The following is a 134,072-nucleotide window of genomic DNA, read 5'->3' as shown; positions in this document are numbered from 1 at the left end:
AAAAAATCGAAATAAAAATGAAACTTCTAAACCCTGTATCTCAGAAACTAAGCATTTTGGGACATACATTTATTCGAACTTTTTTCTTATTTTTATCTACAGAATATGCTGCCGAAGTTTATTGAATACAGTTCGGACCACCCTGTATATGTAGCTTTTAAATTAGTGTTTTTATAATTTGTCATTTTTTGTCACAAATTCCCTTTAAAATTGTTTTTATTATAACTTTGATTTGAATAATTTATAAATATTTTCTATAAAATAAACACGATAATGAATATGATTTCAATAGCAAAGTCATTAGGGTATTAGTATTAAATTATATAAATATAATAGCCCAAAGTGGAAAATTAATACTTCGGAATATTCGAAATATCAAAATTTATCGAATATAGAAGTTCTGTGGAGCAGGCACGTGTTTATGCAATAAAACGGATAGAAATTGGAACAACGCGCTCGTGTAGCGCGGCAGGTAAATAAATTTTTAATTAATATAGCGTAATAAAATAATTTTCTTTTTTTTTATTTTTACTTTATGAAATCAAATAAATATTTTACATAGTTCCATGTTTTTTTAACATTTAGTGTTATATTTATTCTAGCTAGAGTATTAAATTATAATTTTAGCACTTTTATTTATTATTATAGGTCTTTACTATAGTTAAATATATCTGCTTAAATCTATAATAATATTTTCAATATCGGATACTATTAACTACTATTAAAAAAAAATAAAACTCTTTAATTAAATATGTAACTGCCCCGGTAAGAATTAATAGGCTATACAGGGTGGTCCGAACTGTATTCCAGAAACTTCGGCAGCATATTTTGCAGATAAAATAAGTAAAAAAGTTCGTATAAATGTATGTCCTAATATGCTTAGATTCGGAGATACAGGGTGCGGAAGTTTTATTTTTTTGTCACGTCTTTAATATTATCAATATTTTTTTTCTTGTTACACACATATATTGAGATATTAATACTACAGTTTAATAGAGTAGGTTTTAATATTCCATAGATGTATTAAATAGTCCTTATACTACTAAATTATAAGTCGGATACTGTTTAAAAAGAATAAGTTCTTTACAATATGACAACACCGATTAGAGGCGAGGGAGCCTATTCATTCATTTATTACCTTGTAGTACGCGTCGCACGTGTGCGGTAAAGCTTTGTTGCCACTATGTCCCCGGCTGTTTTAACGCATTTTCTTAGCTTGTAGTCCTTAAGTGTTTATTTTATTGACATTTTCTGTTCAAGAACTATAAAATATGGTTCGCCAGTGCCAAATTTGCAAGAAATTGGACTTAAATAATCCATTTAAGTCTTGAAACGACTTTCGACCGGTAGGCAACTCTCAATTTACCCATTGGGAGTCAGTGGCGTTGTTGTAGAAAGGCGCTTATTTAGATAATATTTTAGTAAAATGTAAAATCTGAATTTTTTGTCTTACATTACATTATTTACTTACTTACATTGTAGCAAAATCATAATTATAACCCTGTTAATAATTAATAATGTTTTTATTAAAAATATATTCCGGTTTATTCTAAAATTATCTTCAGAATCTAAAATAACATACAAGAATTTTAAAATCTTCCGCTTCCAATCACCTTCCTTGCTTTAATGGAACAGATTTATGTTTTCTCTAATTTACATAATAAGACATCACTTAAGCAGAAAAAAAATTACAACAATCATATTTTTTTTTCTCTCCCTGTCGCCGATTCTATTATATCTGTGGAATAGATCCTGTTTTGATTAATATTAGGGGTTGTAAATGTTTGACTAAAATTAATAATTTATTATTAATTTCAAAAATTACCTAATTTCGATTATAAAATTTCTTCTATAACGTGTATTTTATTATTTTTATCCTTTTTGGACTCGATAAAATATAAAAAAGTTTAAATACGATATATTTTTAATTTAATTATAGCTTCATTAAAATAAAAAAATACCCGGCTATGATACGGAGAGTTCAGGTGTACTTGAGAAACGAAAGACAGTGTTGTGTTTCTCGGCAGAGTCGTCAGGGAACGACCGTTACGACAGAGACAACCTATCTATCGCTCGTGTCGCACTCGTTATAACCTAAAACAATAACACAACAATAACAAGACATTGTCTGACCGCATGTTCCAGCTATTTATGAATGAGATGCTCAGTCTATATTTTATTTTAAGTCTATGTTTACAATCAAATAGAATAGAAGTAGTCAATATATGTCATTATTGACAAAAATAAACATGTTGAGTAGATAGTTATTTGACTGAAATGATAAAACAGTTTCTGTTGAACTTTTAGAACAAAAAATATTTCAAATTTATGATACCACTTTAATAACAACTATTTATGCAATAGGTTTAATTTATGTCAATGATGACTGGTATTGATAATTTCGATTCTAAATATCTCGAGAACCATTACTCGTAGCGATTTTTACCAAGAGACTTTTTTTCCGTAAAAACCGGGTAAATTTATATTTTTTTACTCACTTGTTTTATACAGATACGGAAGAAAAGTTATTACCCTTCAACACAGTTAAAAAATATTTAGGTGGCGCCCTCTAGGAGTCATATTGACATCAAAATCAAATTTCTCATGTTAAAAAACTGCCAGACACCCATTTTCATCCAAATATTGACGTTACTTCAGAAATTATTTGGAAAAAATCGAAATAAAAATGACACCCTGTATCTCGGAAACTGTCTACACCCTGTAGAACAGCCTCTACACCCTCCGAAACTAAGCACTTTAGGACGTACATTTATACGAACTTTTTTATTTATTTTTACCTGCAGAATATGCTGACGAAGTTTCCGGAATACAGTTCGGACCACCCTGTATATTGAGTTATAACTCAAGGCAGGAAAACACAGTAGATCTGTAAGGTCTCAGTGATTAACACTCTCCCATTCATTCTACATTCTACATTCTATTCAATAAACCTATAGCTTTTTTGCTATATTCTCCTGGAAAAAAATCAGAAAACCGAAGGAGAATTATATTACAAGTATCCATTAAATATTTCCTACGTTGTCAAAAAATTTAATTGGGTATAACATTATCTGTCTCTTTGTCTGATAATTCTTTAATGAGGCAGTTTTTTCGTAGTCTAACGATGTCAGGTACGCTGACAAAGTAAAAATTATTTGAAAGCGAGTTTCTTTCGAAAAAAAGGTCAAAGAGGAACAAACGCTTTTGTGTAAAAATTCTCCAGATAACTAATATAAAAAGTTAGCAAGTAGGATGAAATTTCTGAATAATTTAATGAAAAATCGCACAAAAGTGTTGCTGTTGGAATGCATATTTTCTTACTTTTATTTTCTGTTGGATAAAAGTATATTAAAAACTATACTTATAAAATAATGTAATAAAAAAAAGATTGGTAAATTTTATCTGAAAACTTCTGTAAATTTTATCCAAACCAAAGCTATTTACAGCAACACTAGAAGAAATCATCCATCAACTGGACTGGACCAACAAAGGATTAAGATTGAATGCACACTGCATTTCCATTGAATGCACACTGCATTCACCAACTAATAGAAAAAATATCAATTCTCTTTGATGTAGGATAAGTTTGCATTTTCGGCAAATTTCTGAGATTTTATTTTTGTTTTAACTGACACAAAATGATAACTAGTTGTTAAAGTTGGATTAATTAGACAGCTATGTTGAAATAAATAAATAAATAAATGCCTTTATTGTCAAAAAATTTTTCAATTTGTAGACAAAGGTAAACTAACAAACAAAGTAAAAAAACAAGGTACACAAACAAACAAACAAACAAAAGATAATACAAAACATTATACAAATAATATTGTCAGTCTTATTGTTAAAATAAACATTTATAAATGTTTATAATGTCAAAGAACAAAAAATAAAAATAATATTCAAAAATATTTAGCTAGTTTATAGTAAAATACCAATGACCTCTAAATAAATTCATTTCGATGTAATTGGTAAATATAGCAATAGCAAACATTAGACCAGTGTTTACAAGATCAAATTTGACTTTCAAAATATAATTCATTTACGGCGTAGAAAGCCTTGTCTAGTATATAAGAGTTCAATGCTTGGCGAAATGAAAAAAATGATGTTATGGATTTGATTTCAAATGGCAGGTGATTGTGCATTTTTTTCGAGTTGTATAATATTGAACTTTTAACTAACTCTGAGCGTGGGGTAGGTAGATAAAGATCTTGCTCCGCGTTCCTGAGTGGATAAGTGTGAGATGGCCTTTCTTGAGAAGCTGATACATGTTTACGTTTTAGGCAAACGGATTCAAATATAAATAAGGAAGGAAGAGTCAATATTTTTAAATTTTTAAAAAAGTCCCGGCAATGAGTTCTGCTGTTTAGTCCCAGTGAATATCGAACAGCTTTCTTCTGGAGCCTGAAAATGTGGTCAAATTGAGTCGCACAACACGTACCCCAGAATGGAAGGGCATACCTGAGGTGCGACTCAAAAAGTGCATAATAAACAGTTCTAGCCACTGACAAGTTAAGCTCCTTAGAATGGACAGACCTTAATGCAAAACAGGCAGAGCTCAATTTTTTCGACAAAGCTTCGATATGTATGTCCCATTTCAGAGAATTGTCCACAACAAGCCCTAAGAATTTTACAGACTTGACGACGTCAATGGTGGTGTTGTTAAGTACAAAAGGCTGCAACGAGTTTTTATACGACAAAGCTTTAGTTTTAGAAATGTTGAGACTCAGGAGGTTCGAATCGCACCAAGATTTAATGGTGATTAAGTCATTTGATATAATCCTATGAAATGCCGTGATGTCCTTGTTGCTCCAAGTGAAGCTAGTGTCGTCCGCAAAAAGACATATCTTGCCACTGATGTTTATGTTAAATGTCGTTAATAAAAAGAAGAAACAAAATAGGGCCTAGTACTGAGCCTTGTGGTACTCCACATTCTATTGACTTGCTAGAATACAACATGGTATCCACCCTCACAAGTTGACTTCTGTTGCTCAGATACGACTTAAACCATTCGAGAGATGATCCCCTGAACCCATAGTGCTGCAGTTTATTAATTAAGATCTTACGATTTACACAATCGAACGTCTTAGAAAAATCACAGAAAATTGTTGCTGTAGAGTGATGGTTGTTTAGGCTGGAGTAAACTTTATTAAGGAAGGAAAACATAGCGTCATTTGTGGACTTGTTGCTTAGAAATCCAAATTGATATTCTGTAAGTATTTTGTACTTAAACAGAAAAGATACCAGCCTTCTTTTAACCAACCTTTCTATGATCTTAGATAGCGTTGGAAGGAGTGCAATTGGGCGATAGTTAGAAGCTTCATCTTTGTCTCCTCCTTTATGCAGAGGAATGATTATTGCCGTCTTAAGACATTTTGGAAAAATACCATTTTGGAACGACATGTTTATTAAAGTTGTTAGGTGATTCAGAGTGCTTTCTGGCAGATTCGAAAACATTTTTAAAGTTTAATTTATACCTAAATCATTTATACCTAAAAACTTTTTACTTTTTTTACATTCATGTTTGTTAAAACAAAAATAACATTTTAAATTTGACCTCAGAACATATGTAAAGTAAGGCAGTCTTCATTCATTTTGGCTGTTTAAAATTCTGTTTTTATAGCTTTCAGAAAGAAAATAAAATTTAAAAAATGTCTCATATTTTTTAATGTTTTTAATCGTGGCATAAATACTGGTGTAGCTTTTAGCATCTTTTTATACATCGGAATAAAATCATGGATGTTCTATCACGTACTCATTAAATGCTGGCGACGTTGTCAATGTTATTTTTTCCCGAATACATTAACCAAATTTTCTCGTATTACATCTTAATGGGACAGTTATTTCGTACACTAATGATGCCAGCAAACAAACTGATGAAGTAAAAATTACTTTGGAGCAAGGAAAAAATTCAAAAAATTTATAACGTTTATATCAGTGGCCTAGCATAGTTTCAATACTAGGGGATGTAATTAGTAACTGCAATTAACATTTTACCAACACAATAAAGTTTTTTTCTTATTTTTATTGAAGTCTTGAAGTTACAAAAATAAAATATACAAAAAATGTAACCAGGTTAAAGAAACAATCAAACCAATTTAAAAAAGGACTAAATTTAGGTAATAAAACAAAGCTGCGAACTACACTCTAAAAAATATTGTTCATAATATTAATGAACATTGATTATTAACTGTTGTTTCATTGGGACAATGATTTTTCATTAATATAATGATTTGTTAATCATAGATCGATGTCCGAATTATTAATACTATGAATCTAATTTCATCAATATAATGAAAATCTGGTTATTAAATTAATGTAAGGTTTTCATTAATATAATGAACGCGTTCATTGTCCCAATGACTAAATCATTAATTAATGAGTTGTACATTGTGACAATGAACAATGTTATTAATACAACGAACACACTACATTATATTAATGTACGCGGTTATTAATATCATGAATAAAATATTAGGGCTTAAATGTCCGCCATGTTGATCGGTTACTTTGGCACTTTAATAACGTCTGTGTGGTTGAGTTATTCAGTGAGGCATTAGTTTCATTAGAGCGGTAAGTGTTCTCGTCAGTATATTAAATATTTTAAATAAAAGTCCTATCGTACTGTAGTTAATTTATTGTGTTGTCAATTCAAATTCCGCTCTGTGAGATCTCTGGTGTGGGTATTCATTAAAACAGCGGTTTCCAAATATGTTTCAGAAGATAAAACACAAAAAGAAGAAAAACATAGTAACAAGTCGAGGCATGGCACTGAAGAATTCGATGTTCTTTTAATATTTGGTATTTTAATTATTTTGATATACGTCTTTTAGAACCGGAAGAAGATGTTGAGACCTGCCTTCAAGCCCTCAAATTCGACAATTTAACATCGGAAAGCCTGTTGCAAATTCGTCTAAACGTTATCGAGTCTAAGGATACAGATAAGATAATGAAGAAATGGTCTTTTTATAGAAATCCCTCAGGATATCGACTGGTAAATTAATTTTATTATTATAATTAACCTAAAATAACCCTAAAATTAATAATAACATTACTATTCTCTTCGTCGATTCGATTTTTTTAATTTTTAATTTGTATATGCTATATCGAGTTTAATAAATTATTATTAGTTTATTGCACTTGTTTTTTATTAATAATCCCTAATGGAAAAATTGTATTAATGATACGGTTCATTAATATAAGGATTTAGGTACATTATATTAATGAAATCTGTGCATTGTACCAATGATCGTGTTCTTCAAATTAAGGAACACTGTTCATTGATTTAATGAAATTAAAGTTCAAAGAGTAAAAGAATTACTTTTCATTGTGCCGACGAAATCGTTCATCGGCTCAAAATTAATGATTTAATTCATTATATTAATGAACTTTTTCATTATATTTATGTCGACTTTTGGTTCAGTGTAGAGATGGAAATTCTAGTTCCTTGGGAGGAACTAGTTCCTTAGTTCTAGTTCCTCCAGAGGAATAGTTCCCTGAACTAGGTCTTTAGTTCACAATAGTTCCCGACTAACATTGACATCCCCGTTGCTTCCCAATTGGTTTCGTTGTCAGTCAGAACTATTCACAGTATGATCTGCATAATTTTTATAATGTACCAAATATAACGAGACTTGTAATTGTGTATGTTAAAAACATGTAGCTAAGTTTTATTGCAGATAAAAAAAAATAAAAAATAAACTCAAATCAGAGTTTAAAAAACTATATCACAAATAAATTGGAGCAAATATTACGAAAATTTTACGAAAAGTTGCACTTTTCCTCACGCTTTTTGTTTTTGTCTAAAAATTCAGAATATCTACTTCGTTTTATAAGATATTTCTTAATTTTAGGGACCTAAAGTGAAACATTCCCATAAAATATTTGAAGAACAAACTAAAAATAAAAAAAACAGTATCCACGACAATTTTCTGTAGTAATTACGCTGGCTGTGGCAATAGACAAGGCCGAATCCATCGTCGTCGCCCTGTATTATATCTCGGATCTGCCGACTGAATAGATTCCGGTGAACTAGTGTTTTAATTAGTTCCTTTAGATCCGGATCCGATAACATACGGCTGGCACTCCCCACGCCTGCCTAGCATCAATCGCGCTGGCCGATCTGTACGTAAACTAGTCTTTTATTCAGTTCCTCTAGTTCCTTTAGGTCCGGATCCGAAAACAGACGGCTGGCACTCCCCACTCTTGCCTAGCATCGGTCGCGCTGGCCGATCCGTACGTAAACTAGTCTTTTATTTAGTTCCTCTGAATAAAGGAATATTAAAAGCACCCATTTATAAGCCAAAATGTAAAGTACAGACTCTTCTTCTAAGAAAATTTATTCTCTCTCTGAATGCACTTAAGCGATGATTTATTATTAAAAAAATCTGTTTACAGCAAGGCGAAAATTCTGACGCGTCCTTGTTGCGCTGATAAATTCCCCTTTATGGGTCCTAACCGCGATGGGTTGGTTATTCACTGGTTTAAACCGGCAGATATGGAAGCGATTTTTAATATAAAGCTTTAGGCTTGAGCGCGCTGGGGCCGCGCTTCATGTTCCTGTTTCCCTTAAGCGGAAATGAGAAGACTTTTATGGGTATAGATAGTTGACAATTTATTGCCGTTGTTTGAGTGCGATTTTTTTGGACTTCGTTTTTTAGTAGGGTCATTTCGGGCGATTTATTGTGAGGCTCATGTTTTTTTTTTCGAGTTTTAGTGTTTTTCGTACGAAAATGTAGAGCTACCGGAAGTGATATAGTAGAGGACGTTGAACATTTTTTTTTGTAAATAAAATCAATACTTGGCATTTAAAAATTTGGGTCGATATTTATAATAATCTTAATTAACAAATTGCAATACTATGGATTCAGGGAAGTGCCGTTCGAATGGCTTAAGTCATATCTTGGCAACAGAAGGCAGCTTGTGAGGACTGATACGTCTATGTCTTCTTGCAAGCCTATATAATGTGGTGTCCCTCAGGGTTCAGTACTAGGCCCTATTTTGTTTCTGGTGTATCAACGACATTGCAAATCTAGACATTAGCGGTAAAATCTGCCTCTTTGCGGACGATACTAGTTTCACTTGGAGCGTCCCAGATATTACGGCACTACATGATACTATATCCCGTGACTTACGCACCACTAAATCTTGGTGCGATTCTAATCTCCTATGCCTCAACCTATCAAAAAATAAAGTTTTGTCATATAAAACTACTATAAAACCTTTTGTACTTAATACCACCACTATTGACGTCGTGGGCTCTGAAATTTTTAGGTCTTGTTGTAGACAACTCGTTGAAATGGACGACTTGTACATCGAAGCTTTATCAAAGAAACTAAGCGCTGTGTATTTTGCGCTAAGATCAGTTTTTAAAGAACTAAAATATTCTATTATGTCCTTTTTGAGTCGCATCTTCGTTATGTCCTTCCATTCTGGGGTACTTGCTGCGCGACAAAATTTGATCGTATTTTCAAACTTCAAAAGAGAGCAGTTTACAAAATACAAAAATGATTTATGATAATTTTTCAATTCCATGACAGCTACGACCAATATTATATGACATCCAAACAATTTAATTTTCGAACTATATTCATCTGTTTTCTGTTTATGTCACAGTGGCTGTGGTAATCACAAAATTTGACGTTAGGTTATACAATTTATTTACAGGCAATTTTTTCTACCAAAAATTTTTTTTTTTTTTTCTCAAAAATGGTTAATATTAGGTATAGTATTATATAATTATTAGGTATAGTATAATATAATTCATTATAATATATATTATAACGTTTATTTTTTTTTATTTGTAAAAAACCTTTGTCACCACTCTATCTCTCATCCAGACCCTCCAACTTTGATTACTTTTTTCTCGGTAATCCTAGTGGAAAATATAGCAAGCCAGCACATCGTGTTATGATCCAGATCCATATATGTGACACAAAAGGAAATAACGGTATAATAGCTTCGATCGAAATTTGCATTGCTAATACGGCTTTATTAGGGTTTTGTCTAAAAAGTTATTAATACCTTTCATAAATTGTATTAGTCAGATGTGTTACAGTACGAAGTTTAGTAAAAAAAGGGAAAGGCAAAAAGTTTTAATCCCCGGTATCCGTATTTAATATTTCTTTTTTCGAGCAAACGTTTCTAATATCTTCCCATTTTTTTAAAATTAAGCCCTTCTAAATGGCTGTCAGTTACGAGTATTAATATATTATGGCTCTGAATTTATACGTAACGATTCTCTAATACTTTTTTATTACTCAAAACTGTTAAGAATTTTATCCAGATAATATAAAAAAATAGAAAAGATTTTAGCTTAAGTTGGTTATCCGTGGTCTAAAAGGAATTTTTAAGAATGTCAATTATAAACTTGTGTATAGTGCTAATAATAAATTACAACAATTATTAGGTAATCCAAAGGATAAAACACCTCCACTGGAAAGGTCGGGTATTTATGAAATTTCTTGTAAAGATTGTAATCAGAAATATGTTGGGCAAACTAGAAGATCAATATTAACTAGATTTAAAGAACATTTAGCTCAGATAAGATATGGTAGACCGGATAAATCTTGCGTTGCCGAACATATTGTTGATAATGAACATTGTATAGATCTTAATAATTTAAAATTAATTAAACAAGTCTCAAATTACAGGCAATTAGATGCATATGAAAGCATCAGAATTAATAAATGTAAAGATAGTATGAACAGAGACAACGGCCCAATTCCTTGAAGTTCTTTGTTCCTACTACTCTAGTGGCGGAAATCTAACTGTTACGTTCAGTGGGCTCTGACTCAGTTGGCTAGATTTTGCCACGCCCACTCGGTGCCCACTGAGCGAGTATCTGCTGATGATGCTAACATGGTTAGCGAAACGCGCGTCCAGTGTAAAAGTAAAAGTGTTTTGGTGTATTGTGGTGATTTAGTATTTTTATTTTGCTGTGTAACACCAAAGGTTCCAACCCTTAACTGTAATCAAAAAGAATGTGAAATTTATTTTGTTATCTCAATACCTCATCACAATATTCGTTTATTTTTTCAAAAATCATTATTTATATTTTATTATTTATTTTATTTAAAATCATTATTAGTATTTTGAACTTTCCAAATTTGAAGATGGTATTTTTATTAGCATCAAATTGCGCAACTTTGGCTCTATTTAACTAACCTCGAACCTTTTCTAGTTTCCAAGATCCAGCGCTAGAGTTTCTACCGGCATTATGTAAAATTCTATTTAGATCAAACCAAACTGTTTTCATTCAATTCAGTTCAATAATTCAAGTCACTTTGGACTATTAAAATATTTATAGGTAAGGTACAAGCACAATTAATGGAGAAAACCTGTTCGTCTGCTTTGGAGGCCATTTTTCATACAGAATTTTAGTGCCAGCGATACGACTATAACGATTAAAATTAACTTTTCTCGTTTAGATCTTTGACGAGGCCGAATCTAACACGACATCATAATTACCATTAACTAGCTTTAGAACATTTTATCATCAATTTTATTTATAATTAATCGTGGTTTATTAAAAAGCACTGAGTGTGCTTTTGGCACTAAAAATTAGGCGATAAGTTAAATATGTAGGAAAAAAAATTCATTAAATGTGTTTATCTACGTCAGTGAGTTTGCAAGCTCTTAACTCACGCATTTTGAGTGAGTTAAGAGCTTCTTAACTCACGCATTTTCTTTACCGCACTCCTTGTTTAGATGACTACCAAAGAGAAAAAAATATTTTGTAAAACATTTAATTTGCACTAAATACCTACTAAATACAAATAAACTATTCTATTGATAATAATTATAAAAACATGAAAACTTATTTGTTATAAATGTTAGTGATACAGTTTGAACAATCTTTCAAGTAAATGCCTGATGAAGCATATATATTAATTTTAATAGATATCATACGTACGTATCATTGAATATAAAGCCCTTAGAGACGAAGGTTTATAAGTCGAATAAATTGGAAAAATATGTTACGGGTACCTTTTCATTACCATAGTTGTGTACTTTTTTTTCGGTACACTATTAAATATCTCAAAAACCCAAGATTCCGGGTGTTCCGGTGAACCGGGTGTTCCATAAGAAAAAATATGACTTTGGTATGGATTTTAGTTCCGAAATAAACTGTATATTTCAAAATAATTTTAAATTGTGCACATTGCCTTCCCACATATTCCCATAAAAAAATTGTTTCTACGTATTTCCGTTTTCGTATAATCAGCCGAGGCAAATGAGGTGAGCCACCCTGTATATTATTTTTTTAAAAATATAAAGCTGATCAACGTGGAATGTTGCTCTTGCCGCCATTCTCAAAAATATATGTTAATTTAAGAAAACTAAGAAAGGTATATCAGCACCAACCGAATTATGTACTATTAACTAGTTTTGTAAAACAGTAAATAACCTCTGTAATAATATATAACTATACTCTATCAAAAACAACAATAGGAATCAAACATTATATTAATATGCATCTAAAATACTTTTATTTATTTTTTAAAAGCATTCGCTGGTCGCATCCAGAAAACATTTTCAAACCACGTTATTTTCATTCATGCCACGAAAATTTAGCACCAACGCATTAGTAGTATTTTTACAAATCCACACCCACCACTACGAAAACTTTCACTGACTTTAAAATATCCCTTTCATACTTCAAAAATTATATTTCAGAAACGGCAGAATAAAAAGAAAGAAAAACTGGCGTTATCCTCTTCATAAAAGAAACTTTTGCAACTCGGCACGGAATATTAATAATCAATGACTAGGAGAGATATTTTTTCACTGCTTTCAGTTTTCACGCTGAAACAGTTCTTTTCTTTGGAAAGTGACAAATCTTGAGTTATATCCTGCTCTTTTAAAACACTACGAATATAAAATGAAAGTTTTGTTTTGGAAAACTTTTAAATAGATGTGTCAGTCACTATTAAATATATCTGTATTCTTTTTTTGTGGACCTAATCAGTTAAATTTAATTTCGTCTACAGGATTTATAGGGCATGTAAAATTCAAACTTTTTTACTGACAATAAGATGGGATACTTTGTATTATAAAAATCCGAGGAAAACTTTTAGTTTTCTAAATAAATTCTACCAAAGGAGCCAGAGAAGCTTTCGACAGAAGACGTCAACTCTCACTATTATGTATATTTTCGTTAAACATACTTTATTTTTAAAAATAACTTTATTATAGTTAATTTTAAGTAACAATGGACATTATGTTTACATAAAAAAATATACGAACTTAATCATATTTTGGTTGAAACTTTTTGTAAAACACTTGGATATTAAAAAAATAAACGTTACAAAAATATTATATTTTGCGACGCAATTGACAATATAAAAAAGTCATTTCAACGCCTAGGCATAAAAGTAAAGGAGTTTAAGTCCAAATACAAAATAGTATATTGTTTTATTAGGAGTAAAAATGACACTTTTTGTGAGGAGGCTGTACGTTGTGCGTTTGAAAAGGCGACATTACAGGCGGGCCACAAAAGGTAATTTATACTCCGAATATAGAACATGCTATTTTTTTCAAACGCCATAAATAATTTTTTAAACAATTTCAAACGTTCCTAATTATATAAAAATATTTAAAAGTCAAACCGTGTATGTAATTATATATCGAGAAACTATAGACACGCTAGTTGAATTTGAAATTTTATGTCAGTTTAATAATACATTTTCGTACTTTTGTGCTTAAGCGTAAAAGTGTTTCACTTTTATGCCTAGGCGTTAAAATGACGTTTTCATATTTTCAATTAAAAGAAGATTTATTTTAGTATATGTAGTATCAAGGATACTATAGAGATAAGGATAGTTCGATTCCTATCTTCCTGCACTGTCAGTTTTTTTACGTCATCTACTGACCGAGTTGAAGTTGGCGCTAAAGATTTTAGACAGTGACAGTTATTTTTGCATTTGACGGACGAGCGCACAGTGCGTTGGAAGATAAATTTAGCGGGACAAAAGCGTTTGGTTAGAAATAAGCCAAAAAATGTGTACTGATAAGAATAAATAGTAGACATTCCAATTGATAAAAAATGCATGAATATTCTTTGTATTTCGATACATTTTTATCAACCAAATTTGGTCGTTTTCTGCTCAGCAAGGCAGAGATCATACGAAAACAAAATATTTACAAATGCTTATACATTTTATTAGAAAGCCAAATTATGTTGAAGATTGCCAAAGGTATGTACTTTTCTACTGTATGTATATTATTTGTTAAAATCCTTCGTGCCTTTGTTCTGCAGATATCAAACTTACACTTTTTTTTCAAATATCGATATATTGAATGATGTAGATCTTTTGAGTTACCAATAGTTACCAACACAGGTAGTCGCAGTCACAGGGAGTTCAAGCTTAACAGGTGAATGCCCAAAAAGATTCATTTCAATCGGATAGTATAAAAACAAAACAACTCCATCAAAAGGCACTGAGTTTAAAAAATTGTCTTAGATACTTAATATATGAATTTACAATTACCGAGTGTTAAAATTAAAATTAAAATATCTATCTTATTTATTATTTTCAAAATAAAATATATTTTTTTAAAATAAATTATAGAGGGTGTCACAAGATTAAAAATTAATTAAAAAAAACTGCTAAAGAGTTTTTTGATATCATAATTTTATGTATTTGGCAATAGTTTACAATACGGTTTTTGTGTGTCATGTACGAATAATATCATAGTTTTATTATCTTGTATTTATTTATTAATAAATTGTTAATAAAGAAATAAATTTAACCATATAGTTGCTATATATTAGACCATTTGCTACGTTCTTAGATTTCCCTACGCTCTTAGAAGTCCCAAACATTGCTCTTGAGATTTTGTCCCGCTAGAATAACCATCCGACGCACTGTGGAGCGCTGCGCTGGTCAGTGCGTGATGTAGCATTCCACGGCGACTACGACAGCGGCGATTTGACGCGATCGAACAGTTCTTTAGAATATATACAGTCCTTGATGTAGTATAACTTATTGAGCCATAGGCGAGGCTAGGTTAGGTTGTTGGAGTTTGGGATCATATTTGAACAATAGGCACTTATTTAGTGAAAGATGAGTAGAGATGAAAATCGAAATATGTTTTCAATAAATCTTTATAAAACCCCAATTACTTTGTGAAGACTGAAATTGCAGAATTAACTTCAAATTTATCTGATCAAAACAGAACTGTAAATGTAAATAAATACCTATTTTGTTCAGCATTTTAAACTAAAAACTTAATAACAGAGAAAGGATTTACAACGTAAACAATAAACGTGATTTTCATTAGACAGTTTAGTAAACTTTATATTGTACGTAACAATAAGCAGTTTACTGGTCCGTTAAATCCAGAACCTCGCTATTAAAAGTGTCAGCTGTTTTCGGTTTATTATGTGGAAACTTTTATATATTAGGTCGTCAGACTCTAAATGCAAACCAATATGCTATATTATACAGGGTGAGTCTTAAATAAGTGAAAATATTTTCAGGACTGGTAGATCTCGATAAAAGAAACATTTATTTTCTCTTTCTCTAGTCCATATATTCCTCTATGAATTTATCTTTCTGCAATTTTTAGTCGGTTTTCATTTTGTGTCGTTTAGAATAATCGTAGGGCAAAATTAATGCATAATTCCTTCTGCTTGATCACTGATAAATTATACCGAAAAAATATTCTTAGATATATGGGAGGTACAAGAGTGTCAGAAGCGTGGAAGACAATAAGGAACCTTAGAAGAGACGAAAAGCAAAACAGTAACCTAGAACTTATAAGCATGGAAAAGTGGGAAGACCATTACAAACAGTTACTGACAGAAAACAGGATAGAATTCAAACTAGAAGTGCCAGATTTGAAAAACGCAAAAGATATAGATGTAAATGAAATAAGTGTAAACGAGATAAAGAAACCATTGATGAACTCAAAAAATGGAAAAGCTGCGGGGCCGGGAAACATTTCCATTGAGCTAATAAAGCAGGGACCCGATATATTATTGGAAATACTAGCTGATATCTTCAACAGATGCCTGATAAAAAACGAAAACATTCCTGAAGACTGGAACCTGGCGTACATCAGCTCTATCTTTAAGAAAGGAGATAAAAAAAGATGTAGCAACTACAGAGGCATTATTTGACAAGCTCATTGGGAAGGTTGTATGGCAGGATATTAAAAGAGAGAGTAGAAGAGAGCTTTTGAAGAAATAGAAGAACAAGGTGGTTTCAGCGCTGGGCGTTCTTGTAGACAGATAACATATTTGTGTTACAACAAATAATTGAAAAAAGGAGAGCTCGAAATTTGGACACGCATCTGGTATTTATAGATTTAGAGAAAGCCTATGACACGGTGCCTTTGAAGAAATTATTTGAAATCTTGGTTGAGGCAAATGTGAGTAAAACATATATTAATGCAATCTGGAATATGTACAAAAATTCAAAAAGTATGATCAGACAGGGGAAGTTCCTATCGGAATCCTTCCTGACATCTAAAGGACTTAGACAGGGGTGCAGTTTATCACCTACCTTATTTAAAATATATATACAGGAGGCATTGAAAAACTGGAGAAGGAAGAGTAGAGCTATGGGAATAGAGATTGACAACCACTGTCTATCGACCTTGTTCTTTGCAGACGACCAAGTTATTGTTGCAGGTTGTGAGGAGGATGCCGACTATATGTTGAGGAAACTTGATGAAGAATACGACAGATGGGGACTCAATATCAACCTCACAAAAACCGAATACCTGAAAGTAGGAGAAGAACAAACTGAAGATCCTAAACTACACATACATGAAATTAAAAGATGTAGCGAATATAAATATTTAGGAAGTATTATATCTGAAGAAGGGAACTCCAAGAAAGATATACTAGTAGAGTTCAACAAGGTAAGAAAGTAATCGGTCTTTTAAACCCTCTCCTGTGGTCAAATAAAACATCCATCCAAACAAAGATAAGGATTTACAAAGCAATTGTAGATCAAAATAAAAAACAAACTTATGCATTTGACAGACGACGCAAGCGTTTTAACTATGTTAGCATCATCAGCAGATGATTATAAACTCTAATAACTAATATATAATTAAAAAACTATCAGTTTATAATCATCTGCTGATCATGCTAACATGGTTAGCGAAACGCGCGTCCAGTGTAAAAGTAAAAGTGTTTTGGTGTATTGTGGTGATTTAGTGTTTTTATTTTGCTGTGTAACACCAAAGGTTTCAACCCTCAACTGTAATTGTAGATCCAGTTTTAACATACGGTGCCGAATGCTGGCAATTTACAGCAAAAGAAAGAAGGATGGTCGAGTCAGTGGAGATGGACTTTCTCAGAAGAGCATGTCGCATATCAAGGATGGAACACATTAGAAGTGAGGAGATCAGGCAAAGAACAAGGTGAATATATACTAGCACCGACAACATCGAATCGAGACAGCTACTATGGTATGGACACGTAAAAAGAATGGGAGGGGAAAGATGGCCAAAAAGGGCAATGGAGTATCGTCCCCAAAGCAGAATGAAAAGAGGGAGACCTACAACTACGTGGTTAGATGGAGTAGACCAGTACATGAGAGACAGAGCTATTAACCAGGAAGAATAGCAAAATCGAGCAATATGGAGGTCGAAATGCGGGATGCGGCAGAAGCTGTAGGACCCCCGCTTTATATATATATATATATATATATATATATATAGCATATATAGCATATATATATATATATATATATATATATATATATATAATATATATATATATATATATATATATATATATATATATATATATTCTTATGCAAGCCATTGCAGAAACAAGAAAAGCGCATTGACATACACATTTCCCATAGATATGTGACAACGGCTATAAAGTATTTTTTTTTCTTTATAGCAGTTGTTTCCCCAGAGAAAGAAAATAATAGAGATCAAAAGAGTGAAAGAGGGCAGTACCATAAAACATTTTTTATTTATCATACGTGAGACAAAATTTGTCTAGATTTATTTTGTGATCGTTCGATTTTTGGCTCATTGATGTCAACTCAATGACTCACTGCGGACCGGTAGAGCAATATTAGGCTTTATTTATCGATCAGGCCACAGTTTATTGATTTACAAGCATTAAAATAATGTAGATGCTGCGCAAAACAATTTATCTATTATTTTATTAATTATTTACTAGTAATCTACTCCATAAAGAAGAATTACTTTAACTTTATCTATTAGACTTTATATTCTATACACTAATAATGATTTATTGAGTAATGTAATGATGATACATGTAATGATGATTTATTGAGTAATCATCGTAAATAGTAAGCATAATTTACTAATATTCAATTATGATGTAAATATAATTTATACAACAAACAATATGTATACCGTTCTCTTTATGTTTTATCACTAATAAGTGATAGTTGGAATTGCACCGAAGCAATATTTCATATGCAACCATTAAAGCGCATTGAAATACATAGTTCCCACAGGAATGCGACAGCAGCAATATAGAAAGAAAAATATTTTCTCAGAGAATAAAAAAACAAGGCTCAAAGAGAGAAAGAGAACAGTAATACAAAATATTTTATTATTTACCCAACGCGAGCTAAAATCACCGTATTGAAATTAAAAAATAAAATGTAAAGCATTACATGTCAGGACAAAAAACATTTTCTGACAAAGAATCTAGTGGGCTGCTGTAATTTTTTTAGGAAAAAATCTAGTCGGCCGCTGTTACTTTTTAGGATGTTCCTAATATTATTTTATTTGACATTACTCTACTGCAATACGTTATTATCTAGATGATTATTATTATCGTTATTATCACTAGATTCTTAATCTAAAAATGTTTTTTGTCCTGACATGTAATGCTTTACATTTTATTTTTTAATTTCTAATCGGTGAGCTTTATCAAAAAAACACAAGAGGTAAAAAAGTTACTAAACAAACTAAACTATCCAAATTAAAGCATTTGCATGTGTTTGATAAAATTTTTCTTTAAATTTTGTTAACAAGAATGATATGGGTAGTTTATTTCAACCCCTTCCACTCATTTTAAAAAAGTAAAAAAATTACCTGAAAGTGTGTTTTCATAACAGTAATGCTTCCATAAAATTTCATTAGTCTATCTCTTTTCGTTTTCAAGATAAAAAATAAAAACATTATTTTTCCGCCATTTTTGTACCGCGATATCTCCCTAATGGTTGACTTTTGACCCAACGTTTATAAAGCAAACTACCCTTTATTTTGAACAAGGAATCACCCGCTAAAGTTTTTCGCATTTGCTTTGAAACACCCTGTATATTTATTAAATAAAAATATGATACGCATCAGTAATGTTAAATGACAATGTGTTTCAGTTTCTTACAGCAAATAATATGCATAAGATGCTCTTTATATGTTTACTGAAAATAAACGTAAGTTGTCATTAAACCAACGCAGTGTTTTATATGCAAGCACCCAGTATATTAACAAGAAGAGCGCAATGACACACATATTCGCATCAGAATGCGACAACGGCCATATAGAAAGAAAGAATATTTTTTCCAGAGAGAAAAAAAAGAAGAGATTGAAACAGAGAAAGGGAACAGTGTCATAAAACATTTTATTATTTACCCAACGCGAGCTAAAATCACCGTGTACTATCCAGAAAGGGCCGTTCTAATGAGATTTATCTGCTGATGGTCGGATTTTTGGCTTTTTGATGACGTGATTTATCTACTGGCCGATGGACCAACATTAAGCTAGATCGATCAGGATACATATATACGGGTTTATAGATTTATAAGTATTAAAGGGAAACAAGTTTGTTTTTAAGGTTACTTATAGAAAAATTTAGAGAAAAACTTTGGCCACCTTATTTTAATGATAATACAGGGTTGTTCACCACATACGACACGGAGTATTGTAGCTAAACGATTAGATTTTTACAAATTGTAAGTTTGGGGTTCGTTGAAGGACTATTAGAGCTACAATTTAAAAATAATTTTACAAGATACAGAGTGTCCCAAATAAGTAAAAAATATCATAGTTGTATTTTTTAAATGGAACACCCTGTATTTTATTCTATTTTTGGATTCTACGATTGAAATAAAGGTAAATTTGATTAAGGTTTATCACACTTAAACCTTACCGCTTTTGAAATATTTTCAATTTTAAGAAATTGCAGTAAAAATTTTAAGGCTTCATTTCTCCAAGGGTATCAAAGTTTTTAATACTAAATATTTACTGAAGATTATTTATTGATCAGATATTGTGTTGCAATAATAAAAATTTTACTGCCTTATACAGAGTGTCCAAAAATTTATATTAAATAATTACTAGCTTTAAACAGCAATAACGTGTTTAAGTTAAATAGAACACCCTGTATATTTCACGTGAATCATGTGCACAATTTTATTGTCTATCAAATTTTATTATACCATTTTTTACCTATCTCTGCAACTTTTCGTAGAAAATGCATTTTCTTATAATTTAGACCTCATTTATATATATATATACCTATGGAATATTGACATTTCAGATTTTTTTTAAGCAACATATATGCACAAAATGTACAGGTGGTAAATATTGCAAGCCTATTGGTATACCAAAAAAACTATTTAAATCTTTATAAAAGAGTATACGAATTAAATATACCATCATTATTTCCGACCAAAAATTAGTTAATTACATACTTTTAAATTGTTTTAATTAATACAGTATTCTAAATAAATGTGGATTTGGCTCAGAAATCAATATAATAATAAATTATGAAAATAAACGTCTCTGTTTTTATAAATCAGCATTCGTCAAAAAATGAAATAAAATTTATAAGGCGATACTTTTTACCACACTGTCTAATACACACACAAAATTCAGTTTTTTAGTATTTGGAGCAATTATTATTAATCAACATAAACAGTCAATTAATGTAGTCTGAATACTGGGATCATATTAATTGGTCCTTTTTAATAAAAATATTTAAACAGTTTTTTTAATTTTTTTTATGAAATAAGCGAGCTATATCGACAATATCTTTAAAAATAATCTAAAATGTCAATATTCCATGGGTATAGTGATAAATGAGGTCTAAATTATAAGAAAATGCATTTTCTACGAAAACTTGAAGAGATAGGTAAAAAATGGTATAATACAATTTGATAGACAATTACATTGTGCATCTGATTCACGCAAAATATATAAGGTGTTCCATTTAAATTGAACAAGCTATTGCCGTTTAAAGCTAGTAATTATTTAATATACATTTTTGGACACTCTGTATAAGGTAGTAAATTTTTTATTATTGCAACACAATATCTGGTCAATAGATAATCTTCAGTAAATATTTAGTATTAAAAACTTTGATACCCTTGGAGAAATGAAGCCTTAAAAATTTTTTACTGCAATTTCATAAAACTGAAAATATTTCAAAAACGGTGAGGTTTAAGTATGATGAACCTTAATCAAATTTACCTTTATTTTAATCGTAGAATCTAAAAATAGAATAATATACAGGGAGTTCCATTTAAAAAAATACAACTATAATATTTTTTACTTAGTTGGGACACTCTGTATCTTGTAAACATATTTTTAAATTGTAGCTCTAATAATCCTTCAACGAACCCAAAACTTACAATTTGTAAAAATCTAATCGTTTAGCTACAATACTCCGTGTCGTATGTGGTGAACAACCCTGTATACATTCATATGCAAAAAAACGCAACGGAGAAATTTTTGGTCAAATTTAGTCTTATATTTTTATATTTTTAGTTCTATTTTCATGAATTTTTTAGCAAGCTGTATATATTAACTTTAATACGTAAACTCAGCTTTTTACAAACTTTAGTATTGGGTATATTAATCGAGGGCTTGTTTATTACCCTAACTTTAAAACACCCTGTGCAATAATTTCGTGTGTAAATTTTCCTAAAATATAATTTTACGGTTAGGACCATGTTTCCTGAGCATTTTGTTTTTTGGATCATGTCAATACATACCATGATTAATTTTTAAGAGCGAAATGACCTTGCCACCAACAATTTGCAATTTTTCCAATTTCCATTTCTTTTTCAATATGACAAGGCGGCTTTGGCGATTATTGCGAACTATATACCATTATGAACTGTTCGTCATGTTCGACATTTGGGCAATGCTTGGCAGGAGGGTTAGAGGTCGCAAAACGCAATCAGTTTTATTAAATAAACTTCGCTTGGTCCCTAAAGAAGAATGGGAAAACATAACGCAATATGATATATTTATGCAGCTTCAATGACATTATTAACGGACGTTATAACAGCCAAGGAAGGCAATACAATGTATTAGGGTATTTGTACATTTTTTTTTTCTGTTTGTATACTTGATTATTATATTATTAGTTCTGTTATCGTTATTAATGTTTATTAAAATCACGACTGTTTCGTTAGATCACGACTGTATCGTTAGTCTTTGTTTCTTTTTAATTTAGTATAGAGCATCCAATGCAGCGTAATTTGACGTTTATTATTGACGAATTTATTGAACAGGGTGTTTTAAAGTTAGGATAAAAAACAACCCTTCAATTAACCCTGTATAATATTCCAAATACCAAAGTTTATAAAAAACTTAGTTTGCGAATTAAAGCTTATATAATTATGTACAGCTTGCTAAAGAAATCATGAAAATTGGGCTAAAAATAACAAAAATATAAAACTTTAAAAATGAACAAAAATTTATCCGTTGCGTTTTTTTGCATCTGAGTTTAGTTAAGAATTACTCATATTTAACTTATTTGTTAATTATTTAAAGATTGTGCCTAATTTCTTCTTCTTCTTCTTCTTCTTTTAGAAGGCGTATCGCCTGTTTCAACTGTCTTGCCAACGTTTAGGTGGTCGTCCAGTAGGTCTTCTGCCATGGGGTGCGTTGTTGCGAATTATTATGGCCATTCTGTCGGGGCCCATTCTATTGACATGCTGGTTCCATTCTCTTCTTCTCTGCCTTATCCATCTGATAACGTCGTTTGTTTGGCACTTTTCTCTTATGTCTACATTTCTCTGTCTGTCCCTCAATGTGTATCCAGTTCTCATTCTTAAGGTCTTCATTTCAGTAATTCGTAGGATTCTCTTTGTTACTGATGTTTCAGCTCTGGTTTCCGCACCATATGTCATCACTAGTCGTATGCAGGTTATGTATATTCTTGACTTACATTCTGTACACAAATGTTTGTTTTTCCATATGGGATATTTAAGATGTCCTGATATTGCGGCAGCTTTATTGGCTTGTTTCCTTACTTCTTCTTCCAGGAATCCTGAGCTTGTAATTTTGCAACTGAGGTATTCGAATAACATTATCTGATCAATAGTTTAAGTTTTTCTGCGTGTCTGTTAAAAGCTTGTAGCATTCTTTGGAGGTCGTCCTCTGACTCTGCAATAAGTACTGTGTCATCGGCATAGGATAATATGTTTACTTTATGCATTCCCATTCGATATCCTAATCCAGTATTCTTGACGGTTTTTATTATTTGATCCATGATTGTGTGGAATAACAAAGGGCTGAGACTGTCGCCTTGGTGAATACCAGTTGTAGTTCGAAGATGCTGCGTTAAGGTAAAGTTTGTTCTTATTTGGGTTGTTGTGTTTGTGTTTAAGTCCTTGATAAGTTCTGTGAGTTCTTTCGAGACATTACTGCTTTCTAAGATGGTGATGATGTCTTTTAGTTGGACTCTATCAAAGGCCTTTCTTAAATCTATAAAAGATAGATAGGCTGGAGAGTTATATTCTAAGGATTTTTCAACTAGTTGCCTGAGTATGAATAGTGCATCGGTAGTTGATTGGTTTCTTCGGAATCCTTGTTGTTCCTCGCTTATTGTGCCTAATTTCAGATTAAAATATATCAATTTATTTTTATATTACCAACCTAACCAACTGACTTATATAAATTTAATATACTTAAAAAAATGTATTGTAAAACTCTGGCACTAATTCTGACGAGACCTATTTTACAATAAAGAATCTCCACTTTGGTCGCAAAAGGTATTGTAGCTTTTGAGATTTAAGCCAAAAAATTAATAGGTGATTAGATTATCGCTTATATTACGCTACAAACCACAATTAATGGGATAGTTTTTCGGCTAAACATCAAAATTAAACCTTTATACACATCAAAACATTTTCTGAATAAAGTATCTAGATGGTTTGTTCCTTATTCAAACTACCCCCGTAATATTTAAGAGAATAATTTCAAAGAAACATCAGTTCGTCCCTCACAAGGGCCATCCATTAATCAAGATTATCCTTTGGCTGGTCCAGCAAAGACGGTATGCAAATAAATAATTTACGACTGAATTCTTGGAACAGATTTAACAAAATGTAGGACATCTAAATGGTTTAATAGCGTGCTGTGACATTACTAAAATCAGATAATCTAGTAGGTTTTCCTGAAAATTAGATACTAAGTTAGAAATTTGTTTTCCTTGTAACTTTGGAGTCATCATCATCATAATTATTATCAGCTTATTCAACCATTTCCAGTTATGGTGTAGCATCCCTCACATATTTAGATACTCTCTTTGCAGTTGGTTAGGTTAAAATTGTCTATCGTTGGCTTTGCGGGCCTAAGTTTGCCTGCTAAATTTCTAATATTGTAACGTTTTTAGTTCGTTTCATGTCTTTTTTATATATGATGTCTGGCGTATCGTCACCCGATTCCGTATCGTTCAGGCCTGCTAATCTAATTGAAACGCTTGGCGTAGTTCTAACGTTCTCAGGTGTCCTCATCCTGGCCTCTTTTGTTCTATTGGCCAACAGTATAGCCGAGAGACAGTACAGAGATACGATCCCACCTCACGCTGCTACTCTTCGCAACAGGATTGCTTCAAGAACGAACAGCTAAGTTTAGATTTCAGTTCTGGTTCTATGTTTTACATTTTCTATATTTTCAGTCTTGAATAATATCGTACAGACTTTACACTTAGTGGTGAAATTACCTGTGTCATACTAGTATTTAAAATATGATTTAAATCTTAGTTTCTTTGCGAACATTACGTCTTGTAATAGTATTACTTTCTATATATAAATAGCGTCATTTTGACAGATGAATAACCGAACAAATTCTAGAATCTACGGCTTGCAACATCTCTGATTTAACATCGTAAAAAATATAACAAATAAAGTAATGCTATTTTTTTATATTTTTAATAGCTCTATCTATGTTAAAAAATGTCTGTACCTATGTGGCGGATTCATCTATCCAAAAAAATCCTTATGGGTTTTATGCCACTGCACTGCAAGAAAAATCTACAAAATAAAATGGTTATTTTTTGTAAACACTTCTGCGTTAAACCTAAACGGACGCTGCTTGTCAGAAGTTGTGTTTAGTGTAATAAAAATTTGCCTAACAAAGAAAAAAATGCTTAACGTTTCGGAAAGTTTTCTCTTTCCGTCGTCGGAAGCAAAAAATATAAAAATCAAGAAAAAACTATTTAAAATATTTAAATTGAACTATTCGGGAACACTTTACTTTTTAAAACAGATACGTCTACAAGAAATCGTTGACGTTCTGTTAAAATTTATATTAAGTTAAACTTCAAAATTAACGATTACTACCTGATAATTACTTAATAAGGTAAAACCAAAAAGCCCAAACTTTCTGTATGATTATTTTTAAATTTTACGTATGTTATGTTTATTTATGTAATGTTCTTTAAAATCAAAGAAGCGATTGCCATACATTACTAACATCTACAGATGCATGAGCAATACATTTATTTTTATTAGATTGAATTAAAAAGCCTCTTTTATTTTTTTTTTTTAGGGGCTATCGCTTCTTTCATTATAATTTTGGCGTTATTAAAATTTATTCTGTGCCCTGTGTCCCATGAATGCTGACAAATCTTAGATTTGTGAAAATCTCCCTTTCTTAAATAATCTTTATGTTCTTTAATTCTAACATTTAAGGGTCTAGATGTTTCACCAATGTAAAATTTATTATTGACAAAACATTAAACGAAATACAAACCCCAAATCATAGACACAAAGATAACAATACACAATATATACAACTTACAATTCCATACATACGAGGCGTTTCGGAAAAAATAAGAAGGATAGGAAAACAATATAATATACAAACATCTTTCAAAACACAAAATACATTTAGATCAATTTTATCACATACTAAACCAATGAATACAGAACAACAAACAAAAAATGTAATATACCAAATACCCTGTGAATGCGATAAATTTTACATTGGTGAAACATCTAGACCCTTAAATGTTAGAATTAAAGAACATAGAGATTATTTAAGAAAGGGAGATTTTCACAAATCTAAGATTTGTCAGCATTAATGGGACACAGGGCACAGAATAAATTTTAATAACGCCAAAATTATAATGAAAGAAGCGATAGCCTCTAAAAGAAAAAGAAAAGGCTTTTTTAATTCAATCTAATAAAAATAAATGTATTGCTCATGCATCTGTAGATGTTAGTAATGTATGGCAATCGCTTCTTTGATTTTAAAGAACATTACATAAATAAACATAACATACGTAAAATTTAAAAATAATCATACAGAAAGTTTGGGCTTTTTTGGTTTTACCTTATTAAGTAATTATCAGGTAGTAATTGTTAATTTTGAAGTTTAACTTAATATAATGTCATTTTAACAGAACGTTAACGATTTCTTGTAGACGTATCTGCTTTAAAAAGTAAAGTGTTCTCGAATAGTTCAATTTAAATATTTTAAATAGTTTTTTTCTTGATTTTTTATATTTTTTTGCTTCCGACGACGGAAAGAGAAAACTTTCCGAAACGTTAGGCATTTTTTTCTTTGTTAGGCAAATTTTTATTACTGTAAACACAACTTCTGACAAGCAGCGTCCGTTTAGGTTTAACGCCAGAAGTGTTTACAAAAAATAACTATTTTATTTTGTAGATTTTTCTTGCAGTGCAGTGGCGAAAAACCCATAAGGATTTTTTTGGATCTATCTATGTTGTATTTTCCATAGTCTTTCAGTGAACATATTTAGTACTATTTTTAACATAACTTTCTTCAACATTATAACCACTATAGTTGCTAGAATTCTACAATGTTATTTAGCATCAAAGAACATCATGAAGAAATATAGTCATTAGTTTTAAGTAATATACTGGTGTTTTTTGTTTCTCTGTTCATGCCTGGCGCCTTCAATCAAAAATATTATTCATATTTTTGATTTATTATTGTTAGTTAGTTTTTCTCCAGTGAAATGCCTTATCCACGACTGCTCTCCCATGAAAAGCTGCCGTTCGCAGTGGTAGTGTTTAAAAAACGTTTTAATATCATGGTCCCATCTCAGTTTTTTTTTTGGATTGGATTGGTAGAGCTTTGGATTACTTTTTAATAAATGTAAATGTGCCAAAAAAAAAATACTTTTTAGTCTATTAATTCTCCAGTTCTTGGCTAGTGCTACGTTGTACTACGTCGTTTATAATAGCTGGTGCTAGTTTCACTGGTATATCAGCTCTTGGCTAGCGCAAAACTGGCATTTTCAGTTAGTTTTTCGTGCCATTTTACCGGGAAAATTCAATAATTATTGATTAAACCCATACCAATGAAAGTACACATTATACGGAGGTACGCCCATGGCTGGTAAAACCAATAACCAATGTTGCTGACAGATTCAATATACCTGGGTTTATACAGGATGTTCCAAAAATAAGTGCAAGTATTTTAAGGTGTGGTAGATCTCGATAAAAGAAACATATTTCCTCTTTATCGTTTTTCAAATAAGTCCAAAATAACAGAGTTATTTTACTTTGAAAATTTCTAAAAAAAAATATTTTGTGCTAAAATTTTGAGAACCACTGGATCTTTTCTGGCTTTTCTTTCTTGTAAATTTAATCTACTACCTTTGTTGCCATATTATCAAGAAATTGTTTTTTTTTAAATAAAAACTAAAAAAATTTCCAAAATTTTTTTCCAAAAAATCCGAATTTTCAAAAAAAAATTTTTCGCGAAAAAAACTTCATAGGCATGTTTCTGGGGTTAAACTATACTAACAGTTAAAATACGTGTATTTGTTTCTAAGACACCCTGTATTTATGGTGTCGAATTAGGAACGAACATGAATAAATAGCAATTAAATGTTATTAAAATGAAATTAAAATATATGTTTTGATATTTTGACGTAACCAATTTAACGCTTTTTGTTTCCTCGCCTACTACTATAATTTTTAAACCTTATAACATCCTAATAATTTTACAGCCTTTTCTTAATAGAATAATCTAGAAAGTTGCGGTTTGCGCTGATATTTTGGAAATTTTGTGATCTATTTAACTGTGCAAAAAAAATATTGCCTGTTCTTTAATTTTTTTATGCTAACGCGCAATATCTGTTATGATATCAAACTGCGCCCTCTAGCTTTCATGAAGAAATCTATTGAAACGGAATTTATACTGGAGATCATTAAGGAAGGAAAGCTTCTTTAAACAAGCTCTAGTTTGTTTAAATCGGCTAACCTAAAACAGAGTAATCCTTATTTTAATAAAAGCAAGCTTAACCTTCCCCCACCACTTTATTTTATGAAATAGAGCAAAATACGGTATACCAAAAAATTAAAATTTACCATTTATTACAGTAGCATTATTTAAAATACTTCTTCGCCTACATATTTTTGAAAAAAATCCTGTTTTTTGATTAACTATCACAGGTACGAACTATTGAACATTTTTCGAACATGAAAATAATTTCCAGCGATTTCTCTTTGTCGATTTCCTTATTAGGCTTTTTTTTACCAAAGTTATACGAAGTAGTTTCTGAAATACAGCCGGCGTCCATTCTTAGTTGGCCACCCGGTACATCAAAAAAAGTAATTTGGTGCATAGAAGACGTATCAAGTTTCCTAAAAATATCTATAATAAAATCAGAGTTATTACAAAAAAATGTTTTTTTTAGAAAATTTATATGAAATTTTTCTCCAAGAACCACCCCTTTAAATATTAGCATGTCATTAAGGAACACCCTGTATCTGTTTGCGATCTATCCAAATTTAAATTTTATGTAACTTTGTTTTCTTTATTGGCGTTGCAAAATCCAACATAACTACTCTCGTTATGCAAACTATAAAGATTTATTTGAAAAATTCCAACAAAGTTGTCTTAAATAAAGCCCGATTTATTAGTTTCCACATTTACAAGTCGCTTCTATTCTTCAATCGATATAAAAGTGGAATTGTGGTCCTAAACTCGGGGCTATTTAGCTTTTATTGGGACATTGAGGGACGAAAAGCGCGATTTAAACCGGCGGACCGTCAAATTACGATTTATTGAGAGCGTTCTATCGCCGTTGCTGGCTCCCTCATTAAGCAACTTTTAGAAAAATCCATAACAAAAGCAAATAGAGAAACTAAAAACTCTTTCTTACAGAAAGCTGTATTTTATTCGTCTAAAGTTGTACTAGTGCCGATATTTCTAGAAAATAATAAATTTGATTATATACTTATAAAAAATACATTTACCGAAAAATAGACTCGAAAGAACTTATATAGCAATCTCCTGATTCTTTTTACAGTCGACTTAAAAATAATAATCGGGAAGAAATAGCATTATGGAAGAAAAGCTGCAAAAATAAAACTATTTGATGCTACCGAATGGCTTTACAAATCCGCAAAAGCTTTAAAAAGGCGTCGAAAATATCCCCAGCTATCTCTTGTTTACTCTAAATTTTTCAGAAAACAAAACAATCCACTTTTAGATGCATTAAAGAATATTCAATTCTCGAATTTTCTCAATAAAAAAATCATGTTGGTTAAAAAGTTATCATCAGTTATCAAAGAAATATTAACGGCTGTTATTTTGAATACCTATTATCATATTTTAATCACTGTTTAGTACTAATTAGACACATCTTATACAGGGTGTTTCAAACAACATCATTCGAATCACTAAAAGTACTTGGAAGAAAATTATAATAAATCAAAAGATTATTAAGAATTTAACACCCCGTAGCTTCGAGACAAATCAGAATCGGACCTATGTTGATATGAAAAATAATTCTTATTTTTACGTGAGGCACATGTTTTTTGAAACACCCTCAATCTACCTAATTAACAAACCTAATAATCATAAATAATTAAAACGTATTATTAACGAAGAATTAGTCATTAAAGATCTTAATAATGATAAACCCTCCAACTCTCTTAAATTAATGGTCCAATCTTCAAGTATAAACAAAGAGGGCTCTTAAAGCCCTTCTTTAAGACACCAGATCATGAGCCTAAACTTTTGTTCAGCCTTATTGAAAAGAAAGTTTTTGACGTTGTTTAATGACGTTAAAAGCAAGTTTCCTGTATACTCAGATTTTTCGTGTCTATATTTTATAAAGAAAATACACTGAGGATGTCGTGCTTATTAATAAATGGCAGTCATTTTTTGAAGGTTTTAATAGACATTTCTGGTAAAAAAAAATAAGTATTTTCTGAAGAGTTACATTTAGACATGTAAATATATTTCCAAGGTGCCCGGTGGCGTAGAGATACAGGCTCTCGTCTACCAATCTCAAGGTAGTGGGTTCGAATCCCACACCCGGCATTTCATCAGACTATTTTCTATAAAAATAAAAATAGTTTGGGTACCTAGGTCGACTCAGCCTTAAATGAGTACTTGGGATTCGCAATCCTGAAGTAGTAATAGGTGGATGAAGCGTAGTGCTAGCCACATTACCTTCCCAAGTAGCATTTTCACGACTTGCGACCACATGTTTACTAAACACAACGTTGGATTAGTTACAAAAAATAGTTAGCTCCCTACCTTCGGTATTAAAATAAATTTAAACGTTTTTGTAACGTTGTGCCGACGTTGGACTAGTACTACAGCAAAGTAGAAGCTTCTGCGACGTCGAATAAACGTTGTCTTCTAACCTTTTTTGCTTAAGTGATCTTTAGGTGATTCGGACAACGTAGTTACAACGTTGGACAATATATAGTTTTCCGACGTCAGTTTCAGGACCTATTCCAACGTTATGCAAACGTCGTTTGTTTACTAATTCCAACGTTGTTTAGATTTCCTTATTCTTACGTTAGTAGGACGTCGAGTCACTACCTTTTTGCAACTGTATTGAACCATAACCTTAAATCTTAAATTTTCACTTCATTGTTCTGTTCAGTCAGACAGTTCAGTGCTGTTTTTGTTTTTATAAAAAAAACTTAATTAAAATGGGACATAAGAAAGGCACATATAAAACTAAATTTAAATATACATCGATATATTACCGATACTTTATCCACTCCCTCGTTTATTTAGATTATAGAGGGCGGCACAAGCTAGACTCTAGGATGACTAAATTAGGCAATCTTGCGACTAGTATACTACCTGTTAAGGCCAAACTGCGACTTTATTAGTCCAGTATGCGACTACTCGAACTACTCAATCTTAATCTCCAAAACAACAAAGTGAAAGCCGCCATGTTGTTAAATAAGAAAATGTTTCGTTCCTAAAATAGCAATTCCTGCTTTTTGAATACATTAACTTGAAATATTTGACCCTAAAAAACACGCGGAAACAATTTTTTCGACTGCGAATAAATTATTCTCATTTTACTAAAAAAATTCAAGAAAATTTTTAAAACTTATTTAATTTTAAGGCCCATTAGTATTTTTCAAAGTAGAAACAATACATTTATCAATAAAGTTGTTTGCGTTTAACTTTTTTGCCTTGGGTAACGAGTTACAGAGTCGGTTAAAGTATATCAATAATTCTGATCTTCAAACATCCTCCACACTTAAATACTTTTGTTTTGTTTTCCTTCACTGCCATCTGACATATGTCCCTAACTAAATCATAAAAATAATATTTTTACTATAATTATCCCAATTTAGGATAAAACGCGACTTAGACGCCATATTAGTTTTGTATGTCTGTGAATTAGGATTTTAAACAACGTTGCAGTTTGTACTAAATTAGGCTTCTAGCCAACGTCGGTATCCAACGTCGTTTCGACCCAAAAATTATTCTCCAAACTAGTGCAGACTAGGGTTGTGCCGACGTTGCACCCCGACGTTTGGTCGCGTGACACAACGTTGTCCCGACGTCCAAATGCTGCTTGGGTTCCTTGTATACCGAACGGCTCTAGCATGGCAAGCTGTACCTTGCTACTCCCAAGGCGTTAAACGCTATATACGGAAGCTATTATTATTATTATATTCATACAAAACTTAGAATATCTGGAGCTTGTGATAGGAGAGCAAAAATATGCACAAAGATACACACAGAAACAACATATATACTAATACATACAGGGCAAGATACAAACAAAATCAACCGTACTAAAAAATTATGGTTCCGTTGAAATATTGCAATAAGCTGTAATATTAATAACAAAAATAGTTGCGATGATTGAGAAACCTCTCAATGGAGATGGCATTTGGGAAAAATACTGCATAAAAATTAAGCTGTTCTGCCACTAAAGCAGAAAACTAAAAATAAAAAATACATATTTCATATAATATGCAATATTTTAATGTCTTTTTCTGCGAATAGCAATTTGGTAACATTTTAAAAATGTATCTCACAAAAACATACGATTTTTAAAAATAGACAAAAATTTAAGAAATAAAAAATTAACTATCGCCTCACGTTGGGCGCCAAAATTGCGGCGCCTTCGAAATTCAATGAACAAAAGTTTGTTTAACTGAGAGAATGTGTCGCATAGAGGCCGCTAGCTGCTTAATAGTTAAATCTCGTATTCAGAGTCCATAGGGTATACTCTCGTGAAGCCTTTTATTTAATATCTTTGAACCCCGACCTCCCAGCTGTTACAGTTGATGGCTTGGCCTCTATATGACTTATTCTGACTTAATAAAACTTTATATTTATTGAATTTTAAATTTTAATGGCGCCAAAATCTTGGATGATTTGAAATTTATTACTATCTACAATATACAGTGTGAATCTTAAATAAGAACAAATATTTTCAGGGCTGGAGATCCCGATAAAAGAGACATATTTTCCCTTTACCCTTTTTCAAATAAGTCCAAAATAACCGACTTATTTTACTTTGAAAATTTCAAAAAAAAAATTCAAAAAAGTTTCCTTGCGAAAAAAATCCAAATTAACTGAACCCGAAATATTTTACCCCTAAAATTATTCGCCCTTATTTAGGACTCACCCTGTATAAAAGCAGTTAGTATATTTAAACTGTGACCAACGTAAATTTACAATCAATAGAAACTAATTTTAGAGTTTGAATTTATTTGAAATTAACTTGTGGCTGAAAAGCATTACGGTTATAGAAATTTATTTCCGATGAAAGTAAAAAATAATATAAAAATCTAAAATCTATAGTTTTTGCAAACCCAAGCTAAACGTTTGAATTATTAAGCTATAGAATTTATCGACTGTCAATTAGGGCAACCGTTCAAACTTTGGAAACTTTAAGAAAAGCGCAGAATCCGTAATAAACTAAATTTAATTTCTGACCAAATTTTTTTACGTTCAACTTTTATCACACTTCATTACCAGTTCGCAGAAAACTTTCTTTATTATAACAGAGACAGTTATAAAGATGATTTTAGTTTGACTTAAAAATGTTTATTAAAATGTGTATACTAAAAATAGAAAATAGTTAATGAAATTGCTAAAACAATCGCTTGGATTTTTTTTTAATTTTGTCAAAATTTTTTTTCGTTCTCTTATTCATTTCAGTTTAATTGACCTTTCAGCAGCATTACTTTTAATTCTTCTTAGTCTAAATAAAGCTTTCAATAATGTTTTTTTGTTTATTAATTAACAAACTAATTATACTTTAATATTTAATAAACTTTCTAACTCTACTTTTATCCAGCGGGCGCATTATAGTAATTGAACTTAACCATTTTCGAAGTTCTCTTACTTTTCAACTTACCGAAGAACAAGTTTTTTCCAAGCAAAATTGAAAAAGTTCAAAATAATCTACAAATAAATTTTGAAAATGAAGGAAAATTGCATGCAACCATAAATTAAATTAATGGCAGTTTAATGTTTATGTATAAATTTAAGTTATAGCAAAACAAGAATCATTTTATTTATAGGAACAAGGTTACAAAATGTAAGTTGTATGTTTTAAGTACTAGATAACTAAAGTTTGTTCAACTGAAAACAAATTAAGTTTAGTAATTTAGTTTTGTTATGCTTATAATTTAAAATACACGTGTAATTATAATTCCTTTTAATACATAACTAATACAAAATTAAATTATTCTATTAAGTTCGGGTTTCCTTATTACATCTCATTAAAAGTTAAGATAAAGTTACATGAAACTTCACAATTAAGAAACACTGGTTGATTAAATGTTATATTAAATTCTTTAGAACTTAGAAAACTAATTCTCAGCTACTTTAGTGAAAACTATAGTTTTTTACGTAAAAAAAGTCTCTTGGTAAAGATTACTACGAGTAATGGTTAATATTAAATCCGTAATTATATTAAAATATTACACTTACGACGTTACTTAATATAAACTATTTCTACTTAATCATTTAATAATTCTGATATTTTTCATTTTATTGATTTTATTTAAAGCACTGTTTATTAAAATGTTGTATCCTATGTTATAGGGCTTTTTTCTCACTACAATTTCCTGTCTCACAATGTACCGTTTGTGTCCGGGAAGGTTCATAGTTTCATAGTTGACGATTTTCGAAAGAAATCAGAATTATTTCGTATATTTTTCATTTTATTGATTTTATGTAAAGCACTGTTCGACATCAAAATCAAATTTCTGATGTCAAAAAACTCCCAGATACCAATTTTCAACCAAATATTGACGTTACTTCAGAAATTATTTGGAAAAAATCGACATAAAAATGAAACTTTTACACCCTGTATCTCCGAAACCAAGCATTTAGGACATACATTTATACGAACTTTTTTACTTATTTTTATGTCCAGAATATGCTGCCAAAGTTTCCGGAATACAGTTCGGACCACCCTATATTTCATGCGCTTGGGAAAATACTTGCTATTCTTTTTCTGTTCTGAGCGTAATGATTGGACTCATCGTATACTCGAAAATCGGCACCCAAACCCAGATATTAGGCATACCTTGTATAAACTCAGTAGTTAGGATTTAGATTAGTTAACACCTGATAAGGGTCAGTGAAACATCTGATCGAAACGTTTTGTAGATTTATAAGTAAAGACAATGGAAGTCCAAAATTCTTTTAGTTTTAATACTGAATTTTTGTCTACCACATTCAAAGAAATATTTTATATTATTTAAAAAAAAATGGTGCTTCAACAATTCACTAACTATATATAAATGAATCCAAAACAGAATTTATAAGATTTAATATAAAAAAGCAAACAAAAGATTTAAATATAAATCTAAACGAGCAAAAAATAAAAGAAATATCTGAAGTCAATTACCTCGGCATTAAAATTCATATCAATTTAAACTGGGACACACATATAAATAATTTAAAAAAAGAAAACGCCAGAACAATTATTACCATATGTCGAGTAATACTACAGAAAAAATCTTAAACATTGCTACAAAGACAACGAAATAAAGTACTAAAAATAATATTTAACCTAGATAAACTAACACCAACAGAAAAAGTATACCAAAAAACAAAAGAACTAAACAAAAGACAATTAATAAACTATCATAATATATTACTTCTACACAAAATCAAAAATAAATTAATAAAAACAAACATTTCTTTAAAAACTAACAAACAAATACACACTTACGAAACTAGAAGCAAATCAGACATCAGAACAACAAAGACAACTAAAAAAAAACGTTCACAAAAACTAACAACAGAAACTACCAATATATAATAATATGTTACCAAAAGAATTAACACAATTAAATTATAGGAAATTTAAGAAAAAAATTAACAACATGATATTTGAGAAGAGCGTATAAACGTAGACGACATAGACCAATTTATAGAAGAAATGAAGAATGCCTTCGATGTCATCTGCCCAGGGAGTCTTAAAAGTCTTCAAACTGTTGCAGATGAAGAAGGGCGCAACCAACAACTACCACGAAGATAAAGCTTAATAATATTATTGAATTGTATATTTTTAAATAGTTGTATATATTTTAGTTAATAAATATTTTATATTTAAAAGAATAGTTTGAGATTAATCATATCGTTGTTAACTAAAATTGTCTTTTATTTCGTACGACTACTAAAAATTTAAATGACTTCATTCCATCAGACAAGTAACTTTTCATAATTCACCGACAAATAAATAGCAAACTCTTCAGCCAGAAAATTGCGTTTCTAATGTAAGGAGGGAGAAATCGTTTTAGAGGATTTAACCAAAAATTCGGTTCATTCCGGAATGTTTATGTATCTCAAGTGGCGACAAATGAATGGCTTCTTCACTGTTCTCTTTCGAAAACAGTTGAAATGTAAAAGTCGATTGTGTAAATTTATACATGAAGAACGCCGTTCTATTGTTTTCGAGTTTGAAATGGAAATAGATTTAAACAAGTTGTTTAAAATAGATAGATAAAAATAGGATAAGACTTCAGCAATAAATATATTCTTCATATGTTAAATAGTACTATAGTCTGTGAAACGATTAACTTTGAATTTGACAGTTCCCGCGGGCTTTCCTAGTGCTAATTTTATTAAGTTAGCAACTTGCGGCCATGCTGATGCAATGCCGTCTCTAATAGAACAGCCACGAATTTTATGACGTCACTCTAGTTGGATACTACGGATTAATAAATATGTTGTAGAATACATGGAAAACATAATTATTCCTCGTATATGTAATTTTATGGATTATATGACTAATAAAATAAATAATCATATGAGACAACACTGATGAAGGCTATAAACGTTAGCTATAACGTTTTTTTTTAAACCAAAAAAAATTATGAAAACTTAATCAGCGTTTTTCCCGAACCTAAATCCCAAGAAAATCAAAAATTTTAGAATAATTTTACATATAAAATGACAGCGATCTTTATTTCATAGCCATCGCTGACGCCTTTTTTCTATGATATTGTATTATTTGCAAATATAATTTTTCGAACATTGATACTTGCAAAATATACATATAAATTTTGTGAATGCAAATAATAATACATCACTATTAGTAGATATTGAATGTTTTTTGTTAAATTAGATCGATTTTCAAATCCCAAAATTTAAAATATATTTTACATTTTACCCATTATCTTATGTACCTATTCATTATTTGTATATTGTAAAACATTTGCTGCATTTGTATGGTTCATAGTTTATTTGCCAAAGTATTTATTACTATAAATAGGTATATACATATTATATTTATTAACTGTATATTATGTATATTTCATGTAAACTATATCATTTTTAAAATACAAACCAAAAATACGAGGAATAATTTTATTATGTTTTCCATGGATTCTACAACATATTTATTAATCCGTGGTATCTAACTAGCGTGACGTCATAAATCTCGCTCCGAGGCTGTTCTATTAGAGACGGCATTGGGCTGATATTTAGAAATGTCAAAAGCTGATGACATTTTACTTTTGTCAATTATGACATTTCGCGTCGATTTTTGCAAGAAGAGGAAGAACTGTCACTTGTTTCATTATTTTCCTTTTCTATTTCATGAAAGTAAAAAGAGTTACCTATCTGATTCGTTCAGGCACTCATTTTAAAGAATATCAGTAACTTTTTGGATAGAGGGATTTGATATTTGCCATGTTGGTAAAAAATAACGGTCAAAATTCAAAGTTATTCATTTTATAGACTATATGAAAATTTTTGTTAGAATGCCGAGTTATTGTGGCTGTAAAACTCGGAGGAGGAACACTATTAAAATGGATTAAAGACTTATTTAATCTATGCCTTGAAAAATGAATAATCCCGTCTCAATGGAACAACGCCATAACGATACTTCTCCATAAAAAGGGCGATATCACCGAGCTTGAAAATTATAGACCGATAAGCCTTCTTTGTCACTTGTATAAGCTGTTTACCAAAATCATTGCCAAACGTCTCGAACGTAAACTAGATTTCTATCAACCAAGAGAACAGGCAGGCTTTAGGAAAGGTTATGAAACAAACGATCATCTTCAAGTAATTAAAGTCCTGATAGAAAAATCTGTGGAATACAACAGGCCCCTAGCATTGGGGTTCGTTGATTTCTAGAAAGCATTTGACACAGTAGAATTAACATCAATAATAGCAGCATTGGAGCAGGGAAGAGTAGATTATAGGTATACAAGGCTTATAGAATACATATATAGTAATGCCACCAACTGTAAAACTTCACGAAACAACAGATAAAATTGAGGTAGGCAGAGGAGTTCGACAAGGGGATACTATTTCGCCTAAAGTTTTTACAGCTGTCCTTGAATACGCAATGAAATCACTCTCTTGGGAGAATAGGGGCATAAATATCGATGGTGAAAGGTTGACACATCTATTCGCAGATAACATCGTCCTTGTCTCACATAACATCGGAGATTCAAAGCAGATGCTCGAAGAATTAGTGCAGGCCTCATTAAAAGTCGGTCTCCGGATAAATACGAGTAAAACGCAAATAATGACAAACTTAGTGCTGACACAGAACATCAGAATAGGTGACGCCGACATAAAAGAAACACATATATACAAATATCTCGGGCACGAAATACAAATCGGAAAGAACAACCAGGCACACGAGATACAGCGCGGAATAGGTTTGGGTTGGGCTGCTTTTGGCAAACTGCAGGAGACCTTTAAAAGTGATATACCCATATGCTTGAAGAGGAAAGTTTATGAACAATGCGTCTTGCCGGTAATTACATATGGAGCGGAAACTCTGACATTAACGAGAAAGTCAGCAGAAAATTTAAGAGTAGCCCAGAGAGCCATGGAGAGAGCCATGCTTGGAATAACTAAAAGAGACAAAATTCCTAATAACACTATCAGACAAAAAACCAAAATTAAAGACATAGTGGAACACGTAACTCGAATGAAATGGAGATGGGCAGGTCATGTGGCGAGAACATCTAAAGACAGGTGGACTAGAAGATTGTTAAAATGGCGACCTCGAGCAGATAAACGTAGCAGAGGCAGACCACCGACACGCTGGACCGATGATGTAAAGAGGATTGCTGGAAATTGGATGATGACGGCCCAAAATCGAGAGACATGGAGAAATATGGAGGAGGCCTACGTTCAGCAGTGGACAACGATGGCTACATGATGATGATGATGATGATGCAGCGTTATTCTGCAATGTCCATAAATGTTTTATTTGTAATTTTAATGACGTAAATTTTTTCGAATTGATTTGTATTGTATGATATTTTTTTATTATTTGTATATCTTTTGTGCTTTTGTCTGTTTTGTAAATGCTTTGTCGATGAAGCCATTTTGGCTTTTTGAACAATAAAGCGTTATTTATTATTATTATAGTATAACTTAGCAAAATTATTCATAATAAAATAAAGAATTTTCCTTAAATTCTGTAGTTAATTCTTATTGAACTAAATACTATTAAGAGTATTTATTAATTTCTTTTGGTATACATTTATTACTAGAAAATCTAAATAGAGATTTTGTATTTATTCATAATATACATTTATTTACAATTCATATCTTTTATACAGGGTCAGTTTTCTACAATGTTCTCTATGGGTATTTCAAAAATTACTGGCTTCATGGCTTACTAGATATTTCGAAAATGACAAATTTCAGGTATTTTAAAAATTGTCCCTAATTCCTTTATAATCTATTTTAGACAAAAAGTTTTCAGATAAAAGTTGTAGATAATCACATCCTTAATGAGATTGTGTCCTCCGTTTTTTTCTAAAGCCCTTTTTGACATATGACACAAACATATGTTTTTTTTAAATTGAAACCATAGTTGGCCATGACTTCATAGAAAGCGCAATTTTTGAAGCTTTTCAGCGATATAAGATATAATATGGATTTTTCGAAAAATTACTGAATTATAGCCAATTACTATCTTTCTTGAATAATTTCACTTATTTGGTATGGTATTCTTATTCTGTTATGAGTTATAACTTTACCGGTCGGTCAACGTATCCTCGAAAATGTATGGTCAAGAAAAGTTAAATCAATAATCCTACACGCTTCTCTTCATTTGAAAAAATCATATTTACAATTTTTGTTTATTTTAATTTAAAAAGTTTTTGTTTTTCATGGCTAACTAAATGAAATTGTTTAAAAATGAGAAGAATTCACTATAACTCAGTTATTTTTCGAAAAATAACATATCATAGCTTATATCGCTGAAAAGTCTCATGCACGCTAGTTTTCTAAAAATTCTTTGTTGTTCTATTTTCCAATTTTCCACATTTTTCAAAATGAAAATGTTAGAGAAGCCTTAGCACACGTAAACAATAATCATTGTTCCACTGCAGCTTAAATTCCCTAAGGACATTTGTCTATAACGTAAAAAGCTTGTTCTTTTACCTTAGGCGATGGAGAGATTGGTATAATGCCAACAACAAATGTGAATGTTGAAGTCTCAATTACCTCTGGCAAGTTAAAAGCGGTTAAAAACAGTCTAGTTTCGATAGTACTAGAGTATGAAAAATTAAATTATATATTGGAAGTAAAAAAGTTCTGATTTATAAAGCGTTTTAAAAAGCATTTTTATTTGTAACATTTTTATTTGAGGTTTACAGAGTTTTAATGAATAAATTCAAACAGTTTCAGGGATTTATTGATTGGTTTTAACCCATATAAGAATTATTCTCTTAAGTTATAGAGTTTGTTCATTTTCAATGTGAAAATGATGGCCATGGTAAAAAACTTTATTTACCACATGTGTAATACTGACATTACTGACTTTTAAAAAATTTGAAAGTGTCAAATTATCTACATTTCTTCCCTCTTTCCTTTCCCTCGCCCATTTCCCTCACTCGGTTTTTCTTATTTTTGTTGTAGTTAATAAAGATATTACAAGAATATTTTGCTTAATTAAATGAGGCGTTATTTAAGCAAAATATTCTTGTAATATCTTTATTAAGTACAACAAAAATCAACATCAACAAGAAGATTAAGAATAATAATTAAAGATTTTAATACATTTATTTGTTGATGGTAAAAATGCTAGACTTCTTTGGCTTAAAACCTCCATTCTGGCGTTTTAAAAAAGCGACGGGTTTCTGATATTTTGATATGCCAGTCTTTTCCCTTAATTCTAGCATTGTCCGTATCATCCTGTACGTAGCCCAAAGAGTAGATGGATTTTTCTGCCTTGCCATGTCGCTAAAATATGCCATCAACAGTGTCTCCGAAGCAATATTCTCAGCATTTCTTTCGGCATACCATTTTTCGTATACTTTCAAAGCCATTTCATTTCGCCCCCTACTTTTCTCTGGAAGTAAACTGGCTTCTGCTCTTTTTGCAGCTTCTGTAAGTTCTGGTGGAGTACCAATATTAAAGTAGTCTTTATTATCAGAACTTTCCGACAATATTCTGGCTTTCTATGTTACATGAATTCGAAAACGCGAACGCGAAATTCGAAACTGTCACTTAGTTGTTTGTTTCGCTGTTGAAGGTTCGCGCCATAACAACCACTGAAACCGGTAACTATAAATATGGAAATGCCAAAACAGAAAACGACAAATTTTCGCATGTTTTTTTTTCAAAATAAAATACTGTCTCTGTTTTTTAATTAATGATGTGGTTGTAAATAAAATAGTATACAAACCTCGGAGGAAAGTTTTCATTATTGTCTCTATCGTTAATCTCGACGCTACGCGTCTCGATTAAGGATCAATCTTTCGACAGTAATGAAACACTTCCTCGGTATGTAATATACTATAATGATAAAAAATCAAGAACAATGTCCAAACAACTGTCAAAAAAAAATCTTTATTAGTGACCGGTTTCGGCAATTTAACAAAGACACTCTGAATCAGAGTGTCATTGTCTCTATTCAGAGTGTCATTTTCTATCGAATAAAGCAGAGAATAGGTACATTAAAGAAATGCTAACTTCATGTTAAAAAATGGAAACAGACGCCACCTGGTGTCGCCTGGCAGTACTAGCTAAATTGTGGGGAATTGAAGGGGCGGCGCTTAAAAGAGGGGAAATTTAAAAAAAAATATTTTTATAAGTATCACTGACTTACTGTTTAAAGTTAATAAACATATTTTTTATTACTTTAATATAATTTAATGTATTAAAAAATATGTCTATTAACTTTACACAGCAAATCAATGATATTATTAAAGACTTATTATTTTCAGAGAAAATTCATAGTAAATAAATTACACATTAGTAAACAATATCATTTATTTTTTAGAGCTGCGATTTATATTACAATAATATTGAAATATATATATTTTTTAACAATGAAAAAGAATATCCCGGAACCTGAAAAGAAAGATGATCAATTAATGACTTAAATTAGTTCAAAATACATTTTGCAAATAACTAGTGAATTGGAAAGATAAACATACTATTAAAAAGACATTTTAGTCGTATGTTATCATCTATTTACTGATAATACATTACATAAGTATATAATAGGTAAATAACATGCATAAGGCACTATGATACAACTACCTGTATCATGATAACACACTAATATGACAAAAAATATATGCTAATTTAAATTCCTTTAATGATCTAATGAAACACTATCTAGCCTCAATGCATGCCATTCCAAAGGCAAAAAATACTGTTATACCAAATAAATATAAGCTGAATAAAACATAAACCAAGCCAACGTGCATAAACAACCAAAAAATGCATCAAAAAATACTTTTATCAGATCATACCCTTGGATATATTATGTATTTTATATATCGCACATCCCGTTCAAAAGTTTACTAACTCAAAATAGAGAATATAGAGAACATTGTCAAGAGAAGTAAAAGAAAATTTAAGTTAAGGCAATATGCTCCTTTTTGGATATTAATGGCCAAATAATATAATGTTGATTTAATAAAATTTTACTGGCATCCTTCTGAGGTATAAATCAGATTAAAAGGACATTGTTTTTGTAATAATTGTTTGTTTTGTAAACATTTTTTGAAGACAATACAGTTTTGAACGGGCTGTGCGATATAAACAAGGATCTTACTATTATTTGAGGTTAGAAAGTATTTAAATAACATAAAACATAATCAAAATCATTTGTCATCATAAATTATAGAGGTACTTACGTGTTTTGATATTATTATCAGGAAATAATACGTTTAGTTAAACAGGTACGCTGCCAGGCAAGTTCTATCGGCGGGTCTTTGCAAAAGTTGAAATCTAAAAATACAAAACTACGTTTACATCTTAGTTGTATTTACGAATAAAGTATTTGTGTGTAATTTCTGACTTACCAGTTAATTGAATAATCGCATTAAATACATCCAAATGGTAATTTAATATTGTAAAAAAGCAAAATTCTTTTAAATCACTTGCCAGGACAGCCCGGCCAGCTTCTTTGTTGACAAAATGGCCGCGGTATTATGATTTAAGCAATGTGAGTGACAAAGAAAGCCAATGCCTGGCAGATGTTGCTTTCTTTGTCGTTGGTCCTGGCACGTTTAAATTTGACTGTTGCCTGTTTTCCCATACAAGTGACACCCCCGTGGAATAAAGTAAAAACATACTAAGGCGCGGTCTCTTCAGTTATAAATAAATAACTTTTATCTAACAAATAACCATCTAAAAGATAAACAATCTAGAGCCTGATATCTATAGGATATAACATTTGGGTATTTTCATACAAAATAATCCAATAGATAACAGTTTGGAGGACGGCCGCCTACGGACCGGTAGACACTCCGTAGAGAAAGTGTTGCCAATATAAGATATCTGAAATTGAGATGGTTATATATGAAAAGTCGATACAACAGACAGAGACAGAAACTCGGAATTTCAAATCGTTAGATTAAAAAGTGAGGTTATTGTTCAGTTGTCAAAAGATCGTCAAAATGAAAATAAAAACAATAAAATTCAACTAAAATATATTTTGTGTTCAACTCCAACTAGTCCTATTATGGTATAGGCTATTTAAATTTACCTTTATGGAAAAAGGGAAAGATAATTCAATTTCAGCAGTGGTGGTGGTGCAATAGATCTATTGATGGAATGCGATTTATAAGAAATTAAAACAAGAAAAAATAATCTGTAAGTAATTTATAGTTTAATTACATGATATTCTGTTATATTTATTATATTAACATTTTAGTACAATTGATAATAGAAAATATGGAAGAAGCTGGTGAAGTGCAAGCAGAGATTTATAAACCAATCCTAAAACCACCATCTGGTAAGTTATTAATATTGAAAATTAAAAATAGCATAAGACTGTTACTAATAACAAATATGTTGTTCTAGGGCTTCTCATAGTAAAGAAATAGGTAGGATAGCATCAATGATAGTAATTAAGGTGAGTTTTTATTTTATAAAATAGATAAATGCACTTACACTTTTGTCTTAATCATAATAAATGAACAATACCTATAATAATTGTTACATTTACACATTATATGTACAAATTATTTAATAAAAAAAATTAAATAAAACAATTTTGTCATATTACTTTTATTTTTAAGAACTCCAAGTGATGGAACTTCAAAAAAAAAGAAAAAATAAAGAAAAAATCTTGTCTAAACAAAGTTGAACTAACTGCAATTCAAAGGACCACAATACAGATGTTTTAGCAAGGTTTAGCTAGAGAGTTACTTAAAAAACAGCATGGAGAAGAGATGTACCGTATGATCGAAAAAAACGGCGTCAGCAATGGCTATGAAATAAAGATTGCTGTCATTTCATATGTAAATTTATATGGGAAATATCATCGATCATCATTTCCCAGTCAACTGGACGCCGTTTTTTTTTTCGATCATACTGTATAAGTATATGTACCTTATACAGTATGATCGAAAAAAAAACGTGAGTTGAATAACAGGTTTTATAAGGTTCCTGTTATAATATTAATGAATTGAGATATGCGAATTAAAAATGAAATAAATAGTTTGATTTAAAAAGTTTTATTTATTTTTTACCTACTTTAGAGCTTTATTAAAAACTAGTTGAAGCCTGGCGCATCCGCCACGAGATCAGGAAAAAGAAATACTTTCTTTTTTTAATTAAATGAAAAACAAAGAAGAGCCATTTAGCTATCTTTTAGTAAAAAAGCAACTTTCTAGAGCAAGTCGTTACTTCAGTAGAGACGACACAGATAAACATTAGCATTTTATATAATATGTAGTAATGGTTTATAATTGAAAGGATTTAAATAAAATAATTTATAAATACTGTTTTATCACTATTATCCTAACTTAATGCATTCTCTTCGTTCTGATGCTCTAACAGAACAGAGACTTTCTTTATTTTGTAACAGTTCTTATAAAGTCCGGCACTAGCAACAATAGTTTTTTGCACCATTTCAATGTGTTTATTGGTGTTTATATCCCATACGTTCTAAAATGATTATAGCCTATATACTCAGAATAGGTAAGTCTTTTCCAAATAATCTAAAATCGAATTTATTGGAATAAACGAAATCTTCAATAATAACAATGTCTTGGTTATGTTAAGCAATTTTGTCAAATATCAAATAAAATCAATATCTCCTCATGCCTTTGCTCATGCGTCAAATTTTTATCCGACAAATAAAGCAGTTCGGGCGCCAGATAGCATATCTGGGAGATAAGTTTAATTTATCTAATAGATACTGTTATCTGTAGGTGAAGATACGCGTTTTTCTGCTATCCGTCAAATAAAATATATCTGGCAGATTATAACACGCTATCCGTACCTGAAAACACCGGGGTGCGGGTGCCATTTCAAAATCCAAAGTTGTAGTCATTTCCGGTAAAACAGGAATTAACCGAAAACAGCTAAATACATGAATCAATGTTAATTTATGTCATATACTAACATACCAAATCTCTTTTTTTATCTAAAAAAAATAAAAGAGTTATAGTGGTGAGCCAATTTTTGAGACGCATCCTGTAAAGTATTATATTTATTCACTTGCATTTAAACTTGAAAGTTGAAAGTTTACGACCGCTTGAGACAAATATTTCAAAACTATTGCACAATTTATCTCCTTCCTGAAGAACAAGAACATTATCAATTTCACATTCTCAGATGGAATACATACCAAATAGCTTTGCATTAATAAATCATATTTTTCGGAAAGCCCAACTAGAACTCTAACTTCCCATTTTAAAACAAATATGCAAGTCATACAGATGTATAAACAGGCGGGTATAAGTGGTTTATATTTTGTCTGAAGATTTATCTTCTTGTTTGTACCTTTGGAGTTGAAACAAAGTTTTTTAAAAAGCTAATTTTAATAAAATCCTTTTTGGTTTGAAGATTTCCAAATACTGTCTGCTAAGAAAATATAGCAGAAATATTAAGAAAGTTTTTAAAAAAAAACTACAATAAATTATTTCTAATGGATTTCGAGATATCGATTTTTGAATTCAGAGTGCTAATAGCGCGCCCACTGTCGAACACCAACTCAATTCCACTTATTTTTACTAAAAGTGCAAGTGTTTCTAACTTGCACTTAAAAATTTACAAGCTATACGGATTTGATATATATATTTTCTCATCATTTTACAACGTTTTTTATTTAAAAGAACAGATAATTAATTATAATAGTCTCAATTAGTAAAACTATTTTTATTATACTGGGTGAGTCTCAAATAAGTGCAAATAATTTTAGGGGTAGTATATTTCGACCCCAGTCACACGCCTATGAGGTTTACTTTGCGATTTTTTTTTGAAAATATAAACTTTTTTGAAGAAATTTTTTTACATTTTTAGTTAAAAAACATAATTTCTACTTTATTTCATATGCTCTTGGTATTTATGCACTTCTTGTTTATGTTGCGTTGTTAATTGGTTTTAATTATCAAGACAACAAACAAGAAGTACTACAAAATAAACACAGTCAGATGAAACAATCTTTAAAAGAACAAATTTGTTGTTCAATGGCAAAATAAAACACTCATTAACTACCAAATTCACCAAAAACACTTTTCTTTTAAACCCTGGACACGCATTTCGATAACCATGTTAGCATCATCAGCAAATGATAACTTAAAAAGATCTCTTATGTGGTTAGTAAAAAGTTATTTGGTGTATTGTTGCGAAATAATGTTTTGTATTGCTGTTGAATACCAAAGGTTCCACCCTCAATTGAAATTATTGTTATTCAATGTAAAACGTGTTCATGTATCTTTGTTATAATTATCATTATTAGACGTATATAAGATGCGTCATATGTCACTCATAAATTTTATGATTTTTCAAATTTTAGAATGATGGATAATTGTAAAAATGGAAAATTGTATAAATGAAAATGGTGTGCTTAAAAGCAGTAAATCGAGCAGTACTTTAGCAAATACTATAAGATTCGTCTAAATTTTACAGCGAGACGTCTAATGACTTACGCCATTTAAGAACAGCTTAATGAACTTTTTCAGCTGCCACTCGAGCCATAAGAAACGTTCGGATTTTTGCCGACCTTTTTTTTTCTGTATTCGCTCGAATTTTTCCTTCTAATGTAGTGTTTTAATAATAACTCAAAGCGTTTTGCGCCCCTGCTTCATTATACTTCACGTACCGGCGATAACTCAGCGTCAAGTGAAACTACAAAACGGTCTGGAATGAGTTTTTATCCAGAAATTACAAAAAAATCCAGAGACGTATACGCATTTTAATATATTTTTCGCAATTTTTAAACTGTTGTGTCTGTCTGATTAATATTTGTTTATTTTTTCGTGAATACTTTTGAACATTAAATAACATATGTTTATCATAGACACATAAATTATGGAATTTTGATAAAAAATATTGACTATGAATAAAAACCAATCGAAATCATAAGATTATTCAAATTAAGATATGTACCGTTACATTTATAGTTATTTTTTATAGAAGACGATAAAATGGTATTTTATCGTCGGCCGAAGAGATTATATATATATATATATATATATATATATATATATATATATATATATATATATATATATATATATATATATATATATAATTAATTTCGGGAGACGATAATGCAATTTTATCGTCGTGTATAAAACAATATTTTGTATGACTGTATGACTCGTGAAACTCGTAGGGATCTGGTTCGGGCCGTGAATGCAGCGTGGCAGGCTGTACCTCAAGAAGAGATCGACAACCTGATCAGGAGCATGGAGACCCGATGTAGGGCTGTAATGAACACTAGAGGAGGCCATACCCTTTATTAAGTAAAAATGGTTTTATCTTTTTTTTTTAATTCGCAGTTTAGAATAAAAAAAATGTGTATATTTTTTTGAGTTCAATAAAAATCAAGGTAAATTTGAAAAATTCGGTAAATTTCGCATTTTTATTTCCAATACGTCCTGTAAACTATTTGTTTATTTTAATTTTATTATATCAGATATGCAAATAATAAAATTACTTACGATGGCTGGATAAAATTGTAATATCCCTAGACTTTTCCGGTGTGTGTAGATACTGAATAAAGTAGAAAATATATATTTTTTCTGCATTCTGAAGTGCTTTAATTTCTATAAATTCTTCTCTACGTTCATGAGTTCATTGATTGATATTAAAAATGCCAAAGAGGATTTATTCCGTTTGTGCAATATGAATTTTAATTTCTCTAGTTTAAAAATGCCATTACGTTTCAATGGAAAGTCCGATAAACTATGTTTTGAAGTGACAAATAAATGTAAAATAGATAGAATTCAGAAAACTACACAATAAATACTGAGATATAGTAATATAGTATAGTACCATACGATCGAAAAAAAGGGTGTCAGCAATGGCTACGAAATGACGATGGCTGTTATTTTATATGTAAAATTATATGGAGAATGTCATACGCCGTTATACTCTTTCTTTTTTCTAGAACGAACAAATAATAAAAAAGACTCAAATAGTCCACTTTACCATCACTTGGATTTTAGTTTGTCCTCTAAATTCATTAGGATTAGTTGAAGTCTATGTAATTGCTCAATATATCTAGTTGTACCTCGATAATAATAAATTATATTTATTTATCAGGTACTGTAAATAGCTCCTGGTATTTGAGCAATTAACATCACGTTCCTGGTTAACACAGAGATAATTTAATGGAACACCTACATAATACCAAGTGTGTAATTTACAATAGCTTTAGATAGTTAGCAACTAGACTACAAATGGCTCTATACGCCCATAATTTTAGACATAAATCTGAAACACATCAGCTAAAACAATAAGCTTATTTCAGCATCTCTGTGAATTTTGATATTGCTATAATATATTTTGCAAATAACTTAATATTTTTACAGGGTGAGCCTTAAATAAATGCAAATATTTTCAGGGCTGGTAGATCTCGATAAAAGAAGCACATTTTCTTTTTAGTGTTTTTCAAATAAGTACAAAATAACCGAGTTATTGTAATCTGGAAATTTAAAAAAATATATTTTTTGCTTAAATTATGAGAACTACCCAAGTAGCATTTGGACGTTATCTAACGTCGGGTATACGTCGCGTTGGGGTAAACCCGACGTCGGGTACCAACGTCGATTCGACCGCCTGACGACCCTTATTTGCACCGAAATGGGGAATACAGATTCGGGTCGCCTCGACGTCGGTATCTGACCTAATAGGGAGTGTAATTCTACCAATTACCAACGTCATATTACGTTGGATTTTAGTTACTTAAAATTCGTCGCTAAGCACTTACGTTACGTTTGGTTTCATATTCGCTACTAAAAATACATAAAAACCTAACCAAACTACCTAATTACAAATGGATTCATAATCACTCCTCGAATATAACTATAAGTGCCTATTTAATTTCATATTATAATAATTCTGAATCATTAATCCAGACATCAGTTTTGTCAACGGAAGTCACTTTTTTGATATATCTGATTAAAATACTCCGGAACACAACGAGCGCCTTCAAAATTAGGTAGATTTATGAAATAAAAATATCTATAAAAAAGTTACTCGCAAAATATTTTTTTAATTTTCTCACTGGTTTAATCATAAAACTGTACTGTGGTTCTCCCCAAACTCAACCTTATCAATATTATTCTACTAGAAATCGGAATGTGAATATACATTTTAAAAACAAAAAACGATTTTAAAATGGCTGATAATCGGATACGTGTTAAGAATGGCGGATTTCTGTGTCCGACTTAATATGAACTACCAATATACCAATTCCGACCGGGTCTCCAACATTAGTCGTCTCACACGACCGAAGTCATCAAACCGGACGACCCACAATCGTATTATGACGTATATAATTCCAACGTACGCCACGTAACCTCACTTTGCGTATCAGTGATTTGTGGATTTGTGCAACTATATTTTAGTTTTTGTTTCTCCTTAAAAAATGGGCAGCCACTTTTTAAGCCTAACCTCACATGTGGGAGGAGGGATGGGGTCTCCTGGTTTCTAAGCTAAAATTAAATTAAGATGCACCAGTGTAATGCAGCATCTCTTCCGGATAAAAATCATTTATGAGTGGAGGCAAGACAGCACTACTACTATTATTATTTTGCAAAAGCCTCGACCTCTTTCTGTAAAATGTAGATGAATGTCTAAATGCCTTTTTAGTGTTTTTTTAGGCATAAGTTTGTTTACAAAAAACTTTTTATTAGGTTATGTTCATGATGTTTATTAGGTCGCAAATGCTACTTAATGGGTTGTATTTACGGACGTAAATAGAGATACGTAAATTAGGTTATAAATATGAACATAAAATACAACAAAATATAATTGGACGTTACTTTAGGGATTATCAGTGAGACGTATCCTATTCGGACAACGGGTAGACGTCGGGAGAGTTCAAGTATATGTACGTCGTGCAAGCCAACGTGGGAACGACGTTAAGAAATTAATAAAAAAGGTACGTTGTTATTTTGTACGTCGACAGATCGTTGGATTTACCGACTCGGATCCAACGACGTCGCTTTTAATAGGAAAGCGACGTCACAGGTCGTATCACCAGCACCCGACCTAAATTTGCACAAGTCTGACGTCGCTTCAGGTCAGATTTAGTTCGAAGTCAGATAGATGCTACTTGGGTACTGGATCGCTATAATTTTTTTTTTCAAACGTCACAAAAGTATTAATTTTTGCGACGTGATTGACAATATAAAAAAGTCACTAACTCCTAGGGATAAAAGTAAAGCACTTTTACGCCTAAAGTTACTTCTTACCCGGGTCACAAACGAATAACAATAGCGGAAAACTAGAACCATTAGAATAAAATACCGATCTGTCCAGCCATTAACCGTACAATAAATATGTTAATGCCCAATTCCTTTCCTAAATACCTTAATTTGTCTTTTTTTATTATTTCAACTAAGACTACTAAAAGTAAGGTTTTGTATTTTTGACGATATCCAATAGCAATCTTCAAACTATAATTAAAACACCAAGAGAGAGACAGTCCATTCTAAGTGATTTCAGGCCTACCGTAGCTAATTTAAGTAACATACTCCTATTATGTTAAAACAGTTATCTTTATCTATAGCAAAGTGATTTGTTTTTTGGGTTAATTTGTCAGAAAAATATCCAGAAATCAGTTTGAGGTATAAAGGTTGATTCTCACTATACCTTCCGTTTCCATTCCATATCCGTTCCGTATTCTTTATTGTATTGACGCTATACGTAAGCTTGCGTTCCGTATCACAATTTATATCATCACGAAAGTTTTATTTAAAAAAATTTTATCTTTTGAAAAAGGTAATAGATTTAATTAAGAGGTGAAAGGATAAATAAATATCAGCAACATTTTAACAGAGCTGGTACAAACTAAGAACGTGAAAACGCTGTTTCCGATACGCTTCAGTCCGTCAGCCAAAAAATATATGGACGGAAAGGATATGGAACGGAAGGAAAACGGACCGGATAGTGTGCATTGTCCTACTCATTTACATGAATAAATTAATCCCCAATAAATTAACACACCACAAAAAAATAACCAAAATTTCAAGTTAAGTTTTTGTCAAAACCACTTATCCGATTTGGACGATTTTTTTTGAATGATAGGTTATTCTTTCCACAATGTTGCTATACTAACTGTATTTTGATAGGAACCCTTTTTATACTAATACCGGGTGTAGCAATTATAACGTGTTTTTTTTAATAAAATTTGTGACACCCTGTAGAGTTGATCAGTTTTACAGTATCAAGTTAAAATTGAAATCACATTTTAGCCTTACCTTTTTTTTACATTTTGTTTTTTTATTTACTCCATTATCTTCCTTATTACACGAGAAACAACATTTTATAGGATGACATGATTTAATATTGGTTTTAATTAACATTTTTCCATTTTACTCACTAAAGTAAGTAGCAGGCTATGGAAAAACACGGATTACCAGTAAATGTCAAATAGAGATGCTTGTTGTCAGTGTCAGTCGTTTTCGTCCTTTTATTATATCAAAAATATGTAACGTGCACGTGAAACAAGAAATCTTACTGGCGAAGAATGTGCTCAAGCACAAGGTTGGAGCTACCGAAGAATTGGTGAACGATTTAATGTAAGTCACTCAACCATTTCACGAGTTATACAACGGTATAGAGATACTGGGAGTAATTGCCGCAGGCCGGGACAAGGCAGGAATCGAAGAACCAATCCGATTCAGGAATGTTTTTTAAAACTCTCAACATTAAGACAACGTTTCGTAACAGCTCGGACACTTCAAACTCAGCTCAGAGATACTAATGGCACAAATTAACTACAACAGATGCGAAAGAACACCGAATTACGCGTTCAGGTTTCTGTGACCTTCAGAAAAAGTTCATATAGACAATCCGCATCAATGTATAGTTTGGGTTATTATTTGTTTGGGTGAAAATAATCTGCACCAATATGTTATCGAGGCATATAATCTCACAGTAATTTAATAGATTGCTCGTCATATTATATCCGTTCGTAGGAGATTAGGAAAAAAAAAGATATTTATAGTATAAAAAATTAATTTATTTAACAAAATTTAATTAAAGATGTGACAAAATAGTTACTTTTCTATTGGTTCTATCGGACTTTTTTCGACTATATAAATCTTTATTTTTTGTAAACTTTAATGCATAAAATATTTTCAATCTATTAAATAATTTAATGATGTAAATAAGAGGAAATTTCTCACATGGGTGGTCAAATTCTATAGTTTTCATTATATCAAACAGACTCTGAATGTTTTCTTCAGTGCAAAACTCATCAAAATTTAATATAAATAATTTTTCCATTTCATAAAATGAACAAATTTTTCCACTTTCATGATCAAAGGCTTTTAAATGGGTAAATAATTTCGAGTTATCCAGAGATTCGGATTCTTTTGCAAATTTTAGACAAATATCACATTGATGTATTTGAAGACCCTTTAAATTGATGTAGTCAAACATAATTAAAGGCATTTTGAGTTGAAAACATTTCTCAGAGGCTGTGTGATATAATGAAAACTATAGAATTTGACCACCCATGTGAGAAATTTCCTCTTATTTACATCATTAAATGATTTATTAGATTGAAAATATTTGATGTATTAAAGTTTACAAATAAAGATTTATATAGTCGAAAAAAGTCCGTTAGAACCAATAGAAAGGTACTATTTTGTCACATTTTTAATTAAATTTTGTTAAATTAATTAATTTTTTATACTATAAATATCTTTTTTTCCCTTATAAATAAACACATCTGTATCCCATTTTAAATAAGATATACAAATTACCAAAACTTAGAAATAACAGTTCAAAAGTTCAACAAAAATCCTACACCCGTTTTTAAAAAGAAACATATAACCACGCACTATGTCATTCCAGCAAGCCAATACGACACAGCATAGGTTTCCGGACTAAACGACTGGTGTATTTACACCACTCAATAGGCGTGTGGGGTTTGCCGAGCGGTTTCCGATGCAGTCGCTTTCTTTCGCATCTGTTATAGGTAATTTGTGCTAATGGTCTACAAGTTTGCACAAAAACTAGCATCTCTATTTGACATTTACTGGTAATCCCTGTTTTCCATAGCCTGCTACTTACTTTAGTGAGTAAAATAGAAAAATGTTAATTAAAACCAATATTAAATCATGTCATCCTATAAAATGTTGTTTCTCGTGTAATAAGGAAGATAATGGAGTAAATAAAAAAACAAAATGTAAAAAAAGATAAGGCTAAAATGTGATTTCAATTTTAACTTGATACTGTAACTGATCAACTCTACAGGGTGTCACAAATTTTATTAAAAAACACGTTATAATTGCTACACCCGGTATTAGTATAAAAAGGGTTCCTATCAAAATACAGTTAGTATAGCAACATTGTGGAAAGAATAACCTATCATTCAAAAAAGAAATCGTCCAAATCGGATAAGTGGTTTTGACAAAAACTTAACTTAAACTTTTGGTTATTTTTTTGTGCTGCCTTGAAGTGTATTTTATGTAAACGGAATGCTTTATTTATTTCCTTATTGTATAATACAAAAAGAAATCCAAAAAAGGGCATGGAAACAATGTCAGTAAAAAAATTTAAAAGAAAATAACTGCATATTTCAACAAAAAATGAACTATATGAACAAAAATAAATAGTAATATTAAAATTAAATATTTTATGAAAATAATACTAATAATGAATTAAATCTATGTATGTATAGACAGACAACATAAAATTATACTTACAATAAATAACAAATTTAGATCAAATGATACAAAACAAAAGTAAAAACATACGGGTGTGGTTGTTTTTACAACAATATGCAATCGATGTTAAATATGACACAAGACGCTCTTATCACTGTTTAGAAATTCCGCGAGGGAATAAAAAGCTCCTCTGCACAAAAAGATGTTTAAGCATTTTTTAACTTTGTTTTTAGGCATAGACAAGGTAAACTTTTCCGGAAGGGAATTGAATATTTTTATTAGAGAGTTAACTATATTTTTTTGAAGATAGCTGAAATTATATTTATCCGAAACCAGCTGTAATCTGTGTCTAGTATCATATTCATGTTCGAGCCTACGGTGTCCAAATAAATTCCAGTTTTCCAGGACAAACACCACAGCCTCCAAAATATACATGGAAACAACTGTAAGAACGTTAGGTTCAACAAAAATCTCCCTGCAGCTTTCTTGCTGACTCAATCCGAAGATATTACGTAAGCATTTTTTCTGTATTCGCAATATTCCTTCCACCCCCGTGGAGTTGCTCCAAAAAATAATACCATACTTAAATCTGGAATAGATAAAAGCATAGTAAGCTGACATAGCAGCATCGATCCCCACGGACCCCGAAATTACTCTCAGCGCATAGCAGAACTGAGAAGTTTTAGATGCCAGTACTTCAATATGGTGAAGCCAATCCAAACGTCTATCGATCGTTAAACCAAGAAATGAAACGCTATTTACTGAACATATTTTTTGTTGCTCGTGCTGGAGGATAAAGGGAATTGAGTATCGATTGCTAAATAACATACACTGTGCCTTGGATATATTGAGAGATATTGGAGTCCAATAGAGTGAAAATACTTCGACAAATCGGACACAGCCAATGGGGCTCTGGTTGAGAATAAAAGGACATCACTTGCACTGAAAAGTACAGTCGTATCATCAGCATATAATACTGTTTGTTCCTGAATAATGTGGGGCACCTCATTTGTATACAGTATATAAAGAAGTGGACCCAATATTGAACCTTGCGGTACCCCCTTTTCAATGATTACCTTGTTATGTTTTTATCTGGAAGGTATAGTGAGAATCAACTTTTAAAAATAATAATTTTACTCCATCAAAAATTTTTAGTCCAATCCTGCCTATACAATTTTCCGAACATACCAATAATACGCTCTAGTTCTCGCATTTGACGGTCCAGCAACATACAAGCGCGACGATCAGCAATTCCGTTCATAGTTCAATACCTCTTCTCTCACGTAACTTCGATTATACACTATTTTAGTTCGGGTAACGCTTGTAGGTCGTTTCGCTCGTGTGCAGTAAACCATTTTTAAAAATAAGTTTGGAAAATATATCATAGCGGCACGCAACAGCACGCTCGCATCGCTGGACAAACATAATTCTTGGAGAGCTGCATGGAAAATTCTGGACGGTAGAACGTAATTCCATAGATAAAGCAAAAGGAGAATAAAACATGTATTTGGGAAATCTCAGTTCGTTCAAAATAATTTAAAATCTATGTTACTAAGTTATTAAATAATTCAAGTATTAAGCTTCATTGAGAACCTCACAATCAGTGGAATAAATTAGTGGTTTCAATTAGCGTAGAAGTTTGTAAATTAAATTAGTGGAAGTCTTTTTAAATTAGTAGAAAAAGTTAACAAACTTTTGACTTTCCCACTCCTCGAAAAGGCGAAAGAAAAGTATAGAACGAAACGTGCAAAAGAAAGTGAAAATGAAACCTATAGTCGACTACAGAAACGAAGAGAACGGTTAGCAACAGAAACACCTGAGCAACATGATGCCAGGTTAATAGCACAACGTGAGAGACAAAGGCAGCTGGTAGAGTCAGAAACACCTGAGCGTCATGAGTCCAGGCTAGCATCACAACGTGACAGACAGAGAGAGTTGTTAGCGGCAGAAACACCTGAGCGTCATGAGTCTAGGCTGGCATCACAACGAGAGAGACAAAGAGAGTTGTTAGCGTCAGAAACACCTGAGCGTCAGATTGTAATAAATTATCAGGTAAAAAACCATGTAATAATGATGCACTAAATGAATTAAATAGAATGAGGAATCTTCGGTAGGCATTTCCGTTAAATACTAAAAACTAGAAAATAAAAAATCGGTAAAAAAAACTTTTAAGTTAAACGGTTTTACCTTATGTGCACTGAAAACTAGAAAATAATAATAACAATTAGGTATTTTGAACTTCTAGTTCAGAAATATTTTAGTACTACGCAGAATAGCTTTTAGGCATATTAGACTAAAATAAAAACGTGGGGCCCATTAACTATTGCTGTAATACTTTCTTCTATACTAAGTGTGGATTGCATCGACTTACTATAATCGTAACTGGAGATTTTGACAATCAATAACCAGCCGTGGCGGCTTCACCAGCGAACGCCGAGCTCATGATCTACCAAAGTATAAAGATATGCTTTGCCATAGGTAGGATTTCAGAGGGGCCCCACGTTTTTATTTTAGTCTAATATGCCTAAAAACTATTCTGCCTAGTACTAAAATATTTCTGAACTAGAAGTTCAAAATATCTAATTGTTGTTATTATTTACTAGTTTTCAGTGCACATAAGATAAAACCGTTTAACTTAAAAGTTTTTTTACCGATTTTTTTTACTTCTGTCAGCAAGGAAAGTGATCATGAATAATCAAGAGGTACTAAGAATCTCGTCTCCGTTAAATTTTAAATCTACGGCCATTAAAAAAACCTCTATTTTTTTGGTTTTATATTTAAATTCAAAAAATCCAACTCTTCAGCCAATAAAGTCTTTTAAAATCCATAATTTTATTCAAATCGATGTAAATCAAACTAAATTTCATTTGCAACTAACCGGCAAAACATACGACACAAATACCGATAGTATGGTATAAGAGACTATTTTACTCAGTTATTTAAATGAAGACGACCCTGGAAGTAAGAATTTAATAAGAAGAAAAGTTAAAATGGCCGTCCTGATTTTTCCAAGGAAAGTTAACACACAAAGGGCGTTGGAAAAGCACATCCCGACATAGTTATGAGTGCAGTTGCTGTCTCAGTCAGAATACTAACGGTTACATTTATTCTGCTTTTCTCATTTTCTGCTTAGAGCTAGTGAACTAGAACCTTCATTAAAAATAGTAGTTCTGTCTAGCTCAAAGTAAATTAAGAACTTAAAGAAGAAATTCTTTAGAAAACAAATGTTTTTAGGATGGATTTCGTATATTTCAGCATGTTAGATATTATTAAATAGTGTACAGGGTGAATCAAAGTGGACGCTTTAAAAGGGAAACACCTTTTTCTATTATAGGATATAGACGAAAACTAATATCGGTGTCTAGAGCTCAATTTTTATCAAAAATATAACGGTGAAAACCGTACATCGATATTTGTTACCGTTTCGGAGTTACGGGGTGTTTTTCAAAAATGTGCATTTTTAACAAATCACTGTAACTTCTTTGCTATGGAAAATTTTGTATTTTTGTTAAAATATTTCCAAAGCACCTTTTTAGGTAGAATTTAATGGTTTAAGTATAATTTTTTTAAAATTAATAATTTAAGAAATATCAACAGAAAATTTGATTTTTAATATGGGACACCCTGTATATTTTTAATTCGTTGAGAAGAATTTAAAATCACCTTTCCAAGAATATAGCACACTTGATATTTTGCTCGATTCCTCTTCGAGATATAGAGTTTGTAAAAATCTAGCTGGGAGCAGCAATTAAAACGAAAATAATATTTGCAATGAGATATTTTTATAAGAGAATTTTATAACAATTTAAACTATATTTAACAACATCAACAGATTTAAACTATATCTAATAAAAATAAAAATTAATAGCAAACCAAGACATGAGATTTTGCTGCAGGTGTTCGCCATGTTAGGGACCGTTTTTGAACTCTTTTTTCTCGCGGAATTCATTAACTCAGTGGAGGCGAAAGATACCCCCGCATAACCACTAAGTACTAATATGGGCAATTTAAAAATAGGACCCTTTATTCTTCACCAAATATAAAAATCCAGTACAATAACAGGCACTAAGTCTGGCGGCCTCGACGGCCAACGGCTGGGATCTTGGTTAGCTATTCAATTATTCTCGAAATTGGCTGCAAAAATTTGCTGATATAGTCTGTAAAACGAATAACTTTGAATTTGACAGTTCCCGCGGGCTTTTCTAGTGTTAATTTTATTAGGTTATCAACTTGCGGCCATGCTGACGCAATGCCGTCTCTAATAGAACAGCCTCAGAGCGAGATTTATGACGTCACGCTAGTTAGATACTACGGATGAATAAATATGTTGTAGAATACATGGAAAACATAATTATTCCTCGTATTTTTGGTTTGTATTTTAAAAATGATATAGTTTACATGAAATATACATAATATACAGTTAATAAATACAATATATATATATATATATATATATATATATATATATATATATATATATATATATATATATATATATATATATATATATATATATATATATATATATATATATATATATATATATACCTATTTATAGTAATAAATACTTTGGCAGATAAACTATAAACCATACAAATGCAGCAAATGTTTTACAATATGGCTGAAATCGTACTCCATAGTCAATGTAGATAGTTTTTGTGTTAAAAATAATAATTTAAAAAAATATGTGGTCATTTTTTGAGAAGTTTATATTAGTTTATTAATTGCAGTAAACATTATAATATATAAATACATTTTGTGATTGCAAATAATAATACATCACTATCGATATTGAATGTTTTTTGTTAAATTAGATCGATTTTCAAACCCTAAAATTTAAAATATATTTTACATTTTACCGATTATCTTATGTACCACCTATTCATTATTTGTATATTGTAAAACATTTGCTGCATTTGTATGAGTTTTTATTTTTATTGCCAAAGTATTTATGACTATGAATATGTATATATTATATTGTATTTATTAACTGTATATTATGTATATTTCATGTAAACTATATCATTTTTAAATACAAACCAAAAATACGAGGAATAATTATGTTTTCCATGTATTCTACAACATATTTATTAATCCGTAGTATCTAACTAGCGTGACGTCATAAATCTCGCTCCGTGGCTGTTCTATTAGAGACGGCATTGGTCTAATATTTATAAATGTCAAAAGCTGATGACATTTTACTTTTGTCAATTATGACATTTCGTGTTGATTTTTGCAAGAAGAGGAAGAACTGTCACTTGTTTTATTGTTTTCCTTTTCTATTTCACGAAAGAAAAAAGAGTTACCTATCTGATTCGTTCAGGCACTCAATTCAAAGAATATCAGTAACTTTTTTGACAGAGGGATTTTATATTTGCCATGTTGGTAAAAAATAACGGTCAAAATTCAAGGTTATTCATTTTATAGACTATAACTTCAGCGTTCTGGGGTGGTGCCTCGTCTTGCTGGAAAAAGATGTTTTCGAGTTCCATTAGGGGCAGATCATCAAAAAGAGGTCCAAAGCTTACTAGTTAAAAGTGGCGAACTCATAAAAATTTTGTATTTCGAAGGGGACTATAACTAAATATCAGGTGGGCTATATTTTTGAAAATGTAATTTTAAGTTATTTTCACTTAATTAAAAATATACAGGGTATATAAGTCCTGTAAATATTTATTTTCCTAATATACAAATTATTTTGTCACTCAAAAAAATGTTACGATTTGTAATCTGTAAATGTATTGGTAATTTATTTAAAAAACTGTTTTATATTTCATTTAAGCTCAAAATAAAAGTTGTACATATACCAAATATTACAACCATAGGTTCACAAATAACCGAGTAGTTAAGAAATAACTTCAAAAAGAACTTTAAATTCGTTTTTCTCAAAACTATGTTTTGTGAGTAAATATAGTTGGCTTCTGGGGCACAGATATAGAAAAACCGTATATTTATAAATTACCCTCTGCATTTTTATGCACTTATTCATGTATACCTAGTTTACTAAATAGTTTCCACAGAAACAGTATTCACAAAAATTGCAATACACAACGACAAACATATGGTTTAATAAACGAAGCTGGTACTTTAAAATGGTCAAAGGAATTATGCAAAATGTAATTAAACTTTCAAGTATAAAAAGCCCATTTTCTAAATTTTATGCGATATCTAGCGTACACACAACAGCAAAATTACAGTTGTGGGTAGCTATTAATTTTCTGCATGGCAGAAACGGACGGACGATTTTTTTCATTCCTTTACTTTGAAGTCATCACGAATTTTTTATCTGTATACACATTTTCCAGATGTTTTTTTTTATAATTTTGTATGTGTCTCCGTTTTATGAAAGTGACTCTACTATTTACCCATTTCGGAGAGACAATAAAATTTGTTCTATATATTCCTCAAAGTATTTTCTGCAGTAATATTTTTTCTTTAATTTTCCTTTTTTTTCATTTCACTTAAATTACTTTATATTGTTTGGATACAAATTATTATAAAACATTTTTATTATAGCAATATTCAGGTTTCTACGTTCGAAATAAATTCAAAAATGGCAAGAGATATTTAGGTCTAAAAAATGTCTATACCTATGTGGCGGATTCATCTCTCCAAAAAATCGTATACAGGGTGTTTCAAAACAAATGCGAAAAACTTCAGGGGGTGATTCCTTGTTCAAAATAAAGGGTAGTTTGATTTATAAACGTTGGGTCAAAAGTCAACCATTAGGGAGATATCGCGGTACAAAGATGGCGGAAAAATAATGTTTTTATTTTTTATCTTGAAAACGAAAAGAGATAGACTAATGAAATTTTACGGAAGCATTACTGTTATGAAAACACACTTTCTGGTAATTTTTTCACTTTTTTAAAATGAGTGGAAGGGGTTGAAATAAACTACCCCTATCATTCTTGTTAATGAAACTTTAAGAAAATTTGTTGGACCAACGGGTTCTGAGAAAAAAGCGAAAAACCGTCGAAGGGCGTATTTGGTGCGTCTAATCTCAACATATCAAAACTTAAATAAATTTTTTCTTCTATTCGTCTATTTTAGGTCTAATATACTATTTTATTTTTATGACCCATTATTTGAACCCATTACATTTGCTGACCAAAAACTATTAATTCATCTAATGTTTCCACACGACTTTCACTTGGTTTAGAATTATTTTTAAACCTACTTTATTGCTGATTCTCTAAGCTCGTTTATTTGTTCTTGTAAATAAAACATATAAATAATATTAATTTACAATATAGGCATTCTAACAACCCAACCAAAATAGAGCAAACTTAAATCTTATGTCAGATTAAATACCAGTTTGATAAAGTTTTCAACCAGCAGAATAATATCGCTCTTATATAGGCAATATATTTCCTGAAGATCCCTCTGTCTTTAAAGGAATCAAGTAATTCCGTATAGAAAGCTCATACCTGTAGGAAGCAATAACCCTACTATACCTCTGCCTTTCCTCGCTACTACCTTTCCTTCTTCATTTCTCCAAAATTCATCGGAATATTTAAGCCGTTTAAATATTCATTCGCGTAGAAGCTTTAAATATTCCTGTCGCTATGCTCTTTATCTTGCGATGAATATTAAAACAGTTTTTGTGTTCAATTTGTCTATCTTTCAAATACTTATTAATTAATTTTAAAGTATCTGGAAAATTATTTCCTTTACAATCCTTAAATAGGATATGTTGGTCAATAATCTCTTTTTTTTCCATAACAACTGTTAAAATTGCCTTATATCTTATCAAAATTTTTTCCATAACAACTGTTAAATTATATATCTATCAAAAATAGTACTTTATATATATATATATATATATATATATATACCAAGTTCACATACGATCGTATATTTAATGTAATAAATTTTAATCAATCATAAACGCAATAAAATAAGGGATGATTAAAGTCTTATCTGTCATACAGTGGTCGTTCCAGTCAGTCCATGAGAAAATCCAGGTGTCTGGTCTTCAGTATCCCAGTGGCCCCATTCCTCGTCACAGTGGCATTCACGTCACAGTAGTATTAGTTGCAGTACGCCGTACCCCAAATCCAGTAAAAAAAATGGTAACAATCTTAAGCTAAATCATCTTAAACTCTAAAGGAGTACAGCCAAGGAAAAGAAAGAAGAAGAAGAAGAACCCTTTCCACGATGTGGACGTTCCAAAACAAAATGGCTTCGCCACACGTTACTCCATGGAAAAGGGTTCTTTAAAAGTCCTCGTACTCATCTCGTACGACCATCACACTCCTCAACTGACGAATATATCCCTCTACCAGGCTTCTCTGGAATTCTGAACCACAGACAGGCCAAAATCGCCCACAACTAGTGCCAAAACTGCACAACCAGTCTTCTCGACCTACAATAGAATTCCAGACAACTCCAAAGAATCAATTGCAATTCGGAACGCCAAGGCAAGGCCAAAAAACTTCAATGGAGTTTTTATCAGTCAGTCAGGATCAGAAATGCTGCGTTTACCACGGCGGTTCGAAGTAGAAGAAGGACGAGTTATTTGCAAAATCAGAACATGCTGGATACCAAGTCAGAAATACCAACATAAAATTTAACACAAGCATCCAGTAAAACAAAAAACCCAAAATAAAATTTGACATAAAATTTTATTTAATGCATACGGATTGAGTGAAACATTTTATTACATCATAATAAAATTATAATACTCATCGGAACATAATATCTTCGGAAAATTATTAATACATTTTCCGGTCATATATAAAAAGAACCGTTTAAAAAGATCGAAAACCTAATTTACAAAGATCCATCTGTCAACCTTCAACGCCGGTGTCGCACGATCAGCTGACAAACAATTGAAACGTCAGTCTGTAAATCGTAATATAAACAAGATGAAATTTAGGGAAAAATCAACTATAATCAGGTAAAACCAATTGATTCCACAATAATAAAATCCTTAACCCATATGTATATTGCAGACCCAAAATTCCCCCTTGTTGCGTTGAAAACAAACAAAAGATAATCACATCAAGTCTTTGTTCAAGAATCCTCCGAAGAAATATGCCAAGAAAATTATCCTAACACAAGCATAAGTCTAAATAAAGAATTAGTAACCACTGTAGAAAGAAAGGTAGTTTTAAACAGACAAATTGATATTATATTAATGAGGTTTTATATTACAGTTATCGGAGACAACTCCATCCAAAGAAATTGTTGTGATGATGAGACTTATAGATAAGATATTATTAGAAATTATATCTACAGTTAAGAAGTAAGCTAATTAAACTTTATTATTCAAGTTATTCAAGTAAGTTTTAGTTTAATTCCTAAAAATAAGCAAAATAAGTAAAATAAGTTACGGTGAAATTTTGAACCGTAACAATATTTATTTCAAACCTATAATCAACGAGAATATTCCTATAATTTAATAAAATTACTGTAAATCAATATAAATAATGAATTATTAACAAAACATTTGAACAAAAACAGACTACAGACCACACAAAACAAATTTTTGTAATAATATTTTGGCCAAGTCAATAAATAATTGTTATTTTTATTATCATATTATACACTACACCACTAGCAACGTTTAAACTTATTGAATTTAGCATGTGGACTCGACAAATAAAGGGCAACCTCCTAAAGGTTAAAAAGGCTGAATTGTACTGACAACAAATACTAGCCGTTCAAAATATCATACGTTAATAAAGTTAATATTCGAAATCGGATACAAAACAAATTTGGAATTTATTTTCTTATTATGTTAGGGGTTTTACTAGAAACCCTACAGTGTTATGCTAACCTTTTTTCCCAAAATCGAGCTACTATCAATCAGGATTAACAAGATCAATATTTGAGTGGCAAGAAAGGGATTTTTCTCTTATCTCATTTTTGCTTCTCCTTTTTTATTTCCAATATCTGTATTGTCACGCCATCGCTATATTATACTATAATAAATATCCTATTACCACAAGGAGTGTATGATTGAGAGGTTTTTAAAAAGGAAACTTATAAATTAGTTTTTAATATTTTCCGCGAGTATGCATTAGAACTTTATGTATATTTTCACAACTTTTGATACAATTTTAAAGGATGAAATTAGTTCCGCAAAACAGCCGTCCGTTACTGAATATAAAATAAAATTTTAAACTAATAGATTAAAAAAAATATGAGAATTAATAATAAGTCGATATACACACTCCGTTTATACTGAAAATACAAGGCGAACCAATATTTCGAAGAAGACAATTTACCAGTTTTTTGATTAGTGTTTTTGCTATAAAATAAATTTCAAAATATATAATATACATCTATAACAAGTGCTTTTACAAGTACGACCATTTTTAGATTAAATTTACTGCAAATTTACATATAAAATGTGGCAAAATAACGTTTTTAAAAGTATATATACAGGGTGAGTCTTAATTAAATGTAAATATTTTTAGGGCTGCTAGATCTCGACAAAAGAAACATAATATTTTCTCTCTACCGTTTTTCAAATAAGTCATACCATAAATCTCAAATCTGTCCAAATTTCAAACTTCACTAATAGCAATTTTATTATTTACTATGACTTACTATTCCAATCTCTATGTTTTGCAATTTTCGCCAATTTCCTTCTCAATTTTACATCGTACTTTCGTATTATTACATTCTTTTTACGTATAATGCAGTAAGTATCAATTATTTAAAGGAAGATTACTACTTAGTACATAAAATAAACTCACAGTCTATTTTAATAATTTATTCATGCTTTCTTATTATTTACTAGTCAGGTACAACAATTCAAAAACACCGGAGATACAAAAAAATAATCCTCTCGCGAACATTGTTGAAAATTTAATGAAATTTAAATCAGAATTGTTTCGAAGCACAGAGAGTCGCTGTAAAAAAGGGATTAATCTTTAAACGAAAAAAGCTCTCGCTTTTCATTAAGTTAAAAATTAACATAAGGCGACCGTTCTTTCTGGCAATATACTTTTTGCGAAGGGCAAAAAATAGTGGTCAAAATGCTTACTGGTATGGAATTAAAAGTTTAAGAAGCGGAAAGATTGTTAAAAATGAATACCAATGAAACGGATTATACATAGTAAGAGGATTGTTTTATTTTTACACAAAATAAGGGACGGTAAAAGTCAGTTTAAAAATGGCATTGCTTTTTGAATGTTTTATTAGTTACTAGCGTGTACCCGCGACTTCGTTCGCGTCGAATTAATCATTTATAATGGTGATGATAAAGCAAAGCAAGAATTTCCATTAACATACAAACTGGATAAAATTTTCTCACATCTATGCCAGCATGAGAAAAAACAATATGGCGATATTATTATATAACTTGGTAGTATTTGAGGGGTTAGTTTCATCTCGTTGGAATTTGACTCGAAAAATCCGTTTGCTAAAAATAAGCTTTTTACGTCAAGCAGTTTAAGCAGAATTTCAATTAATCAATTACCCAACTTTTTGAAACACCCTGTATGATTTTTTTAAAAATTTCAAAATATGTAAAAATACAAAATAAATTATGCGTGTCCAAGCGTTTTCCCGAAAGACCCTCATTTTTTAAATAACAAATATTGTAATATTTGAGTGGCGTTTTCGCCCTCTTGGAATTTGAGATTCGAGAAACCCCTCCTTATCGAACCTCTACACCCCACAGTCAATCCGTTTACCAAAAATCAGCTTTAAACGTCAAGCAGTGTAAGCAGAATCGTGATTACTCAATGGTCATATTTTATGAAACACCCTGTATAAATTTTTAAAAATTCTTAAAATATGTAAAACAACAAAATAAAATATACGTGTTCAAGAGTTTTTGCGAAAAACTCACCGGTTTCACCCCCTTAGAATTCGAGTTTCGAAAAATCCCTTCTTATCGAACCTCTACACCCTAAAGTCAATCCGTTTTCCAAAAATTAGCTTTTTACGTCAAGCGCTTTAAGCAGGATCGTGAATAATCAATGACCAGATTTCTCAAAACACCCTGTTTACATTTTTAAAAAATCTTAAAATATGTAAAAAAACAAAATAAGCATTTAAGCGTTTTTTTCGGAAAATTGACCGTTTTTTTACTACAAAATATTGTAATATTTGAGGGGTGGTTTCGCCCCCTTGGAACTGGAATTTCGAAAAATCCCTTCTTATCGAACCTTTTCACCCTAGAATCAACCTGTATGCCAAAATTGAGCTTCTTACGTTGAGTGGTTTGAGCAGGATCGTGATTAATCAGTGAGTCAGTCACTCACACAAGAATTTTATATATTAGTATAGATCAAAACAGATAAATAAACAGTTCTTTTTAACACACCACCTAAATATTCTCTGAAGCTTTCAAAAAATAAAATGTAAAACAAAATCCGAAGAATTGTCACCTCTAAAAAACTAACCTCTTAAAAAAGATTTATTATAAATCAAAACCATAAAAAAAACACCCAAAAATTACGTCTCTAGGTTATCGGACCTTAACCGTAACATATACATGTGAGTAATGTATAAGTAGTGCACTTTTTGAAAAACGGTTGTAATAATATAACGGGTGTTTTATTTATTTTATCAAATATATTTCTAAGATTCTTTTCATATGAAGCAGCAACACTGCCACTCTGAAAGTAATTTAGATTTATGGAGCAGGTACCTGGTTACAGATTTTCAAAAAAAAGTTAACCTACCATCGACTATAAATTGGCCGCTATCGTAATAATAAGAATAAATTGCCATATTTTCTAAATATATTGCAGTTTTAAGTGTTAATTAGGAATAGTTCTTTATAAATACACTCTATTTTAATTTATTTTAGGTATTTTTTTAGTTGAATTCAGTGAAATTGATTTATAAATTGTAAAATATTTTTAATAAATTAAATTTTAAATTGCAATGTTTAATTTATTGCTAAATTCATTGAATTTAAATTGTTTTTCCGTAAATTAGGAATTAAAAAATTCTAAATTCAATTTGTTGCATAGAATATAAAATATATTAGCAGATATTTTATTAAAATCTATACTAATATACCCCGCTGGCAAGCAAACCTTTAGGTCGGCGTTGACATGTATAGTCGGAGTGAGCAAAAATACGAAGTAATATATACATAACTACTTAATCTGACGCTATATTCCATGCGCTTGGGAAAATACTCGCCTTCTGTCTTTATTCAGTACATCTTATTTTACTAAGCGTGTTGACCGTACTCTTCGTACACATTAAAACCGGCACCCAAGACCAGAAATGCCGACCCTTAGTATAAAATCCTTAAGTGACTGACTCACTGATTAATCACGATCCTGCTCAAACCACTCAACGTAAGAAGCTCAATTTTGGCATACAGGTTGATTCTAGGGTGTAGAGGTTCGATAAGAAGGGTTAGGTTGGTTATTTTTCGAAATTTCAGTTCCAACGAAATTTAATCTCAGTTCCATCGAAATTCCAAGTTTCCACTTATTATACATTATTATATTACAATATATTAATACTTAATAATATAATAATATATTACTTAATATATTATTATATTACAATATTTTTTATTTAAAAAACGGTCAATTTTCCGAAAAAACGCTTCTTCTTCTTCTTCCTTCTTCATACTAGGCGAATCGCCTGTTTGGTTTCGTCGTCTCTACCTGTCAGACTGACAAGTTGTCGCTCCATCGTTTTCGTGGACGTCCTAAGCTTCTGCGACCTAGCGGTGATTTGTCGCGTGCAACTCTCACTATCCTTCTGTTGTCCATTCTGCTGATATGCTCGTTCCAGTCTTCCTTTCTGCTGAGTACCCACTCATTTACATTTTCCACCTTGCACGCTCTTCTTATGCTTTCATTTCTCTCCCTGTCCAGAAGCGTCTTTCCAGCTATTCTGCGTAGTACTCTCATTTCGGTTGTTTCTAGTAGTTGTTTAGTTTTCGCTGTATCAGGTCGAGTTTCTGCAGTGTATGTCATTATTGGTCGTAGCGTTGCCTTGTAAATTCTCGCTTTAGTCTCCACCTCAATGTTTTTATTTCGCCATATTGTATCATTTAGGCATCCTGCTATTCTGGTTACCTTCGTTGTCCGTTCTCGCACCTCCGCTTCTACATCACCATATCCTGAGATTTCTATGCCTAGATACTTAAACTTCATCTCTTGCTGAATAACATTGCCCTCGACTTCCAGTTTGCATCTTAGTGGTACTTTTAATGTCGTCATGCATTTAGTTTTCTGAGTCGATATTATCATAATAAGTGATTTGGCAGTGCAATTAAATCGATGTAATAAGCGCTGTAGATCGTTCTCATTTTCAGCTACCAATACGGCGTCGTCGGCATAGTATAGAATAGTAATTTCCTGGTCGCCCATACTGTATCCCTTCAGTAAACGTACATTTCCTATTATTTCGTCCATAATGATGTTGAAAAGAAGAGGGCTCAGGGAGTCACCTTGTCGGATACCACAGCCTACATTTATTGGTTCGGTCAGGACCCCGTTAATTTTAGCTTGAATTTGGTTCGCTTCATATATGTTTTGTATGGTTTTAACGAGGTTGTGTGGGATTTGCCTATTGTAAAGAAGGTGTACAACGTCTCTTAGCTGCACACGGTCGAACGCTTTTTCTAAATCAATAAAACACATATACGCTGGTTTGTTATATTCGATTGATTTTTCTGTTATCTGTCTTATGACAAAAACCGCGTCTGTGCATGATCTGCCCGATCTGAAACCTTGCTGTTCATCTGCTAAGCATGTTAAGTCGTTTATTTTGGTTGTTATCACTTTTGTCGTAAGTTTTAGTGTGGTGCTTAGAAGATTTATGCCTCTATAGTTTGAGGGCAGCTTCTTATCTCCTCTTTTAAACATCAAGATAGTGGTGCTGGTTCGCCATTCATCGGGTATCCTGTGTTGGTAAAGAATTTTTTGAATCAGGGATGTTAGCTGCTGTATAGACTTTGGCCGCCATATTTAAGTAATTCGTTTGGGATATCATCTTGCCCTGGGCTCTTCCTATTCTTTAGCTTTCAGGGATGTAATTATATCGGCTGCCTCAATCTGTACGTTGTCGTTGGTCATTATTTCGGGTGTATTTAGTTCAACCTCTATTTCTTCTGATTTGTATAGTTCTGACAAGTAATCAATCCAGGATTCCCTTGCTATGTGATTTGTTTCAACTAACTCGTTAATCTATTTTCTTTGCGTTCCTATAAAGCGCCAAATTTGTTTTTGAAGTCCGTAGAAGTCACTCTTCATTCGTTAAGAGAAAATTTCCCAATGTTGGTTTTTTGTTTGTCTTACTAGTGCTGTTGTCTCGTTTCGGATTCGTCTATATGTTTCGAACGATTCTCGTGTGCGTAATGTTCTGTAGTTGAGGTATGCTATTCTTTTCTCTCTACATTTTTCTTTAATTTCTGGACGGAACCACGGAGTTTTATTTATTTTGATGCTATTATTTCTTTTTATAGTCCGGGTGCCTAAATCTTCACATGCGGCCTCTTTGATGTTGTTCTTTAATTTCTCCCAGGAGGTATTTATGCTCTCCTCTGCTTGAAAAAACGCTTAAACACATATATTATATTTTACATTTTTTTACATATTTTAAGATTTTTTAAAAATGTATACAGAGTGTTTTGAAATATCTGGTCATTGATTAATCACGATCCTGCTTAAAGCGCTTGACTTTAGAGTGTAGAGGTTCGATAAGAAGGGATTTTTAGAAACCCGAATTCTAAGGGGATGAAACCACCCCTCAAATATTAGAATATTTTTTATTTAAAAACCGGTGAGTTTTTCGGAAAAACTCTTAAACACGTATATTTTATTTTGTTGTTTTACATATTTTAAGATTTTTTAAAAATTTATACAGGGTATTTCATAAAATATGACCTTTGAGTAATCACGATTCTGCTTAAACTGCTTGACGTTTAAAGCTGATTTTTGGCAAACGGATTGACTGTGGGGTGTTTTCACTTTGAAATTCTCACTTTGCTTTATCATCGCCATTACAAATGATTAGTTACTATATATTTTCTAACAAACCTTCACAATATATTTTTCTATCGATTTAAAAATTGTTTTGCTTTTTGCAAAATGTTACGAACAAGAATAAAAAATATCTGACAGGTAATCTCAGCACAAATATGTTTGTGAACTTATACAAGAAATGAAGGTAACACATAGGAAGCCCTTAATTTGTTAGATTGAGTTACTCAAGGCAACAGCAATTCAGCTTTAATTACGAATATAAACCTTCGCGTCTTTAAGAGAATAGTTAATATTCGCATGCACCTCAAAGGTCTCCAAGCAAATGAAAATTACATGTTTCAAGTTAAGGATTTGAGTCACAATTAGCACAATCTAATTAATGGAGTGCAATCAGCATCTATATGCCTGTATTTTGACCATCGGTTTCTAGTAGTCCGGCAGTCTATCAAGTGACTCTGTTGTGCCTATTGGAATATCGATTGTTTGATATTTATGGGTATAGGACTCGATGCGCCGGGTCATGGGATAAAGTTAAAAAAAAACGAATAAAATAATACAAAAGCATAAAATAATCCTTTTATATGTGCCTCATAAAAATCGAAATAAAATATTTTTTTTGTAGAAAATAATATATTATGGGCATAATTTAAAGGAAAAATGGTATTTCTTTCTGACATATAATGGAGTGACCGTGTATATGTCTCTAAAAAATATTTAAATCCATATTTAGCATTTGTGCGCAAAATATATTGACTAGAAATAGTTTTTAATAAGTTTTCTGATTAAAATTTAAAAGGTTCCTAATACAGTGTGTCTCTATTTTTCTGGCGGGCTTATTACTGCAACTGTCAATAAAAATCACTATTAGTTTAATGCCAATAAGTTTAGTACCGCCTATTATATTTAGTACCTATTCTACATTCTACATCATTGACAACGATTATTTTCTCCAATCATCAGAACAAAAAAGAAAATACATAATATATCTGAAACGTTTTCAGTTGTACATTTTATCTACTTATTTTTATTATTACAGTTGGGGGTTGGAACCTTTGGTGTTACACAGCAAAATAAAACACTAAATCACCACAATACACCAAAACACTTTTACTTTTACACTGGACGCGCGTTTCGCTAACCATGTTAGTATCATCGGCAGATGATTAAGACTGAGAGTCTTTTCAGACTATCAGTCAGACAGACTGCAGACAGACTATCAGTCTTAATCATCTGCTGATAACATGGTTAGCGAAACGCACGTCCAGTGTAAAAGTAAAAGTGTTTTGGTGTATTTTGGTGATTTTATTTTGCTATTTTTATTATACTACTATTTCATTTTAATTTAGCATTAAAATAATTTATACACTAAAATAATTAAACATTTTTTGTCACAGTTTACTGTACATAACGAAATTACCCAAAATATACAAATACCATGAATGTGAACGGTTCAAGAAATAACATTTTATTTTATAGTTTCGAAAATTCTTATAGAGGGAAATAAAAATAACTGTTATTACTTAGAAACCCGTATATAAATTGAGCTTATGATTGTATCCATACCAAACAAGTCAAATATCGACGTTCAGTGTACATAATATACCTGGGGCAGTTGAAGCGAGTTGCTTTTTACTTCGATACGTGGTTTATTAAAATCTATATATAAATATTGCAGACAATTCGTCGTTTTGTTCTTACCGTATGTTTGCCGTGCTGCAATATATAAATCTAGCTTATAGAATTTCGCAAGCAATGGATTTTTCATACTCACAAATCTTAAAAACGAAACATATCGACTTTTTCCATCCGGTATTCCATCAAAATAAAACTCATTCGGAAAAATTCTTTTATAACAAAAACTTCTTGTGTTTTGTGAACTACCAATCAGGACCTATGCATGCTAAACCTGGATACTTTTTTTTTAAATTATATATATATATATATATATATATATATATATATATATATATATATATATATATATATATATATATATATATATATATATTATACCGTATGATCGAATAAAAACGGCGTCAGCGATGATGAAATGAAGATCGCTGTCATTTTATATGTAAAATTATATGGAAAATATCATCGATCGTCATTTCTAAGCCAACTGGACGCCGTTTTTTTTCGATCATACGGTATTTTACTAAAAAAAAATAAAAGTTTTACAAGGAAAAACCGTGAGGCAGACCTGTACACAGAATCGAATTACAGACTATAATAATTAAAAAAAAAAGTTTTCTCACGGTTTTTCCTTGTAAAACTTTTATTCTTTTAGAGTAAAATGAATACAAAACCACCCTTCCCCAGAAATGGGTATTAAAATTTTTGGAACCCCCTCATTATCCGAAATTAATTTTTAGATGCTTGCCTATAATAGGTACTCGAAAAATCTAGCCCATACTTTCTTGATTACGTGCCGACTACTCATTTTGAGACATGTGAGACCGCGATTGAAAATAATTATTTTTTTACTTCTTCAAAACTAGAATCCAAAAACAATATTTATTTTTTTATCAAAGTTGTTGGTTACATACGGATAAAAAAATATATCAAACAGACCGATAAACAGACAGACAGACACACAAACATGCCACACGACAACAATATTCGAAATGGCTTGCAAGGTAAAAGTATAAAAGTTTTGTCATCCGGGTATTTTTTCTCATATTATATTGATGAGCTAATATGCTGGGTATATACGTACATAAACTATAATATAATTAACTAAAATTTTGAAGATTGACTACCTAGAAATTCAATTAAGCAAAAACTGTTAAATTCTATATAGGTAATTTTGGTTGATCCATATATCTTTGAAGGTTTTGGCCAACGATTCTTCAATCGGCCCCACCGTGCGTCGTATCTGTATCTAATGCCCAATCCTCTCTCCTGCAGTTTGCTGTCCAATATAATGGAGAGAGCTACCATGAATGGATATGTTGAATAGGAGAGGCGCTAAAACATATATCCCTGCCTAACTCCTGTATTTGTTAGGAATGGGTCGCTCAGTGATCCATGATGTGACACTCTTGACTTGTTGTTGTTATGGAAGGTTTTACACACTGTAAGAAATTTGTTGGGTACTCCAAACTTTTTCATAATTGCCCAAAGCGCATCTCTGATCACAGAGTCGAAGGCTTTTGTTAGAGCGATAAATACAACATAAAGTTTAGACTACTGCTCTTTTACTTTCTCCTGTATTTGGTGGATGGAAAATATGGAATCGAGGGTGCCGCGGTTGGTATGAAAACCCGTTTGCGATTCTGGAAGGATTTTTTCTATATATGGTAGCAGGCGGTTTGACATAAATTTTGCCAGAATTTTATTTACTCCATTTTATTGTTTGGCTTTGGTTTTCGGCAAAAAACGAATTACTGAAAACATTTTGTCGGATAGCTCTGCTGGCCCATTTTGCACTTTGGCGGATGGAAATGTTAAAATGTACGAAACGTCGGAGGTCTCAGAACGAGTTATATGTCATGAGAATTCAGATTTATTACGTAATTTACCCGAATAACGGCTTAGTCGTGGTTATGTTCCGGCGAGAAATTGTATTACACCGTGTTTACGCTTGAGTAAATGTTAATATTTTATTTAGGTATAGTTGTCGTACGGGTTCCCTTTTTATTACGGAGAACAGGCGTTTATATCGCAGTTATTTTTCTAGGATCACCACTAAAATAAATAATTTGAAAACCAAAACGTGTGTTTCTATTAAGTTATAACTTGGATTTAAAATTGCTTGGAAATTTCTAGTGAAGCATTTTTTTGTCCATCCATGTATTGATATATTAATTTTTTGTCTGTAAGCACTATGAGAATGAGGTTTTGATCCTATAAATAGTCCTAATGGTGCTAGTAATACAGGGTGAAAACAAAATTGTAGCGTTTTTTAAACAACTACCACTGCGAACGGCAGCTTTTCATCGGAGAGCAGTCGTGGATAAGGTATTTCACTGGAAAGAAAACTAATTAAGAACAATAAACAAAAAAATAGATATTGGGCGCCAGGCATGTACAGAGAAAGAAAACACAGTTGTATAATACTTAAAACTAATGACTATATTTATTCATGATGAATTCTGATTGTAAATAGCATTGTACAATTAATATAATTATTATAGTGGTTACTTGTTGAGTAAAACTATATATGTAAATAATATTAAATACGTTCTATGAAAAGACTATAAAGAAAATACAATGCGTGTAACGTTATAGAAAATATAGGAAAAGTAGCATTACTTTATTTAAATTGTTAAATTTATACGGTGTTAAATCAGATGTGTTGCAACCTGTAGATTCTAGAATCTATCTCGTTATTCATCTGTTAGTATAGCGTAATAATAATGTCTATAGAAAGTAATACTATTACAATGCGTGATATTATGAAATCTAAAATCTAAATCACACTTTTACTACTGCATCGACATAAATATCCTTAATAATCTAACCACTAAATATAGTCTGTACGCTATTGTTTAAAATGTACGTTACTGTTTAAGACTGAAAACATTTTAGATGTTAAATGCAAAACTAGAACTTAAATATACACTTAGCTGTTCTTTTATGTAACCCTGCTTCAAACAGTAGCAGCGCGAGGAGGTCTAGCATCTCTGTACTGTCTGTCGGCGATCCAGGCTTAGAAATGGGGGTGAAGCAGCACGGGGCTCAAGCCACATCCACGCTGGGGCACTCTATGTGTAAGACAAATCAATCCTACTGGGGACACTTGTCCATGGGACATCCGTCCATCAGATAGTGGCACAAGAGAACACTACTAGGACCTTGAAAAATAGTCCATACCTTGGACACTTGTCCGTAAGACAATGTCCGTCCGTAAGACCCTAAGAACATGAAACTCTTGTTTAAAATCAAACACCGTCTAATAAACAAAATAAACCTACCTCGAAATACTTCCGAGGGTTCAATAAATAATAAACAACATGTCCTTTCTTCCATGTGACATTCTGGAGGACAAAAGAAAAGGGACGCCAACGTGTCAGCAAAACACAAATACAAGTTGGGACATCCGTAACTCTACCCTAAAAATATTCAATAATAATATCGAATCTAAAAAGGATAATATCTCATCTCTTTACCTGTTGCTTTGAAATAGCAGCTGATTCAGATTATACAGCAAGATTTAAATAATCACCATTTCTAAAAGCTGGGATAAAACAGAGCGTCAAAACAAAGTGAGGTTAAGCACGGAGAGTTGACAGAATCGATGTTGACAGCGCGCGCCTTCACAGAATAGTAACAGGGTTGTGTCAAACGATCACAGGGTTGGCGACCAGGGAACGTAAAAATTACGCGTCAAATAATCTATCCGGCCTGAACGAGAGGGAATCCGGTGATGATAGGCCAGACATCATACATTATATATAAAAAAGACATGTAACGAACTAAAAACGTTACAAAATCATTATAAAAAAGACACCATATAAATATTGTCGAGTAAATTTCCGCGAAGGCCGCGTTTTGTCGCACAACTTTGTCCAATTTCTGTTTATTTCCAGTTGTCTTGGCCCACTTCGGTTTGCCTCGACCTACTTTCGATTCTTAAAAGCGCCTGAAAACTACTCGTGAGGAGGGTGTGGGAGTTTTTTTGGCGTTTCCTGTTGCCTCGTTCAATTTTGTTTCGTTTTGAGCTATTTCCAAAGCGTGGCGGTATCTGTACCCGAGGCAACGGACTTTTTTTTTCAGAAATCTCAATGAAATAAGTAAACCTAGACGTTTTTAAAATATTCATTGTTACGATGGTATTTAAGGTTAATTAATTACATCTAATTTTATGTTGATATATATTCCAGACGATTAATATTTGAACACGCGTTTATAACATGTAGAGTAGATATTTAAGAACAAAACATTTCACTCAATCTTCAAAATATAATTACAATATGTTTATTATTTAATTTTATTATAATGGAATTGCTGTATAAAATTGTATATGTTATGTTTGTGTACGCGGCCTCAATTTATTAGTATAAAGTTGTACGCACACTGCAAGAATACATATGAGCCATTTCACATTGGCGCGATCAAGTTTTCGAGACGAAGCGGCCTGGCGGCGTTCTATTCTGCGGTGGCGATCAGATTCAACTTGTCGAGTTTGATCACGTGATCGCGACCCAACTGATAGGAACTTTCCGTTATTTTGTGTGTTTTTTCTTGTTGCAATTTAGAAACGGAGTTAACAGAGCAGCTAATTAAGGTTGTAAAAATACACAAAATTCTATATGATTTATGCGAGCCAAGTTACAAAAAATAATAGAATTAAAAATAGAAAGTTTGAGTTGCAATTGGATTGGATAGTACATATGTATACATTTTTATTGTTTAAGTTTAAATATTGTAGGTAAATATATAAGAATGTTTTTTTTTCGGTATACATAATTCACATTTTTAATTTGTATCTATGTATACCTACAGGATAGCTCACTACATATCGGTACGGCGCTGAACGTGAACGCGTTGGTGTTTGCTAGAATGATCGCTCATGTTATCGCTGCCCTGATCGTGATCGTGATCGCACCAGTGTGCGATCACGGAAATATATTTTTTACTATATTGTAATTAATAACGTTAGATAATATTTAAAATTAAATATTCTTGTGTATCATCGGCATCGTATTTATTCATACTCCATTTTTACGTTTGACTTTAATTGCTTCGTGTTATTTCACAAAATAGTACAATAAATATAAGCCCGTGTTACAAAAATTAGTTCCCACCTTTTCTAAAATAGATCGAGACGCGCCGTGATTGTTTGTTTGTTTTTTATTGTTAATCTGGGTTAAATTTTTTATAACACTGGCTTATATTTCAGCTTACTTCTGAAAGTATTCCCAGAAATGTTTCAGAAACTATTTCTAGAAATATTTTATAAAACATTTCGGGGATAGTGTGGAGGCAGTTTAAAATTTTACTTCTTCAATCAAAAAAGATTACCACAGACTAAGCTTTAACTTCACTCATTTTATAGCGTTTTTTATAAAACATTAACACTGCGAACGGCAGCTTTTCGTTGGTAGAGCAGTCGTGGATAAGGTATTTCACTGAACAGAAACTAACTAACCATAATAAATCAAAAATACAAATATTGGGCGCCAGGCATGAACAGAGAAAGAAAACACAGTTGTTTATTACTTAAAACTAGTGACTATATTCATTCATGATGTATTCTGGTGGTAAATAGCATTGTACAATTTTAATAATTATTATAGTGGTTATATGTGGAGTAAAGCTATGTTAGCAATAATATTAAATATATTCAATGAAAAGACTATAAAAAAAAAGTTAGCATTACTTTAATTAATTTGATATATTTTATATGATGTTAAATCGAAGATGTTGCAACCCGTAGATTCTAGAATCTATGTTTGGTTATTCATCTGTTAAAATAGCGGAATAATAATATCTATAGAAAGTACTAATATGACAAGACGTAATGTAATGAAACCTAAGATCTAAATCATATTTAACTATTAAATCGACATAAATGTTCTTAACGATCTAACCACTAAACATAGTCTGTACGATATTATTTAAAATGTACGTTATTATGTTAAGACTGAAAATCGACTGAAAACTAGAACTTAAATCTACACTTAGCTGTTCTTTATGCAATCATGCTTCAAACAGTAACAGCGTGAGGTGGGCTCGCATCTCTGTACTGTCTCTCGGCTATCCTGTTGGCCAATACAACAAAAGAGGCCAGAATGAGGACACCATAAACCAATACAGCCGTAACTATTGACTAGGCTTAGAAATGGGAAAGAAGCAGCATGGGGCTCAAGCTACATCCACGCTGGGGCACTATATATATAAGATAAACCATCCCTACATGGGATACTCGTCCACAGGACATCCATACATAGGGCGTCCAACCATAGGATAATGTCCGTAACTTGGACCCTAAAAATACGAAACTCTTGTGTAAAACTAAAGAAGGTCTAATAAGCAAAATAAACCTACCTCGAAATACTTCCGAGGGCTCAATAATAAACAAAGAAACTGTCCTTTCTTCCATGTAACATTCTGGAGGACAAAACGAAAGAACACCAATGTACCAGCAAAATACAAATACGAGTTAAGGTGGGCCAATCCAAAACTCTACACTAAAAATATTCAATAATAATAACGAATCTAATAAAGACAATATCTCATCTTTACCTGTAGCTTCGAAATAGCAGCCGATTCAAATTATACAGCAAGATTTAAATAATTGAAATTTCTCTAAGTCGGGACTATTGAGATGGCCGACCGGCCAAATCAAAAGTGAAGTTAAGCGCGGAGAGCTCCACAGAAGCAGTGAAACGATAACAAGGTTGTTGACTAGCGAACGTAAAAATTACGCCAGACGCGTCAAGTAAATTATCAGGCCTGAGCCATCTTTGGAAATGCATAGTTTTTAATCTTTTTTAAATGATATATTGTAGCCATAATTTGTAATTTAAAACTGTCATCTAATATTGGACGCTCAGAAACGGGACGTAAAGACTTCAGAGTTCGGCAGTCGAATCACGCATTCCGATGTATAACGCCGCGGCAGGTATTTCAGGTCAGGCGATATTTATGTCATTTTAGTGAAAGATTCTCGTTACGTTTCGGAAGATGCGAAAATGAGATGCTAACGAGCTTTTTAGAATACGAAAACGTAGGATCATTTGGAAGCGTGACAATTTTTAAATTGACGAAAGAGCGAAACACATTTGGAAATCCTTTAATTATGTATTGAGGTTAGCTTTTACGGAAGACGTCAATATTAATCACACAATTTAAAGTCGAATTATTTTTTTTATTTATTTTCCACTGCGTTAAGTGCAAAATGTTTTTTAAATAGTTCTTAGTTGTTGACATTCCTGCTGAAAAATTTAAAAAATATATTCTGGAATGATCAAATCCGAGAAAATAAATTTATAATATTGAAATTTTGAATATTGTTTTAATAAAAAAATCAGACCATGTGCGCATATTTGAAGTGAATTTTTTTTATGAAAGCTTTATATAAACTTCAAAAAAAAGTTAATATAAAACCGTATACTATTCTAGCTTTATAATTTTGTAATGTTTTTTTATTTTTTTATCAAACACGATAATTCTATCGCTCGGCCGGATAGCTTGGCAGCTGTGGCCATTAAACCAAAATACTACTACATCTATATCGCTGACTACTACTAACTACTACTAACCAACAATTTGTTTTGTGTGGTCTGTGGTCTGTTTTTGTTTAAATGTTTTGTTCATTACTCATGTTGGAGATTTATTTTTAAATTAACGTTAATCGTTAGGCAAACTCATAGAATCTGTATTTCTTTTGCATAATCAAAATTGTCACTCTAAATTTTACATAACCAAATTGTTACCCTAAATCGCTGCCTTTTTTAGGCAGATGTCATTTGTTTTGTCATTAATCAATTCATTATTTGAATTCTTAGAATGTTGTTAACAAAAGTTTCATCTTAAAATTAAATTTTAATCAATCACAATTGTTTATCTCCATCATTTACCGGATTAATAATACAGAAATTACAGTTCAATTAAAAACAATTCATTATTTATAGTTATTTACAGTAATTTTTATTAAATTATACTAATATTCTGGTTAATTATAGGTTCGAAATTAATATGACAGTGTCCTACAACGAAAATGCGAGTTACTAACTCTAAATTCTAATTCTGAGCTGGCAAATAAACTAGATGCTTTACCTAGACCGTTATTCAGAAGCTAGAAACTTATCGATGAAAATATGCATTCAAATTTACTTCAAAAATATTTGTTTAATATTATTTTTGGTGTGCTATAAATGACATTTAAAAGAAAAAATACTCCTAGCTGTCATACTCTAACAAAGTTTTAGCAATCATCAGCTGAAGCTTTGAATAAACATTTTAAGGAAAAAACAAAGAAATCTAGTACTTTTTTTTCTTATACACTAGAAAATGCACGCGTTGCGATAGGTACAGAGGACGTAATCTATCAAAAGTCAGGTCAGCATACTAACTTTCCACGTCGCTCAAATTTATAGGCTTTGAAGGTTCCCGAAGTCGTGTTTAACCCTCGAAGTTAGAAATTGGTTGTAAATGGCCGCATGAGTGTTTTGCCCGATGACGACCAGCGTTGAATAGTTATGAGAGAGCCTCTGGCGTTGATTTGATGGAGTGTATAGGCTTCTTCCCGCCTCATTTGCATTTCTTAACTTTGTTCGAGTTAAAACAATAGTGTAGCCTTTTTTAAACAACTACCACTGCGAACGGCAGCTTTTCATCGGAGAGCAGTCGTGGATAAGGTATTTCACTGGAAAGAAAACTAATTAATAACAATAAACAAAAAAATAGATATTGGGCGCCAGGCATGTACAGAGAAAGAAAACACAGTTGTATATTACTTACAACTAATGACTATATTTATTCATGATGAATTCTGATTGTAAATAGCATTGTACAATTTTAATAATTATTATAGTGGTTATTTGTTGAGTAAAATTATGTATGTAAATAATATTAAATATGTTCTATGAAAAGACTATGAAAAAATACAATGCGTGTAACGTTATAGAAAATATAAGAAAAGTAGCATTACTTTATTTAAATTGTTAAATTTTATGCGGTGTTAAATCTGATGTGTTGCAACCTGTAGATTCTAGAATCTATGTCTCGTTATTCATCTGTTAATATAGCGCAATAATAATATCTATAGAAAGTAATACTATTACAAGGCGTAATATAATGAAACCTAAAATCTAAATCACATTGTAACTACTGAATCGACATAAATGTTCTTAATAATCTAACCACTAAATATAGTCTGTACGATATTATTTAAAATGTACGTTACTGTTTAAGACTGAAAATATTTTAGATGTTAAATGTAAAACTAGAACTTAAATATACACTTAGCTGGTCTTTTACAATAACCTTGCTTCAAACAGTAGCAGCGTGAGGTGGTCTAGCATCTCTGTACTGTCTGTCGGCGATCCTGTTGGTTAAAACAACAAAAGGGGCCAGATTGAGGACACCATGAATCCTTACAGCCGTAGCTACTGACTAGGCTTAGAAATGGGAGTGAAGCAGCATGGGACTCAAGCTACATCCACGCTGTGGCACTTTGATGTAAGAAAAAATCGTTCTTACTGGGGACACTCGTCCACAGGACATCTGTACATAAGAGAATGTCTGTACATAAGGCGCTACCCGTACCTTGGACACAGTCCGTACTTTGGACACAGTCCGTACCTTGGACACAGTCCGTACCTTGGACCCTAAAAATATGAAACTCTTGTTTAAAACCAAACAAGGTCTAATAAACAAAATAAACCTACCTCGAAATACTTCCGAGGGCTCAATAAATAATAAACAACATGTCCTTTCTTCCATGTGACATTCTGGAGGACAAAAGAAAAGGGACGCCAACGTGCCAGCAAAATACAAATACAAGTTGGGACATCCGTAACTCTACCCTAAAAATATTCAATAATAATATCGAATCTATAAAAGGTAATAACTATCTTTACCTGTAGCCTCGAAATAGTAGCTGATTCAAATTATACAGCAAGATTTAAATAATCACCATTTCGAAAAGCTGGGATACAACAGAGCGTCAAAACAAAGTGAGGTTAAGCACGGAGACAGTTGACAGAAGCGATGTTGACAGCGCCTCCTCAGAGCAATAACAGGGTTGTGTCGAACGATAACAGGGTTGGCGACTAGGGAACGTAAAAATTACGCGTCAAATAAACTATCCGGCCTGAACGAGAGGGAATCCGGTGATGATAGGCCCAGACATCATATATTATATATAAAAAAGACATGTAACGAACTAAAAACGTTACAATAGGTACACAATTAAGTATAGGTATTTAGAAACAAGGTTTTTTATATCAAGTTTACAGCATTATACAGGGTGAGTCTTAAGTAAGTGCAAATATTTTTAGGGCTGGTAGATCTCGATAAAAGAAACATTATTTTCTCTTTACCATTTTTCAAATAAGTCCAAAATAACCGAGTTATTTGAATTAATTATACACGACGATAAAATTGCATTATCGTATATAAAATACCATTTTATCGTCTTGTATAAAAAATAACTATATTTTTAATTAACAATTAAAAAGCTTAATAGTAACGAGTAACTGTTTCTTTATTCTTACAAAATTTATTTCTTGCTACCACGAAATTTTCACTCCATATACCAACACTACAGAACAATTTTATCTAGCTCTATTTAACATGCAGCGAACACGCCAAAAAAGAAAACCAACGCTTCTATATATTTTTCTGTTTGCCTGTAAATACCATTTATTTGCATATAACTGAGCACTGATAAATATTTACACGCACATATAAAATAACGAATAATATTTTTGCATTTGTGTCCGAAAAACAGAGCATTTACGTAAACACGGAACTCTAAGGTAAATAAATATAATATAACTGGAAATAGTATAACTAGAAAAATATTATTTAATATTTTAAAACCAATAACTTTAATTTAAAAAAAAATGTTAAGATAAAATATGTATTCAAAAAAAAACGTAATATAATATTTTATTAACAATAATTTTAGCAAGATTAAGTTATTACAGTTAAGGGTTGAAACTTTTAGTGCTACAACAGCAACACAAAATATTACACCAAAACACTTCATTTTTCTACTGTACAGGGTGGGTCAAATTCGACGCTTTTAAATGGAAACACCCTTTTCTATAGGAGATAGACAAAAACTAATATCGGTGTCTGGAGCTCAATTTTTGTCAAAAACATGATGGTGAAAACCGCATATCGATATCTGTTACCGTTTCGGAGTTACGGGGTGTTTTCAAAATATGCATTTTAACAAATCGCTGTAACTTTTTTGCTATGGAAAATTTCGTATTTTTATGAAAACATTTCTAAAGCACCTTTTTACGTAGAATTTAACGGTTTAAGTATAATTTTTTTAAAATATATAATTTAAGAATTATCAACAGAAAATTTGATTTTTTATATGGGACACCCTGTATATTTTTAATTTATTGAAAAGAATTTAAAATTACCTTTCCAAAAATATAACACACTTGATATTTTGTTCGATTCCTCTTCAAAATATAGAGTATATAAAAATTCGCCCGCTTTAAATAAGTAGGCTTTGAACGGCACCGGCTGTAATGCAAAAAAAAATCTAGCAGTGAGCATCAATTAAAACGAAAATAATATTTGCTATGAGAGTTGCAGAATTTTATAACAATTTAAAATATATTTAACAACATCAACACATTTAAACTATATCTAATAACAATAAAAATAAATAGCAAACCAAGACATGAGATTTTGCTACAGGTGTTCGACATATCAACCGCCTTCTGTTATGGACAGACGGGGCAGTTTTTGATCATTTCTCGCGGAATTCATTAACTCAGTGGGGGTGAAAGATACCCTCTCATAACTGCTAAGTATTTCTAATGCTTGTCTAGATTATACGGAAGAATAAGGAACCGTTATTCTTCCGCAAATATATCCATAGGATTAGATCCATGGGCACTAAGTCAGGCGGCCTCGACGGCCAACGGCTGGGGTCTTGGTTAGCTATTCAATTATTCTTGAAATTGGCTGCAAAAATTTGCTGATAACTTCAGCGTTTAAAGGCGGTGCGTCGTCTTGCTGGAAAGGGCATATGTATCATCAATAAGGGGTCCAAAGCCTACTAGTTAAAAGTGACGAACTTTTAAAAATTCTGTATTTCGAAGGGGACTTTAACAAAATATCAAGTGTGCTATATTTTTGGAAAGGTAATTTTAAATTCTTTCCAGTTAATTAAAAATATAGAGGGTGTCCCAAATAAAATAACAATTTTTCTGTTGATAACTCTTAAAATATTAATTTAAAAAAAATATACTAAAACCATTAAATTCTACGTAAAAAGGTGCTTTGGAAATGTTTTCATAGAAATACAAAATTTTCCATAGCAAAAAAGTCACAGTGATTTGTTAAAAATGCACATTTTTTAAAAACACCCCGTAACTCCGAAACGGTAACAGATATTGATGTGCGGTTTTCACCATCATGTTTTTGATGAAAATTTAGCTCCAGGCTCCGATATTAGTTTTCGTCTATCTCCTATAGAAAAGGGTGTTTCCATTTAAAAGCGTCGAATTTGACCCACCCTGTACATGCGTTTCTTTAATCATCATTAACATATTAAAAAAACATTTTTATTTGTTTCTTAAACATCTGTTGAATATATGGATAACATGGTTAGCGAAACGCGCGTTCAGTGTAAAAGTAAAATGTTTTGGTGTATTGTGGTGAATCAGTGTTTTATTTTGCAAGATTATGTTAAAAAATTGTAAATTATTCTGATACAAAAAGAAAATTTAATTTGGGTGCATACAAATATCTAATTTGTAAAACATGTTATAAAATTTAAATCGATTCCTCTTTTAAAAGTAATTTAGATAAACTTTTATCTCCCCTAAAAGACATTAAAAGTTCGTGAAAACTTCATCAAATTTATTTTTTCGATAAATATATATAATGGATAAATTTAATCAGGGTTCTATGGAAATCCCCTCGCAAATCATTTACATAATGATTTCCTTATGGAGAAAAAATGAATTATGAGATGATGTGATTATACAAGTTTCCTTTAACTAAAAGGGGAAACAGTACAATATTTTAATTTTGTATTTATTCAGAATTTTTAGAGAGTCACCGGAAATCAACAAAATTATATTATGTATTGTGTTATCTGCCGAAAATTGTAGATAACTCCATTTTTATTATTTATAACTCTTATGTTTTATATAAGAAATCGTCTCTCATAGTCAGATAAATTATGCAACCAAGCTTGAACACACTACCTGAGTTACACTTAACTAAATAAATCGTCTGCATACACTTGCTAACATGTACTCTAACGTAGATAATGCTGATTTAACATATTCAGTTTGTAACCACGGTATGTTGCTTTCGACTTGCATTGTCAGACATCGTCTCCTGGATACGCAACATGCTCTTAAATCTTCCGCTTTACAGCGGGTTACTGCACAAAACAAGCGAATGCATCTCACCGATAAGCTCCAGGAACGAGATCCAGGATTCTGGATTAACAGTGATGACGCATTCGTTTTACATCACTGTCTCCATAAGTCTGCCGATGAATGTCTGCTAATTTTTAGAGTGCACTAGGGTTTTATAAAATAAAATGGACTGAGTATCTTGAAAATTAGTAGCATTAAAAATAATAACATTTTAGTAAGAACAAATATGTATAAAGCAGTAAAGATAGTAGTGGTATCACTTAATTAACTAACTAATGTTCAAAAAGAATTTTTAGTACAACCTAACCTAACCTAAACAAATATGACTGAATGATAATGGGAACAATTTAAAAATGACACTTGGGGGGTTCAGAAGTGGGTTCAGTGTTCAAGTCCTAAAAGATAATTATGGAGAAAATGAGAGTTAAAGTTTTTCAATGTTACTTAATTAAAATAAAACAGGCTGGAGAAGAAAACTTGACACAATGCTTTGGTATATTTTAAATTGTAAAATTGCAAACTAAAGTTAGCAAAATAAGAACACTAAATCACCACAATACACCAAAACATTTTTATTTTTACACTGGACGCGCGTTTCGCTAACCATGTTAGCATCATCAGCAGATGATTATAACTAAAATACAATCTACAAGTTGAGCGTTTATATACTCGCTCAGTGGGCACCGAGTGGGCGTGGCAAAATCTAGCCAACCGAGTCAGAGATCACTGAGCGTAACAGTTAGATTTCCGCCTCTAGAGTAGTAGGAACAAAGAACTTGAAGGAATTGGACCGTTATCTCTGTTCATACTCTCTTTACATTTATTAATTCTGATGCTTTCATATGCATCTAATTGCCTGTAATTTGAGACTTGTTTAATTAATTTTAAATTATTAAGATCTATACAATGTTCTTTATCAACAATATGTTCGGCAACGCAAGATTTGAGCTAAATGTTCTTTAAATCTAGTTAATATTGATCTTCTAGTTTGCCCTACGGAATATTCAGAAACCAAACAGAAACATGCTATAACTGCTTAATGCGTGAAGTATGACTTGATTCATTTTTCTACTGGAAAAAAAACAATATTTTATAAACGTATATCCTATATATACTCAATTTATAGTTAGATTCAAATGAGATGCCAAAAAAATGTAATAAAACTGAGTATTGTTCCAATGTAATTCACTCATTAGTTTTTTTTATCAGAAAACGTTAATCATATTCAAGTAAATTATGCAACCACGCTTGAACACGTATGACTAATAATTAACTAAATTAATCGTCCGCATACACTTGCTTACTTGGACTTACTCTAACACGGAAAATGCTCCCTTAACGTATTCAGTTTGTAACTATACGGTATGTGACTACGACATTGTTTCCTGGATACGCAAGAGGCGCTTAAACCTTGTCTTTTACCGGTTGCTGCACATAACAAGCGTTGAGACTTGTTTAATTAATTTTAAATTATTAAGATCTATACAATGTTCTTTATCAACAATAAGTTCGGCAACGCAAGATTTATCCGGTCTACCATATCTTATCTGAGCTAAATGTTCTTTAAATCTAGTTAATATTGATCTTCTAGTTTACCCAACAGAATATTCAGAAACCAAACAGAAACATGCTATAACTGCTTAATGCGTGAAGTATGACTTGATTCACTTCTCTACTGGAAAAAAAACAATATTTTATAAACGTATATCCTATATATACTCCATTTATAGTTAGATTCAAAAGAGATGCCAAAAAAATGTAATAAAACTGAGTATTGTTCCAATGTAATTCACTCATTAGTTTTTTTTTATCAGAAAACGTTAATCATATTCAAGTAAATTATGCAACCATGCTTGAACACGTATGAGTAATAATTAACTAAATTAATCGTCCGCATACACTTGCTTACCTGGACTCGAACACGGAAAATGCTCCCTTAACGTATTCAGTTTGTAACTATACGGTATGTGACTACGACATCGTTTCCTGGATACGCAAGAGGCGCTTAAACCTTGTCTTTTACCGGTTGCTGCACATAACAAGCGAATGCATCTCGCCGATAAGCCCCAGAAAGTAGGTCCAGAATCCTGGATTAATATTGACGACGCATCCGTTTTCTATCTTTATCCTTCTAGACCGGCGAAATTTGACACTCCATAAATCTGCAGATGAATACAGTGTGCGTATTTTTTCTTTGCATTGTCCGAGAATTTCAGTAAATTTAAATGCTTTTATTTGTATTCCCGTGGAGGTTTTAAAATAACACGGCATGATCTTTTTGGGAAAGTAAAAACCCGAGTTGTGTCTGAAATTTCTGACCGTGGCAAGAATAAACAAGTACCACAGTATCTACACACATACAGCGCGTGTATTTTTTATAATTTTCATAAAAAGTGCTGCTTTTATACAGGGCGAGTATTTGATAAGTGCAAATATTTTTAGGGCTGGTAGATCTCGATAAATGAAACATATTTTCTCTTACTGTTTTTCAAATAAGTCCAAAATAACCGAGTTTTTTTTACTTCGAAAATAAAAATAAATGATTTTTTGTTTAAATTTTGAGAAGCCCTGGATTTTTTCTGGGTTTTCTGCCTTGTAAATTTAACCTACTGTCTATGTCGCTATTTTATCAAGAAATTATATTTTTCAACTAAAAATTGAAAAAAAAACTCCAAAAATTCATTTATTCCAAATTTTAAAAAAAAATGCGTAAAAAACCTCGTAGACATGTTTCTGGAGTCAAAATATACCTTCCCTAAAAATATTTGCACTTATTTAGGACTCACCCTGTATACATGTCTGTATTACACCTATGGAGTGTAGAGATGAGAAGAAATATCTCTTATGGGACTTTATTTGAAAAAATGGTCACAAAAATGGAAAGAATAAGGGTTCACCAAATTTTCTAAAAAATGAAAAGTAACCCTAGATAAGAGAATAAAAGTAACATAACCAAACATTATCCAAAAATGCTTTGTTTTTATTTTTTAAAATATAAAACAATTTTTTTATATATTAGATGCCCAGTCTATTGCTGCTGAATAAAAATCGATAATTTTTTTCGCGTGACGTGAAAATAAAATTTGTATTTTTTTGAAACCCGCGCCTTCACGTCAAATATTTTCTCTTTTCAATAATTTCCTTTTCGAAAATTTTTCGGTGCATATTTTAAATTTTAGGTTTTTGCTACAGCAGCGCTATCTTAAGTGTTCCCTTTTTAATGATCAGTTAATGCACAAAGATATGCCTCCTTACCTAGTTACACCACATGTCTCCATTTGGTGTAACACACCACATAGAGAATATGACCCAATAAATCATTTGAATCAACTTGCTAATGCAGTCCGGGTAGCATTTAAAATATCTGCATCATACCATAAAGAAATAAGTATCAAAAACTAAAATTAAGGGTGATATTATTTATTTATCTGTCAAAAAATGTAAATACTTCACTAAAGTATTTTGAATTTGTTAATTTATAAGAGCACTATCATTAAAATTCCAAAAAATCTTTGCTAAAACTGAATAAGTAACAGTTAATGTTTGACAAAAATTGGTATATCCCCATCAGATCAATAAAGAATGAATCAAAATAGTGAAATCAAACAATCAATACAGTGTCAAAACAACTATTATTTAATTTTATAACGAGATAACGATTATTGTATAAGATTAGACACATTTTAGAAAGTTGCAGAAAAAAGGCAATCATATTCAAATGTATGATGCAGCCAGGCATGAACATGCTACATTGACAACGTGAACACAAATAAAACGTTTGTATACATTTAGTAACGCGTTTCTTGACGCAGATAACACAGGTTTAGTATATTCACTTTGCAACTACGGTATGTTGCTCTTAGCTTGCCAATGTCAGACATCGTTTCCTGGATACGTAAGAGGCTCTTAAACCTTGCATTTTACCAGCGGTTACTGCACATAACAAGGATTTATTTTCTTTATTTTATTCTTAATTCTATGAAAATGTTATCTCTTCTTATTCGTCGTATTTTCATGTCTGAGAAATCGTGATCTGTTTACTCTAGTTTACCATGCTTCTTGGTCCATTGATTCAGTTAGTCGAGTTTTTAGTAGTGTATTTGTAAGTGTCGTGACACGGTCTATACATTAAACAGATGACATATACGGTTCTCTAATAAAACTTGTTTTTTTCCCTAGAATTGAAAATAAATAAAAATATAGTGTGTCCATTAAATTGTGTTTTTTAATTGATTTTTTTCATGTGAAACTTTTTTTAGAGACACTCTAAAGTCTATGTAGATAAAGTAGGAGGCTATGTATTTTTAAAATAATGCTCTAAATACATACATATGCTCACAAAATTTAATTTGAATACAAACTGTCTCCGCGAAACAAGTGGGTAAAAGTATATTCTGTGCATACCTAGGTTGAAATTTATCCATTAGAAATAAAATATATCTTAAAGTAAACTACCTAGAATGATAAATGTCCACTCCCAACTGTCCGATTTTTTCGATGAGTCTTCTTTTCTACTTTTTGTTCTAAATAATAGCTAGAAGAGAATTAATCTTCTCACTTCACTGACTTTACAATTAATTGCATTACAAATGTCGTTAGTATAAACGACTATTTCGTAAAAAAATACTTTTACTGCTAGAATTAATTAAGCAATAAAAAAAAACAATAATCATGTGAATGTTATATGATTCAATTAACTTGAACATCTTTTAATATTTGCTAAATTACAAGCTATGGTCCAAATTCAGTCAAGGACAACAAATTCTCTCTTTACTGAGCTCCATTCATACTGGCGAAGATTTTGCTTTGATGATTAACTTACTTAGCGATAAGGATCGGAACGAATATACGCGATGACAAACGAGTCCGTTTGCTCCGGCCTTTATTCTTCATTCAAATTACGTCAGCTTTATCAAACGAATTCATTTATTCGCTTCTGTCCTCTCTAATTTAAATGCACTTTTCCATGTCGTCTTACCTATTCTTTGCATTACTGTGGTGCAAATTCCGGCAGAAAAGGTGTTATTTCACCAAATGTTACTTAATTTGCTAATTACTTTCTAGGATTTATTGGATTCTTTGTTTCTATGCTATTTAAAATAGATATTTGACTATAAATACACTAATCAGCTACATAAACCTGTATGTACCGTATGATCGAATAAAAACGGCGTCAGCGATGGCCATGAAATGACGATCAATGACATTTTCCATATAAATTTAAAAATAGAAACGATAGAAAACAATGGGTATCTAAATATGTGAGGAAGGCTGCACCATAATTGGAAATGGTTGAATAAGCAGAAAATGGCGCTAATTGATGACCGGTCATTTTAAATGTATTTTATATCATTAATTTTGATTTTATTTTAACTTTAAATTTTGTTTTGGTAAGCAGTTTTAATATCTAGTGTTAATATTTATTAAATACACACACCGGGGAAAAGTCTAGGAATATTACAATTTTATCCAGCCATCGTCAGTAATTTTATTATTTGCATTTCTGATATAATAAAATTAAAATAAACAAATAGTTTACAGGACGTATTGGAAATAAAAATGCGAAATTTACCGAATTTTTCAAATTTACCTTGATTTTTATTGAACTCAAAAAATACACACATTTTGTTTTATTCTAAACTGTGAATTAAAAAAAAAGATAAAACCATTTTTACTTAATAAAGGGTATAGCCTCCTCTACTGTTCATTACAGCCCTACATCGTCTCTCCATGCTCCTGATCAGGTTGTCGATCTCTTCTTGAGGTACAGCCTGCCACGCTGCATTCACGGCCCGAACCAGATCCCTACGAGTTTCGCGAGGCATACCCATTCTCAAAATTCTTCTTTGGACCGCGTCCCATACGTGCTCGATGGGGTTGAGGTCAGGAGATTGTGCCGGTCAGAGTAAGATGTTTAATTGATGAGCATTGATAAACTCACTTACCACTCTGGCTGTATGAGGCGGTGCATTGTCATGCATGAGAATTAAGTTTCTCCAAAAATCATTGGCATATAGTAACACGACAGGCTCAAGAATTAAATCACGCTATGTGATTCCTGTTAGAAACCTTTCAAGAAAAACGAGATCGTTTTTTCGGCCTAACTGGACTCCTCCCCAGAACTGTTCCACCTTGATAAGAGTGCACTTCCTGAACATGATCCAACCGAATAAGATTTGAGTTCTCTCCGTACCCTAAGCCTTCTCGAATCCGGATGAATTCCAAAGCGTGACTCATCCGTGAAGCGAACATTGGCCCATTGTTCATTCGACCACTGAACATGATCTTGAGCCCACAAATATCGTACCTCTCGATTTCCTCTTGTTAAGGGTTGTGCTCTCCAGGGGCGTCTGCTTCTTAAGTTGAACTCTCTTAATCTATTGCGAACAGTGTCAGGACTAACGGTTACATTATGTGTTTCCTGGAGAATTAAACTAAGCTCTGGTGCTGTAAGAGTCGGTCGGCGTCGAGCATTTAATTGTAAAAAATGATCTTGCTGAGGGGTAGTAATGCGATGTCACCCTGTGTGCCTTTCAGCAACAACACCACTTTCACGGTAGCGTGCACTTAATCGCGATATTACACTTTGCGTTGTATTTAATGCTCTAGCTACGTCGATTTGGCGCATTCCAGCTTCGAGCATACCCACGGCCCTTAGCATTTCGTCTCTGTTAAGATGTCTACGCTCCATAATGTCGTTTAATACTAAACAGAGTTATTTGAATGAATTCTGGCCAGTTATCATAAAAAACATAGCCAGCAGAGGTTAAATACGAACAATTGATGTTAGGTGCTTTTTATAAATTTGACAAAAAATGCACAAACACTTCTGCAAATATCCCAAATTTAGAAATAACTAGTGTGACTACTTCGTTTCAATCGAAGTAGAAAGAATCGGCCTACAAATATGTGGTTGTTTATTAAAAACATTTATTTTTAACTTTAATAAAATTATATCCCTAGATTTTTCCGGTGTGTTTATTTTACGATTTATTTTTCAAAAATAAAATCCATGATATTATATTTTTGCTCTTCATTTAATTAGTGTTATCCTGTTGCAACATTAATTCAGAATTAGTTAAGGACGTTTAAAAAACTTACATTACAATAAATTTTCTCTTCAATTTTATAGTTTTCAACTTCACACATATCACAAACATCCCACGCCGGTTAAAAATATAATACAGAACCTAAAAAATCGAAATTTATTTTCTCGATCCGCTGACAAATAAAGTCTACACGATTTAGAAAACGTCAACGTAAATAGCGGCCTTATATCAACTCACCGATGCTCTGATGTTAGTGGCTGCGACTGCAAGATAAAACAAAAAAAAAGGAGAGCCTTTTTTCTTTTGTCAGCGACCCTTTTGATTCGCCATGAAAATGACAAGTGCTCGATAGTAGACTTAATGGCTAAGATAAAACAGCGTTTGTACGTTCGATAGATTTTTGAAAACTGTCCTTTTTGTTGACATTCGATGAAAAGTGTTTTGTATCCGACGCTTTCTCTTTTATTTGCAAATACACACACCGGAAAAATCTAGGGATAGAAAGAAAATAAATGTTTTGAATAAACAACCACATATTTGTAGGCCGATTCTTTCTACTTCGATTGAAACGAAGTAGTCACACTAGTTATTTCTAAATTTGGGATATTTGCAGAAGTGTTTGTGCATTTTTTGTCAAATGTATAAAAAGCACCTAGCATCAATTGTTCGTATTTAACCTCTGCTGGCTATGTTTTTTATGATAACTGGCCAGAATTCATTCAAATAACTCTGTTTAGTATTAAACGACATTATGGAGCGTAGACATCTTAACAGAGACGAAATGCTAAGGGCCGTGGGTATGCTCGAAGCTGGAATGCGCCAAATCGACGTAGCTAGAGCATTAAATACAACGCAAAGTGTAATATCGCGATTAAGTGCATGCTACCGTGCAAGTGGTGATGTTGTTGAAAGGCACACAGGGCGACATCGCATTACTACCCCTCAGCAAGATCATTTTTTTACAATTAAATGTTCGACGCCGACCCACTCTTACAGCACCAGAGCTTAGTTTAATTTTCCAGGAAACACATAATGTAACCGTTAGTCCTCACACTGTTTGCAATTGATTCAGAGAGGTCAACTTAAGAAGCAGACGCCCCTGGAGAGCTCAACCCTTAACGAGAGGAAATCGAGAGGCACGATATTTGTGGGCTCAAGATGATGTTCAGTGGACCAATGAACACTGGGTTAATGTTCTCTTCACGGACGAGTCACGCTTGGAATTCATCCGGATTCGAGAAGGCTTAGGGTATGGAGAGAACCAGGAAATCTTATTCGGTTGGATCATGTTCAAGAAGTGCACCCTTATCAAGGTGGAACAGTTATGGTCTGGGGAGGAGTCCAGTTAGGCCGAAAAACCGATCTCGTTTTTCTTGAAAGGTTTCTAATTCTTCAGCCTGTCGTGTTACGATATGCCAATGATTTCGGGAGAAACTTCATTCTCATGCATGACAATGCATGGCCTCATACAGCCAGAGTGGTAAGTGAGTTTATCAATTCTCATCAATTAAACATCTTACCCTGGCCGGCACAATCTCCTGACCTCAACCCCATCGAGCACGTATGGGACGCGGTCCAAAGAATTTTGAAAATGGGTGTGCCTGGTGAAACTCGTGGGGATCGGGTTCGGGCCGTGAATGCAGCGTGGCGGGCTGTACCTCAAGAAAAGATCGACAACCTGATCAGGAGCATGGAGAGACGGTGTAGGGCTGTAATGAACAGTAGAGGAGGCCATACCCTTTATTAAGTAAAAATGGTTTTATTGTTTTTTTTTTAATTCACACTTTGGAATAAAAAAATTGTGTATTTTTCTGAATTCAATAAATATCAATATAAATTTGGAAATTTCAGTAAATTTCGCATTTTTATTTCCAAAACGTCCTCTAAACCATTTATTTATTTAAAATTTATTATATCAGAAATGCAAAAAATAAAATTACTGACGATGGCTGGATAAAATTGTAATATCCCTAGACTTTTCCGGTGTGTTTATATCAAACAATTCGAGGTATACTGTTGTATAGGGGAAAAGTTTTCAGCGTTATGTGTTTTTTTAGATCCTTTAAATATGTTTTCTTTAGGGGAAAGTGAACATTTTAAAACAAAACATTCTTCAATAAAATTCTTCATTACATACATACACACTGCCATTACTCGCTGACGAGTATTCGACACGCATCAGAAGATGGTCACGCAAGGCGTTTTCTTTCATGATGTAACGTTTTTAGTTCGTTACATGTCTTTTTTATATATAATATATGATGTCTGGCCTATCATCACCGGATTCCCTCTCGTTCAGGCCGGATAGTTTATTTGACGCGTAATTTTTACGTTCCCTAGTCGCCAACCCTGTGATCGTTCGACACAACCCTGTTAGTATTCTGTGAAGGCGCGCGCTGTCAACATCGCTTCTGTCAAGTCTCCGTGCTTAACCTCACTTTGTTTTGACGCTCGGTTGTATCCCAGCTTTTGGAAACGGTGATTATTTAAGTCTTGCTGTATAATTTGAATCAGCTGCTATTTCGAGGCTACAGGGTAGAGTTACGGATGTCCCAACTTGTATTTGTGTTTTGCTGGCACGTTGGCGTCCCTTTTCTTTTGTCCTCCAGAATGTCACATGGAAGAAAGGACATGTTGTTTATTATTTATTGAGCCCTCGGAAGTATTTCGAGGGTCCAAGGTACGGACTATTTCCAAGATACGGACTGTGTCCAAGGTACGGATTATTTCCAAGGTCCGGACTGTGTCCAAGGTAGTGTCTTGTGTACGGACATTATCTTATGTACGGATGTCCTGTGGACGAGTGTCCCCAGTAAGAACGATTTTTTCTTACATATAAGTGCCACAGCGTGGATGTAGCTTGAGTCCCATGCTGCTTCGTTCCCAGCGGTAAGCTAGTTAGTTACGGCTGTACCAATTTATGGTGTCTCATGCTGGCCCCTTTGGTTGTGTTGGATGGCTGAGTACAGAGATGCTAGACCACCTCACGCTGCTACTGTTTGAAGCAAGGTTACATAAAAGAACAGCTAAGTGTAGATTTACGTTCTAGTTTTTATGTTTTAGATTTTCTATATTTTCAGTCTTAAACAGTAACGTACATCTTAAGTAAAATCGTACAGACTATGTTAAGTGGTTAGATTGTTAAGAACATTCATGTCGATATAATCTTTAAAATATAATTTAGATCTAAGGTTTCATTGCATTACGTCTTGTAATGGTATTATTGCACTATTTTAATAGATGGATAATCAAACATAGATTCTAGAATCTACAGGTAGTAACATCTCGATTTAGCATCATATGGAATATATTAAATTAATTAAAGTAATGCTACATTTCATATTTTCTCTTAAACTTTACATGTCCTGTATTTTATCGTAGTTGTTTTCATTGATATTTAGTACGACTCTTACCACCACTTTCTTTGACATATAACCACTGTATATTTACTAGAACTCTACAATGTCATGCATCAGCAAAGAACGTCATGAATAAATATAGTCATTAGTTTTAAGTATTATACAACTGTGTTTTCTTTCTCTGTACATGCCTGGCGCCCAATATCTAGATATCTTTTGTTAATTATTACTGATTAATTTTCTCTCTAGTGAAATACCTTATCCACGACTGCTCTCCGATGAAAAGCTGCCGTTCGCAGTGGTAGTGGTTTAAAAAACGCTACAATGAGCTTTTCTGTGACTGAAAAGCCCAATCCGTGATGTTATCTGCCTACCGCACTATGGACATTCAAAAATCTCATTGGTTTATTGCCTCTTTACTTTTTGGTTGTCGCTGTTAACTGAGTTTACAATGCTTCTCCATTGAGTTCTATTATGAGCTGCTTCTTCCTGCTCATTCTGCATGTTAATCCCCTTTAAGTTTTCGTGGAAAATGTCCTTGTACCTTTTCAGTTGTCCACCCGGCCTTCTCTTACCGTCTACAAGCTCACTGTAAAACAGAGGTTTTGGTATGCGGTTTTCTTGCATTCTGCATACGTTACCAGCCCATCTTAAGCGGGATTTTGTAACCATGACTCCAATACTCTCGCAGTTAGCTTCTTCAAGGACCGATACGTTTGAGACATGATGGAACCACCGGATTCTTAAAAGTTGTCTAAGGTGTCTCTGTTGCAACATGGTGGGGATTATAATTGCTCGGTACACTGCTAGTTTCGTTTTTGTACTCAAGTCATAATTGTATAAAACCCTGTCTTTTAATTTCCAGAATGCTCTGAGGCGCTGCTAATCCTGTACTGAATTTCAGAGTCAATTTCCTTTTCCGAAATCAAACTGCCGAGATAATTGAATTCGACCACATATTCTAACAGTTCTTCTCCGATTTTTATAGCATTGTTGTGATCTCCCGGGGGAGTGCACATGATTTTAGTTTTATCGATGTTCAGCTTAGAGCCCAAAGCCTCGAATGTCCAGGTATATGTGTTCAACAATAACGCAGGAAACATTTTAGTTGTTTATTTACTTAGCGTAAACCGGGACAAACTCCTTTTTAAGAAAATGAACACCCTAAAAGACAAACTAACAAACCGAACTAATTTAATTAATGATAAGCGGCGGTAAAACTGAACCCCGTTTACTGTCGGCCATAATAAAAGCTAATTGCCAAATTTCCATGTGGATCATTAATCTTTGGTGAACTTAAAGAACGGGTGGGCATCCCTTGAATAAATCTTGCACGCTAACAGACGACGACCTACACCGGCTTCGAATAGACGGTTCTGTTCACAGTTAAATTGTAAAAAAATGCAACCAAAAAGCGTTTAATTAATTTGGTGATATTTATAATAGTTTTGGCATCCGCTCATCTGTAAAATTCCATATTTTATAGGTCCTAAAGAAGTTTTGGGTCGGGATTTCCGTATGTAAGGAGAGTACAATGCGTTTATAATGTACTGAACAAAGAGAGGAGTAAAAACGTTGCCAAACTTACGAAATAAACCGAGAATTTGTGCACATTGCTAAGAGACGTGGAAGGGGATACAGCAGATTCGTCGCGGTCGACCGGTCGACCCAATGAGTACTTAAAATTCTAGAAAACGGTGTATATCATGCGTTCTGCTTTACGATTTAATTACGTCTTGTGATACTTTCTTTGTTTGTTTATTAACGAGTCGTTGTAATTTTCTCTATAGCTTGAAAATTTTTAAGTGCAATTTAGAAACACTTACACTTTTGGTAAAAATAAGTGGAATTGAGTTGATGTTCGACAGTGGTCGCGTTATCAGAACTCTGAATTCAAAAATCGATATCTCGAAATCCATCAGAAATAATTGATTGTAGTTTTTTTCAAAAACTTTCTTATTATTTCTGCTATAATTTCTTCGCAGACAGTATGTAAAAATCTTTACAAATAAAAAAGTTACACAATTGCTGAAAATTGTTATGCAAAGGAACGGTTTTTAGCCGGTATGGTAGTGAACCAAATTTGGCACAAAAATACTGTGGCACCCGAGAATCTGGCCATTAGTTTTTGGTGGGGTGGGGGTTTGGTAAGGGGGTATAGGAGGGGGTTAAGAATTTAAAAAAATCGTAACTCCAAAATTACAGTGGCTAGCGAAACGCGGTTTTCAAATTAAGAATAGGAATAATATTTGCAACAAAATTTCTCTCACTCCGACTTAATAAGATCCATATGCGATTTACTTCCACACATCTAAATTTCGACCCAGAAGTAAGAGTTGGCAGCACGGTATAATTTCTTGTCCATTAGCTTTATTAAAAATAATAATTATTGATTTTCAGTTTTTCAAAATTTCAAAGTTCAATTTATTCGTCCAAGTCAAACGCAGACTGACAAAAAACACTTGCACTAATTCAGTTCAATATACAGACACATTTATGCGAAAAACAATCTAGCAGGTTAAAAAATCGGCCAAAACATAGAAAACTGAAATTAAAACGTCCGCCGCATGTGTTGCTTGCGGCGACTATGACTGTGCAATTCACACAGATCGTAATAATTCGTAATCGGATATACACAGTTGAAATGTTTCCACGCGAACGAGCTAAATACTGAAATTCACAGTTTCGACGTATATACTGTATTACCAGAGAACAGATGTAAGGAGAAGCGTTCAAAGCGTTGTCTTCCTGTTTGTAGTTCTCATATACGAATACGATGGTTTGCCGACAAGTAGGCCGTCTGCGGTATGATTTAATTAATTCTGCCTTTACGTAATCTTCCTTTCTTTTTACAGTGTTTTACATCGTAAAATAGAAGCTCATCTTGTTCTTACAGAAGCCTGTAGAGAGCGTAGGAGACCTCTCACATGTATCTCTGTAAATCCAAATACTAAACTGTAATATTTGAAAGAATATTCTAGGCATCAGTACGTCTATCCGTTCTGTAGCTATGGGGTATATGTAAGGGGGGAAACGATATTCTCTCGATGTTTCTCGTAAAAAATTAGACGACGCGCCCCATCAATAAAAGTTCGACAAATTTGCAAGTAGCCAATGAAATGAGTGGGCGGGGTGTTTTGCGATGTCATTCATACTCGTCTGCAAAAAAATGCTATACACTCCCAGCCGCTTCTATCTGTTTGTTTATTTAAATGTGTTTTGTCCGCATTCCTTTTATAGACACAGATCCAGGAGACTTACGTTACTTAAGATAATTTGGTATTACCACAGATCATACAGATTATAAACTTATCGTCAAAAGCATTGTTTTTTGTGGTTCCAATTTTTCGAGTCGCGCACTGGTTAGGTTACTAGTTTGCGCACATAGCACGCCCACTTATGGCCTCTAAAATTGTGCGCAGCGCCTGACCGGCCCAGTTATTACGCTGTTTAAAAGCGAGTTTATTTTTGCGCACTGGAAATTTTACTCGTTTGCTCATCGTCATAAAAAAACAATTTTCGTACCACGAATTAGGGACAAGATTTTTATCTGCATACATATAGTATACCTAATCTGTGGTATTACGTTCCTTGAAATTTAAGAGGCTATACTAAGTAAATATACTCAAGGTGGGTAGCAACTTTCATTATCTAATATACAGGGTGGTCCTTCAAACCAGTTAAAAAATATGTAGAATTATCGGGCGCCCTCTACAAGTAGGAGTCATATTTACATCAAAATCAAATTTCCCATGTCAAAAAACTTCGAGACACCAATTTTCATCCAAATATTACCCATACAGCACGACCAAATGAAATTACGTTTCTACAAGGGAGACACATGAGAAACCAAATATGTTAAAGTGAACCTAAGTGTTCATCTAGTTCTAACATATACATATGAGATACACGCAGGTTTATATTGATAGAATTGTGCGATACATTGTTTACTAGTTGTATACCGTACGCACTTAAGATTCTAAAGAGTTTTTGTAACGTAACAAATAATTATTAAAATGATGAAATCTGACGTCGGTATATGAGACATACAATGTATATGTCATATGTATGTGTGATACTTCGTATCATAGTTGTGCCTATAGTACACACCTTGTAAAAATGTGACGTTTACACATAATATTAATTTCTATATAGACACTTTGTAATAGTGTACTGTTGTGTCTACATTCTAGCATGAAATGAAGGTGTGCGCACGCGCGGATAGCCTCGGCGTAGATACACCGACTAAGTCTATCTTATGTGTTCTCTCTCCTTTCTCCTTTCTAGGAGTGGTATGTGTCAGCAGCCATTATTGTTTTATCATTCGGAAGCTCTATATAAATGTTCTGTTTGTGTGTAGTTTAAAAGAGATTTTAAGGTAAGCACAAGTTTTTAATTACCTTGTTACATCTTCCTAAGAGTATTATTAATATTATAGCAGCGACTCTTCCCTTACTCGATACCCAATTTACCAAACTTTGACTCCAATGAATGAAAACTCCAAATATTCTCGTATAATGATAAAGAGGTTAGCTCTGCAATCATTTTTTTTTATTTGGAAATAATAAAAATCTAAATGGACCAGAGAAAGAAAGATTTAAACACTTCAAAGAACTTCTTACACTGATATTCGGTAAGTTATTGATTGATCAATATACAGGTATGTTTAATATTCAATAATCAGTTTCATATAAAATTTAAGGGTGAGATTGTCAATCTGAGATTGCTAATCTCGATGAATGTGTATGCTAACAAGCCAACTGCTTGGAGGGAAAAAAAAGAGAAAAAAAATGACTAAACGAGGTCCACCAAATCGTGACGATATACCATTTTAGTATGTTGTTATACTAGGTACTACTTATATTTTTAATACATTTTGATACGAATTCTGTTCTTTTACAGTGTTTTCTTACTTCTGGTTTCTGCTGTGTAAATAATAATTATTATTGTGTTATTTGCGCTATTGTGTTCCATGATATAAAGAAATATAAGAATTTTATTTTTAACCACTTAATCCATTTTATGGAAGAAAAATGGTACATTTAAATTTTAAGGCTACTTCTCTTGAACTTACGATCGAGATACTTTTGGAAAATACAAAATTTTGCCTTCCTAATTTTCTTTCTAAAAAGATATAATTGGTATCATTGAATAAATATTTCTTAAAAAGAACGAGAAGTTAGACATTAAAACTTGTATTATTTCCTAAATTCGTTCATAAGAAGTAGTTTTATCTAACACAAGATGTATATACGAAGCAAAATACATACGTATACACGCGGTAGTCACAACTGCAATGTGTAAATAGAGTTTAAACGTAATACACAAGCACTGTGTATCCTACTGCACACTGTGTATCCCTTACTTTGTGTATACGTAAATGCTATATTGTGGCTACATTGTGAGGCGGACGTTTAACCTTTGTGCATACGTGTTGAACTACAATGTGTAAACGAAGCATATTTACATCGGGGGAATTGTGTCACCCTGTGTCTACATCTATTAATGTAAACACATCGTAAATGTGATTTGATGTGCTGTATGGGTAGTTATTTAAATATACTTCGGAATATAGTTATTCGTTAGTTATATTCGGAAATTATTTGAAAAAAATCGAAACAAAAATGAAATTTCTACACCCTGTATCTCCGGAATTAAGCATTTTAGGACATACAGTTATACGAACTTTTTTACTTATTTTTATCTGCAGAACATGTATACTAATAATCTCTAAATTATATTTTTATTTCTCTCTGAGCAATATACGCTTTACACCAAATAAAATAAATCTTTAAAATCTGTCTATATAAAATTTTTATTTTAATAAAGTTTCTGGAAACTCCTTGTCGATTTCTTCCAGTTGCGTTGCCCGAGATGGCAGAGAAAGTTTCAGCTGTCAAGACATTTGAAACATAAGTTGTCCAAATAAATGACCAAAACGTTTCCAGAGAAGATAAATCACAAATAATAGCTCACGTTTTTGTCATCATGAGGATTGTGTTAAAAGGGCACCTTTTATATATGTGAAGCCATATATTATTCGTATGAAAATGTTTCATTTTAAAAAATACAAAAACGTATCAGAGCAAAAATTATATAAATCCAACATATAAATCATCTAATATAAAGCTGGATTTCATATAATTTTTTTATTATTTTATATAATATTGTTTAAAGTTTTTACAATTATTTCTTGTGTCTTCGGTTGTACTGGACACGCCGCAACTATTCTATTAGATGATCAAAGAACTGTGAAGCCAAGTTATTACGCTGTACTGTTCGGGTCGCTCTCTAGTGTATATATTTATATTTCAAAAATGTGTATATATTTATATTTCAAAAAAAGTCTTAGCCCGATCCTGTCATGTTAAGTCACACCTAAAATTCCAAACACACGTGCTTTGATTAAGGCTTGGTTAAAGTTTGCAGAGCTTCAGCATTTGCCATAAAATAGCGAGCAACTTGTTACAAAACCATATAAATTATATATCACTGTAATCATAAAACTGTAATGAAGTTCATAAAATTTCTAGGACACCCTGTATATTGTGTTAATATTATACTAGAATAATAGAGACTTTTTCGTTTAATAATGACAGTCAATGTATTTTATTGTTAATTGTTAAATCATTATTGTAATGAACTTCATTAGTGTTCCTATTGTTGAATTAAATAAGTTAACGCACGGGTGGCGAATATTCATGGAGCTAGAACAAGATCTTGCCCAAATCCCGAGGCTGGTTTTGTAGCTCCCGTATTTCACTAGGTGCGCCGTCCGGACGGCACCCTGCAACAGTGACGCTGGACGGGATCTCGCCGAAATCCCGAGGCTGTCCTGACCGGGCGGTGTGTGTGCGGGCTGTGTTTATCCGAACGACGTACAACTCGCCGAGACGTCGCTAACGTCAACGTCACTCCGGGACTCGCGTTTGTGTATCCCACGGGACGCTGTTAACTTCGCGATCGATCCAGGACTCGCGTTTGTGTATCCCACGGGACGCTGTTAATTTCGCGATCGATCCGGGACTCGCGTTTGTGTATCCCACGGGACGCTGTTAATTTCGCGATCGATCCAGGACTCGCGTGAGGGTGTCACGGGACGCTTTTAACTCCGACGCCGATCCGGGGTCCGTATTTCGCTGTCAAAACGGACACCGTTCCGAGAAATATTTAGCTGTGACCATCGGGGCGCCTGTAACGACGTCGCCCCCGTTTAGAGAATCGCGTCGTGGTAGAGTGTGTTGCTCCGGTACCTACGTGTCTGTGTTCATTAGGACGCCGCTAAATCCGACGCCGATCAGGAACTCGCGTCGTCGTGTTTAATAGAACGTCACTTCGGGAACGCGTTTTGAATTCGCGTGATAGAATCAGTCAGAGAGTTATGTATCGGGAATAATCGATCAGAACTCTAGAGGTACTCGGTTGTTATTGTAAATTTTACTTTACGGGTTTCTAAATATACATTTTATTTCACTATGGTTACAATTCGAGAACGTGAACTTTCCTAAAAACCTAGTGTTACGTTATAGTTAATCGTGTGTTTTATTTTCTTTTCATCTCATCACTCCCTGGTATCTCTCCTCTGTATAAAAGCTACCCGTACTGGCACAAGTGGTCTCTCAAACACTTTAAACTTTGGGGGTGGCGCTCGAGGAACCGGACCAAGGCAACTCGTCACTCAGCGTTCTCAAAAACGGGGGACCCTCACAAAACTTCAATCTATTTCCGTATTGTTACTGAATTTTAAAGTATGTCTTTATTTTCGAGAAAATTTAGTCCAAACATAAGGAATATTTTGTTGATGTTTGACCATCAAAATCTTAAAATAAAAAAGCTGTCTAAAAATGTGCTACAATACGGATATAGTACAATCCTTTATCTTTAATTTCCTTCTTCATTTGTGTAAAAATACCTAGCCAGTTTTAGATAAAAGGTTAAATGCCGAAAGCTTATTTTGCCTCTTTTTCGGACTAGTGAAATGGACCCTTAATGCCGAATGGTATACAACAACTTGTTTGCCAACGATCTTCGATGAAATAAGGAAAAAGAGCAAACAACGTCGCATCATTCTTCATCACGACAATGCCAGGTCCCGTAAAGCGCGTCAAACAACTGAATATTTGAAGGAGAAAAACATCACACTAATGTCACATTGCCCGTATTCACCCGATTTATCGCCTAATGACTTTATCTTGCCCCCCACTGTCAACCAAAAGATGCGCGGAGAGCGATTTTTGATTACCTCAAGAAGCTGTTGAAGACTTTTAAACACATGTTTCTAAAATATCAGCTTCAAAGTGAAAAAAATGTTTCCTGAGTTGGTTTGAGGTATTATAATAGAAAATACATGAAAAATCTCAAACCTAAACCAGAAATTCTGTCCAAAAAAATCCTTTATGGGTATAGTTTCACTGCAAAAAATCTAAAAAATAATATAGTTATTTTTGTAAACACTGCTGCGTTAATCCAACGGAAACTACTTTTCAGCAGTGGCTTACTAATAAACAAATTTGCCTAACGAACAAAAAAATGCTTAACGTTTCGGAAAGTTTATCTCTTTCGGTCGTCGCAAGAACAATACAAATAATAAAGGAAAAAAACTTTGTAAAACATTTAAATTCAACTATTCGAGAACACTTTAGTTTTCTAAAGCAGATACGTCTACAAAAACCGTTGACGTTCTGTTAAAATGACATTATATCAAGTTAAACTTCAAAATGAACAATTACTACCTGATAAACAATTACTTAAAAAGATAAAACCAAAAAGCTTCAAACTTTCTGTATGATTATTTTTAATTTGTTTATAATTTTTACGTATGTTATGTTTATTTATGTTACGTTCCTTAAAATCAAAGAAGCAATTGCCATACATTACTAACATCTACAGATGCACGAGCAATACATTTATTTTTATTAGATTGTATTAAAAAAGTCTCTTTTATTTTTCTTTTAGAGGCTACAAACCTTAGATTTGTGAAAGTCGCCCTTTCTCAAATAATCTTTATGTTCTAAAATTCAAACATTGGAGGGTCTAGTTTTTTCACTAATATAAAATTTATCACATTCATATGGTATTGTGTATATTACATTTTTTGTTTATTGTCCAGTGTTCATTGGTTTAGTGTGTGATAAAAAAATCGGTAAAAAAACTTTTAAGTTAAACGGTTTTATCTTATGTGCACTGAAAACTAGAAAATAATAATAACAATTAGGTATTTTGAACTTCTAGTTCAGAAATATTTTAGTACTAGGCAGAATAGCTTTTAGGCATATTAGACTAAAATAAAAACGTGGGGCCCCTCTGAAATCCTACCTATGGCAAAGCATATCTTTAAACTTTGGTAGATCATGAACTCGGCGTTCGCTGGTGAAGCCGCCACGGCTCGTTATTGATTGTCAAAATCTCCAGTTACGATTATAGTAAGTCGATGCAATCCACACTTAGTATAGAAGAAAGTATTACAGCAATAGTTAATGGGCCCCACGTTTTTATTTTAGTTTAATATGCCTAAAAGCTATTCTGCCTAGTACTAAAATTTTTCTGAACTAGAAGTTCAAAATACCTAATTATTATTATTTTCTAATTTTCAGTGCACATAAGATAAAACCTTTTAACTTAAAAGTTTTTTTACAGATTTTTTATTTTCTAGTTTTTAGTATTTAACGGAAATGCCTACCGAATATTCCTCATTCTATTTAATTCATTTAGTGCATCATTATTACATGGTTTTTTACCTGATAATTTATTACAATCTGACGCTTAGGTGTTTTTGACGCTAACAACTCTCTCTGTCGGTTGCGTTCTGATGCTAGCCTAGACTCATGACGCTCAGGTGTTTCTGACGCTAACAACTCTCTTTGTCTCTCTCGTTGTGATACTTTTCTTTCGCCTTTTCGAGCCTTCTTTTTCGTTGTGTAGCAGTTTCGTTTTTATTTTTGTTTGTTTTTTTATTTATTGTTTCCATGTTGTTCCCACGAGTAATGGACATTTTAACGGTCGACCCCCCCAGAGGTCCAGTAGAGGGGCAAAGCTATAATATACAACAAGAGGCGCCCAATCTTGAGGGGAAACGCTTGCGACATTACATTTTTAGCCACCCTAATGCCATACAGTCCTCAGCACATTTTAACCTATTACCTTAACTTGGGTGGTAAAGCTACCGCTAACTACGTAGATACATCTAATCACCTATTTTTTTTATCTGTCCTTCTAACGTCACACAATCTTGGACACAACTGTTCTGGACACGACTGCTCATGCCCTCACCTAATACGCCATTTGTAACGACGTCCATTTTGGATTTTAAATTTTGTCATAATCACAGTATTCTACTAGTGTAGCCCTTTCATTTGACACCCATATTGAGGGGGTTGTGGAAAAATATGAAATCCGCCATTTTGTACCGGCGGCCATCTTAGATTTACAATGTTATTGACATTACTATATTGTATTGTCATCGGAACTAAAGGTGTGTACCAAATTTCAGATCAATCTGACAACAGGAAGGTACTTAAGTTTCAATTTCTAATTTTGACCCAAATAAACAAACAAATAAATAAATACCGTACGGGTCGAGCTAAATAAAACCGTTTAAAAATGGATCTAAGTGTATTTTTTTGTGTTTTGAAAGATGTTCGTATGTTATATTGTGAAATTCTGGGTCACCCTGTACACAATAGATTTACAAATCCAAGTTATTCTAAATTAATAGCAGGGTACAGCTTTTCCTGTCTTTTTGTCAGAATTCTATGAAGCGTGAATAATAAATAAATATTAACCGCCCGTTATTAGTTCTCCGGAGACGCTGAAGCTTTTAATCCGAATTCAAAACTGAAAGGAACAAAAGTTTTAAGCCTTAGACTATTTGAAAGACGCGAGGCAGTAATCTTGTCAGCATAGATCATTGTAATGGTCCTGAAATGTTATAGATGGCCCTATACAACTAACGATACTATAATATAAAATATAGAGGAGCAAGAGCGTAGCCGAAAGCTCCAAGCTAGACTACTAACAGTATCACGATAAATTCCCTAATATTTATGCTGGCGCAAAATAGCGTAACTTTCGCATAATATTATTTTAAAATGACGAAGTGCAAGCGCAATATTTGCCTTTTCACTAGAACGGGAACAGCTCAGTTCCGTGAGTGAAACGAATGTATATTTAAGTTGAATTGCGTAATATAACTTTCATGATTAAACAGGGTAGGTGTGAAAATTATTCATATTTCGAAGTTTATCTTTCATACATACTATAATATGTATGTCTAAGTCAGGACTGCAATATATTCTTTATTTATTATACAGGGTGTCCCAGAAATGAGTGCAGATATTTTAAGGGGTGGTAGATCTGGTCAAAATAAACATATTTTCTCTTTACCATTTTTAAAATAAATTGAAAATAACCGAGTTATTTAACTTTGAAAATTTAAAAAAATAATCGCAACATTTTGAGAACCGCCGGCAGATATCGCAAACTACATCCAATTACCCGGATCAAGCCCGGATTTCAGTTAATTCGACGCACTGTGTTGCCATAGGGACAAAAAAGTATATGTTAAAAGTAAGTCATAAAATCACAACACCTGAGGAGTTTGCAGAGATGCATTACATTTTTAAGATTGTGATATTATTACATAAAATAAATTAAAAGTTAAATGTTTAATAATGTGTTAAAAAAGTTAAATTAAAAAACTTACCCAACATTAAAAAACATACTTATGACAGATCGATGTAACTGTGACAGTTCTCTTTTTCGATATACACTTAACTAAAATACACTTCACTGTGCTGCTTTACTTGTACATGCTGTAGTTATTATAATAACTACTAAAATAACAGTCCCCATTTTTAACACATTATTTTCATACAGGCCTCATCACAATTTGAATCACTGATTTACAAAACACCTTGAAAAGCACACATTACTTTGAATACCTTTCTGAATGAATAAATGTTGAGAATTATTGTCTCTTACCGCCACTTTCCGAACTACTTTCAATCTAAGAAAATACATGTTTCACTCAACAATTTTAAATACGTATTTTGTTTTTTCGCTATTTTTTCTATGTATTTCAATAATTCCATCGACAGACCAATCGTCGCGTCGGCCGCCGGCCAAGAGAGCGGCGCATCACTAGTAACTGCTCCTTTGTCGCGCCGCCTTGTCGAGCTTGCGTCATGCGAGGTTGCCGTAGTTTTAACAATTTCAAATTCAAGACACTCCAAGCAATCAAATTCTTATTAAATTTTAAAAATAAAACAGAAAAACATGAAAGGAAACAAACAAAACACAAATGAATTGGTTATTGATAAGGTCACAAAAAAGAAATTTCTAAAATGTTTATCGTAATTCAGAATTCAATACATCGAAAAGAGCCCGACAAATAATCAATTCATTTTTGTTTTGTTTATTTCCTTTCATGTTTCTCTGTTTTATTTTTAAAATTTAATACGAATTTGATTGCTTGGAATGTCTTGAATTTGAAATTGTTGTAACTACGGCAACGTTGCTTAACATCGTCGTCTGACGCAAGCCCGCCACGACGGCGCGGCGTGGCGACCGGCGACCAGTTCACACGCGGCGGTTCTTGGCTGACGGTTAGGCCAGAGAAGAACGACCGGTTAGGCTGTCGATGGAATTGTCGAAATACATCGAAAAAATAGCGAAAAAACAAAATACGTTGTCAATAATTGTTGAGTGAAACATGTATTTTCTTAGACTGAAAGTAGTTCATAAAGTGGCGATAAGAGACAATAATTCTCAACATTTATTCATTCAGAAAGGTATTCAAAGTAATGTACGCTTTTCAAGGTGTTTTGTAAAACAGTGGTTCAAATAAAACAGAGAAACATGAATGAATTGTTTGTTTTCTTCACATTTGTTTTCTTCAAACAAAAATGAATCGATTATTCGTTGGGCTGTTTTCTAAATTTCTTGAATTGAATTCTAAATTACGATAAACATTTTAGGAATTTCTTTCTGTGGCCTGATTGTGAATAATATGAATCATTTTATTAAATTTATTCCAAAATTTACGTCATAAACTAATCTCGTAATGTTTTAGTTAATTTTCGGTGGTTTTCATTGAAAGGGTAAGTACTAAAAATAATTAATGTGTTTTTTTTTCTATAATTATTAATAATGAGCGCTGATAAAAGATTAAATTTAACATTCCTAATTTTTTTAGTAGAAATTTGTCTATGAATTTATAAATGTAGAACTATGTTCCGCCGAACTATGTAGAATGTGGATAACATAGGAGGTTGCAACACTGCAAGGTTAGCAAGGTTAGGGAAATCTCAGGTGAATAAACAAGTGGCACTAAAAAGTTTTTTCAAATTTCCCGGAAAATGTCAAGAAAAATTTTAAATTTTCAACATTTTTTTTTCGCAAAAAACCTCATAGGCGTGTTTCTGGGGTTGAACTATACTACCAGTTAAAATATTTGCACTTATTTCTGGGACACCCTGTATAATAAAATAATATTCTCTATTAAAATAACTGAGGCGTCAAGAGTTTTGCAACTTGATCGCCTTATCCCTTTAAAAAAATGGACTAATGACATACTAAAAGCTGGAAAACGCTCCACGTGTTGCGACATGGGAAAGAGTGTACACATGATATCTGGGACAGACGACACACGTGTGATAGGGTGGTAATGGCGTGGGGTGGCGTGTTGCCTAGTATGTACGTAATACATGTAATTAAATGGAAAAATATACGCACAGATCTTAATGACGTGGGGTGGCAGGGCGTGGCGTGTTGGCTAATGGGTTCCCGGCATAATTTTTATTTCTAGAAAAACGAGATACAAAACAATTATTCCATTCAATAGATACGTTTTTCATAAAATATCCCTTCAAACATTTGCTAAAACAGTTTTTGCATAATATTATCTCGAAACAACGTTTGTTTTGGGATAAGACGGGCTTTGCAACTTTACGGCTCAACTATAACGTAACTTACTACTTCAATACAATATTCGGTTAAGTAATGCAGACTTTAAATTAGATTTTGCGCCAGTATTCCCATCGAGAGGTAATTTTAGAATTTAAAAGTAATTCAAGTGGAAAACAAACCTTGATGTTGAACAGTAAACAACAAAATAAGGTAATGGAGGAAATCTAACAAACATAAATATCTAAATTATTGCGTAGTTTCTCCAATTAAGGCTGTACCACAGATAATACAGATTATAAACTTTGTTTTTTCTTTATTGTTTTTCGTGGTTCCAATTTTCGGAATGGGGTGCTAGTTAGGTTACTAGTTTGCGCACATAGCACGCCCACTTATGGCCTCTAAAATTGTGCACAGCGCCTGACCGGCAGTTATTAGAGAGATATCGCAAAACCGAATAGCGTCATGCAGTATTTACGCGTACCTTATCATGGTTACGATATGCGCGAGTCAATTTTTAACGCAACACCCGCTAATAACGTTAGCGCCTGACGTAATTTGCGGATCAATTACATCAAGTGCTATTTCTAAATAACGTTTAAAAATTGTGGGTATTTGACAACCGGGACCGGCCGGCGAGATCTTTTATTTTAGGTTATGTTTAAATTGTTTTGAATTATTACTTGAGTTTTATTAGGTAATTTGATATTTAAGTAGCTGGGATTAGTTTTAATTAAATAAATATGGCCCAAAATATGGATTCCACCTCTTCCGATATTAAAGAAGCTATAAAGAGGTTTACAGCAGATGACGACTTAGCCCTTCTAAGAGAATTTGTTGGCAGACGTGGAACAATAAAGCACTGGAAATAAGCACTTTAGCCCTTTAGTTTTAAAATACTTAGTAAACAAAACAAATTCAAAGTTAGGTTAAGTTTAAATAGCGGACGCGACACAAACAGAATTCTTTCAGATCCGATAACTATCAATATAAATGAAGAGAGTTGATTACCACCTCATGCAAAGGAAATAACACCTGGCCTTATTAACGTCCATGCACGCTATTCGGTTTAGCGATATCTCTCTACTACGCTGTTTATTGTTATTTTATGCGAGTTTATTTTTGCGCACAGGAAATTTTACTCGTTTGCACATCGTCATAAAAAACAATTTTCGTACCACGAATTAGGGACAAGATTTTTATCTGTATACTTATAGGATACCGAAACTGTTGCTGTACTCCGTTCTAAAGCCAAGTAACTAGCTTGATAAATTACGGTAAACATTGGTTCTTGAAAAAAATGTCGTCTAAATATAGAACGGATTGGTAAAAGTAGAAACCTGTTAAATTTTTTGTATTGAGGTACGTTGAAAATATAAGCACTGTATTCTTCATTTAACTGCGGATTTTTTGCCCCAGGCTATTTTTGTCTATTGTTGAAAATAAAGTGGTTGGGGAGGCTTAACATTTTCACATTCAAATACTGATATCTCTGTTTTCGATGAAACGATTTTAATCAACTTGGCGTCGAAAAACAAAGCTTTTTTTCTCTACACGTGGAGCTATAAACTTCACTTTAATGGCTTTCTAGTAGTCAATTTTATAAACTTTTAATTATAAAAGAGTTAATGAAATCCAATTAACTAATTAATTAAAGCTAAGAGAGAAACAGATGCGACTCTATAATAACAACCTCCACTGATGGGAAATCTCTGTAAAGTAAATAGCTCTGTTATTCTGTAACTAAAGGATACTTTTCTTCTAATGCCGTGAACATGGCATGTCTAATACCACTTTAATTTTGTTCTTGCTTGAAGGTAATTTAGAAATAGATCTATTTTAAAAAACAAGTCGGAATATTTAGCTGAAGCAAAGTTAGAAATTTAAAAGATAGTATAAATATTAGTAAAACAAAAAATATAATTTTATTTATTAAATTAAATTAAATTTCCTGACACAAGCACAATGGCATTTTTCAAAAAATAAATTATTTTTTATTATTTTTTTACAGAAACGAACTATCAAAAGAAAATATTTAGAAAAACATGCGTATCGTATATAATGATGTAATGAAAAAAAAAATGTATTCAACTCATTCTAGAGTAAAACAATTTTTATAAATATACTTTTAAATTAATTCAAAATATAGATTGTGTTCAAAACTCGTATGATATATTGTGAATGCGATTAAACTAACTGTAAAATTCCTGATGGAATTTTACGATTAAAGCCAAACATAAACAAAATAAAAAGTACTAAATAACAAAAGAGTTAATTAAAGGTGTCAAACATAAATAGAAAATATTTAAACCGATTTTTCTGTGAACTGTTGAGTAAATTTATTTAAACCTAAAATTAAAAACCCTTTTCGATTCAAATTTTAATTTAATATTTAAAAGCTTGTTAAGGTCTTTTGTGTACTTTTGAATTGGTTGCCGCTGTTATGAACGGCTCCCAAATTTATTTAATTTGTTTACTTTGGGTTGTATACATTTAAATTGGGTTAGAAGAGATATAAACAAAATACATTTTCGTACGATCTTTAGATAGGTTGAGTCCCATTTTGGACATGATGTAGATTTATTTTATTATATAGTATAACAAATAGTTTAGTTCTACAAATATTAAAGAAAGAACACATAAAAACGTAAATATTTTGACACTTTTTATATATTTTTAATTTGTATCCAATGTCAGTTGTGGTTTAAATATTTTTTAGTTGTAAAAGTGTATTTTCTTTTTGATTGTTTCAAATAATTTATTTTATTCTTACATAAAAAATCGACATGGATTCATACCGTAAAGTTCGTATCGTAAAGTTTTATTAACTTTAACCTTAAAATATACATACAAAGTTTTCTTCGTATGTTGTTTTGTTGTTATGTTGTTATATGTTTATTTATTTGTTATCTGAAAAAGTATTCGAATTTTCCATTGTCCACCATAATGCTTATGACCTTTACATTATTTGTATTTATAGAACACCTGACTCTGACGTGCAATTATTCTGTCATAATCTACTAAGCTTGCTTGAGTCCCTGCCCTTGAAAAGCAAATTGATTTTGTGTGGTGATCTTAATATTGACTTTCTTAGTGTATGCGATGCTCAGGAGTTTCTTCAGGCCATTTTTGATTCTTTTGGAATAGCCATGCATGTAGGCTCACCTACCAGAATATCCAATACCAGTTCTAGTACTATAGACTATGTTGTGTCATCTTTTGATCCTAACTCCATCGCCTGCAACGTCTTTAGCTCGGGTCTCTCTGATCACGAAGCAGTTTTAACTGAATTTTCGATAAAGTCCAAAATCAAAAATGGCCCTCGCAAATTATGCCGTATTTTTTCAGAAAAGAATGCTCAAAAGTTCAGACACTTATGTAAAACAACCAACTGGGATACTAGCTATTATGATGTCGACACCGAATTTTCTATTTTCGTAAAAACATTAACCAGTCTAGCGTTCAAATCCTTTCCTCTTAGGCCTATAAAAATAAGCATAATAAACCTTGGACCACTAAAGGTCTACGCATATCTTCTAAAATCATGCGTTCATTATCTCACTTAAAAAAGTTCTCAGACAGTCTCTTCTTCCACAATTACGTAAAACTATACAGAAAAATTTATCATAAGACTATAAGAGCCGCTAAGGACCTTTATTATAATAGGAGAATAGTCAATTCTGGTAATGTTGCTAAGGAAACATGGTCTATTGTGAATGAGTTGAGAAACAAAGCTTCCTCGTCTAGCAATATCTCTACCTCGCCTGAGAACCTTAACGATTACTTTGTAAATGTAACGAAAAACTTAACTAATACCATATGTCCTCCTCATGAACAACTTTCTTATCTCTCTAATGATAATGTAAACTTACACAGTTTCTTTTTTTCGCCCGTAGTTCTTGAAGAGCTTCGCAGTACAATTAATACCATCAAAAATAAATCCTCTCCTGGGACCGACGGGCTAACTTTAAAAATGTTTTCGAATCTGCCAGAAAGCACTCTGAATCACCTAACAACTTTAATAAACATGTCGTTCCAAAATGGTATTTTTCCAAAATGTCTTAAGACGGCAATAATCATTCCACTGCACAAAGGAGGAGACAAAGATGAAGCTTCTAACTATCGCCCAATTGCACTCCTTCCAACGCTATCTAAGATCATAGAAAGGTTGGTTAAAAGCAGGCTGGTATCTTTTTCTGTTTAAGTACAAAATACTTACTGAATATCAATTTGGATTTCTAAGCAACAATCCACAAATGACACTATGTTTTCCCTCCTTAATAAAGTTTACTCCAGCCTAAACAACCATCATTCTACAGCAACAATTTTCTGTGATTTTTCTAAGGCGTTCGATTGTGTAAATCATAAGATCTTAATTAATAAACTGCAGCACTATGGGTTCAGGGGATCATCTCTCGAATGGTTTAAGTCATATCTGAGCAACAGAAGTCAACTTGTGAGGGTGGATACCACGTTGTCTTCTAGCAAGCCAATAGAATGTGGAGTACCACAAGGCTCAGTACTAAGCCCTATTTTGTTTCTTCTTTTTATTAACGACATTGCTAACATAAACATCAGTGGCAAAATATGTCTTTTTGCGGATGACACTAGCATCAGTTGGAGCAACAAGGACATCACGGCACTTCATAGGATTATATCAAATGACTTAATCACCATTAAATCTTGGTGCAATTCGAACCTCCTAAGTTTCAACATTTCTAAAACTAAAGCTTTGTCGTATAAAAACTCGTTGCAGCTTTTTGTACTTAACAACACCACCATTGACGTCGTCAAATCTGTAAAATTCTTAGGGCTTGTTGTGGACAATTCTCTGAAATGGGACATACATATGGAAGCTTTGTCGGAAAAATTGAGCTCTGCCTGTTTTGCATTAAGGTCTGTTTCTAAGGAGCTTAACTTGTCAGTGGCTAAAACTGTTTATTATGCACTTTTTGAGTCGCACCTCAGGTATGCCCTTCCATTCTGGGGTATGTGTTGTGCGACTCAATTTGACCGCATTTTCAGGCTCCAGAAGAGAGCTGTTCGATATTCACTGGGATTATACAGCAGAACTCATTGCCGGGACTTTTTAAAAAAATAAAAATATTGACTCTTCCTTCCTTATTTATATTTGAATCCGTTTGCCTAATACGTAAACATGTATCAGCTTCTCAAGAAAGGCCATCTCACACTTATCCACTCAGGAACGTGGAGCAAGATCATACCTACTATCATATCTACCTACCACACGCTCAGAGTTAGTTAAAAGTTCAATATTATACAACTCGAAAAAAATGCACAATCACCTGCCATTTGAAATCAAATCCATAACATCATTTTTTTCATTTCGCAAAGAATTGAACTCTTATTTACTAGACAAGGCTTTCTACGCCGTAAATGAATTATATTTTGAAAATAAAATTTGATCTTGTAAACACTGGTCTACTGTTTGCTATTGCTATATTTACTAATGACATCGAAATTAATTTATTTGGAGGTCATTGATATTTTGCTATAAACTGGCTAAATATTTTTGAATATTATTTTAAATTTTTTTGTTCTTTGATATTGTAAACATTTATATATGTTTATTTTTACAATAAGACTGACAATATTATTTGTATAATGTTTTGTATTATCTTTTGTTTGTTTGTTTGTGTACCTTGTTTTTTTTTTACTTTGTTTGTTAGTTTACCTTTGTCCACAAATTGAAAAATTTTTTGACAATAAAGGCATTTATTTATTTATTTATTTATTGTTTGTTGAAAATAATTCTATGTAACATATATAATGAAGCCCGAAACTTGCACAATTTGGTTATAGACCTATCTTTTAAAAAGAGAAAATATATTGAAATATCTAAAAAAAGGCTCATGAATTAGAAAATCAGTGGAAATCAGTAATTTGGATGTTCCTTGGTAATATTGTTTTATTATACAGGGCAGTCTAATCTGTGTTCCGGAAACTTCGGAATGATTAAAAAAGTTTATATAAATGTAGTATGTCCTAAAATGCTTAGTTTCGGAGATATAGGGTCTAGAAGTTTCATTTTTATTTCGATTTTTCCAAATAATTTCTAAAGTAACGTCAATATTTGGATGAAAATTGGTTTCTGGGAGTTTTTTGACATGAGAAAGTTGATTTTGATGTAAATCTGACTCCTACGTGTGGGAAACGCCACCTACATATGTTTTAACTGTTTTGAAGATTGGTAACTTTTCTTCCGTACCTGTATGAAACTACTGAGTGAAAAAATATACATTTCCGATACTTTTTACGTAAAAAACGTCTTTTGATAAAAATTGCTACGAGCAACCATTCTCAAGATATTTAGAATGGAAATAGTCAATACATGTTGAGTAGATAATTGTAGGCTTTTTGTCAGTTATTTAGGGGTTGTTTTTTTAAAAAACGAGTTCATAAAAAAAGTTTAATGATTAACAGCACAATGGAAAAGTAGGTATATGTGTGTTTAAATTTTAACCAAATTTTAACAATGGTTTTGACTTGCCCTCTCACTCTTTCTCGTATTCTATCATCACTATAAACTCTTCTTAGTTTCACTTCGTCTTGGTGTAATCGTTTATTAATTGTCTATATTATTACAAATTCATTCGTCTTGCGTCTTTCGTCAGCTGGCGTCTGCTGTCGTCTGTCTTTTTTTTTCCGCGTCCCCGCGCTACGTGAAAGTAGTAAGGAGCAAATCTCAAACTAACTAGGGCTGGGAACACCACAATAATATCGATATCAAACTATCTAGCATTAGAATTTTTTTTAGAATTTAGAATGAGTGGGAGGGGGGTTAATCACTTCGACCTTACAGATCCATTGTGTCCCCCTTTCTTGAATCATAACTCATCATACAGTCCCAGGGCTTTGACAAAAGCCAGTATCTGGGACGGTTTTATAGAGGGTAGTTCTCCATCTCCAATATCAGTCGTACCAAAATTCATGGCACGAATGGTTGTCGTCTCGGCGCACTCAGTGATGAGGTGTACTGGTGTTTCACCATCTTCCCCACAGAATCTGCATTCGCCGTTGGTTACCACTTGGAAAGCAGAACGGTTCTGGTCCAGTTAGTGGAGTGTTCGCTCCTTTCCTAGCTAGATTATTTGCTTTTTCATTGCCTTCTATCCCTTGGTGAGTAGGCACCCAGTGTAGGAGGACTTTGTTTTCTTTGCCTAATTTATTCAGCTTCTCTAAGCATTCTTTGACCAATTTCGAATCGATTGATACTGAGTTGATCGCCTTTAACGCTGCTTGACTATCAGATAAGATGGCTATTTCTTGTGTCCGATAGTTCCTATCTAAGATAAGTTGTACGCATCTCTCGATAGCGTAGATTTCTGCCTGTAGGATACTAGGGCCCATTGGTTCGGAGTAATTAGCTCTCGGCCCAAACACTCCGATCCCTGTTCCCGTATTGGTTTTGGAAGCATCAGTATACCAAGTTATGGTATGGTCTTTTAACTGCTGGGCAAGCGTTTCGCTCTTCCAATCCTTCTTATTGCCCAATACTACATTGACATGTTTGTCAAAGTTGTACGTTCTTGGCATATCGTCCACTGGGAGTTGCAGAAGTAACTATCTAGCATACTACATAATTATTTGACTGATATAACACATTTGAGAAATTTTTATTTTTTTTTAAATTAATCATAAATTTTTCTACGAAACAATGATAAAAACTTCTAACATCAAAATTTACTTAATTATACAACAGACTTTTATTAAAATATGAATATATCTCTGTGGCTGGTAAAATAAGGCAGTGCCCTGAAAAATTATCATATACAATTTTTAAATGATATAATTCCGCGGGCTATTAAAATATCATACATTTTTAATTTTTTAACTCTCGTGTGTATTTTCTGGCAGTAAAGCCTGGACGCATAATTAAAGTTGCTTTGAATATGAAGGTAATCTTTTAAAGTGGCCTCTCCCTAAGCAATTAATTTATAACTAGCTTTAATTAAAACGAATAACAGGTAAAGACTCAAGTCAATTATTATTAATATGAAATTAAAGGTTGAATAATAATAACTGAGCAATTAAATTTTAAAGCATGTACCAGTTAACGGAGTCAGTAAGCATCTAAATTCAAATAAAATTATGTAGGATTAATTTAAATTCACATATAATGCACAATTTATTAATATATGAGACACCTTTATTTGTTAGAGCTCATTAAACCAGGAACCAAAAATGATGTACCAAGAACTTTTTGAAAAGAATCAGCTTAAATTATGCGATGCTGTTGTGTCCAGACTGGTAAGTGCGATTTGATGTTGAGTTTAGAAAGTTTGTAATAAAGTTTTTCTGGAAGTTCAGCTGTTTCAACTTTTTTTTATTTCATGTCTAGGATGAAGAGCTTTATTTTGTATCAAGTTAGAAAAAGGAAATAACTCTTTTTAATATAATAAATTATATCAAAAGGTAATTTGAATAAATCTTGAATTAAATTATTTAAATTAGATTGTTAAAAAACAAATAAAACATTAAGAAAAATAAATAAAAAAGTTGTTAGCACTGTGTATATTAAAATACGAGAAACAAGGAGCTTTATTTTGTATCAAGTTTATAAAAATAATTAAGAATTATATTAAAAGTTGATTTTAATAAATTCTGAAAAGTAAGTCGCTTAAGAATAAATAAGCAATTAGAAAAAATCATGTAAAATAGCAGAAGTATAAAAACATAAGAAAATAAAAAATCAGTAAAAAATTAAAAATATAAAAAAAAGAAGAAAAAAATCAAAAATATTTAAAAATATATAAAAAATTAAAAAAATCATATTTTTGATTTTGAAAACCTTGCAACTCTTTTGCAAACAAATTTTTGCAAATTTTCAAAGTAAAATAACTTGGTTATTTTGGAAATATTTCAGAAACGCTAAAAAGAAAAACACGGTATGTTTATTTTTTCCAGATCTACCAGCCCAAAAATATTTGCCCTTATTTAAGCCCTGTATAAAAAACATTCTATAACTTATCTATATAACAAATTAATCAATATATCTAATAACAAATCAAATAATTCAGTTTAGTTCATCGGCTTTTAGAAATTTATATAGATTTTAATTAACTTTGAGATTAACTTTGTTTTTCTAGATTACAATAAATCGATACAAGATTAATTTTAACCATCATAGAGACGGAGTGTCGCCAGAAAGTGTTTGGTTTCAGGAGGACAAAAACGTTACGTTTTAATTTAAGTTGACAAAAAAAAACAGTGTCTATTTTCTTACAGGTTTCATTTTCTTACCCGTACTGAATAACCATGGATATAATAATTTTTTAAGAAATATAACATGATTATAGAAATTTAAGAAAATTTTACGAAACTTAAATTTTGAGAAAAACTTACATTTTGTTTATCGCCAGAAATAGCTTAATAAATATTTTAAAATTAAAGCTAGATAAGTTCGGTGTTTGAAAGCGGTGGATAAGTAATACCTGTCTACCAGATAAGAACGAAATAAAAGGTTCTCTAAAACTTTTATCATCTTTAAACTAAAAAGTTACCAATTCAACGCTTCGTTTCAACTATGTACGGTAGTTATCTAAGTTTTATTAGTATTCATCGAGAGAGAATATTCTATTCTTGTGAAAGGCCACACCATAAAGAAAAATTTCTACAATTCAAGCACTCTATTAGAAAAAAATTCTTTATCACTTTTACAGACTTATTAAAAAATATAATATGTATGGTTTATTGTTCGTATTATTTAAGTATTCGTACTCTGCTAAGTTTGATGCCCTGTAACGGACAAACAAAGCACTCTCACGTAGAGATAAATTATGTCCAATAAACTTATACTCTGTTTTTTTTTCTCAGGTAAGATTTCGACAGACGATGACAGAAGAAAAGTAGATGACGTCCCATACCAATCTATTTATTTTACTAAAAAAAGTTTCTAATAATTTTTAAGTTAACTATGGATGGGTTTAAATCTTTGTTTAAATATAAATTCGTCATGCGTCGTCACTTATTGTTTTTAACCAGTTCTATTGGTTTATTTCAAAAATGACAGATCGTATTTCAATTTTATTGGTTTGACGGAACGATAAACGACAAACGGACGCCGATGCGTATGAACTCGCCTTTAGATTTTTGACGTTTGTCAAAGTCTTGTCAAATTATAGGTTATAATTTTATGACAACTTTTGTCAAATACCCTGCGTTTTGGAAGATGATGCATTTTGATTCGTGTTATTACGTGTGTTTGTGTCTTTGAAGTCAAGTGGAGGAAAAATCAGAGGAAAATTAACTGTAGACCCAGAGAACAGTTTATGGTTAATACTCGTGCCCAGGCAAGTCTTATACAGATACACCAATAAAGTTACTATCAATAAAGTTCGTATACCATCTCGTCGTAGATAAGTGCATCACGAATATGGTAGAAGGACCATACTAAACCCATACTAAAAACTGGAGTAGCTGTAAAATATCGACATCACACGATAGGTAAAATAATGGATTTTAGTACTGCAGAAAAATAATGTCAAAAGGTACTGGTTTAAAAAAATTAAGATTAAAGTTAATTAATCAACCTGTGAGGTATAAAATTTGGTAAGTGTTATTATTAATAAAATAGTTTGTTTTATTTATTTTGTTTTATTTATTCCTGCGGAATATTACAAATTTGTATTTGTACATAAGTTATATTGATAAATATAATCATAAATGCGGGAAGTTTCATAAAGCTTGAAAGTAAGAAATAGTTCTTTTTTATATTTTTTGGTATGTGGTGTATTGTTTTTGTTTGTTTTGTATTAACACATGCCGTTTTTTATCAAATAAAATAACTCGATTACATTTTTTCAGTTTTATACAGTTTTTTTCACAATATTTTGAAGTTACTTGTCAGTCAAATTTTAAATACATATATTAATTTCCTGCTATGCGTTCCAGTTGTACCAACTTATTTCTTTGTAAAATAAAATAAACTACTTTGAAATTAAAATGACAGACACATCTATCACTGTCAAGGATCTTCTCGTTGGACAGACTATATTTTCATTTCAAAAATACATAGTAGTCCTATATCCACTTTGGGAGTATACAGGAAGTTACAAATACATTTTAATACAAACTTTCGTTCTGCTTAGAACTTCCACTCCGTATGATTCGCCTGTTATATTTTGACTAAATATTTTTTTTAATGTTAGGGTATTTTTTGTAAAATACCACTACCAGCACAAGTAAAATCTGAAAAGGCTAATCTGTGATTTTAAATCTGCATTGTTCCAAATTTTTAAATTATTGGACACACGTAATTTCTGATGATTTTTGAACAAAAATTGCGGAAATATTTTAATCTGTCAGATTTGAAATTGAGTTTCAGAATAATACATTGAATCGTACGTTTTTTTTTAATTTATTGTCCGAAATGAATAATTTAAAAAAGTTATAGTTATTAAACGATGGGCTTACTCTCAAAATGTTCTCTGAACTTCCTGAATGCATATTAAACCATCTTACTACTTTAATTAACGAGTCATTCCAAAAAGGAGTTTTTCCAAACTGTCTTAAGACAGCAATAATTATTCCTCTGTATAAAGGAGGTGATAAAGATGAAGCTTCGAACTATCGCCCAATTGCACTCCTGCCCACATTATCTAAGATCATTGAAAGATTGGTTAAAAAAATGTTTCTATCTTTTCTCCTTAAATATAAAATACTTACTACTCATCAATTTGGATTTCTAAGTAACAGTTGCACAAATGATGCTATGTTTGACCTTTTTAATAATGTATACTCTAGCCTGAATAACCATCACTCTACAGCTACAATTTTCTGTGATTTCTCTAAGGCTTTCGATTGTGTAAATCATAATATAAAGAGAGAACGCATTCGGCGGAAGAGAGATGCAGTTACGCTACGAAAAATATGATTGAAGCAAATTTGTGGGATGTCCACTGCGCATCGAGGGGCGTCTCTTATTTTATATTTCTCACGTCTCTAGCTATACTTGTTAAGTTGTACATCAAAATTTTCTAAGCAGAATTGAGAAGAGGAACACTTATAATGACATAAATAACACCAAAAATACCCCCCCACACACTCCCACAAGAAAAAAATGTTGTAACCAATACCATCAGAACTCAGACGGCGGACGTTTTTACCATTGTGATCTTCTTCTCAACCTTTAACACAGATCAAAATATATCTATTCTTATCAGCTTAATATCGCTACCGCTAGTTTCAAAATTAATAGGAAAGTATAAATAAAACAAATCCCGATTTTCAATATTTCATTGTTACCGCCAGCGATATACGCAGACGCGAGCAAAAGAGAAATAAACCTAAATCCAGTGTCTTCCTTGCACCACCCCCTCCATATGGCGGCGAAGGCAGTGCATTTTAAATTGTTTACCCTTAAGGCGCACTCTTAACTATCAAGAATTGTTTATTTGCTAAGTACGCCAATCTTTGCGTACTTGGCAAGTATCCCCACCAGTGCCCACTGTGTAAACATCGGCAAGTTTGGCGCTCACACGCAGGGTTCGGAAAACTACATGTTACTTTTAAAAACTACATAAACTACATTACATGTAGTTAATGTAGTTTATGTAGAGGGTGTAGTTTATGTAACATATGTATGTAACTTTCAAATGTCAAAGGTTATAATAAATTACATGAATTTTTTTTGTAGATTCAGAAATTGCAAAACCTGAGAACTGCTCAGCTGAAAACCTGAAATAGGCTCTGTCATTACAACGGCTCGTTCTGGAACACTTACAGCACGTTGAATCTTTTTCGCAATCTCTATTTTATTGTTGATGGACTCTTTGATATATCCTTCAGCAACCGTTGCAGATCGCCATCCTCCGTGTCTTTTTAACGTTGTCATGTTCACTCCTGCATTTGCCAGTAATGATCGTCTCATACAATGGCCAGTGTATTGCTTAGGATGTTGTAGGCCCAAGTACTTGCTTAAGATCTTCCTGAATCATTTTTCTTTAAAATCTGACTTGCTGGTTGATAATTCACTATTTTATCGCTAACAAATCGCGATTTATCTAAATGACGTCTTAATGTCAGTGCCATTTATTATTTACAAAAAAACCAAAAACGCACATCTATATTGCATAGTAACATAAACGCAGCCTAATAATTTATTAATTCGCAACAATGAAAGTAGAACTGGTAGATCCTTTTAAATCAATTATTCTTTATAGATTGTACAGGAAACAGTTCTGCTGTTCTACACACTAGTACCAAAAATAACTATTATTTACAAGAAATAAAAATTATATATTTATTAAAGAGTACTAGCAGTAAAAAAAATAAGTCTCTTTTGTCTTTAGATTTGAACTGAAGATATTTTATAAAAAAATTAGGATGTAAATGATTAAATAATGAGACAATAATGTCTATAGTTATGTGGCCGAAACCAAACCAAACTTTTCAAATTTCATTTTTTACTGTAACATGTTTTACAAGTTATCAAACTTTGTACATAATCCTGCACCATCTCGAAAAAGCTCCACTTTTTGCATGACATACTAAAAGAGAGTTAAAATTAAATTTTCCCTTGTCCAAATTCCCAACTCTAACGTGAAATTCCAGCTTTATGAACTTTTCATGGTAAATAAAGTCCGAAATTACAACTTTTTGAGTTATTTTCCAATTTGGAATATAAACTTGTACAATTTTTAGTATAATAATATGTTTGTTTCCCAACTTTTGATTATACAAAATAAGTGAACTGGAGGTAATATTTTTTACTGAAACACACATCAGAATAAACGTACAAACTGTGATTTGAAGTTTTCTAATTATATCTAAATATTATTACTGAGAAAAATCCTGAGCTCTACGATACTAGATTAGTAGTAAGATAAATTAGTTCTTATGATAAATTTCTTTATATTTTATAGAGGGTGTCCCAATATTCCGTGGAGATAGAACCACCACGTATTTTTGGAATCAAACTAAGTTCATTGGACACAATTTATCTTTATACAAAAGTGCTTCGTTTTTCCGCTAGAGGGCATCAAACTAACATATTTTTTCATATATTATAAGAACCGTTATTCCGATTTGAATGAGATTTTGGGTGTCTGTGTTCTGGTAAGTGCTTTAACATTCGACTTTCACAAAAGATCAAGAAAAGCACGGGAAAGGTTAAACTACCTCACCCCTACATAAATTTTAGTATAAATATTTTCAAACTCTACTGATGACAGATTTTCATATTTTCTGTCGTGCTAAGCCACACCCAAAACTCCAAACACAGGTGCTTTAATTAAGTCTTGATTACGGTTTGCAGAGCTTCAGCATTTGCCATAACATTGCGAGCAATTTGTTACAAAACCATATAAATTATACATCACTGTAATCACAAAACTTCAATCTATTTCCGTATTGTAACGGAATTTTACATTATGTCTTTATTTTCGAGAAAATTTAGTCCAAACATAAGAAATATTTTCTCGATGTTTTAAAAATAACTTTCAAAATCTTAAAAATAAAGAAGTTGTCTAAAAAATAATCCTTTATCTTTAATTTGTGTAAAAATACCTAGCTAGTTTTCCAAAAAAACGTTAAATGCTGAAATTTTACAAAGAATTAAAAGCTCTCTTAAAATACACTAAAAAAAATGAAGTCACTATAATACTAGGTGATTTTAACGCTAAGATAGGGAGGGGCTGAGTCGAAAATATTGTTGGCGAGTACGGCTTAGGAGAACGCAATGAACGAGGCGATACATTAATACAATTCTGTCAGGAAGAAAGCTTCATCGTAACGAATACCTGGTTTAAACTTCCACCCCGAAGACTCTACACTTGGCAGTCACCACAACACAGCAAACCAAATATTGTCAGAAACCCAATAGATTTTATCCTTATTCACGATAGATTTAGGAATGATTCGCGGGTGTCAGGACATATCCCGCTACTGACGTAGGCTCCTGACCACAACCCCATTGTAGGAACCTTAGATGTGCGGCTCAAAAAACTTAAAACCAAACGACCTACAACAGTTGATATTACCAAGCTTCGACATTTACCTAAACAATCTGAGGTCAAAGACATAGTAAATCAGAAACTAGCAGCCATAAACACCCACGATTTTGGAAATAGTATAGAGCAAGATTGGGACACCCTGAAGAACGCAATTGTCGCCATAGAAAAAGAAGTCATAGGCCCAAAAGAAACAAAAAAGAAAAAAGAATGGATGACCGAGGAAATACTACGGATGATGGATAGGAGAAGATCATACAAGAATAAAGACACATCTATACAAAAAATTAGATAAACAAATAAGAAGTATGATTAAGGATGCAAAGGAACAATGGATGAAAACAATATGTATGGAGGTGGAAGAACTAGAACAAAGACACGACTATTTTGCAATGTATAAGAAAGTCAAAGAATTGACAGGACAAGGAAGACAATGCTTTACAAATAAATTAGTAGGTAATAACAATCAACCTATAATGGAAGCAAATCAAGTTTGCAAGCACTGGGAACAATATGTGGAAGAACTGTTCGCACCGCAAATCCCTAGAGTATTCAACATCAAAAATGGATTTGAAGAGGCACCTGATATCTTAACTTCAGAAGTGGAGAGAGCTATAAGAAATAGTAAAGTAGGAAAAGCCTGCGGCCCGGATGAAGTACATGTTGAAATGCTCAAACTGATAAATGAAGAAAACATTCCTATGCTAACTAGACTGTTAAACCAAATCTACAAAAGCAGTGAGATCCCACAAGATTGGCTGAAGTCAATTTTTGTCCCTATCCCAAAAAATAACACCGCAAAAAGATGCGAACACTTCAGATTAATAAGCCTAATGACTCATGTTTTAAAACTACTTCTTAAAATAATTCAACACAGAATATTCAAAAAATGTGAAATTGATTTAGATGACGCCCATTTGACTTTCGAGAAGGAATGGGGACCAGGGAAGCAATGTTTGGCCTGTTCAGTCTGAAGATTATAGTTGAGGTTTGAACTCTTTAGGTTACAGTAGCAAAATGAAAACACTAAATCACCACAATACACCAACTAACTTCAGTTTATAATCATCTGCTGATGATGCTAACATGGTTAGCGAAACGCGCGTCCAGTGTAAAAGTAAAAAGTGTTTTGTGTATTGTGGTGATTTAGTGTTTTATTTTGCTGTCTGTTTCACAGAAATGTAGAGACCAACAAAAAGACGTATACATTTTACTCCAGCGACTACGAAAGGCCTTTGATAAAGTAGAACACACAGTGCTGTTTAACATCTTGCAAGAAAAAGGTCTAGACAAGAACGATATCCAATTCTTAAAAACACTATATTGGAATCAGACAGCATGCTACATAAGGTTAGGGGCAAGACGAAACAGACTAAATACCAGTACAACGTGGAGTTCGTCAGGGATGTGTACTGTCTCCCTTGTTGTTTAATATATACTTCAGATATATATTCGATAAGGCCCTACAAGATAAAGGCATTGGCATAAAAATAAGTGGCGTCCCAATTAACCTTAGGTATGCAGACGACACCGCGATTATCGCTGACAACCCTGAGGCTCTTCAAGAACTTCTAGACCACATAGTTCGGGCGGGAGATCCATTGGGCCTTAAAATAAACACCGCAAAAACCAAGATAATGGTAGTTAGTAGGAGAAATATTCCACCACCCAACATACGAGTATACGGACAATGCGTAGACACGGTAAATAAGTTCAAATACCTAGAATCCTTGTAAGAGTCTCAATTTATTTTTCTTTGGTTCAGTGAAAAATAAATAGCCTTACTGGCGTACAGTAGGAAATTTAAATCTCTCGGGCGCCACCTCTGTTATTTATAGTGGAAGAGGACCACGTTTCGCCAATACGGGTAGCTTTTATACAGTGGAGATACCAGGGAGTGATGAAATGAAAAGAAATAAAACACACAGTTAACTATAACATAACATTAAGGCTTTATTTAATTAATTAACTATATGCTAAATACCCCAGGAAGTTTCACGACTTTACATTGTAGTGAAAGTGAAAGAAAATTTATAGTTAATGACTCGTAAAATAAAATTTACAACAACAATCGAGCACCTCTAGAGTTTTGACCGTATAATCTCGATATGCAACTCACTGTCCGATTTTATCACGCGAATTCAAAGCGCGTTTTTGACATGACGTTCTAGTAAATAAAACGACGCGAGTTTCTAACCGGCGTCTAACTTAACGGCGTCCTAGTAAACACAGAATGTACGTACCGGAGCGACATAATTTTTATAAATCGATCTTTCTAACGTCGGCGACGTCAAGTTACAGACGTCCCGGGATAAACAAACGCGAGCCCTGGATCGTTCGCAGTAGAACGAAACGGCGTCCTGTGGATAGGTACGCACGCGAGCCCTGGATCGTTCGCAGAACGAAACGGCGTCCTGTGGGATAAATACGCACCGAGCCCTGAATCGTTCGCAGTAGAACGAGACGGCGTCCTGTGGGATAGATACGCACGCGAGCCCTGGATCGTTCGCAGAACGAAACGGAGTCCTGTGGGATAGGTACGCACGCGAGCCCTGGATCGTTCGCAGTAGAACGAAACGGCGTCTCGGTTAGTCGTCTGGATAAGCACAGTCCACACCGCCCGGTCAGGACCACCTCGGGATGTCGGCGAGATCCCACGGCGCTCCTGATGAGAATACGGGAACTACAGAACCAGTCTCGGGATGGACGAGATCCTGCCTTAGCTCCAAGGATATTCGCGCCCGTATATTTGTTGTACTACCTTAACCGCTATCTGTCTCCCTTTTAACCAAAAGAAATCGGTCTTCGCGTCCACGGGATCCGGACAAAATGCCTCAACCTTGCATGTATTTTTACTTCTATAGTAGGACAGTTGACACCTTGAGCGGATACAAGTCTGGTTAAATTTTACGTACGCGCGTTTCGGAACAAGATGCCTCTACCTTGCACGTATTTTTACTTCTACAGTAGGACACGAGACACCTGGAGCGAATTTAACTATCTCTATCTCCCTTATTCTATAACGCGTTTAGGCAGTAAAACAAACCGTATTAACAATAAAAAGAAAACGACCTACTCTCGATCACTTTGGCGGCTGGACTTACCTTCTTCAGAGCGGCAACGGCGGCTGGCAGCAGGGTACTTGGCAGGGCACTCCGGGCTCGAACTTCATGTTCACGTGCGACCACACAACTAACTACCTGGCGCTCTCGCTGCCAGGGTATACTCAAACGACCCTCCCCTCCACTCGACCGGTACTGGTAGGGCCAGCTTCTCGGCTGCCGTACCGAACTATAGCGAGTAACGCCGATCAAAACTCTATTACAATATGGTCATCAAATATCTAACGCATTTAATTCAACAGTAAGAACATTAATGAAGTTCATTACCATAATGAGTTAACAATAAAATACATTGCCTAACCTTGTTTACAGAAAAGGTCCCTATTATTTAAGTACAGTATACGGGGTGTCCCAGAAATGAGCCCCAAAATTTATGAACTTCATTACATCCTGGCTAACATCAGACCTTGACCCCGACTTAGAAGTTACATCGCGTATAGAACAAGCTAGGTCAATGTTTAACAAAATGAGAAACCTATTATGTAACCGATCACTCAACATCAACATACGTCTGCGTTTTGTCCATTGTTATGTATACTCAATCCTCCTACGAGACATGGACGATTAAAATGAACACCATGAGACGGTTGGAAGCTTTTGAAATGTGGATCTACAGAAGACTCTTGAAAATACCCTGGACAGATCATGTACGCAATGAAGAGGTTCTTGGAAGACTTAACAAGGAGAGGAAATTACTTGCAAATATAAAAAAAACGAAAGACAGCATACCTGGGTCATGTCATGCGCAATAGCAGAGCAAAGCTTCTGCGAAGTTGATTATGGAGGGAAAGATAGAAGGCAGAAGAGGACTTGGGAGACGCAAGCACTCTTGGTTGAAAAACTTACGAGACTGGACTGGACTGAACTCACACGAACTGTTTCGAGCTGCACAGGACAGACAATGTTTCGCCGGGATTGTTGTCACCCTTCATTAGAAGATGGTACTACAAGAAGAAGAAATGCTGATCGATTATTTTGGAACTTTTTCGGAGTAGTAAAATTGACTCTTATATAGCATATTTTCACTTTTACAATTAATATTCGTAAACGCCAGGTAAATTAAATGTCGATTAACAATTTATTAAAATAGGAAACTGCAAGGTGCGGGTCGAATAATAGTAAAATATGCAAAATATGTCGGAATTCGAACACATAATATCGACGTAAGCCCAAATTTGTCACGCTCAAGCGAATGGAGCCTTAATTTCAAGGAACTAAATAATTAAATCATTCCCCCAGCAGCACACGCGCAATTTTGTTTTACACGTCTTTGTAATCTGCTTCGATATGCTTCCTATGAACAGCTCGTGTCATGCAGGAACCTGCACATTTCTCTGTGCAAATTTGATTTCCGTTTCTATCAGCCGGTAATTTTACTTTTACTCAAGAATGCATAATATATTCTTCTTCTAAACTAAGCTCAGAAATGTTCAGGTAGACTTTGAATGGAGTATTATTTATTAAAATTGCTTCCTGTTAGAAAAAAAATAGTAGTTGTCATTTCATTATTATATACCGGGTTCGTCCCAAAAGTGGTTTACCCCTATAACTTTTTTTTTTATTTTTTCAAATAAAAAACGAGATTTGGTATGTTAGTATATGACATAAATTAGGATGGATTGACGTATTCAATTCTTTTCGACCACTTCCGGTTTCACCGGAAATGACTACAACTTTTAATTTTCTAATGGCACACTCACAAAATGACAATATGAATAGAATGACGTATCATATGTCAACTTTTAACATTCTCGAATATGGTTTATTTGAAATTGCAACATGCGATTCATAACGACAATTTGACTCGAAATACCAAGTGTGTGGTAGAATTTTTTAGAATTAGAATTCTAATTCTAAAAGTGTGTGGTACCAAATTATTTGTAAAAAGTGCCTTTTCGAGATATACCAATGAGCCACCCCCGTTCCCTTTGAAAAAATTGAGATATGATTAAAAATACGATTGGGCATCTTTTAACCGGTCAGGACAAGACACTAAAAACATTAGACGATCAAACCAATTTTTCCAAAGCTCCTTGATTAAAAATTTGTGTTTTTAACACAGCCATGGCACTCTAGATTGAAATTTTAAGTGAAAATGTCTAAAGTTGACATATGATCCTCTGAATAAAGTAAAAAATACGAGAGTGCCTTTAAAAATAAAAAATTGTAGTCATTTCCGGTAACACAGGAAGTGGCCGAAAAGAATAATTGAATAAACGTCAATCAATCCTAAACATAACAAATCTCGTTTTTTTTTCTGAAAAAAATTAAAAAGTTATAGGGGTGAGTCACTTTTGAGACGCATCCGGTATACTACGTCAAATATAAATAAAATCTGCAGATTCTTAATATTCAGAAACGAGTGATAAGATATACAAGTAAATAATGATATTTTCCATTTATTTTCCATCTATTTTTATCCTGATAGAAGTTGAACGTAAACATTTCTTGTCTCGTCGACGACGGTCAAAGGACATGACCCTTTGATATATCAATATTCGCATTATTTTTGCAGCTCAAAGTCAGATTCATTTAATACAAAATAAGTCTGGTTCCTTTGATGTATATTCCAATCTCTTTTCAGTTTCAAATGATATTTACTTGTTTTACTCTAGTACAAGGAAATGTGTGAATTTCGTGTATTTAAATCAGTAATATTATATGACTATAGCAAAATATTAACTAATTGTATTGCACCATTCAATTAAAAAAAAATAGAGTCAGAGTAGCTTTCGAAATGATGGATCAGAATTTTGGCAAGGTCTATACCTATAATAATTTATTATTATTATACTATTAAGAATTAACAAACAAGTTTGGCAGAATAATTCATCTTTTTTAGAAACAATTTACTTTGTGAAAACAGCTTGACTGTCAAACTACAAAATACATATTTTTTACTGAAAGGTTGACATGAACAACGATCCATATACACATTAGTTTGGGTTAAATGAAAAAACTAAACATTCCGTCAACACCACGTTCGGAATTCTGATTTACACGTCTATCTAATCTACTTCAATATGTTTCCTATGAACAGCTCGTCTATTGCAGGAACCTGCACATTTCTCTGTACAAATTTGATTTCCGTTGAAATCAGATTGCAATTTTACTTACACTTGAGAATGCATATATTCCTCGCGTAAATGAAGCAGAGAAAATTCTTTTAGTTAAAAAATTAACTTTAGTTAAAGTCTAGACTTTGAATGCAGAATATTTTCTATTAAAATGTATATATGTGAGAGAAAACTAGAAGTTATATTTCAATGTTAGATATTCCATAACATATACAAATAAAATGTACAGACATTTCATATTCAGAAACCAGATAGAGAGATATGCAAGCAAATAATACATTTTCCATCTATTTATATTGTTATGATAGAAATTGAACGTAAACTTATCTTGTTTTAGCGACGGTCAAAGGACATGACCTTTAAAAATATCGGTATCATTTTTGCTCGTCAAAGGAGTACCATTTATAACATAAGGAACGAAAATTTAATCCCTTTGATGTAAATTTCAATCTTTATTTAATTTCAAGTAATTATTGTGAAAATATAAGATTTATATTTCATTCTGATACCCACTAACTTTTAATTACGTAATTGAGGGCGCAATTTTTAAATTCATTGTTACCAACAGTGTGAAATGTACAAGACAGCTTAATAGCCGTAAAAACCCATCATGACCTTATTAAATATGTTTTGTTCCAAGAAAAATTGCATATACCGTGGAATTATTTGCTCACCAGTAGTTATAAAGTTTTGTAATCAGTCTCTAATAGTTTCTGAAAAATAAAATTAATTTTAAACTGTTAAAAAAAAGTAATTAAAAAAAAAAAAAAAAAAAATGTAATATATCTAGAAATATTTACCTGCTGGTGTTAAAAGCATTTTTTGGAAAAAATAAAAAAAAAAAAAAATTATCAAAATTAATTTTTTAAATGTCCGACAGATCTCCGGGAGTCCAAAGTTCAGTGCTCGTATTGAGCCCAGCTCATTTGCTCACTGTTGCAGCATTTTTGTAGTCCCTGTCTCTAATAGATCTCCAGCAACAAAATTAATTTTTTTAAATAGGTCCGAATTTTCAGAAACTATTTGAGACAGAGTTTACCAAAAATGCTTTTCATATCTACTAGTGGGTAAATGAATTTGTAGATATATTACGACATTTCTGAACCTTTAGTTTCGAGATATTAATTTAATCGGACCTTTTTAGAAATTAATTTTATTTTCAGAAACTATTTGAAACAGAGCTTACCAAAATGCTTTTTATATCTTACTAGTGGGTAAATGAATTTAGATATATTACGACTTTTCTTGGAACTTTAGTTTCGAGATATACATATAATCGGGACATTTTTAAGAAAATTTTATTTTTCAGAAACTATTAGAGACAGAGTTACCAAAAATGCTTTAGAATCACTAGTGGGTAAATGAATTTTAGATATATTACGAATTTTCTTTGGAACTTAGTTTCGAGATATACATTTAATCGACATTTTTAAGAAAAATTAATTTATTTTTCAGAAACTATTAGAGACAGAGTTTACCAAAAAATGCTTTTTATAACTACTAGTGGGTAAAATGAATTTATAGATATACATGAATTTTTGAACTTTAGTTTCGGAGAGATACATTTAATCGGACATTTTTTAAGGAAATTAATTTTTATTTTTCAGAAACTATTAGAGACAGAGTTTACCAAAATGCTTTTTATAACTACTAGTGGGTAAATGAATTTCTGTGATATATTACGAATTTTCTCTTGGAACTTTAGTTTCGAGATATACATTTAATCGGACATTTTTAAGAAAATTTTTTTTTTTTTTTTAATTAATATTTGACATACGCAGAAGAGTTTACTTAAAAAAATTTGCTTTTTATAACTACTTAGTGGGTAAATAATTTCTTAGGAAATATTTAGGGAATTTCTTTCTTGGAACTTTAGTTTCGAGATATACATTTAATCGATTTTTAAGAAAATTAATTTATTTTTCAGAAACTATTAGGAGACAGAGTTTACCAAAATGCTTTTTATAACTACTAGTGGGTAAATGAATTTGTGATATATTACGAATTTTTTTTTTTTGGAACTTTAGTTTCCGAGATATACATTTAATCGGACCTTTTAAAAAATTAATTTTATTTTCAGAAACTATTAGAGACAGAGTTTACCAAAATGCTTTTAATAACTACTTCAGTGGGTAAATGAATTTCCAGAAATATTAGGAATTTCTTGGAACTTTAGTTTCGAGATATAGATTTAATCGGACCTTTTAAAAAATTAATTTTATTTTTCAGAAACTATTAGACACAGAGTTTACCAAAATGCTTTTTATAAATACTAGTGGGTAAATGAATTTCTAGATATATTACGAATTTTCTTGAACTTTAGTTTCGAGATATACATTTGGGACCTTAAAAAATTAATTTTATTTTTCAGAAACTATTAGAGACAGAGTTTACTAAAATGCTTTTATAACTACTAGTGGGTAAATGAATTTCTAGAAATATTAGGAATTTTCTTTGGAACTTTAGTTTCGGAGATATACATTTAATCGGACCTTTTTAAAAAATTAATTTTATTTTTCAGAAAACTATTAGAGACAGAGTTTACCAAAAATGCTTTTAATAACTACTAGTGGGTAAATGAATTTCCAGAAATATTAGGAATTTTCTTGAACTTTAGTTTCGAGATATACATTTAATCGGACCTTAAAAAAAAATAATTTTATTTTTCAGAAACTATTAGAGACAGAGTTTACCAAAATGCTTTTATAACTACTAGTGAGTAAATGAATTTAGATATATTACGAATTTTCTTGGAACTTTAGTTTCGGAGATATACATTTAATCGGACCTTAAAAAAATTAATTTTAATTTTCAGAAACCATAGAGACAGAGTTTACCAAAATGCTTTATAACTAACTAAAACGGGAAAGAGGGAGCAATGACTCTTATGTCCCTTAAGTGCTGTTAAGAGGTGAGTTTTATGTAAATACTAACTGTTCATATATTTATAATCAATTTAATTTCTGTTGCCTAATATTTACTTTTCTTCTAAAATATTTTGAATAAGTCAAGCTTAATCACGCGACTAAAAGTGTCTTTGATATGAACTATGTATTTAAATTAGAGATCATATTATGTATGGGTGTAATAGAACCTACATCACCCTCATTTGAGCAAGCAATACGTAACTGAACGAAGTAATACCGAG

The 134,072-nt window shown here is 32.2% G+C and overlaps 2 protein-coding genes across 2 annotated transcripts; both read left to right on the top strand.

Annotated features, from left to right (window-relative positions):
* The first annotated feature begins 16,566 nt into the window (after nt 1–16,566).
* Nucleotides 16,567–17,380, top strand: LOC115885607. Its single transcript, XM_030904569.1, has 2 exons — nt 16,567–16,813; nt 17,226–17,380. Exons 1-2 carry the CDS (start codon nt 16,567–16,569, stop codon nt 17,378–17,380), a joined length of 402 nt encoding a protein of 133 aa, XP_030760429.1.
* Nucleotides 17,381–38,149: 20,769 nt separating this feature from the next.
* Nucleotides 38,150–125,020, top strand: LOC115885606. The gene is made up of 2 exons (XM_030904568.1): nt 38,150–38,680; nt 124,670–125,020. Exons 1-2 carry the CDS (start codon nt 38,150–38,152, stop codon nt 125,018–125,020), a joined length of 882 nt encoding a protein of 293 aa, XP_030760428.1.
* Nucleotides 125,021–134,072: the final 9,052 nt, after the last annotated feature.

Source organism: Sitophilus oryzae, unplaced genomic scaffold, assembly GCF_002938485.1.
Source record: "Sitophilus oryzae breed Bouriz unplaced genomic scaffold, Soryzae_2.0 scaffold_402_pilon_pilon, whole genome shotgun sequence".
NCBI classification, from domain to species: Eukaryota; Metazoa; Arthropoda; class Insecta; order Coleoptera; family Curculionidae; genus Sitophilus; species Sitophilus oryzae.
The sequence above is the reverse complement of the archived record's forward strand: the minus strand, read 5'-3'. Positions and strand labels throughout refer to the sequence as shown.

Coding starts and splice junctions, on each gene's coding strand:
- LOC115885607 (XM_030904569.1), top strand. CDS start 16,567: ATGGGAATAGAGATTGACAACCACTGTCTATCGACCTTGTTCTTTGCA. Junction 16,814..17,225: donor CGAATATAAATATTTAGGAA/GTATTATATCTG, acceptor CTGTAATTGTAG/ATCCAGTTTTAACATACGGT.
- LOC115885606 (XM_030904568.1), top strand. CDS start 38,150: ATGCCACCAACTGTAAAACTTCACGAAACAACAGATAAAATTGAGGTA. Junction 38,681..124,669: donor ATGAACAATGCGTCTTGCCG/GTAATTACATAT, acceptor CTACTGACGTAG/GCTCCTGACCACAACCCCAT.